The sequence below is a fragment of the Microchirus variegatus genome, assembly GCF_963457635.1.
Source record: "Microchirus variegatus genome assembly, chromosome: 5".
Lineage (NCBI taxonomy): Eukaryota > Metazoa > Chordata > Actinopteri > Pleuronectiformes > Soleidae > Microchirus > Microchirus variegatus.
The window spans coordinates 25734007-25864623 of record NC_139806.1 but is presented as its reverse complement, the minus strand read 5'-3'; the positions used below and the strand labels follow the sequence as shown (position 1 = coordinate 25864623).

The following is a 130617-nucleotide window of genomic DNA, read 5'->3' as shown; positions in this document are numbered from 1 at the left end:
GCACACTTGAACACAGACATTTGAGCATCGCCTGCTCTGTGTACAAAGACGTGCAGCGAGTGTAATGCCTCATAAGCAAAGCCTGAGCTGGTTGTGTGAGGTCAGCTGAGTGGTATTAGAAAGGCTGAGCGCTATGTCGGGGTGAGCGTGAGAGAAACTCCAACAGCAAAAACAATACGATATCTGGCTGAGCACTGCAGCTAAACAATGCTGTGTGAGGTTCATTAGAGGTCAGTTGACAGTTGCTGAGCTAGCACACAATAACATACAGTAACAGCTCACAATAGTGAGGCAGTTTATCTTGTTCCCCTCCTTTAGATGACAAGAATGATGTTTGCAGCGTATACATGTGTAATGTGACCCTGAGAAGAAAAGTCAGGCAAATAACCAAGCATAGTATTGATGTCCATGTTCATTTAAATTGTGCTTTTGCATTGAGTTAAAGTGCGCAGGCAGATTGTCATGATCTGTGCATGTACAACATGCATGCCCTCTATATGTCCTTCATCTGCATCCCACATCCGACAAGCAACTCCTTTTTTATTCAACAGATCTGAGAGCAAAGCGTGTGAAAGGGTCTCACAGCCTCTGCCAGCACAACCCAGTCTCCAGATCACATGCTGCCATTGTTCAATTCTACAAAAATACAGACGCACTGGAGTTCCCGTTTGTGAACCAAAATGACGTCACTTCTTACACGTCTACAGACATCGATAATACCGTGATAGTCAGTAAGTTTCCACACACAGCTACTGGTGTAGCTCGACCACACCATTTAAATTGGACAACTGTCCTTGTCCCAGTGTACAAGTACTAGCAGGGAAGTGATTTATTGGATGAAGTGCGTCTGCCTCCCCTATGCTGGGCGCCCCCTTTCAGGATGGACAAAGTCGTCAGGGTTTGGGGTTCCTCCGGAAGCCAAAAAGGAAGTAAAATATGTTGAATAGCCCCCAGGGGGCGACTCTGGCTGTCGCAAAAAGAAGTCCATTTGAATGGAACTGCATGGGAAAATGAGTCTAATTCTCACATGATTTACAGCATCAGTAAACATTTTTCCTAAAGGAATTAATAATGGTCAAAAAAATTTGGTTTTGTAAAGAATGTTCCCAATCCCAAGTAGATGCCATTGTGATTGACAGGTGGTATCGTCCAATAGGTGCCTTTGTTGGTGGTGTTGCCTCTGAAATAATGGTTGCAAAACGTAACTGGCTAAATCATGACTCTGGAGGCTACATAGCACGGTTTCAGATTTGTATAGGTGACATCACGTCCAGTTACTACTTGGTTAGAACCATGTCAAAGGCCATGCTTTCTAGCTTCCATTAACTTGAAAATATTTACTTTACTTTACTAAATTGTCTTCAACTTCCCTGTCTCCTTCTGTCTCAGACCCTGCTACCTCTCCAGTTTACACTGGCTGTGTCCCTCTTCTTTGCCACCAAAATAGTGAAGTACTTGCGTCCATGTCACTGCCCCTTAGACAACATCCCGCCCCGTCTCCTTAAAGATGTTCTTGATACAATTGGGCCTTGTATTGTTGACTTCTTCTTTGGTGTTCCAGCTGCCTTCAAACATGCTGTAGTTCAGCCCCTCACTAAGAAAAATATAATCTTGACCCCTCAGTTTTATCCAATGTTAGGCCTATGTCTAAACTCCCTTTTCTCTCTAAGGCAATGGTTCTCAAAGTGCGGTGGGCAGTTGATCAACTGCAGTTGAATCGAATTGGACCATTGAGAAATTCCAGTCTCGTTTTAAAATGCATCACAGCACAGAAACAGCCCACTTAATAAACTGTTTATTCTGGAAACTCTGCTGTCTTGGTGGGTATCAGATGCACAGCCCTGAATTAGTTCAGGCCCTATTTATCAAACAGAAGCTTCTCTGTTCATCTCGGTCAACATTCACTTACCTGTGGGGTACCCCAGAGGCCTATCCTGGGCCCTATCATTATTTGTCTCACTGTACCTGACGACCTTCCAGATGATTTACAAATACATCGTTCCTTATCGTCAAACAACTCCGCTTCCAGTCAGTCTCTGTTGGACTCTCACAGAGACAGACATAAACTTCTTAACTCTTAACAAAAATAAAACTGAGATTATTTTATTTGGACAACCTGACCTCTTAGACGGTTATCACAGTGCCATCGGTCCGTTAAGTTCATCCTGTCACGCATCTGGAAGGAATCTTGGTGCGATTATGGACCTTTAAACTTGAGAAACAGATAAGCTCAGTAGTGAAAACAAGCTTCTTCCAAGGTGATGGCCTAACTATCTGTGAAGGACTTTGTGAGGGCAATTCATGCACGACTGTAATTCCCTCTGTGTTGGTCTTGATCAGTCGTCTCTTCGACGCTGGTTTCAGGTTGTCCAAAAACACTGCTCAAAGGCGCGCAGCCTTTGACAGGGACAAAACGCAGACACCATATCACCTTGGCTCTGGCTCCCTGTCTTTTTTAGGATTAATTTTTCATCTTTGTACTCAGTGGAGAAAAAACCTTTTCTGTGGCAGCTCCTAGTGGAACTTGGATGTGAGAGCTGTCCAAACCCTCGAGCAACTTCTGAAGACTTATCTCTTCTTGCTGGCTTTTAACACTAGTTGGATTAGACAACTTGGCCTCACTGTTCAGTCATGGACCTTTGTAATTTACTCTTCTATTGTTCTATGATTTCATCTTCTCCCTCTCTCGCTCTCTCTCTCTCTCTCGTCTGTCTCTATCCTTTCACTCCTCTGTTTTTTCCTCTCATCCCCAACCTCATATCTGTCCCCCACGTTTTCTTGTACCATTTTTACCTTTTGTTTTTTTTGTCTGTTTTATGTCGCCTATTTTATTGTTCTATTGTTTTGTTCTTGTTGGTTGTGTTTTATGGTTGGTTTTGTTTGTTTGCGGTATTTTTTCTCAGTGTTCTTCAGTCCACAAATGGGAACAGTGGATGATGCACAGAGCACTTAGTCCTGTTTCGATCCAGTTGAAAATATCCATGATAGTCATTCAACCCCCAATCACATTATCTGGGTGTATTTTTCTAACATTCAGTTGAGTGAGACTAACATGTTTATATTTATTTATCCAGATTTGGGTGGACTAACACAATAATGTAATGGTTTTCTTTTGTCATGTCAATATAGTGAGTGTTTCAACCACTTGTGGTACTTTTTGGAAGTTTTGGTGCCTTTGAATAACCAATGTTTAGACCCAAAAAAGTACTTCAGGCGAAAGAAAAGATAGTTCCCCTTCTGTGGTCAACTGCTTTCTTCTGTGTGAGAATTCTTCCCTTTAAAAATGTAGATATGACATGCTTGCCATAACACATTTTTTTTCCGAAACTGTATTTAAAAAATTCCCATGGTTTGCAGAAGAGTAAAAATCATTACATTTTATTCTGTTTAGTTAAAAGAGGGTATAAAGGTAATATGAGAAAATGCCTTTAGAAATTAGTTGATTCGTATATGTATTTATAGGCAACTGTAAATAACATTGCAATCAACGCCTCTTGGGTTCTGCAAACAAACATAGGCCGCACCATGAGTTATAGTGTTATGGCTTTAGAACACATATTTTATATTGTATAGCCATATGCACACAAACGGAGTATTAAGCTGTTTTCAACATCCTCAGCTGTACTCTCCAGTGACTCACTGTTTTGGTCACCTTCTCCATCATTATAGCTCTGTGCTTATGTGATTTATTTTGAGCAGGGCATTAACGGCACCAGCTATTCTTCTCTAAAATATAAAAAGATCTCTGCAGAAAACAAAAGCAGAAAAATGAACCTGCTGCTGTATGTCTGGATTCATGCTCAACCACTTCTTCAACAGAACACTGCAGTATTTCTGAGGTCAATCTACTTTTGCTCAGTTTAAATGTAGGCTTTGACATTGAGCAATAATAATATTAATACAAAAAAACGAAGGCGGAGGACTATGTAATACTTGGGGCTGCAAACAATTGGGACCAGACTAAAAATGCATACCATTAGGTTGATGCTTGAAGTGTAATGTTATTGTTTTTGGCGGTTTTCATCTCGAGGCAATTTGAAGTTACACCGTACTTTGGAAGATTAGAAGAAGATTAGAAGAATGCTTGCATGCTATTTTGAAACCTTATATTTTTATAGTTTTTTTCTGGAATTTGAAGTTGTGTTCCAGTCATATAACTTTACATTTGAAATGTCATAATGGTCAGAGTATGTAACCACAGGAAAACTTTTTTGACCAACATCCAACTCATCATGGGTAATAAAGTGCAATCAATATTTTTTCTCTGTTTCATCATGTTCCCCATATGTGGCAGTTGCCTTCGCGAGAGATGAAAGGGTTAATGTTGTGTCTGTTCATTGTTCTTTGTTTTCAAATGTGTTTTTAATGGTGGTATAGCATGTTTTTTGTATATATGCACTTACCAGGATTGCACAACATCATCTTGTTACATTATATACAATGACCAATACAGCTTTCTATTCTATTCCATTCTTTTCCACCCCATTGGTACCCCATTGTGCATCAAACCTAACCTATTCACATTCACCTTTCCACGTTCCACAACCTATTTTACTGTATGTCATATATTCACAAACAAGAATTCGACACTCGCTTGAAAGTGTTTCAATTGGATCAGAAATACTTTTATTTTACTTTAACCCTTTAGAACCGAGTGTATCGCTGACGACACGTTTGCACAAGCGCACTTTGCATTACTGTAGTTATGTGACGTTTTGTGCGAACTGAAAAATTGCAATTGGTTTCTGAAAGCTGTTGCACGTCAAAGTCGACATGTGGTTATTGCGGTTATATTTGGCCTGTTTTTGCACATTGAGAGACTCGAAATATGTTATTGTAGAGTTCAAATTTAACATGCAAAAGCTGTTATTCGTGTACAACTGCAGTGGTTTTCTAAATAAACCTTTTAGTTTTTCTTCATTTTAAATTGTTAAAACAGTATTTCAGCATGCAATAAATTGATAATATCTGCCAGACATTGGAAGTTATTAGTTACAGGACATTCTCTGGACATTTTGGTGTGTTATACGTCCATAAATCTATCCATCCATCAGATCCCAGCTGACATTAAGTGAGAGACAGGGTTCACCATGAACAGTCATGATTTCAGTGGGTGTATTTAAATCTCACTAATAGTAATTACATCCCAGATAGCATGTGGATGTGGGCCACTTGTCTGGCTTTCATCTGGCTCAGACAAAATGGATGTGAGCCTAAAGTGGCCCACATGTTGAAATGGCAAATGTGGGCCGAAAATCCTTAAAATAATATGCTCCTTTTCTGGCCAATATTCAGTGCTCTTGGCAATCGTCAGACAAATGTGGGCCACCCTTGGTAAAGATGTGGCACAATCACTGACATGTGGCTAACACGCAGCAATGCAGTGGCCATTTTATGTCCCGGATCTGGCAAAAAAAGTTCCGACCGCCCACGTGCCATCATTCCATTGGCATGTGGAGTTAGGGTTAGATGAAAATGGTGAACGTGGGCCAGATCTGGGCCACAAAAAATTTACTATCTGACTGTATATCAGAAAATTGGCATCTTAGTACATCGTAGAAAATAATTGGACCAACACAAACAGAAAAGCATGTGGAATATTCTTCCTGTTAATAAATAAATAAATGAATGAAACATTCACTCTGAGCAGCTTCTCTATGAAAGTGAGTTCTCACCTCATCCATCTTATTCCAACTCACAATCTCTAGGGTGGAATTTCCCCCCCTCCTTCCTTCACTCAGGTCTTGACATCTCACTGCTCCTCCGAGTGACATGCCACGCTGCCAGGAATTCAGTTCATCTGAGCTATGTACGACCACAAAGCGTATCCTTTACAACCTGGTTGACTCACGCAGCGGGAGCTGTGAGAAACTAGAGGCAGAGGTTTAATGCTGCAGAAAAATCCCAAAGTAAAACTTGCCTGCTGTCAAAAAAAATCTGATCCCTCCTGTAGTTCCTCTGAAATGTGAGGGGGATATGGTGTTTTGTATTTAGTAGCATACTTACAAATGGCAAACGCATGTGCCGAGTGTTTCTGCTAAATAAATGGAGAGGGCGAAATGGAATGACAATCATTCAACTCTCGAATGTTCTGGAAACTGGAAACAACGCACGATACAAAAGACAAACCGTGCCCTGATGAGGGCGTGACAATAAATCATCATCATGATGATGGTGAGACTTCACTTCCCTGTGGAATAGAGGGCAGGTCACCATGGAGGGTCGGTCAAAGTCATCTTGTAGTTCACAGGAAGATTGGAAAACTTGACCTCACAACTCAGCAGCACAATTTTCTCTTCCCTGATCTCCTTCTCTTTTGGATTTTCCTGCACAAACCCGAATACAAACCAAGATGATGCCATAGTTAGCAAATTAAATGCTCTGAAATAAGACTTTTTTGACTGTCTGTGAGGTTTTAATGATATTACTAGTGATACAATATGCCAAAAAAATTAGATAAATGTTTAAATAACACTCAATGGGGATTTATTGAATGGAGAGTTGCTCACAAGGTTTTTTCTAAGAGAAAGAATTTAGTTTGTCAGCGGCACAGATTTAGATATTCTCCCTGCAGTTTTCTCCGTGTCAGCCTGACATACAGAATGGTTTAATTAAGTGTAAAGTAGACACATAGACCGACTGCTTCTTGTATTCACTCCTTTGGCACCGAGTCATGTTTATTCTTTACTGTTAATGGTTTAGCCAACAAAGTCTACATCCAAGATCTCCCCTGTGTTTCCAGGGAGAAGAGGAGCCCTTCAGCCATCTTTCACACTGACACAATGCTGGAACACAAACCTTGAAGCATTGACAAGCAACATGTTTCATCGCGTGAAAATTCAAATTAAACACGTCTGACGGGAAGCGAACCGGTGTCAAGCGAATCGGGAGGAGACAATGACAGTGTCGCGTTCATCGTTACATTCTTTCCCTGACACCAGATGTGGTCAGCACTTGCTCTTCTTCAATCATCAAGTCTTAAAGTCTTCCATTTTCCATCATTCTTAATGACAAAGCACTGTAAGTATGATAGAGAAGGGGTTTGAAAAGGGGCAATAGGCCGGTGCATTCATCTAAATTGCTATAAGTGTTTGGGGAGAGGAGAGGACAAACGTAAGGGAGGTGGCGATGGTGATGATGATGATGAGCGTGAATTCTCGTGCTGAGATCATGCTTCCTGGACATGTGAGATCCTTGGGGACACCTTAAAGATATCTACAAAAACCCCTCATCGCTCACTTCACAGTATGCCTGATATCTCTATTTTGCGGTGCACGTCTGTCATCGGCTAAGAAGCCAACGCGATCCTTCCAGAGTCCAAGTATACATCATGAGGAGTAAAATCGCAAAAACGACTTCATTCGACGGGGGAAGCAGCACCACCCACTTTGACGAGGACAGTCCAGTCGGATCTTCTGACCTTCTCAAAAAGCATCAATGGCTGCGGTGAAGTCTCATGCAAAGTTTAACATGGTTATGAATCAGTGAAAATGATCCACGTTTTGATCAGCCAGAATTGTTTTTTTTTTTTTTGGAAGTCGCAAAAACCCCCAAATCTTGTTAATTTATATGATGTTATGTCCCTGCAGTGCCGCATTCCCACCCTCTCTTACTCCCTTTCGTGCGAGAGAGAAGAAATGTGGTTTCATTAGTCATGCAGGCCAAAACAGATTGTCCTTTTTTTTTTCTCCCCTCATTCTCTCCACAGAAACAGCCTGTGAGAGACACTGTGGGAGACATGTGGAGCCCCGAGACACTAGGTTATAATCAAACACAGGAGCCGCAGTATCCTGACTCAGCTACTATTACTACTACTACTACAGGCAGCTGGACTGCAGTGACTCAGTCCTTTCAAAGGAACCTGTAGCTGTCGTTTACAGTAATGATTTATTAGCGAATGAGCCTCAAACACAGTTTCCCTGTTGATTTTATTAAAGGTGCAGCCACATTTCAATGTCTTTCATGGTAGAGGCATCAATACCACAATGCCATTAGCCCTTGTCTGGATTTTGTCCATTTGAACTGTGATCACATATATTTACTTGATTTTGAACCAGCCGCCCAACTGGAAAATCATAAAAGTCTGACACAAACATTCAGGTCCACTGATAATGGATGGATGGATCACGTATAGGAAAAAGTTGTTCCGCTTTTATTTCGATTTGTTATACACTATAACAATTGGTTTGTTTGCAAAACAAAATGAAGGGATGAGGTAGGTTTAAAAAAATGCTTTGTACTGCATATAAACCCGCAGAGGAACAAGCCATAATCACAGTGGGCCAAAAAACTGAGTAACATCAAAAAGTTTTCAAAAAAGTTTCCATTGAAAATGCTCCACTGAATCAGCAGATAACTAAATAACGACAATTATAACACAATTGAGTCAACATGCTGAGCTGCAGATCCACTTTGCTGTTAAATGAACTCAGCTCGCTGCCAGTGCCAACCAAAGGCCCGTAGATAAAAAGTGCATGTAGGGGGATAACCATTTCCACTGAAGCTTTGAGATATGCCATGTCATGTTTTTGAAACTGGAAATTCAACTGCAACCAGGCAAGCTGTCAAATCCACTGGTGTCCAATCACATGTAACATTCTTTATCGACTATTTTCCTCCAGATCGGAACATCATTTACAAAATTCACATCATGCTGTATTGAATAAGTCCTGAAACTAGTGATATGGAGGATTAACACCTTAGGAACATGTTTACTGCTGTTATAAATGAAGTGAGAAGAAAGTTTGTACAGTAACCAGCAATCATTATTCAATAAATTGTTACTTCCTGCTTAGACTAACACTACAAACTGGAAACGTACAACGTTTTATATACGGTCTACTTAACATTATTATAGCATTATTTGGAACAGATGCCTCTTGAGGGAAGATATTTTTAGTGCTGGAACATTAACAGCGTCATCAGCGCTACTGGCGTTAACGCGTGACACGTTTCCATGACAACTGACTGGAAAAAGACGCGTTAATAATGAGTCTCTAAAATAAAAGCGGCGCACATTCACAGTACACAGGTACGCTGGTTATTTGTAGAATCGTTCTTGATGGATCTCAGTGGTACTGCACTTAAAAGTTACTTCCACATTGGATTCACTTAGTTTTAGCTCTGGAGTCAACATAATTTTTTTAAAGACAGTCTTGGTTTTGACCAAATAAATTATAATATAATACTTGACACACAAAAAGTAAAACTGTGGGGAACTAAATTAGAACGTTACGCTCATTCGATGCCGCACGTGTCAGATCGCAGTGCCAGTCTCCACAGCCGTCAACTCTGACTGATGCTGCCTCATGTAAGTGTGTCTGTCAAAAGAATTGCCAGGCGAGGAGTCAATTCATTAAAATGAAGCTTGTGTGGATACGAGCCATGCTGCTTAGCAATACTTTTTGCGTTCCAACTTATAATCTAAACAAAGTGTTGAGTAAAATTTTCTGTGCCTGAAGTACTTAAGTCGTCCGACGCTTAAAACTGAAATGACAAGCAGTTGGCTTGTCTCAGTGATAAGCCTGATCCACGTCTCTTCTTGGCCAAAAGGCTGCATTCAACAGATCTGCCTCTTGCAGTGAATCCTCCCTAATTCCCCATCTTACCTCTCCGCTCTGTGCAGCCACGTGTGAAGTAAAGACTTGTCTGTTTCCGAGGACAGGAGGACTGATGCAGTTGCTCAGCTCTGAAGGAGAAAACAGTGAGAGTGAGTGAAAGAAAGTTCAGAAACTCATTTTGATCTTGGTTTTGTTATGCAAGTCAGATGTTGGATTTACACATTTCAAACCATAAATGTTTCAGCTACGAGCACGGAAATGACACTTGTTGGCACACTCGGAGATGTAATATGAATTGTAGTACCTTCCATTTTTTTTTGTTATTTATTGCTCATGTCAAAATCAAAAATTTGCAAGCTACTGTAACAGTCTCCCAGCTCACTGACCTCGCTTGTATTTCCTTATATAAACATCACAATACTTCCTATTTTGGCAGTTAGAATTCAGCTTTTTCGGCATAAACAGCTGCTGCGGAGTACTGGCTCACACCAAAAGTGATGCATATGAAAGAAGAATCGTGGATAATTAAGGAAATGAGATAAAGTGTCTATTCTGTAACTTCTAATCTAAATGAATATAGTGTTTTCAAAAACTGGTTTGTTTTTTAAGGTTTGAAATGTCACAGTCAATAGTACAACACATTAAGCTTAGATGTACGAAGTGAGCGGTTACCCCGCTATCAAGAAATATTTACGACATTTGTGAATTACGATGATTACAGGGCGAACTGCTGGCCGTGTATGTGGTCGTCTAACTTTCAGCTGCTTCTGTATCGGAGCACTTTGTACTATTGTCCCAACCATAAAGCAGCTGCACTTTCATCGCAGTCTCCTGCAGAGACTCTTGCTTCAGCTCTGACAAGGCACACACCGGCCAGGCAGAACATTTATTCCAAGTCGGAGGCTGTTTACGAATGCCATCGAACAAATCAATTAAAAAAGGAATCATAATAGGGAACAGCAGTTTCCACAAGACAATAATGTGAGCTGGGTCACCAGCGGAAACTAATTATTCATGGCCATGACTTTCTCTTGATACATTCTTGTCCGATAACATGGTGAGGGTGAGAAATGCAACCACACTCTGTTTGTTTTGCCAAAATGAAGAACAATAAGTGAGTTCTCTAAGATCACACAGGAGGTCATTGAGATCACTTGGTCTGTTTACTAAGGATTACATGTGTGAGATTTTGCTCAGGAGTGAGAACCAGACAGATAATCTGAATGGAATGCAGATTTTAACCCCACAAGTAGCTTTCAGCAAATGTTTTTATTTGAAAAAAATCTACGGCGGATAACGCCGAGTGTTTCCTTAACAGCGAGGGGTCAGTGACCTGCACCAGAACTTTACTCCACATACCAGCACAAAAAAAATGCATGATATGGAGAGCTGCGGGGAAACGAATGGTAACTGTGGTGTTTTTAAAAATGCTTGGCGCAGCGTTTTAGATTGAAATTTTCCATTTAAGAAAGAGAAGCTTGACTCACAGTCCATCAATCTATCAATCATAAATCAGCATAATGGCTTGTAATGTGAAACATATTGTGTGTCCACCACAGTCACAGATTTTTTCCCCCTTTTAAAGGCCTGTTTTTTTGTCCACAGTACGGAATAGAAGTGTTTTTGTTGTCCTGTTGCTTTCCGTTGCATTGCCCATGGTGTTGGTTTAACCTTTCTGACAGAGGGCCAGCAGTGTTTTCTTAAGTTTGGTATCTGTGTCAGACTTTTGGCTCATTTCTTAGAGACAAAATATAGAGGGGCAGAAAAGATGCTGGGAGAAAACACGAGGGGGGGTTGGTTATTGTGACAGTGGGACGGATAAAGAAGTGGTGAGGTTTTTATAATTGACACATAGACATAGAGGGAATAGAAGATGAAGAAAACCTAAACATCAAAACAGAGAAAAAAGGCAACTGAGGACTCCGAGTCCTACTGTGAACTCAGAAGAAGCTGCTGCTGACAATAAGAAGCCGACCGTGCTGCAGTTGTGCCGTGCCTGTACTGTGAAAGTGCACAGTGGGAGAGAAAAAGCGAAGAATAAAGTGAGGACATGACGGAGAGGAAGGTATGGAGTCCATTAAGACTTTCTTGGCAAACGCTAACTCAGAATAACCTCCCTTTTAATCGCTTCTTTCCAACTGGGTGCCATTCACATGACATTTGACCCCCATCTTAGTCACCAAGGCCTGTAATTGACGCGAATAAAAAATTAATAACAAGACAGACACCCCACCCTTTAATGTGTTGGCTGGCGGCACCACAACCTGTAGGGTCTGAATGGACCATTCAGGCCCTGAACATGACATCATGGATAAATGTGTCGCAGCTCTTCATTCTTCACAATCAGCAAAGGGGTGTGAACGGTGACTGCACGCATCAGTGATGTCAAAAGGCCTTTTACGCTATATATTATTATTGTTTGCATTTCTGTCGTGTGCTAATGTTACTGCATGGTTACCCTGCTTGATTCCAGTGGACAGTCAGTTTACATTTCACATTACATTCACCAGCCACTTTATTAGGAACAGAGGGCAACTAATAAGTGGCAGGAGTGGAACCCAGTGTGGTCCTCTGCTGCAGTAGACCAGCTGCTCCAAGTTACTGTTGCCCTTCTATCCTCTCGAACCGTTCTCTTCTGATCTCTCGCATCAACGAAGGCATTTTCGAGAACTGCTGCTCGCTGGTTATTTTTCTCTTAAACCCTAGAGTTGGTTCTGAGAGAAAATCCCAGTTGATCAGCAGTTCCTGAAATACTCTACAAAGCCTTTCGAGCACCAACAACCATGCTGAAATGCAATGTGGTATAAGCGTCAGCACATCGTCTGCAACATATCTTATATATATATGTGATTGGCTGATCAGATATTTGGTATATTGGGTAACTGGGGTATGAAATAAAGTGGCCACTGAGTGTAGATGGAAAATATTGAAACATTCATCCAGAAACAAGAAGTTTTGCAGCAAACAACTGTTTAAATCAAACCATAGTACGTTCCTTCAGGATGCTTCAATCATTTACATATAAGTTCTACACCAGTATTTTTAGCCTCACGTTTGCACTATTAATACTAGCTGTCATTTCCAGTGGTTGTTTATTAAGTTGTTTATCCACTGGTCTCATTAACCTAATAGCACAGTAACACACCTTCATTCTTGCTGCTGTCTTTTTAAATATGTTATTGTCCTCCTGCTTTCGGCCTTCTGTGCCGCAATGCTGTAAAATGTGTCCTTCACCTGCCCAATTACTGTCCAGACTGATCAGATTGCTCATTCTTCATCATCCATTAGTTTCTGCAAGTCATCAATCACCACTGAGTCATCAAGCGTCTGTACTTCGGGGAGATTTACATCCTCACGCTGTGGCTGCATCTAAATACCTCCTCAAGTACAAAAGACACAACAAAGAATGCAGACTGCTACAAGGATGAGTATGCAGGAATATAGCTCCAGTGGTAGGACGTCAAACAACCATGGTAGCGCACCCTGGCAGGTTACTACTATGTTCACCTCTATAGACATTATACTCCTATTTTGGCTATTTTGCCAAAACAGTTGGAGACATGATAACGGTCGACCATTTTACCAGATTCCCACAGATCCAGAGAGACGGTGTTAACACAGCATTATTTACATTACACTGCCCGCTGCTAATGGTAATGTTATGCTAACATGATCTCACCTGTCCAGTGACAACAAGACCAGTAGACTCGAGAGTTGAATCTTTGCCACAAAGCCAGATTGCGTTTGCCTTTTGTTTCCCTGACTCTCTGGAGGAAGTTAATCAGGGAAGTTGAAGATGTCAGGATACGGCAGATATGGTTTAAAGTCCTCTCTGGCTGTTTCCAAACTCGTAAAAAAAAGCACACCAATGGCATTATAAGGATCCGATATATCCAGTCTGTCAACTTTTGAGATGTACTGGTCAGTCTCTGTGGATTCACAGTCCAGTGAAGTCTGACAGGTTGGATCGGAAGCCGTCCCGTTCATTTATGGCACATCTTAGGCTGCCAACATGGCGGTTCATAGGAACCAAGTCAACCAACCAGTAGCATGAAGTCTCCAATGGCACACCATGGAACTATGGCTGGAATTGGTAGATATGTAGGTTAGAAATGGTTACTCCCATTTCCGATATGAATCAAATGCAGTTAGGATTAAAATTTCCTCTGTGCCATGATGGCAATTACTGCAGCTTCTGACACCTGTCTGGTTGTAGCCTGATAGCCCCGCCCCCTCGCTGTTATTGGCTGGAGGATTCAAACAAAGTGGCCAGGAACATGGAAACATTAAACACCAGCAGAGGGCAGCGTTTCTGCTGGTATTTTGTGTAAAATACTGATATTTTTCATTTGTACATAATATCTGTAATAAGTAAATAAAAAAATGCTGATATGTTCACCACAAATTCTACAAGTATTTTATGTCTGAAACATGGGGTTTTATTTGTGCTGCATGCTGCCTGTCTTGGCAAAGAGAACAGAGAAAAAGGTGATTCATTTCAATGGAAAACATTGTTGTCTCCGGTCATAAATAACTGAATAAACCTCAAAATCTAACCTCTTCTTTGAAAACAACTGATAAACAGCCATGTAAATGCTGCAAATAGTTAAGCCTCAGCATTACGAGCGAGCTCTTGGAACAAACTGATAAACCTCATGTTTCACGTTTTGCCTGAGGTACTTTCAACCTTCTACTGTGTAAGCAAACAGATTTTCTTTGACCATACACCGAAATGTTCGGGCTCTTACCGCAGTATTTTGATACCTGCACACACTACATCCAGAAGCTGTGAGGAAAGAAATACACGATTTCCAATGCAGCCTACACTATTTCATAGTAACACACTCTGTTTTAAATATAGTCATTGCTGAGTGGTCGCTCTGCCCTGGAACAGATTATTTTTGTAACAGTTAAAATCTTGATTAATGGTTCTATTTTTAAAAACTACTTAAACGACATGCATTAAAAACTGCGTCAGTCTGGCAATTAGAAAGGCATGCTGGAATTGTTCCCGTCAATAGTAATTTCTCTCTAATTAACGATGGACCTGTCATTTTGGCTCGATTTCACAGAATCTGGTCCAGATAGGTTCAGTGGTAACTGAGTTACAGTCTCTTTGCCATCTCTTCTGCACTCCCTCCTGAAGCACCAAGAGTGAGTGACACAAGTAAAGGAGTCCTGTAACACAAGGTCAGCACAAACAAGAACCAGGCTCACAACTGACTCAGCTGGCTTCTTTCTCCTGTCATTTTTCTCTCTCTGTTGATGCCATAGAAAAAAAAGCGAAACCTCACTAAATATAGCGATTCAAAGGCCACGAGCCAACAACCTAAGGGTGACTGGTTTTCCTCCATGAATCCTATGAGTAACACACGCATCGCAGCACAAAAACAAAGTACAGGAAGAAAAAAGAAAAGTTCATCGTATTGGTATGATTTTTGTCAATTCACAGTGTTCCTTCCCAGTGAATCCTGCAACCCTGTGGTTTCACAGAATTCCTTGCAAGCCATTTGGATCAAGGCGATTAATTGTAAATCCAAGCTGTTTCACGAAAGCCGATGTTTGGAACTTTGGAACACATGACAGTATCGGGCAGGAAGGCACACATGCACACACACACACACACACATACTGTATATATCTCACTATCTTTTCCTGTGCCAGCAGTGACAGCGTCTGATAAACAACATGGTGCTGGATCCTGGCAGCCTTGGCACGGCGAGCCTTGATGTCATTGGGTAGGAGTGAACTGTATGTGTTCATGGTAACTTAATTTGTGTGGGATACCATAGAGGGAACAGATCCAGTTTGGCACGGACCTTGACCTTGAAGCAGAAGTTGCAGAAGAACTCAGTGGTTTATAGTTTGTAGTTCTGGAAAGATTTCCAGGTGAATAGAGTATAATTATGAATAGATCTTTCAGTATGTAGATGGTCTTTAATGGAGTATCGTATTGTTGACTTACAAAACATGAATTGCATCTGTTGAACTTCAGCATCTGTTGATTCAAATGTTCAGCTCATCATCAAGCTCTGCAGAAGCCTGATCATTTGAAGGGTAGTGGGTCCCCAGGACCAGGATTGAAGAACCCTGATCTAGATGATCTTGTACCACCTCCATCCTCCTGCTACCCGGTTGCTAGAAATGTTTATCCCTTCAAACTGCTAAATATCCAGTTTTTTGAGCTGGAGAATCCACTTTGTGCCATTTTCCGATGCCTCCAACACTAGTCCACTCCATCAGTTGATATCATTAAAAATCCTTACAATAAATTGTTGTTATTATTCTTATCGGTCATATCTTTAAGCATTATTTTCTTTTTTACTTTTATTGGACACTGTGTGAATAATTAAGTTCCTGGGTAAGACAGATAAATCAATGGACTGCACATTGAGTGATTTGAAGTCTAATTGATCCGTGTGGTTCTCCATCAGCATAATTATCTCCCCTCATTTTACTGTCAGGTCTCTGAGGGGACACTTCATTTTGTTTCAAGCTTGATTGCAATATCGACCATTCATCCACGATGAACTCCAGTCGCCTTTAAACTGAAGTAGACTTCAATTTAAAGTTGCGTTTTATGATGATTTCATCAGCGCAAATACAATTTAAGCCTTAAATGAGTTACATATTTCTGATATTTGCAGATTTCTTTATTAAAGGCATTGGTATGCTTGACCAAAAAAGCTCCACAAGCTTTTTTTTATGAATATTTTCATAACCTCTTCTCTTACAAAGAAATCTGTGCCGTACCTCAGCCTTAATTAAATCTTTTTAAACAGAGCTTTTGCTGTTTCTGTTGTTTCCCCCTCTGTTTCTCTTTGTTGCGCTCTGCACTGACCTACATTTGTGATCACAAGCAGTGTGGTACAAGTCATAACGTCTAAAACAACTTGCACAACGCTCCATTCTCAACAGCTGCATGCATGCTTTGTTTTTTAGTGGCCGTACATTCATATGCGATCGTAATGATTCATCATTTATTAGAGTTTAAGCTGATCAAAGTCAGAATGAAAGAGCACCTGTAGGCTAACGACAGTGTGGGGGCAGTTTAATAAGATGTTTACAGGCTCCATTCCCAGAATGAGCAGCGGCGGATTATACACGCCAATAGAACAAAGTTTCTACAAGAGTGCGCTGACATTCGAGGAGAGCAAGATCAAAGTAGTTAACTATGTTTCTCCAAAGCTTTCACTTCTGTTCCAAACTCTTCAGTAGACTTTTCTGGCAGTTAGGATTAAACAAATTTCAAACGCTGTCAGTGAAACACAGGATTTCTTAACAATTACAATGTACATGCATCTTTAGTTGCATTCTGTGAAAAGTGAAATTGAAATGTGCTATTGCAAGATAGCAAAGTCATTTGTGCAATGTACGCCAGAGGCTGCATTTAGTTAATGCTCCCATAGATCGATCCTATCGCACATGTGAATTATGGAGGTCTATTTACATACATTAACTTGTTTTTATGGTCAAAAACCAGTTCCTGCAAACGAGCCGATCAAAATCTCTCCTCACTGAAGCTCTCGTCAGCTGTGCTGTTTCAAACTGAAATCTCACCCCAGAAGACAGACTGTGTTGTGATTGGCCAACCAACAAGAGCTTGACCAACTGTCTTGATTGGCTAGGTACCTGGAAGTGACGGAATTATCGCGTCAGCTCTCAGAAGTGCAGCTCCCCCTCTGGAACGGAGGATGCACTGCTACTCATTATCAAAACATTGCTTTAACAATATTTAAAACTGTCGCAAGTGAAACACCTCCACAACGGATGTTCTTCTTCTTCTGCGGTTCAATGTATGCAACCGGATGTGCCCGGACTAGTGCCTGGAACAGGAGGATCTGCTGTTCAGGAGACGGGATCCTTACGTCACGATTCCAGGCTTTTTCAAAACAGCGTTAATTGGAACTTCCAGTCTATGGGAGTTTTAATTGACTATAGTGTGTTTACTTTCTTGAAATAAATGAGTGTGAGTGTGATGAGTGTGTTCAGCCCATAAGCTGCTCCAAACTTCATTTAAGATCATGATTATTTATCTGTGACATTAGCTACATGATTTATTGAGTCACCAGTTCATTAGGTACAAAGGACACCTAATAAAGTGACACCTGGTGTTGTCTTCTGCTGCTGCAGCCCATCTGGTTGGTTCCTGTTACTGTTGCCTCTTTAATGTTCCAAAGCAGTCCGACCTCACCCCTGTGATCCTTTTCCATCAACAAAGCATATATAGTTTGACAATTTTAGCAGATCAGCAGATGTCATCGGTCAACAACATGCCGTGTTCAAAGTCACTGATTTTCTGATTCTCCATCTGAGCTTGAGCAGGTTGTCTCTACTATGCCCAAATGCATTGAGTTGCTGCCATGTGACTGACGTCGTGAACAGGTGAACCTAATAAAGTGGCTGTGAGTGTATGTGGACATCACAGTGTTGATTCTATGTAATTACATCATAACATAAGTAAATGACCCCACTGTTCAATTCAATTGTTTGTGTGCACTGAAGGCTAACTTACATCATATTTTTCCAACTATGCTGCACCCACTTCCAAACAGTAAAAGAGGGACAGACAATAGAGCAAACACCAAAACAATATGTTTAAAAGGACCTGAACGGTTCTGACTTTCGTTAAACTAAACTAATAATTCCATCAGTGCAACTTCCATTTCAATTCGGCTCTATAATGTTATTTTGATCATTACTTTAAGAACTTACATATGAGGTGTCTGGCATCGCATTATGGCTTTCCTGTTGTCCACAGATGTTTTGCATATCGACATTATAACATGTCATAACAAAGGCACACAAACATCACACTGTACCATGGATTTCATATTTTGGCCGACATCTGTTTGAAGTCTTCCTGGGACGGATTTCGACTTCAGAGGGATTTCTCCCACATTTTGATTAAAATACCTGCCAAGTACCGAATGTGCCTGTTGGAACTGGAGCCGAGCCAGAATTAGCTGGGGGAGATCGCTGTGGGCCATGCGTGTCACTGTGTCCGTGGAGTGTGTGTGTGTGTGTGTGTGTGTGTGATTATTTGGGCTTAGTGAAAGAGAAGGTTGCAAAAACAATCTTGGGAAAGCAGGTTGTAAACAGCTGTATTGAGGTGATTGTAAAATCCTGAGGCAAGACTGTTGTGCCGTCCATATTAGGTATTCGGTTATTAAATTAGCCAGATGGGGTATCATTATATAACATTTGCATGTGTATTAATGTGAATGTGAATTATACACTTGTACCAGAGCTGTCTTCAAACGTAAGACCGTTCGCTGTGTAAACAACACAATCATGACAACATTTAAAAAGTGTTTGCATTTCAAACGTACCATTCATCATCATCACTCATTTACCATGCACGTCTCGCTTGTACCACCACAGCTTCTGTCTCGATTCTCTCTCTCGCACCTTGTCAAAACCCATGTTCGGCTCCTTCTGTACAAAACAGAGGAACACACCGGCCACGGCCGTGTGTGTGTGTGTGTGTGTGTGTGATGACCAAATGAGGCAGAAATCCCCAGCAGCTATGAAAACATATCCGCGCTCCATATGAAATAAACATTTTGTAATTATTCAGCTATATCAACATCATATGCCTTTATATGAGCTGGAAGAAGTGAAGCCACCGTTGAGGGGATCCTGGCTGCTTCTCAGGTTTCTCTGATACCACTCGAGGCTACACTTTGCTTGTGTCTCCTAATAGAAAAAATACTTTTTCCCACAACTTTGCAAGGGGTGCTTGTTTTGTTCAAAATCCACAATAATGATTTGCTGAATCAAAATTCTACAGTAGTATGTATGTTTCATGAAGTCGGAGGTGAAGTGTACAGATAACCTTTAATTAAATGTTTGTTATTGTTTAATTTAAGAGATACACTACTGTTGTTCAGTTAGGTGAATGATGGATGTCCTGATGAGGTATTGTGATTCTGCCTAAAGCCTACTCTGCCCCCTCTATTGCGTACTCTTTTCATAAATGATTGGATTCCACTCCAGATCCAGAAACTTACCCCTCACAACCCAGCTCACTGGAACTGTTTTTAAACTTTAATTACTTTCCAGTTTGTCTCCCTCTGAGTTTTGGTTTGCATTCCCAAAAAAGAAGAAGTCTGACTCCAGTTTGTCAAAAGAGATCAGTCGGAATTTATTATTTGCTCTAAATACATATACAGCTCTTTTTTTTTTCCTGTCATTGCTCCACTGATCAGTCACTGGCATTCATCTCGAAGTGAACTCCAAATGGACGTCCTCCAAAACTGAAAATGCTTTTGACGCAGCGTGATTATGAGTGGAGAACACGTTGTGCTAGAGTTAGGCTCATGTGGCATGTGTAGCTTTTGAATGAACCAGTGTCGGCCTCGCATGGTTCAATTTGTACAGCTATGGTGAACAAAGAACAGAGGTAGTTGCCATCTTTTGAACACAAGAGGACATCCAATATGCAATCACCCCGAGAGATTAAAAACAGGCCAGAAGGGAAAGAATGAAAAAGACATTCAAAAAGCCTCTTGCCAACAGCAAAGAGACAAGGTGTCGCTAAATGGAACGTGAAAACATCTCCTCGTGTTGTTGAAAGTCTCGATGTGAGAAGAATGGGAATAAAATGCACAGAACACAGAGTTAACATGAAAATAAATACTGGACTGGTTGCTAAATCCTTGTACATTCATTAGGGTTCATGCATTCAGGCCCATGTGCTACTTTTCTAAGTTTGGCCACTTTTTCCTCTACCGTACGCCACACCTGTTCATTGCATGTTATTACCATTGTGCTGAGATGAAGAATTTCACAGTAAAATGAATTTACGATAATGACTGGTGTAACTGACTTAAGGAAGCACTTGTTGTTGTTTTTTAAAGACACAGAGGTGACCAGTTAATTTAGCTGTCCCTGAAAAACAAATGGGATGTTCTGTTGTATATTACAGCAGAAGTAGGCATTTAGTTTCGACCAAGATGTTTTGGATTTAGAGAGATCTACAATTTGACAAAAAAAAAAATTATTAAAAAATGTACGGTAACTGGGCAGGAAAGTCTTTTCATATAAATAATGATAAAAACACAAATGTCTCCCTCTCACTCACAACAGAACTGTCACAGGAACCTCTAAAAACCAAGGAGACACATACAGTACATAATGTAGTCCGCATACATACAAATATACACAATATGCACATGAACAAAAACAATAACCTCTCCACGTGGAATAATGGCATTTCTGGAAATCATAATTTCATACAAAAATATAAAAAAATAAAAGAAAAATCAAAAGAAGTGGTGGTTTGTATTGGTGAGAAAAACAACCATCTCCATTGTGATTCCTCTGTATGATGCATTGGCAATACTGAACCCATTGTTCATCATGTCCATAGGATTCACACACATGTCCAGCAGCCATTTTGTAAGCAGCCACTAGATGAGTTTAATACTGGAGTGTAAAAAATGTCCACAGTCACAAAGAGAGAAACTAGGTCCTTAACTCCCTGGCCAGCCAGTGAGATAACACGGAAACTACACATTTATCTATTTATCTACACACTAAAGGATCTCTGACTGCAGGGCAAGCTCAATGCACAGTCCCATAAAGAGGTCACTTCACCTCTCAACCCTGATCAGTTCATGGAGACCTGCGTCACTGTGGAATGGTGGGTTGGTCCAGTCAACCCAGGCACATGTTCCACTTTGGTGAGTTCCTGTGGCGACCAAGGGAATTACTCCAAAGCACATATTCCACCAGAAGGAGGTTAAGTATGTTTATGTTTTTATTGTCTAGAAAAGTGGTCAGACATTTGAACACTGGACACATGTGAACCCTTCCGGTTCAGGGTCATTCTGGTTGTCTGTCTTTAATGTCCTACTTTAAATAGTCTAATTTTTTACATCATATTCTCATTTCATGATCAGGACTCCGGTCCAGTGAAGGCTCCCTGGTGCTGATCATGGATGCTGAAGGACCTTGGTTGACTCCAAAGGGAGAAACAGCTGGAGACCGAGCTGCCAGAGGGGACAGAGATGGGGAGAAGCTGGGGGACATGGCTGCTGATGAAATGGATCCCTCATGACTGATAGGGGACCTGCGAAGTGACGCCAAATGTGGGAATGTCCGTCCAATTACGGGCACAGGGACCTTTGGTGGAACCGACATTGCCCCTGGGTGGGCTACGGATGTGATGAGTGGTGGAGGGTCGATTCTAGGTTTGGGGTCCATTTTGGGCTTTGGGTGAAAGGGTTGTCGAGGGTTTTGGCTCTGCTGTGCAGTTTCATCTTTCAGCCTAGCAATCTCTGTAAAAACATTTGCTAGAGGCTGGAACTGTGGGCACCAGTTGAGCAGATAATCCCAGTTATAGCTTCCACGGAGCTCCTCATCACTGGCAACGATGGCTGTGAGGGAACCATCCACTGACGGTTTACCGTCTTCAGGGAAGGCGTAATCCTTGGGCAAAGAAATGTTGAGGCCACGGCCTACTCCCAGATATCCACTACCCTCATCCCTGTACACTGGGAGCTGGCCAGAGAGCAAGGTCCCACTGAGACTTCCACCAAGTTTCTTTCCTTTGAACCAAGTGCTGCCCTCCAAAGCTGCAGGTTCACAGGAAATATCTGAGAGCTGGTCAGCATCCTGCTGGATTCCAGAGTCTGGTCCCCTGGCTGAGATGTGCTCCTGCATTGACGAGGTGATGGAGGCCACACGGGGATACTCGTTTATCATCCTGATCTCATCGTCCTCTGCTGCTTCAGCTGATCCTCTTCCACTAGAGTGAGAAGGATCCAAAGAGCCCCCTCTTGTGTAGGGACCACCACCAGCTCCACCCTGATCTCCAGCATAGCCTGGCAAGGCCTGGTGGTAGATCCTCTCAGCTCCAGGTCCTGAATTGCAGTCATCCAGTTTCTGCAGAGCAGTTCCAGAAGATGCAGTTCTATTAGCTGTATCCTGGTCTTTCTTTCTTCTTCGTGACTTCACGAGGAACACCACCACTGCCATGATCACCAGCAATACAATGAAACCAAGGGAAACTGCAATAATGCTAATAAGCAGAATGTTCACATCAGGTGCCAGGCCAAAGTTGGTGTTTGTGACATCTATGGAGATCTGGGCTGTAGAAGTGCGAGATTCATCCATAGGACTGTGAGCTCTCACATCAAGATTCATCAGCCTGGCTTCTCTTTTGGAACGGCCCGACCCACTGCTACCACTGCTGCCTGAACTATCCACCTTGAGAAAAATCACCCCGGTGGTTTTGTTTACATCAAAGTATGGAGAGCTGGCGGGAAGAGAATAGAGAACAATACCGTCAACACCTCCGTCCTCATCATTAGCTTGGATCTGGCCGATGCTCTGGCCTTTTTTAGCTTCTTCTGGGACTTCAAAGTTGAAATCAGAGGATGCGAAGACCGGATCATACTCATCCTCACCTGTGACAAACACCTGCACAGTCACAGTGGCCGTGTGGTTGCCTGAATCAACAGCAATCGCTACAAAGTTAAAGGAGTTGACCTTCTCGAAATCAAAGGAAATTTTGCTCCTGATTTCTCCTGAGCTCTGGTCCACGGTGAAACTGTCTTTTCCCGCCCTCGACCGTTCCACCATGTAATACTTCAGTTGACCAAAAACCCCTGTGTCATGGTCGATGGCATGGAGAACGGTAACAGCGGAGTTGGCTGGTTGGTTTTCCCTGATACTTGCTGTCAGGACTTCCACAGGGAAGAAGGGATGATTATCATTGATATCTTTGACCTCAACAATCACTGGTGCTAGCGTGAAGTGTCCTTGACCGTCTGCTGCCTGGATGATGATGACGTGAGTGGACTGGTGCTCTCGGTCAAGTGCCCGCTGAAGCCGCAACGCTCCGGTCCACTGGTCCACAGTAAATAAATTCACCTCATTTCCAGAGCTGATCGTATACTGGACCTCAGCATTGGGGGTTGAGTCTGGGTCTGTGAAAAATACAAGAGCGTTCAATGAATTAACAAACTGTAATGAAGGAATAATGACAAAAATCCAAAAAAAGGAGATATCTAGAAGTAAATAAGGACTTTTGCTGACCTGTCGCTGTGAGTCGTATGATCTCAGTCCCAGCTTCAGCTCCTTCACTTAATGACACGGTATATTCGGCACTGCCGAACACCGGAGAGTTATCATTCACATCACCGATGGTTATCACGGCAGCAACACTTGAGCTCCTCTGGGGCACGCCACGGTCCGACACTACCACAGTGAGGTTGTAAAGTGGCTTGGTTTCAAAGTCGAGCCCCTCTGCTAACAGCAGAGTCCCAACAGTTTGAAAGCCCCGCCCCTCCAGGAAGCGCACACTGCTCTCGATCTGGAAAGCATTTCCTTCGTTTCCGTTGGCAATGGCAAAGTCGAAGCCGCAGTTTTCTCGAGAGAGGTCACTGTCAAAGGCCTCAAAAGACAGTATTGTGGATCCTGCAATGGTGTCCTCAGCAACAGTGGCCCTGCAGGCAGGAACATATTACAAATTTAAGAACAGCCCATGATGTTAAACCATAATCATCCAGCATGTAATGAATGTAAGGCTGACCTGTACTCAGACTGATGGAACACGGGCGCGTTGTCGTTGACGTCAGATATCTGAACCTGAACTGTTGTCAGTGACGAGAGCGTAGGTGAGCCTCCATCACGAGCTTCAATGACAATACTGATTGAGGGTCGCTCGGGATCAAACTCGGCTCTGTGACTAATGAACAAGGTCCCTAGATACAGAGAGGAACAAATGAAAGTGAGATATTGTGTATTCATTGAATTTCATATACGTTTTTAAATTGAAGCAGAATACGGTAACACCTTAGATGAGGGAACACATATTTACTATTAACTACATGCTTACTAACATGCATATAAGTAGCATTCTAGCCCTTTATTAGTAAAAATTAAGCAGGTATTAACACCTTATTCTACATAACCTTATTCTACCTCTCTTACAACATGAATTAAGATTTTTTTTCTACATAAGGTGTTAAAATATGCTTAGTATTTACTAATAAAGAGCAAGTATGCTACTTATATGCATGTTAGTAAGCACCTATTTTTGGATAATCTTTAGGGCAACCTTTTTCCTTCTACCAGGGCACTACTCGTTGTCTCCTAATCAACTACATTAGGATAGAAGTGAGGATTCTAGGCCTTAGAACATGATAATTTTCCTTCCTACAATTCTTCCTCAATTTCCTGTAACACTCATTGAACACTCATTGTTGGGTACTTGAGGGAAACCAACATTATTTGTTTCCGTAAGTCGCGTGTTACACAACCCATCGAGGAGAAGTCCTGCTCAAACTTGGCTGAGGCTCGAAGTAATACTTCAATGACTTCATAAAGACAGATGAGCTTCCTGCCCTAGAAAACAATGTTGGTGTGGAAGTGGGAGGAGGAGGTAGGAGTTGTGTGTGCTCGGATGGCCATTTACAAGTCAGGTTTTACAAAAGTTATCTTTCTCCTGGGCAATTTCATGGGCCTTTTCAGTTTATTTCCTAACCTGTTATTCAGTGAGCTATAAACATCAGGGAAGGCACGGAAATGTTGTTTACCATTGTTGGGGTCAATGTAGAAGCCCTCCTGGGTTGATGACATGACTCTGTAGGTGATCTTTCCGTTGTCACCAGAGTCTCTGTCAGTTGCTGTTACCGTGACAACTGCACTTCCCGGTGGCGTGTGCTCTTGCAGAGTAACCTAGAATGTCGAAAAAAACAACAGTTCAGCATCTGCGCAGCAAAAAAGCAACACATAAACACTGTAATAAATGTCCTACACGCATGGTGAGGAGGTCGAGGAGCACAAAGCTTTGCATGTTATATTGTCGTTACTGTTTTCTTGAACTCGTGTTCATGCTGAGGTCATTTCCTGCATCAGAGCAGTAAATATTCCACAGGTTCATCTCCACAAGCTTTCCCCAGCGAATATTAGGTAGTTAACTTTTATCACCCCCAGTGTGTGCACACATTGGGAATGTACTTGCGGATGTTGTTTTTTTTCGGTGTTTGTACATTGTACACTGTTCTTCTTGGTGAAGAAGGCTGCTGTGGAGTGAATGTTTCTGAAGAAAATTTTAATTACCTATCAAACTTTATTAGTTGTGAAAAAATAAAAATCCTTTTTACACTGTTTTTACAATGTAAACAATATCAGTGTCAAGCATGGGTTTATAAGGAACAGCTGGGACAACACACACGCTACATGTCATTAAAGTATAATAGAGAACATTAGATTGACCTACCTGGTAGAGATCATGAGTGAACGCAGGTGCATTGTCATTAATGTCCTCCACCAGTATTGTAATGTTAGCCTCAGTCTGATGCTGGCTGTCTGTGGCTCTGACAGTAACAGTGTACCACGTCTTCTCCTCAAAGTCCAGAGGAGCAGTGAGCGACACGCCGCCGCTGTAACGGTGAATCCCAAACTTGCCCAAGGCCGTCGGGTCCAGCTGTAAGGTGTAAGACAGGGCCGGACTGGAGTCCACATCGTTACCCGTAACTAGAGTGATTTCCGTGCCGATCAGTGTGTCTGAGAAACAGAGAAATATATTGTATTAAAAACAGGAGTTGCATTTGTTTTTCCCATTCTAAGACATTTACAGTCTGCATTTGTTTTATGTGTCTAATGCACATGCACATAACTTGCATATCTTGCCGCTACGTAAAATACACAATCAGAAAGCATAGACTCCCTGCAAAAGTACTCACTCTCTGGAATGCGGACTTCCTTGGGTAAGGGAATAGTGGGACTGTTGTCGTTCTGGTCGATAATGATCACTGTCAGTGTGGCTGAACCAGCGAGTCTTGGACTTCCTCGATCAGTTGCCGTCACGATTAACCTGAATAGACAAAAAAAGCAGTTGTAGATTAATGCAAATATGACTTTATCAACGTGATTTTCCACTGTTAACATTAGTTGACATTATTTAACACATATGGCATGCAGATTTATATTGGCACCTATGTCATCAACAGACTAAGTCAGCTTCCCCACCAGCTATCTAAACACAAACAAGTTGAGGGAATATGATTAATGGCGTGCTACGTGTAAACATAAATGACTTTTCCTGTACACCAGCGCAGAGCAACAGTTATAACAGGTGACATATATGTCCATCCTCAAAATGTGCACATTTATTTAACCAAAGGTCTGTTCTCACTTGGTCTGGGTAAAGATTTCACGGTCCATTATGGCTGCAGTGGTGATGCTCCCTGTCATCGGGTCTATCTTGAACAAGCCGCTCATACCCGATGACTGGATGGAGTAGGTCACCTGGCCGTTTTGGCCCTGATCCACATCCTCAGCAACCACCTAGGAAAAGGTGGAGGGGAGAGATAGAACAAAGGTTTTTTAACCCGAAGTGAAACTCAAAATACAAAAAGGGTTAGGGTTAGGGCTTCATTCATAAGTACCTGTATGATTGGCATTTCATATCCCTGTGTTTCTTTCATGTAGGCTACATAGTTCTGCAGCTGAAAGCGAGGAAGGTTATCATTGACATCCTGCAAGATCAAGTTAACGGCCATGAAAGACGTGGAGGACATGGTTTCGGCCTTCACGACAAGACGGAGTCTGGGGGTGTCTTCAAAGTCCAGACCGTTCGAGCTCTGCACCTGGATTTCACCTGGAGGAAACAGAAAATTGAAAATAGAAATCAGGAGGTCGTGTACCTTATGGATTTGAGCATGTATCTTTATAAAATCCATGTCTTACTTAAAGAATAACTACTTTTTTCAGGTGAACACCAATATATTGTAGGGTTAAATATTTGAATGATGCATATTCTGTTAGCTAATGTTATTGGAAAGGGCTAGTTACGCTTTTTTTGGTCTTACCTGTTGAGGAGCTGATACTGAATGAATGTCTTCTGTTTCCACTAAAGATGCTGTAGCTGATACCCCGTCGTGTCCCATCGGGGTGTTGAGCCTGAGTCTGAGCCACGGTTGTGCCTGAATTTAGGAAGAACAGAGAGAATATTATATGTGTAAAAGCACGAATGGGGCTTAATGTATCTCTAATAACAATCTATTATTGTCCAACCTTTCATGGCGTTCTCCTGAATGCTGACATCTCTGGCATTCCTCGAGAAGCGAATGCCACTGTATTGCACCTCCGTTACATAAATCACCACCACACCCTGTGCTGACTGAGCAGGACTGCCCTGATCCATGGCCTCCACGATCAATGTCCTCTGAGCCTGAGTTAGATCACCAAGTGGCTGAGTGGCCTGGATCTCCCCTGTCAAAGAGTTGATGCTAAATCCCCTCACCGGCATGGCAAAACGGTAAAACACAGAACCGTTGGCGCCAAAATCCTTGTCCTCTGCCTTCATCGTGGCAAGAACGCGCTGAGAATTCCTGCTGGACACTTCAATGACCAGTGGATCCTGGATGAAGACTGGAGCGTTGTCGTTGACATCCAGGATGTGGACGGTCACCTAGAGGGAAGACGTCGCAAAGGGGTTAAAACCTTATCTTAAATTCAAGACATATTTCTTGATATTGAACCTCCTTCACCTGAGCAGAGGTGTTCCTGGGTGCAGCAGGTGAAAGGTCAAGAGCAAGCACTTGGAAACTGTACGACGCCTGTTTCTCTCTGTCCAGCGGAGCTGCTGTATTTATGCGACCGGTGTTTTCATCCACGGTGAACGCGCCGTGTGTCTCTCGGCTGAGGAAATACAGAACCTTCCTATTCAGGCCTTCATCAGCATCTTCGGCCGAAACCTGGAAATAGACACAAATACGCAAAAGATTAAGATGTTTGTATGTGCAAGTTAATTTACTCATTAGTAGATTTAGCATGTGTTCTGCCAGTGTGAAGGTAGCGTATTCAGAGCATTCTGTCACACAAGACTGCCCATTTGTCATGTCCTTAGAGAAAAAAGTATCACGCAGAGACTTAATGTGGCTTATAATGAGACTTCTTCTGAAACTGCCAAGGGCGTTGGTTGGTGTGCACACTTGTTACACAATAATGAGAAATGGCATCTATCATTCCATGTGCAGGGTGACAGCTTCAGAAAATAGTATTATTCAGGCTCTCCACGCTGTGGAGACATTGGCACTCTTGTTTATACACAGCAGTAATGTGTATTATGTATTCACTGTTTTAAATCCTTTTACTCTTTGTATATTTTGTGCCTTCAGTGCAGTTATAATAACGACATAATATAAACCAGGGTTTCTCAATCCTGGTCCTGGCGACACACTGCCCTGCATGTTTTCGACGTTTCCCCGCTCCAGCACACCTGATTCAAATGGTCAGCTCTGCAGAGGCCTGGTAATCATGCATTCATTTGAATCAGGTGTGCTGGAGCAAGCAAACACCTAAAGGACCAGGATTGAGAAACCCTGACATAAACAACCAGAGAATGAGCTCTATTGTTGAGCGATTAATGCATTTGTTTCTCGTTGTCTTAAATCACATTTATGTTTACCTCCAGAACCTGCGTGCCCTCTGCCGTGTCCTCTGACACATCCACAGTGTAGCTGCTTCTGCTGAAGACAGGGCTGTTGTCGTTGACGTCCAGGACGACGACCTCCACGGTGGCAGTCGTGCTGAGAGCGGGGCTGCCGCGGTCCGTGGCCACCACCTCAAGGGTATATTCAGCCTTGGTTTCCCTGTCCAAGCCGCGCGAGGTAGACAGGGCTCCGGAGCTGATGTCGAGTTGGAAATCTCCTTGTGAGTCTCCAGCTGAAACAGAAGGAATTAATGAGGCAGAAGAAGAAGAGAAAAACAATCTTTAAAAATTCAAGACTTTTCTGTGGATAAAGTGATGTATCCGTGCCAACTTTGCACTTAGGTCAAAGTTTGACTGTGCTGCATCACCATAGTCATATTCATCAAATGCATACAATATAAGTTAGAAGACTATTAGGGGTGAACCGAGGTGATCTGGATGCAACGCTGCTCTTTCACATGGTAGATAGAGCCAAGTAAAAAATGCAATACATCAGTCAGCTGTCCAATTCATAGATTGTGTATAAAAATGGATGGAAAATAGTCTTTGTCGGCAAAACAAACTCCCGTTGCGAAGGCTTGAGATTTATGATTTGACTGGCCCCATGTCAGTTTTTGAAATTGATCTGAAATTGACCTGCAACCAAGAGCGTCCACTCATAATTATGTGCTGTACTTTGTCATCTATTTTCCTCTGAATAACAAAACCATTTATAAAATTGACATGTGCTACTGAAAAAGACCTGAGGCTGGTGATTTTGACCGTTTTTTTGAACTCATCAGGAAAATGTTTACTGAAGTTTTAAATCACCTGAGAAGTTGGCACATTTTCCGTCATTGACTTCCATTCAAACAGTTCTTTTTTACAATCAGTGGATTCGCCCCCTTGTGGAACTGCTACATCCATTTGTAAATATAATACATGATCTCATTTCGAGAAGTGCAAAAATCTGTCAACAATTATTGCAATTGTGCAATTGTGGTGGACTAATTCATTATTTCTCACCAGTAATTCTGTACTCCAGCTCTCCACCAGGACCCGAGTCGGGGTCTGTAGCCTTGAGGAAGCAGAGCTCTACAGGGGCCTGGTTCTCTGGCACCTCCAGTCTGTACCAAGGCTTTGAAAAGACCGGAGCATTGTCATTCACATCCTGCACTTCCACACGGACCACAGCCTTGGCAAAGTTCGGGGGCAGCCCTCCATCCCTGGCATACACTGATAAGACGTGGAAATTGTTCAGCTGATGAAATGTTGGACGCCATACAGAAGCTTTGACTGATTTGTTTGAGGTGTACAGTGGAAATAAAATGAGCTTCAGCTCCATTAGCACAGAACAAATGGAATGAGACAATAAGATATTTTAGTACCAGTGAGTGTGTAGTGATCCTGTCGCTCTGCGTCCAGCTCCTTTGTGGTGGTGATCACTCCTGTGACTGGATTGATGACAAAGCCTTCCTCGGTCACACCTCCATACATCACGTGGCCATTAGAGCCTGCAGTAAAAAGGCAAGACATGCAGAAATATACATGTATAAAACTCTGGGCACACTACGAAACAAGCAATAAAGAAAATAGGCCACGGTTAACGTAATAAGGCAGTGATTTGATGAATCCAAAGCCACATCGTGCCTTTAGGAAATCCTAATTAAAACCCCAGCACAATAAAGCTCTGGACATGACTGTGACCACACATTTTCATTAGCATGAGTTTGTGGTTGGTTTTAATATCGTGTGGTTTCTCGAAACCATTTGTATGTCTCTTAGTGTTTAGTTCCACAGCCTTTTGTCCTGAGGATATACATACAGCATGTACTGTGCCTTTTATATGTTCCTGGAATTTGTAGTCTTTACTATTATGGAATTATAAAGTGGAGGACGTAGGTAAAACGTGCACAATTGAGTAAAAAATCTTCGCATGTTCTCTTGGATCTTGTTTATCTCTGTTCTTATACTTATTTTCAGTTGAAATAAAATATTTGAACCAACCTTGATCCCTGTCAGTGGCAGTCACCGTCAACACCGTTGTTCCCGGGCCTTGGTCTTCCATCACCTGGGTCTCAAACTCTACTTGTTGGAACACCGGAGCTTCGTCGTTCACGTCGATCACCTGCACGCACAGCACCTGAGAGGTGGACAGCTGAGGTATCCCATGATCCTCTGTGACGATGGTCAGATTGAAGATTTCCTGCTCTTCCCTGTCTAAAGCTTTAAGGATGGACAGAGAGCCTGCAAAAGAGAAAAATAAAGGTTTAGTGAGCAGTGAGGACTTTCCTCAATTACCTCACTGAAATACCTTCTTCTCATACGAGTTGTGTAATGCGTGTGTAGGTTTGTTTGTGTAACACATCATTTTGTGTACTTAAGATTGGCAGAGGTTTGCCTAAAGGACCAGTAAAAACAACAACAAAAAAAACCTTTCCAGCATTTGCTTTATGAGAGTTTCCATACCAAACAAAATTAACAGTTAATTCATGCCAGCTATTCACTTCTGGCACTTTGAAGGAGCATTCGCATGTGAAGAGAGCGTTCTGCAGATCATACAGGCACAAAGACGTGAGCATCCAGAGTACAACCTGCAACTGCGTATGTAGCTGCCAAGTCAAATCAACCTATGACCTCCACTGAAAGTTCTCTTGACATCTCACCGGCCTGTTGATTTCTAAATTTGTCAGGGAATTAACTCGTGTGTGAAAACAAACTGGTTGACACACACAGTATTTTGTGAATCAGAGCTGCTGCACTCGTGTTTCGCACCTTGTCATCACCGAGACTGTAAGGAGGGCGAGCCAAAGTGAGAGGAAATATGAAACGCACGTATGTGAGCGTGCTGTGTTCACAGCGGTGTAAAGGTTGAACTGGTTAGATGTGTCCGAGAGGTGTAATGTCACAGACATGCTGAACACATAAAGCACACAGTATGTCCTACTTAATTTCAGCTAAATGTGCATAATATAAGATTATCTTAATTCAATGCAGTACTTTATCTCCAATAATTGTACACAGGAATTGATTTTTATATTAGAAGTCTTTAAAGATGCCATGAATAAGCAGATATAGTACAATAAATGCAATGTTCTCAAACACTAAGAATGAAATGTGTTATACTTCTGAGACTACTTGGGGAAAAATAAAGAGAGATAGAATAAATTAGGTTCTTAAGTGCACAATAAAACCAGCAGTAAATAGGTTGTAATATAAAATAACAGAAATTTAACATTGGCGAGGGCAGACATGTAATTTATAAGCAGTATACAGTGTAATGACAATCCCAATATTAGCCAGACAGTTTGGTAAATGTCTTGGCAACATGGTGTCGAGCTGCTATTACAGCATTTTTTTTTTTTTCACCAAAAGCTTAAGCCATGAGCACCACGCAGTCTGTGAAACAGACCAGAAGTGAAATCCAGCCCTGCTAATGCACAAGAAGTTTGACAGTAATGAAGTAAAGACTTTCTTTCCATCTGGAAGCCGCATTAAATGTCTGTCTTATGGCTCCTAATCCCATCGCAGCCACAGCTGAGCACGCCAAAACCAGCCCGCTCCTGTGATCAGGAGATTACACATACACATATATAAGATATCAAAGGCTGCCCGTGTCCCGTGCCCAAGTAAAACTCTGTTCCCATGAACGAAACGTCAAGAAAAGAACACTGAAGCGTGAGGCGGGTGAGATATTGCTCTGTGGCACTGGGAGATCGTCTAGTAAAAAGGGATATGAGTGTTTTAGCAGCAGAAACACACTAGACACAGCACTTCATTGGGTCATTACACTCCTCTGGAAACTTCTGTTCAATTAGTGGTCGTCAATGGTGGGATGCTAATCATGTAATAATCATGTGCCACAGGAAAAAAAGCCACATGGTGTTTAAACCTTAAACACAGATTGTAAATGTAAGAAATGATGTGGTAAGTTTTACTTTAATAATCTCTTGATGGAGTGTGAATTGGAAATTTATGGAAAAACTCTTAGTCTCCTCTTATAATGTATGACTTCAGCATTATTTTTAGACATAAACTCACCAGTGTTGGGGTTCAGACTGAAGCGGCCAGCGCTGTTTCCTGTTTGGATTCTGTACGACACTCGGCCATTTTCTCCTTCATCTTCATCTCGAGCCATCACGTACAAAATCACAAACCTGTCAGTAAAAATAACGAGATCATTTCACGTCAATGAGTTGCTAACTTTTTTGAGCTCTGAAGGCTGTGGAGTCAGGATTAAATCCTCTCACCCAACAGGCTGGTCCTCCATGACGCTGACCGCAGACGGCGAGCTGAAGACCGGAGCGTTGTCGTTCTCGTCCGTCACAAACACTCGCGCAGTGACTGAACCCCAGCGCCTCTCAGAAGGATCCACCGGCTGATCCGTGGCCCGCACCACGAGGAAGAGCGAGGGCGTGGACTCACGGTCCAACTTCTGTCCGAGGGTCAGGACTCCACTGAAGGGGTCGAGGGTCAGGAGGTCATGCGTGTCAGGCCAATGGTGCTCGATTGAGTAATGGAGCTCACTGTTGGGTCCACTGCCATCCTGTAAAAAAAAGTACAAGAATTAGTTAGAAAAACGAATATTTACTTCTGTGAAACATTATTGTACATTTGAAATGGACGTAGTAAATTCGAGTTGTGCTTTGAATTGGTGCACTGTCCCTTGCTTTTTCAGCTAGGACAGGGGTCTGCAACCTTCTCCAACACTCTCCACCCAAATAAAATTAATCTGGAGCCGCAAAACCTATTTGATCCTTAAAATGAAGATAAAATCACATTTTTTAAACACATATATACTATATTTAAAGCACTACAGTTTGTTGCAAGTTGAAACCTCTTAAATGTATAAAAATACTTTTATGTACAATTTTATGTAGTTTATGTCTGATAAACTCTGCATGGATCTATAAGTACATGTATCTAAAGATGGACAGGACTCCAAATGTGAACTTCTCCATGTACACATTACTTTAATGGCTTTTGGGGAAGGTTTTTCGATTGGATGTGATGGACAAAATATCAAAATCACTATTATTTATGCCTTTAACTTGACAAAAAAGTGTGAAAAACATGAAAAGTTTTTACTTCAAAGCTCGCAGGAGCCACTACAGAGGGGCTGAAGAGCCACATGAGGCTCTAGAGCCGCAGGTTGCAGACCCCTGAGCTAGGATATAGAATGTGCCAATTCCACTTTATTTTTGAAACCACAAATTCACAGATGTAGACCTACGAGTGTCCACTCATATTAAATGTTGTGATTTATAGTCAAAGAGAAGACCTTAAAATAGAGACTGAGAGCATTAAATCCTCAGGAAATGTGGAAATACATTAAAAATCAAGTGCCTGAATTCTATTCAACCAGCAGAGTGGTTGATAACTGCGACTTCCATCCTTCTTCCGAAGCTTTACTTTTCAAACAATCCATGTTTATATACAGTCTATAATATGACAACTGAGAAAATGACTGTGAGTTGTGGTTTCAAAGTTCCAGTTAAACAAAAACAAACCAAATACAGAAAAAAAAAATCCTTTTATTGCTCTCTAAATCAATGATTTCAAGAAAACTAAACAAATTAAGTTCCGATTTATGGTGTTTGGTTGAAAATATGTCGACTATGTACACAGAAGGATTAAAGAATCTAACTATCAATCACATGATAATGTGTAGCAGTTAATATGTTCCCCACCTTATCCACAGCCTGGAAGGTATATATGGAGGCCCCTGGCTCCATGTTCTCAGGGATCACAATAGTAACAGGGTCCTCCATGAAGTGAGGGGCGTGGTCATTGCTGTCCTGCACGTTGATGTCCAGCTGCACCAGATGGCTGCTGGGAAACGCTTGGGAGAAGTCGGACACCTCGACGTTCAGCGTGTACCTCGAGCCCTTCTCGTAGTCCAGCTCGCGCACCAGGTACACGTCTCCCTTCAAACGGTCCACCATGAAAGTGCCGTCCCGGTCTGTGCCTCCCACCACCAGGTACGTCACCTGGCCTTCCAGTATGCCGGTGTCCGGCTTGTCATGCGGGCGGAGGGAGCCAACGACGGAGCCCGGATCGACCCCTTCGATAATGTTCAGCGTCATTGAGAGCATGTTGGGCTTAGGGTTGGATCTGGAGGAGCTGAGAACCTAGAGGAAAGAAAAGGAAACAGGAGAATTTTATCCACCTGATACAAAATGATCATGACGATTCAGATCGATATAAAAAACCTTCCAACTCTGCAATTTTGCAGTTTAGCAAAAAGAGAAAAGTGTCAAGGCTTGGATCATATAGTATTTTCTTTGGTATTCTGCAGACGCTGCAGTTATACGACTCCCACAACAGCCCATCCCTAAACATAACCTTGGTCTGCAGTCTGTATCTGTTGTTTGTGATGACTATAATAACTCTCTCGGGTGTTCTCGTTTTACAGGAAGACATTATGTTCGATTCTTCCATTAGATATTTTGACACTTCTGCATGTTGGCTTTGAGATGAGACTCATATGTGATCTGTGACCGAAAAGATGGGTGTGACAGGAGGGGGAAAACTGTCAATATTCCACTTCAGATAATGTGGAGCAGTGCAGCCTCCATATGCAGCTGTCTGTCAGATGGGGAACAAACACTGTCCACACCATGGGTTTTTATGCTACTTACAGCAACAGTTACAGGGTTGGATTTTGTTCTGGGGCAGATCAAAGAACGGTGAAGACGGCAAACATAAGCTGATTTTTACAAGCTCTGTTTGTAGCATTGAAAAAAATATTCATACACCCACATTCTGCACTGTTGTTCTACAAGATCTCTTGCAATAAAGCGCATGTTTCTGGTGTCTAAAAGTAAAGTTAGATGGAAAGGGCAGTGATGTGAGTAATGTGCATAATTTAGCTTCTTACGTGCTGACTTAAAAGAATAACTTTGTGCAGGTTGAAGCTGAAACATATGTCAACAATAGCTTAAAAAGAGTATAATGTTCTGGTGTTTTTGCTCTGTGTTTAACTGTAATGACACAGCCACAGCCATAGTCCGTCACAAAACAAAAATTATTTGGGAATTCAAGTCAAATTAAGCAACATTAGTGGATGTGTTTAAATAGGATGATTGAATTAATTGTGGGATCTTTTGCAGATATTTACTCAAATACATCACAACGCGCTTTTAAGCGATGATTAAAAGTCAGAAAATGGACCGCACCATATGTTTGTGGCTTTCTCCTGCAACTTAGCTGGTGTCGGGTATTTTGTGGTGTGCATCAATATCCCCGTGTCCCACAGTTGTTTGAAATGTGAGCTCAAAATCGTTATCTGGAAATGTTACCTCATGCGCGTTTGAACGTGCCGTTACAGCGAGCGTGTCCATGTGCGTGCATGTATCACTGCCTGCTACCGTGCGGGCGGGTGTATTCCCGTTCTTTTTGTGTGATTCCACGCAGCTGGCTCTCATCAGATCTCATCTGGGAGCGTTTGATTCCGAGGTGCCTGTTTCCCCTCTGTCTAATCTCAGCGTCGCACAAGCAGGCAAAATCTAAGACAAGCACTCCCGCTGTAATTAGCATCCTTTTCCTCTCTGAAATCACATCGCATGAAAACACTGAGCTCGCAGCTCCACAGTCAAAGCAAAGCACCACCCTTCCCTGGCTACAAGCCGCCGTGGCAGACCATTCTCTTTCCTGCTGGTGAATTCCTGATAGTGTATGCTGATACACACGATTGACCCTCCTACAGAAAGTGCAGAACAATAACTCAATCGAGGCGAGCTCCCTCCTGCAGCTCCGGGTTTCTCACCTTGGGTTTTTGATTACCTTATGAACTTTTGGAGCAGGAAGCACACATTAGATGGGATGCATGATTTTGTTTGTACGGGCAGGTTCAGTTTCCCTCCTTCTCAAATTTACCTCCTTTTCCAGTTACGGTGTTCACAGTTTGAGGAAATTACTTGCAGTAAGGAATGCAAAGGAGTTGAGGAAACGTGTGACAGTTTTTGGCTCCGTCAGCACAGTGGCCCTTTTTTTTTTTTTCAAAAAGCACTATTTTATACAGCTTAAAAAAAAAAGAAGTAGAGATTATGTTTTACTTGTATGCGTAGTTGGCAGGTGGAGCTGAGGCCTGGCGCTCCGTGGTCAGCGGCGGTCACTGCAAATATGTATTCAGCTCGCTCTGCCCATCTCAGAGGGGACGCAGTTCTCAACTCGCCGCTGATCGGGTTCAGGGAGAAGCGCTCGGCTCTGGAGCCTTCAGAAGATACAAAACAGATGCAGATATCATTTTAAAAATACTCCTGATGACATTCTCAACTCGGATGTTATGTTCGTATAGATTTACGACACTCACCTGATAGAGAGTAGTACACTGTTCCATTTTCTCCCTCGTCTGGGTCTTTCGCTGTCACTGTCCCTAAGATAGTTCCAGATGGAAGCCCCTCCATCACCTACAACACACAAGGATTGTTATTGAGACCAATTCTTATCTTTGTACATAGTCTGACTATTACGTAGTGTTTCTTATCACGTCTCCATTTCCTCTGAAATTGGCTCACAACATTATTTTATCTCATTTGATGAAACCCTCCTTACGTCCTTCTAGCAACCAACAAAAACAAAGTCTAAACACAAACACGGCCATCGCAACTCTTATAAACACAACCAATCACTTCAAGAACCACCCTGACTACCTGTGAGGTTCAGTGCTTAATATTTCAGGGTGTTGTGATGTATCAGTTGATGCTATTGCAACCTTTGCCTGACTCTTTCATCATATTTATTTCCAAGACGACTACACGTACAAATAATACATTAATAAGTAATAAACAAATATGGACTCTATTAGGCAACACAGTCAATCTCATCCAGGTCTACTTATATTCATGATGTAACATCAAAAGCACCAGGATCTCACTCTGCTCCATCCTCTCTGCCTTCCTTCTCACCTGCAGGAGCAACTCCCGTTCCGGCCTGGCATGAGTGAAGCTGGGCGCATTGTCATTTTCATCCAGGACGGAGATATGAGCGGTGCCCGTAGCACTGCGAGGGGGTGTTCCCCCGTCCTGGACGACCACGACGAGCTGGTAACTGGACTGTTGCTCTCTGTCCAAGCCAAGGCGTGTGCTGATCTCACCTAAAGAAAATAGACAAAGACATTATTTATAACAATTAGGGATAACTTAGCATGTCAATGTAATTGACAAAAAGCCTCATCATTTTCACCTGTTTGTGAGTTGATCTGAAAGTGTCTGTCCGTGTGCAGCAGCCTGTACGTGAGTCGAGAATTTAGTCCCGCGTCTCTGTCCGTTGCGGACACTCTGCCGAAACCTGTTCCGGCCAGAACGTTCTCTCTGACGGCCAGGAACACCCTCTCCTGACTCAGTCTGGGGGAATTGTCATTCTCGTCGGTCACTGTCACCCTGACTGTGGCGCTTCCAGTTCTACCTACCCCTCCTGGGCCCGAGGTGGCCAGGACGGTCAACAGGTACATGTCTTTGACCTCTCGGTCCAGAGAGCTGCGTACAAAGAGCCAACCACTGTCTGGCATTATGCCAAAACCGGCAGCATCACCGTCGGGCCTGAGGCGGTAGGAAATAGAGGAGGAAGAAGACGACGACGAGCTCCCGCCATTCCCTGAAGCTTCTCTGTTAAGAGCTCGAACTTGAAGGAAACGCGTGTTGAGTGGCGTGTTTTCCCGCAGCTCCACGCGGTAGGTAAGGGTGTCAAAGTTGGGGCCTTGGGCATCTTGTGCTTGGATGTGGACCACAAGAGTGAAAGTGGAGCTGAGCTGAGGCGCGCCGCCATCCTTGGCGACCACCTGAAGGTCATAGCGCGGGACGCTTTCGTACGACAGGCTGCCAATGAGCCGCACCTCCCCGCTTCCCCGGTCAACACCAAACGTCCTCTGACCACTGCTGCCTGCAGCTCCAGCAGAGACTAGGTCGAAGCTGAGCTGACCGTTATGACCGGAATCCTTGTCGGTGGCTTGAATGCGGTATATAACAGTCCCCATTTTGGTGATTTCGGGTAGAAGGAGGGACTCTGAGGAGGAAGGGAGGAAAACGGGGGCGTTGTCATTGACGTCTGAAATGGTTATGTGTATGCGGCTGGTGCCGTACGCTGGAGGAGAGCCAGAGCGAGCCTGGATTTCCAGGTCAAGACTGGAGCAGGTTTCATGGTCCAAAGGCAGAGCTGTGCGTATGGTACCAGAGGCACTGTCCACTGTGAAGTGACCATCAGGGTCTCCAGAAGAGATGGAGTAGAAGATATCCTTAGAGACGCCTGTAAAACAGAAAAGGTATGAATAGATTGAGGGTAAAACATCCACTGCTATTTCTTATAAGAAAGAAATGATTTTGACTTGAATGACAATGAGCCTTGAACATGGTAATATAATGATAATTGTATGGTAATGATAGTAACACCACTGCATTTCTAATGCAGGCAGGTAATAACAATGGCTATAATGTGGTAGAGAGATGCTATTCCATTTATTCCACGTTATTTCCATAGTAATTTCAAGGTAATGCTTGGTAATGAGTATGTACGTAGACTGCCATCAGGGAAAGGAGTGAAAGCTACAGCTTTGGCAGGTTTGCTGGATAAATGGTCAAAAAAAGAGATTAATCTGTAAAGTTTCTCCACTGAAAGAGCTGAAAGTGTTGATTTTCCACTCCACTTTAGGTAAGTGAATACATACCAGGCTCATAAATAATTCACATGACAGCTACACATCCACTTTAAGTAGAAAGTTTATTTCTTCTCGTTTCCCTTATGAACGTTGGTGAGGGAGTGTGTGTGTGTGTGTGTGTGTGTGTTCACTCAAAAAAAGGCGACGAGTCTTGACTCAGTGAGTGTGTTTGTGTCCACTACACCACTTCACTTTTACTCCCACTCAGAAATAAAGCCCCATACAAATCCATTCCTCGGTCATTAATAGTGAGGAAAAAAATACAAGTGGAGACATGTTTTAAAATGTGTGATGGATGTGATTTCTTAATGGAGTGTATGCTCTTGTTGCTTGTATATTTGTACTAGTGCTGCAGTGAGAGATGAAGCATCAGGCTCTCTAAGACCCATTAGTGGATTTCTGTCCTGTACTTGTCAAGAAGATGGAAACAGGTAAAAGTGGGTTCCTATTGGTGAGGTATGTGGTCAGATAAAAGCAACCCTGCGATGACCGAATCCTCTCCTCACCTGTCTTGGTGGCAGCACGCACGACTCCCAACGCCGTCCCCCGCAGGACGTCCTCGGACACGGTGAAGAAGTACTGAGCCTGTTCAAAGACGGGGGACACCACGGAGCCTCCCACCACGCTCACGTTCACCCTGGCGTTCACCGGCGCCGTCAGACCGCTGCCGTCCTCCGCTGATATCACCATGGAGATGACCGTGTTGGCTTTGCCATGGAGCGAGCGCGAGAGAGATATCACGCCTGCAGAGAACATTGGATATTGATTATTTCATAAAACAGAGTGGACATACTGTGCTGTAAAGAAACACACACACACACACACCTGTGTCCTTGTTGAGGGTGAAGAACGTGGAGCCCCCTCCAGGCACTGTGCGGTAGGTCACCCTGCCGTTTTCCCCAGCGTCGGGGTCATTAGCTGTTACCTTGACGACGGACGTTCCCGGGGCACTGTGGGCACTCAGACTGACCATGTAGAGGACTGGATAAAAAGTGGGTCGATTGTCGTTGATGTCAACCACGGAAACCTGCACACGGGCTACTGAGCTCAGACCACCCTGAAAAAGACAAGCAAATGTTCTTAATAATATAGTTGACCTTTAATACTCAGTTTATCGAGCTAAATTTGAGTTTTTTTGGGCCAAACCTGCTGGATTTTTTATGTGTCTGCATGTTTTTGAGGCCGCCACCAACGCCATACCCAAGAGGAAGATTCAAAACAATAAGATGACCTCTTTTTCAATAAAACCTGCTTGAGTCCCTGATGAAAGCTTGAGGCCGAAGTACGTCAGTGTTCATGCTTTTTAAAAGGCAGAACATGACAATGTCGTTCCATTAAAGGCATTTTAATTGCTGAAAAGACAGTGCCTGGGAGTCTTCTTTGTATTTCGTTTCTTCTTGTTTCCCGTCATCAAAGCAGCCCACTGTGAGCCCAGGAAGTCATCCTTCCTGACGACCTTTAAAATCAAACCCATGCTCCCTTGTTTCACAGCACATCCACAAATACAATATTCAATTTGCTTTCAATCTCTTGCTGACAGCGACAGTCCGGAAACTTTATGAAAAACTTTATGAATCGGGGACAATAGATTTATGTCACACCGTAAAGACGAAGCAGCTGTAAAGGAAGACAGATGAGTTCCCTGCAGAAGATCCCTGACATATGGAGTCAACCAAGCGCCGCATTTGTCAGCAAGTCGCAGAGTTCACACTCATTACACCGTATCTAAGGGCTTTCCTTTTACAAGCCCATTAAAACAGGAATATTCAGGACAAAGGGGAACAGACACCAGCTGGATTTATGTGGGAAAGTGCCAGCACTGTGAGGGGAAGATGCATTGTAGGTAAAATATAGACCTGAGTTCAACCTTTACCTGAACAGGAGAAAATAGAAGGATGAGGAATGAGAACGGTCACTACATGAGCTAATAATAATACATGCATGGCAATGGCTATGCATCTATTTCTTCATGTAACCCAACTACACACACGAGAGCTAAATGTTTTATTGCTCCTCATGTCGGGTTTCAGTGCCATTTTCAGTGCATCCATTGTGATTAATTGATGCTTTAAATGTGCATGGGTCTGCTGGGAAGATTCCAGAATAAAGAGAGTGTGAATGTGGTCAGGAATGGCAATTTAAGCAAAATGATATCATTGTATAGTAAAAAGGCAACTTAAATGGGCCCATTTCCCTGCTTCTTTATTTTTTCTATGCCTCCCTCCCTCCGTCCTCTGCTGTACTCGCTCGGTTCTCCTTTGATTGCTTTGCCATGCTATTGTGGTTTCCCCTCCATTTTTGGAAGTCAACACTTAATACCGTGTTCTTCAAACACACCCCGAACACATCTTTGATCAGATTTATTTCCCTGCAGCTGTACACATCTTTAATTTGCCGTAAGCCTGTGGCTTTGATGGGATGGAACATGACACACTCAGCGGGGGAACACGTTTGGTCATAGAGAAACTCCGAGATCTAATGCTTTAATTTTCTTCTCCTTCAAAAATGCATTTCAGCTATAGGTGAAATTAAGCCTTTTATTGTACTTTTTTTTATTGTTACTAATGTGTAGTCAGTGTGTCACATAAAGTGGGCCAGTTTGGACTGGAAGAACTGGAAGGACACCAGATAAAATGTGTGGGAGAAAATGAAAAATATCAATAAAATTCTTCCTGAGCACTAGATTTCACTTTTTTTTTTTTTCACAGGTTTACTTTGGCACAATATTTTCTCAATATAATACAATGAGTTCAAGCGCAACACTGTGATGCAGTGTATCAGCTGTTTTCCAAAGAGCTGTCCCTATGCAACTCAAAATGTGTAATTCAGTATCAAGTACTGCATAAAACTCAACTATCTCTTGAAGAGTCCATGAGAAGTAAAGCCTACATTTCAAAAGTTTGGTGTCACTTAGAAATTTCCTTATTTTTTAAGGAAAAACACTTTTTTTCAATGAATATAACATTACATTACTCAAAAATACACTCTATACATTCTTAATGTGGGAAACGACTATTCCAGCTGCAAACGTCGTGGTTTTTAATGGAATATGTACATAGGTGTATAGAGGCCCATTTCCAGTGTTCTAATGGTACATTGTGTTTGCTAATTACCTTAGAAGGCTATTTGATGATTAGAAAACCCTTGTACAATTGTGTTAGCACAGCTGAAAACAGTTTTGCTGGTTCTTCGACATCAAATAAATCCTTGTTTCTAATCTTGTCAATGTCTTGACTGTCTTTTCTATTCATTTTGCAACTGTTTTGATGAATAAAAGTGTGACTTTTAATGGAAAACACAAAAAAATTGTAAAGGTGACCCCAAACTTTTGAAAGGTAGGGTGCATCGTTTACATTCACGCTTTCATTCAGAGTTAAAAAAGGTTCTTACTCCATCTGTTGCAGTGACTGTCAAGTCGAACTTGTCCGGTCCCTCATCCCGGTCCAGAGCTGTGCTGGTGCACAACTGCCCTGTCTCCTTGTCCAGGGTGAAGTGTGCTGGTGCCAGGCCTCCAGATCCTGAGCCCAGAGTGTAGCTTATAGCACCAAAGGAGCCGCGGTCCTCGTCTGTGGCTGACACCTGTGAGAGAGACAAAAAGAGGGAGACACATGAGGTGAGTCAGTGATGGTCCAAAGGCATCAAACGGACTGTGAAACATAAGGATCACATAAAAGCACTGAGAAGGTCCCAGAATCTGCGTGAAGGAAAATGTACATGTGTCATAATTGTTATATACGAGCTTTGGGCCTTTCTGTTATCACAATAAAAGCCCATCACACAGGCTCCTCGCAAGCCCATACATCTGCACTTGTCCAAACATCACACACCATAGCACTACTTGTTATGATTTCCAGAGTACTATGAACAAAAGAAAAATCTAAGCATCTGTCAGAGCAATTTGTTTCTTTAGATCACGTATATGCCGAGTATAAATTTAGAAAAAGTGACAGATCTCCCGGTGGTGCGTTTGAAAAGCTGGCAAAGGAACGGGTAGTGCGGCGTAACCGCGGATACAGACGGACGGAACTGACAGGTAACCTTTAAAAACAGGAGAGGAGAGTGTCGACAGAGGTTGGGAGTTTGGTTCAGAGGTCATCGGAAGGCACTTCAGTGAACGTTGGAAGGCCAAGTGATGCAAACTGACATTTAAATAAGACACACAGCGACGGGAAGAGCCACACTCCTCTGACATTAATCCTCACGCCATTTCTCTCCCTCAGCTGACACAGAGACACAAAACAGACAGAGGTCCTGCCCTGATCCTTGACCCACTTCTTCTCATCTTCCTAACATCCTTCTTCTTTATCACAAATCTATTGAAAACAATGACAAAAGTATCCTATAATACAACAGAGTTTTCCTTGCAAAACACATATCCAGTGTGTGTTGGAGTCCTGCCACGGTCTGGAGTTTTACACTGGTCCATAACATTGTTTGGTGGCGTTTATGGTGCTTGTTTAAAGTAGCATTCCGCCTCAGATCTCAAAGAACCTTGAAGGCGAGCCAAGATCCAAGAGGCTGCGTGATATCAGCCCTCCTCTGGATTACTGTCTCTTCTCATCGAGCTCTGGCGCGATATCTGCGGTGTTTGATTTCACAGTGACGAAGGCATTTTGAGTTTGTGTGAATGCTAATTTCATTTTTTTTTTTTGGTCTGAAAACGTCAGATTATTGTTCCACGTCCAAAATAAATAACGTCTGAGACACCGCTGTGATAGCATCGCACTGAACATCAAGATTAAGATTACAAAAGCAGATTAAGCAATAAAGATAAAACACAAGTTTGAAGTGTCTAGTCTCAACAACAACTCTACCATAATACCCTATGACAATATTGTTGTTTTCAGTTTTTGAGTTTAGATTTAAAACAATAAAAATACAAACTACATTCTAATGCGAGGGTGAGAACTAAAAGAAAGCATCAATTAGATATTGATGTAATTGATTACATATTGGCATAAAACATGGAACAATAAAACAATAAAACTAGTGCTAGGCACGTTAACGGCGTCAACGCTAATGCACATTAACGCATGGCGCGTTTCCATGACAGCTGACCGTCATGTTTACGTGTTGTGGCACCAGAGTTCAGGCACTCTTTCCCAGTTAGCTCCGTTAGCTCCTTTAGCGCTATTAGCCCACCTACAGTCAAACTGGAGCAGTCTGTTTACTAAACGAAAAGAGCAGCGCTACAAATAACCAGTGTGTGCCTAGCGTTACAGACTCACTAACAATCGGGAGTCACGTAAACATGACGTCACACGCGCCAGTCGTCATGGAAACTGCCGTTAACGCCGTTAAGCAACACGTAACAGCAGCCTTTGCGATTTGCAAGTTGCATATAGTTGTTCAGCGCTTACGCCGACATCCAATTCATACCCTGATGACGCAAACCACAAGGGGAAACTCTGGGTTCACTGTCTTGCTTCAAACACTTGGACGAGTCTGCGTGGAAATATCAAACTTCCAAATTGGTGTACGACCTCCTGCTCTGTATCCACTGACGTTGTCATATCGTGTTTTCCGCCGCAGTCGACTTCTCAAGACGTGGGTATGAATTGAGTATGACACTTTGTATGTCTATGCTGGTTGTTTTAATGATTTCATCATCCATCTGAACCCTGAATCTGACCTCGCCCTGGCCTTGAATCCCACAGAGCATAAGACCACCGCAGCAGACGTCCACCAACACATGTCTTCACCATTACATACTGAATAACTCCAGCTATAGACTGAGAGACAGATCTAATCCCAATTTGACTCTTATAGGACGTTAATACATTGGAATATTGGAAAAGCGCCCTCTGTGTTTTAGTCTTTAGTCACAGTGGTACCATGATTGGACAGGTGTGTTTTTGGAAGGGTTCAAAGCAAATCTCTGGCTATATGATGACCCGTTTTCAGCTGGGGATTTCTCTGTCATTGCTGGGACTTCCTGCCGAGTACAGTGTTGAGACTTATGCTATCTTTAGGATCTCGGCTGGGCTCGTGTCTGGGTGTTCCTCATATCTTCTCTGGCTGTCTGTGACGGATTAGCCACCTGCGGTGATGAGAGCTGCTTTTAATGTGTACATGCTCTCACATATACACACAGAGACACTCGCATATATGATGGAGCTTGAGCCCTTTTCACAAAATCTAATTAAAGAGGTTTAAAGCGGCCATGACTCCCCACCTGGTCATGGGGTGACTTCACTGTCACAGAGGCCTGTAAATTAGAAACAGGCAAACACAGGGTGAATCTATCATTGATTGATCACACACTACACATGATTACACATGTAAGTATAGTTTAATAATGGATATTTTGACTGAAAAGGGCGATCGTATTGGCTGGGAACAAGACAGAAAGCAAGCACATTGATTCTCCACACACTAAATTTTACAAACCATGGGCAGTATGGTATGGATTCTTCATGCTGGAATGAAATATGCAACGCAAACGCAAGCAGGGAGAACGTCTATTTAAGCACACTTTCATGAAAACCTTGGGAGCAATAAAATAAAACATGCAATGATTTTTTTTCCCCTTCTCCAACAGGCTCCACACAGTATCGTGGGTTTGTGGTTCCAGACTTTAAAGCTGTTGTGTGCAACTTTTCAATGTAAAAGAACGCCCGTTCCATCAGCTCCATGAACAGAAGGTGGTGAAATGAATGTCGAAAGAGAACTTTAGGTTGAGTAATTAATGTCTCATGAAACATGAGCGAGATACTAAAACAAATGTTGAAAGAGAATGGCTGGAATATGGTCCTAAAGTCGTCCTTTCAGAAAGCTCTGTCGTCTCTGCTGAGGCTCCAGAAGTCTCCATTGGAGCTCCAAAGTCTTAATTAAAGCCACGTTTTAATTAAATTGCTGAATTAAAACATGGATTTATGGTGAGCGTGAGAAAAAAAGAGGCAAAACCCAACTACAGACGGAAATATTTGTACAAGTTTAAAATGTGAAGCAGCAAAAACATCACATCAACGCTCCTGTTGAGCACAAGCTCCATTTCAAGTTTGAAAGGCCAAACTCTTCGACATTTACAGCACTTGTATAAAAGTATACTTTAAAGAGGTAGCACACTTTCTCAGCCCACAAGGTCACCTAGTAAACACACTAACTCAACATTCTTGATTCAGGAGGTCTGGTCGTCCAGACGAGTGTCTTTGCCAACAAGGAATTCCTCCCACTCCGGATCCTGTTCTCTCATCCATGACCAGCCGGCCAACTTCAGCTCTCTCACCTATTCCTCATCCCACTGTGATAAACACACACAACTGCAGTACATAGCAACACAAACAAAGACAGGCCACAGCTAAAAGCTGTCAACATCTAAATCTCCCTTGCTTGGACCGTGCTCATCTCCATGATATTTTGTGGTCACAACATCATATGGATCCAAAGTCGTAATAATTTATAGCAGGGTGGTCTAGCTGTTGGACCGCCTGTTCTTTAACTAGAAGGTCAAAAGTTTGGTCACCCATGTTAGTGTAAAGCTCTCGAGCAAGACCCTGAACCTTTCATGCACCTCATTACCTGCAGTTGAGCTGCAGAAGATAAAACCGAGTTTTGCAACTCCATTTCCATGTAGTATTGGAACAAACTGAGAGCTATGGCAGCCTGGATGGTGGCAAATGCCCGGAGCAAGGTTTACTTTGGAAAATGTTCTGCAGTAAATGAGTAGAGACAATTTATACTTAATGGCCTAAAACTTGCAAACCCCCGCCGATGCGGTTCTTTTCCGTGGGAGTGCTGATATCTCACCTCACGCCACTAAATTTAAAGGAGTGTGGAGAAAAGTTTTTTGGCAAACTTGGCGTGATGCAGAGCAAGGTAACAAAAGGGATTAAGGTTAGTAAAACAGTCAAATCTCTCGAGTGCAATTAGCCGTGCGTAGGAAAGTGAGGTCATATCCGTGCAGCATAGTTGAGAATCCATGTCGCCAGTCAAACTTCAAGTTTAAGTGCTTTTACAGCTCCGAAATGAAATCATCAAAACATAAACAGGCTTTAAAATGTTCTACTATAGACCTGCCAAATATCTGAGCTGATTGTACATGCAACATAAACTCATCCAGCATGTATTCTACCTCAGACTTTCATACAGTACGTATGGTCCATGATTTACACAGTGTGCAACACATTGACCAACTGCCATAAAGACATAGCACAAGTCTCATAGAGGACACGTCAGCCCGTTAGGACGATGTGAAAAACAGTCAGGAAGAGCGTGCCGAGTATCGGATTCAGCCAGGACTCAGGCCTGGAGTTTTTGCGTCCATAGAGAGCCATTCATCCCTGGCAGGGACAGAATAGGAGCTATCACTCACTGGTGCATTAGCAAAGACCTAGACCTCATCACTCATTTGCGTCACACACGACTCTCTCTTTGCTCGCTTTGTCTCTCTACCTTTCCACTTAACCTTTCTCTGTTCCCACTGTGGCTCTCATTCACCCCCCAGATGGAGTTATCGCTCCTAGGGTTGACTCAGATCTTGGACACAAGACTAAACCCTCTCCATTCTGCTCATCGACACTCACAAACATCTCCAAAAACCAATCTGACAGTGGTATTTAATGGTACAAGGAAGTATTAGCCTCCTGAATGTGATGTGGTGCAGAAAAACAGGTATGACCTATAATGACACCAGCAGGTCAGCAGTTACTGTGCTGTCGACATCTGGTAAACCTCCAACTCGTGAGCTGGTCAACTTTTATATGCGTTTCCTTTTCTTTAAACTATACATGTTTTTCCTGTTTTCTCCTTGTCTTTTATTATTCTTTCCTTTCACCGTCTTCATGGCTTTATCCCTTTTGTTGTATTCTACCTCGACTGTTTTTTTTCCCCCCTCCTCACATCTATGCTCATCTCCTCCAGATGTGGGCGCTGATCCAGATTGGATCCTGCACTTCGCTGCAGTTTGTCTCTGTAAAACATCAGTTAGTGTCAGAGGGAGTTTGCGCGCAGCTTCCCAGAGACAGCTGCACTTCTGCCGCAGCTCAGGACTTTTATCACTTCTCATGAAAGAGAGGGAGGGAGGCATTCTATAGGCTTTCATAATAAAAACGGTAAGACACACAGAGGTTTACCGATCTTATCCACTCCTTCCTTCTGACTGCTGCCAACGCTGGAATGTTTATGAAGAAATCATCATCTCAGGGGTCAAACAGTCGAAAAAAAAAGTCAATAATAATCCATGTGTACTTTATCACAAATTAATTTGGAAGATTTTCATCGCTGCTTTTCAAACAAAGTGTCCATTAAGCACAGTGCTGAATTACTCTTTGAAGCGACTACAAGTATTATATTATGTAATAAGTCATAAAAAGATCATGATGTGTCAACACTTTTCACAAAGGTTCATTCACAACACTGTTAATATGTGCAAAACAACCACCAAATAATGAGGCTCGTACCGCTTTGACTATGTTGACCATTATCGGACCTAGAAAGCCACAGTGACCCTCTAAAAAACATCTTGACCAGTGGATTGGATATGCATTAAATCTCTCGCTCATATGCAATGCTGTTTTTTAAAGCATAAGTCCATTCTTTTAGCTTTGTTTATTCTACTTTAATCACAGTATATTGCTGACATAAATAAACAATTAAAATAGGATGTATATATTATGTATATGTAACCACTTTTCTACAATGACTTGAAGTGGGATTGGAGTAACTGTTTTTAACTGTTTTTGTATCCCCTTTAAATTGAGATGTTAAGAATTGAAAGGTTGAAATTCTGTTTAAAATCTGGTTAAACTCATGCTTCAGCTTCATTAAATCTCAGATTATACCATTGTAAATATCTGAGGCTTTAACATTTTTGTCCAGTGTTTACATGTAGCTGTTTGAAGTGGATAAAAGCAGCTTTATGATAGCGACCGGCCAACAGACATTAAAGCTAAGGTTTTATAGCCTATAGGCTACATATCATTCAGGTGATTTGTCAGGCTGCTTGTGCCACCGTGACAAACTTGTTTCAGACTACGTGTTTGGCACACTGCCTTTGTCTTGTCATCACTTAATTTAAAGTGTTCCCACACAGCATTTTGTTTCCCTTTCAACATAGACATGATCTGAGGCGTGACATTCACGACAATGAGTCAGACGCCGACCCAACAAACTGACAGTCAAACAGTTAAATATTGGGATTCAGCTCTAATTATTACTGATACAACGGTGGAAACTATGTGAATGAGATCCAAGACGTAATGAACCTTAATTATCCTTTAACGCAGCAGTCGTGACCATAAAAGTGCATGTGAAACCTGAGGCTTGTGAAGTGAAAGCATCATTGTTGGATAATTGTACACACACTGATGTTATTTACTACAATCTGAAAGTAGAATCATTGGAGGATTTAAAACTAATCCGCGCCGATGTGATGTACGGAGCTAAAACCTTCATTTACTCGGTTTCGCATTTTTTTCCCCCCCGACACATTCCTTCGCTCTCCAGTGAGCAGCATTTCTCAAATTAGACATTCTCGAGTCTCCAAATCAATTTCTGTCTCGCCGTTGCCGATGAGTTCAGGCACTGCGGGTACAATTAAGATATATGGCAGGAAGGGAGAGACGGGAGGAGAAGGTGGGAGAGAGGGGGTGCAGGGAGGACGACGGGGGCTGGCAAAGGAACAAAAGGCACGGAGGGCTAATGATAACACGAGACCTTGAAATGGGAACGTGGACCACGGCTTCATCTCTCATTCTTATTCGATCCCCATTCCTTCCTTGACCTCCCCCTTTCTTTTTTAGTGTCCCCTCCTCTCCTTTTGCTCGCTCCTTCAGCACCCTATTATGGCAAGTGGTTGTTGTCTTTCATGTGGAGTTCACGGCTGGAAATGATTATGAACATCAAACCACCGAAGGGAAGCGAAGGAGAGGGAGGTGAAAGAGACGGAGCAAGAGAGATTGACTTCTATATTTGGAAGAAGGAATGCTAATGTTATTAATGAACGTAATAAAGGATGATGGCCACTACGACTTTCTCTTTTTTGTCTCCCACAAATGTGCATAGTTTCACACACACACAGAAAAAGTTGTTCCACACTCAAAGCTGAACAATAAACTATACCATCGAGTTACAGCTTCATCCCATGGGGCTTAACATGCAGACATGTGGTGTGCGTTAGGAAGTTTATCTTTAGGCTGCATCTGATGTTAAAAAAACAAGGCACGATTTACCCACTTTGGCTTAACAACATGTTTTCGCTCCCCGCGCCTGCTTTTTCTCGAAGCTTAGCAACAAACAAAAGACGGACCCCGGCAGCAACACGATCCTCTGATTGTAGACGACTCAAGACCAGAGGAACAGTGGTAAAATGGGTGAATGTTGCTTTACTGAAATAAATATTAACAGTATAGCTGTTAATTGAGATTAGCCAAAAACTTGAAAAAAAGAAGCTGGTTGAAAATGTTGCCTCTCAATGGCTACTCCATACTTGTGGATAATCCAACGTCTTGGCCTGTCTCCACGGGAAGACCCAGAATATCAGATAATGACCTAAAGCTAATTTGTCTGTACCAATCATTCTGGGGCCCACGGTTGGTGTAGTGGTTAGCACTCTTGCCTTTGCAGCAAGAAGTCCTGGGTTCTAGCCCCGTTTGGAACTATTTCGGAACAAGGGCCTTTTTGCAAGGAGTTTGTATGTTCTCACCGTGTGTGCGTGGGTTTTCTCCCGATTCTCTGGCTTCCTCCCACAGTCCAAAAACATGCGATATGGGGATTAGGTGATGCGATGGACTGGCGAACTGTCCAGGGTGAACCCTGCCTATCGTCCAATGTCAGCTGAGATGGGCGCAGCTCCCCCACCACCCTCTGGTGGAGGATAAAGCGCTAGATGATGGATGGATGGATGGACAATCAGTCTATTTTATGCAAAAAAAACTGCTTTTAAACTTTGACTGACACTATGAAAGACTTTGCAACTGGAAATTCATAGATGACATTTGCAACCAGGCTCCTATTGGACGATAACAGCTGTCAATCACACCGGTGTCATTATATGCCATGATTTATCGATCATTTAACTTCATTTACAAACTTTATATCATGTTCCTTTCCTTCCTTTGTTAACTGATGTTATAAATTAAGTGAAAAGTAGACTGTTTTTCCAATAGACATCCATTCAGTTCACCCCCAGTAGCTAACTGCTACTTGCATCCTTCTTCCTGGGCTTTTCACACAGAAGACTAGGTCCATTTTTATTATGAGGTCTTTGGGAACAAGTTAAATCTGAGTTTTATTAACAAATGTTTGTATCCTGCTCTCTGAGGACCAAGCATGAATTGAGCTGATACTCAAAAGCCAGTTGGATTTTCAAAATTGGAGGCAGTAATTGCTTTTGTGGTTTCATCTGGTATCATTTGATGAACTTGCTGAGTTTTCCCCATAAGGCAACCACAAAGTCATTTAAACTGATGTAAGTAACTAGAAAAGGTATCATCATCAACACAAAATGCCCAAGAAGACTTTCACCACTTCACATGTCTGTGCATCGTGAACAGTTTGATATCCATTTGTAAAAATGGGTGCAGAAATAAAGAAAGAAAGAGAGAAGATGGATTTGACTGTGAATGGAGGACAAAAGTGAGATCAGAGTTGAGATAAATGGTTACAGTCATGGACAGAGGAGCTCAACCAGGGATGACATCATCCTGCTGGACTCTGAGGACTGATAAGGGATGCAGGGGATTTAAACGGGAGTGAGCCTATCTCGTTTAAATCCCTGCAATGAGCCAACTATAAACCATGGTGTTTAGTTGTGTGTTGGTGTGCACGTCTACTGTCCGTGTGTGTGTGTGTGGATGCCTCCCTGTCCCCGACGACCCTTTAAAGATTCTTTTCAAAGTGAATCCTGTGGGCCTTGACTGACAGCTGGCCTAATCAGAGTGGAAATCACCCCTATTTTCGACTTATTGTTAAATATTTATAGGCATTTAAACCCCGGCTCCCTCTGTGTCCTCATCCGAGGCCTCAGCACGACTCGGCCCGGGCTGGTGCAGCGGCAGCAGCAGCTGCTGCTGACAACAGATCTGCATATCTGTGAAATGCCACAGATTTCAGAGTTGCCGTCGGCTAACGGGGACGCTAATGAGGTGCCTGGGGTCAAGTGTCATAGCTAAAAGGGTAAGTGTGCAGGTTCACCACCCACAGAGACAAATAAAAGGTGTCGCGATATATTATATATACTGTGGATATATGGGATAACTCAATATACAGCGATATGAAGTATTAATAACTATTTTCGGTGAAGCTTCCGCGTAATATTTACCCTGTTATAGATTTAAAATAAGATGGAGCATTATCAAAATCTACTTAGAATAAACTTCTGTACTATAGGATGCAAACTTTCCATTTATGCATTGTATTTTATTTTAACTGGCATAAAACACCTACTTTTTTATCAGTGATGTACTACTTCCTACTGGGTAAAGAAATTAAACAACAAAAAATACATTACTGAGTGATGCAACAATGGCCAACACTGATTATGACTTGAAGACGATTCAAACGTATAACCAATAAAAAGTGTTTCAGAATCAAATGACACACCTGACCTTTAAGAATCACAGAATAGAAGCAACATCACCCACAGTTTTCAAGACTTTCTAACATCAGAGTTGTTTTTCTTTAAGCATAATTAGGGAAATGAACATTGTGTCCCTGTAACTGATCCTCGGTTTGTAATCAAATTCGGAAATTTGTGAGCTTAATGAGGCTCAACGCTGTTGCACTGATAACAACCAGTGCCACTGTTCTGGTCTTTGTCAAAACGCTGCACAAGTGCAGCGAAAAGCTGCAGAGAGAGAGAACACAATGCATGAAAGAGAAGTTTTCTCCAGGGCCTATCATCTTTGTTTTACACAGTGAGCTCTGTAATATAGTGAGCGATGATTTTCGTTTATTGTTCCCCTAGATGTAATTTTGCTGCAGAGATGAAGAGAAAACAGTAATTAAGGAGCGAGGGAGAGCACAAAGACGGACCAGAGTCAGACCTCAAACAGCGAACCACTGTCTGAGACTGTCTGAGGATGTTGTGTTTTGGGATGAATGGGAGGAAGAATGATTGAGAGTGAGCGGCCCACGGATGCCTCGTGGACAATAAACTGGGTAATTTGAAATCCTCTAACCAGCCAGAGAAGCGGTGTGTGTTTGGAAGGATGCATCTGCGATACTGCTGCAGCTCCTCTCCACAAATGGGTGTAGACATGTGTGTATGTATATATAAATTTTGGGCATTTCGGTGGTTTATCCAATAAAAACATGACAAAGGAACGGACAGAGTGTGGAATCTGTTTGGATTTTTCCTCCACTGGGACACCGCATGCTGTTATTCTCTCTTTCATGAGTGTGCGAGACTCTTCGACTGATTTAGAGTTGAACATTGGGAGTGGGTGCGTGGAAATTGAGGGTTCGCATCTTTTCTGACAGTTATTGTTTCCAATTTGTGTTTTATTTTAAAGCACGTCTGCACAGAGGGAGAAGAAGCTGTTTCACGCTGACTGGCAAAATGTTGTGTTGTGGCACTCGGCTTCTGAATATGGATATTGATTGACAAACAGCAGGAGAAAAAAACACAGAAAAGACGAGATCAATAGGTGTGATTAAGACAATCTATCAGGAAGACAGGTGCTGAGAGCTACAATATTCTAAATAATATCCTATCGTCATCAGTAAATCAAAATCTTATCAAAGCGAAGGCCAAATGTTTGGAAATGTAATATTTGAAGAGGCGGTAACTCTGAGAAAACATCTGCTATCCTAACGTTTACATTGTGCTGCTGAGTTTTCCCTGATAAAGATGATGTCTTACTCACTTAAAGTAAACATTATTACCACCGTCTCTATATTACGTCTGAGATGTTTGGACAAACTCAGCTAATCTAAGGGCCAACGGGAAAACCCCTGCCCCTCCCAATAACACAGTTCAAGGTGAAACACAAATAGAGATACACATATCTTCTGCACAAAGGTTCGACCTTATCCCTTCTGATTGCACAGTTTCGCTCCACTTGACCAAAAATAGTGTCTCGCAAGCGTTCGTAGACCTCCACCCATTGAGGGGTGCTTCCTGGTTGTGATCCCTGAGGTCATGGGCCACAGTTTCATCATGGTCTCATCAGTCAGGGTGTCAACTCTAACATTAAAGGACAAATGGAAAAACATTGATTTACGCCAAACTCCAGGGAAAAGAAGATGTATTTTTGGTTTTCTGGACTTGTCAGGTACTGAAACTGGGGCATCAGATCATGATTAAACATATCAATCAGTGCTTCCAAACCCTCAAAACGATGATGTTCTCAAGTGTCAGGAGGAGATGACCTATTTTGATTGACTATAGCAATGTTAGACAACTATGCCACTGTGATTTTCCACCATAAACTTGTCAATTTTGAATAAAGACGGATGATAATTTCATCAAAGCTTGGGAATTTTTCTATTTACCCATTTGACTTGTTTTCCATGAGGTGCAATCCGTGTTTGAACTGAGAAACCCAACATGAGTGTTTGAAAAACCACAGGAGTTTTTCCACCACTCCCCACCGTCCACAAGAAGCCGAGAACACGGCAGATAAAAATGGCTGACCTCATGCAAACACAGAGGTAAACTCACAGAAATCATTTGTCACTGCCACAATGACTCCTTGTATCTATCGCCTACGGCGCTGCCTCAGCTTGGGCATTGTGGTATGTAACCAGATGGAAGCCTTTAACTTAAAGACTTATTATATTATTTAGCCATTATTATCTCTGCCCAAGGGAGACGAATATAATAAATCTAGCCAAACTTGGGTTAAAGGATTATATCCTGACATGTTTCCAATTCAGACTAAATCTCAGGTTTTTAATGTAAATCTCAACAAAACCAGAGTACAGTACCTCTCTGTACCAACACGCAGCATTGTGGGAGGTTCGTGATAATCAGACGGAGTGTGTTTATTGAGTGTTTTATTTGGGAATAACCAAGTTAGAACCAGTTGTAAAAATTTGCCCAACTGTTTCTCAAAATGTTGTACCTTTTAATATTTTTTTGTCTCTAATTTGCAAAAACTTTTGTTTTATGAAAGAATTAAGTTATTTTTGCAACTGCAGAAGTCGCCCCCTGGTGGCGACTCATTGCATTCTTACTTCCTTATTGGTTTCAACCAGCAAACTGGAACTATTTCTATTGAGTCCACGGGTCAAACTAAACCAGAAGGTCACACAAAGAGTCATGTGACAACATTAGTTTTAAAGATGAGAGTCATTAGTGGCCGTGTGTCTGTTTAACCGAATCAATGTGACTCTAAAGGGTCAAAGGTGAGCAAAACATCCAGACTCTTTCCTTGAAAGATAAGGAATGTATTGTTATAGTTTTTCACAAATAAAAGGAAGGACTTTTCATTCAAATGTGGGTGATGTCAGGGTTAATACCGCTTGATTTTCGTCTTTCACCAGCTGTGTGCACGTTCTTTCATCTACTGCTTTCATCCCTCATCGATGCCTGCAGTTTCTCCACGTTTCCCCTCATACCTAATGAGGTCAGGCAGTTGGTTGACCTCCACCTCGGAGAGAGGTGCTGGTAGTAAAAGACACTAAGGACAAACCCTACGCTTTAAAAGCTGACATGTGGTGTTGGGTTACCGTGAGAGTTGTTGACTCTGCAGAGGTTTCAGAGCAGAGCAGAACTTCAAAACTATGAGACCTGATGTTGGCTTGCACCGGCACAATTTACTGCAAATACTAAAACAGGAGATATAACAGTGTCAATCTGTGTAATAGTGCCTGTGTATTAAAATAGTTATTTTTCCAGAGAGAATATATATACTCTCTGTGTTTTCTCTCAGCTTTGTTGAATTATCTTAAGAGACAAATCCTATTTGAGGTTTAAGTAGGAAACTACCATCAAGCTTGGGTATGAGCTTATTTTTCATCATCAGTCAAATTTCCCTCATAAATTAAGAGATTCACAAGAAAAAGAGTTGATAACGTTTTTTGGAGTTTTGGGGATTAACGCCGCCTGAGGTCCTTTAATCAGATTAGCACAGACAAACCTTTTGTATGCAAAGGATGACCAGAGGCTCTCCATCTCTGAAACCTCCTGCCGACATGTATATCACCTTTAATTTTCTTTGCAGTGCTGGAGCAGCAAAGTTTCTCCAAAAGAGACAAAGAGTAGTTTTAGTGTTATTTCTTCTCAGATTACTTCATTTTGCACTTTGCTGAAAGATTAATCTGGAGTTACTGATCAACGACGCCAACAATCCTGCCAACTGCACCTTTTAACAAAGGCGCAATTACACCGCAGCAGATCATTTAAGGAACCTCAAACAGCCAAAGCACACATTGGTTTCTGTTGGAAAGGATATTTCAATAAGCAAATTAAATGAAGTTGGCCGACGACTTCATTGTAAAAAGAGGGAATTGTGCTGGTGTTCATGTCAAACATTAAACACCGCTCATGAGAAGTTTCACAACTATCGTTGACTGCGTTTCAGAACATTCCAGCAGATGAAATGTGTCTCACACACACACACACTAATAAAAGTAAGGCATTTGGTCGCAGACGCCTTGAAAACCATGTGTTCTGTTGCTTCAGTCTACACAAAACAACACTGACATTTAACAAAGTTGTACTTGTCTGCTGCTGTTCATCCCTCTGTAATCTGAAAGAATGCAGACATCTGTGGATCTTTCAAATTGGCAGATTTAAGGTTAGACGACAGCACTTTGCTGCTGCTTCCATAGTGCAGTCATGTGCATGTTAATAGAGCAGAAGCAGCAAACGTTAACGTCTGCTAATATTAAACCTGAGACTGACAATGGCGCTAAGTCGATTGTGCAGTTAAGGGAAAAAAGGGCAACTACGGTAAATGAATTACCCTCCGATTGACCCGGGCTTGACCCACGAGTAGAGTCAGAGATGGGTCACCCTTTTGTGCGCGTTAATGATCATTAGCACCGGGGTCACCAGTGAGATTAAACTTAACATTGTTAGCAAATTTAATGTTGAGAAGGTTAAACTATTTGGGTTCAACGTAAGACCCCGGAGGTCACGATCTCCAGATGCTACATGCCTGATGTGGGTTTAATTTAAAGGTGCGCTTCAAAATGTGCAAATCTCATTAGTATCACACAGTAAGTGGTCATAGCTTCACATTTTAACGAATACTATTGATTAATCCTATAGTGCTGAGCGTACAGTAACAAACCCTGTGTCGACTCGACTTACACAAACTTACACACGTGTGTTTAATTGACCCTCAGAGACACGAGAAGCCTCCGTGTGTGTGTGTGCGTGGGGGGGAGGGTAATAGACTCTGTGATTACATTTTCGTACACAGCCTGAGGGGGGGTGAAAAACTTGCTTATCCTTGTTAAATGAGTTTCCTGAATCTGCACATGTGTGGTGAATATGAGGAAGTGGTGAGACTCTGATTCCTTAAGCACCTGCTCAGTGAAAGTCCAGAGATGAGCCCCAGAATTTTGAACATGCTCAGAAGAGGCAGCCAAGCTATTCTCAGGATAAACTGTGCTGTCTGAGGCTGCTGCTGCTTTAAATCATCTTTGTCTTTCTCTGCAATTTGTTTTTTCCTTTGTTCAGTCCTAGCGCTTTTCATGTGCTCTCATCAGAAGAGGATTGTGGCGTAATTGTTCCTTCGGGTCATGCAATGGGTCCATTTGTTTCTCTGAAGACCAGCAGGGAATTAAACTGATATAATAAAAAGCAAAACACTTGATAAAGCCCGTTGTCGGTGATGAAGTGCACCGATTGAAGACACATGCATGTGCAGAGAGGTACACAAGTGCACATGTGCATGCATTATCATCCCATCCTCCACGCTTAGCTCAGCCAGCTGGAATTTCCAAGAAAAACAGGTTGTCTGTGCACGATGTGCAGCCCCGGGGTCAGAGACACAGCCAACTCCTGCAGGGAGCGAATCAGGCAGGGGATGAAGAAGGAGGAGGTAAAGAGAGAGAGAGGAGACGATGAGAGTGACAGAAGATGGAGACAGAGGGGGAGGTTAGCGTTAGACACCTACAGACGTGTTGAAAGACGTCGTAAATCAGCTGCACGTCCGCACTTCATCACCAAGTTCACCGGGAACACACACTGCAAAACTCCAAGCTTCTAACACTGCAGACATAAAGTGGGCAAACTGGGTATGAGCCATAGATTACTCTATTGTCTCCAATAAAAATCTACAGCGGCACGCCGCAGGTATTCAGAAGAATGTTGAGTGCTTGGACAGTTGCTTTATCTGAAAGTTGGGAAACTGAATATCTTAATTGCTTAAACAGAAAGGAAGAGGCAGAGATAAATGGGAGCGCAGATTAACTCAAAAATCGAGCCTCCACACAAAGAGACTTTGGCTCCGGAGAGGAAAATTAATGAAAATCCATTGACTGATTAATTGAGGAGCGTTTTCTGTCTTTATTACCCAATCATCCGTGCTATCTGTATCTCCGCTGCCTCCATTCACTTTGCTGAATAATGTCCACGCCATCTCCGAAGTGATTACAGCAAGGAGGGGGAAAAAATGGACACATCGGTGATTACCTCATCTCTCATGCAGAAAGTTTGAGCTAATTTACGTTCATGGGAGATAGAAAAAAGATGTCGCCACGCTCCAATAGCAACGAGAGAAAGAGAGAGAGTGGTAAAAGTTGGAGAGGCTTTTGGCGCAGTGAAAAACTGAGGAAAAACCGCCAGCAGCAGCAGCAGCAACAGACACGCTACTTCCAGGCTTTCCAGTGGAGTCCAGGTCTCAGTGGACACCATCGGCCGTGCTCTGCTGCGTAGATCACGGATGCACCTGTCATTTTCATCCCACGTCTCGAGGAAAGGGGGGGGGAGGAGTTCACAGAAGTCAGGAGTTAAGGGGATGAAAGAGAGATTACGCTAACGGGTGCGATACTGTCACACTGAGAGATGAGGTGGTGATGTGCGACGAAAGTGTCGGGTACAGTTCGCGCCGAGCGGGAGTGAAAAGTGTCGAGATGAAAAGAGGAGTGAGGAAAAGGGGGAGCTGAACTAATGTGGTGTTTGGGAAAATGTGAAGAGAAGTGTCGAGAAAAGGAAAATCAGATGCAGCCAATGTGGAAGAGATTAAGCCAAACGAGATGATGACACGATAATTTAGTGTTTGTATTTTTGACACAAAACAAGCATTGTTTTACTTGTTTTTTTCACGTTAGTCATTTTTGGGAAAGACATGCAATGAGGGGTGAGAGGTTTAGTCGGGAGTGAGACAGGGATTATCTTAAAGTCACGGGGTAAACAGACCTCGGGCCTGTGTAAGCCAAGATGTTCAAGGCAGGAGGTGCTGAGCAAGATGCACTAAGCTGCACAGTAATGGGAAACGATAGAGTCCCAGCTTTTCACATGGCTGGTCACACCAAAGCTGGGGTGGCATCGGATCAAAGCAAAGTTTGAGTGGATTTGGTTTTTAGAGCTGGGACGAGAAAAGAGAGAAGAGTGAAGGATGAAGAGACAGCTACGGTATTTTAACACGACCAAGATCTTTTCTGTTTCATTCCCTTGTTTGTTTTCTGTTTTACTTTGCTGGTTATTTCCTTGTGTGTCCATTTCCTTCCTATGTTTGTCCTGTTTACTGCCTTTTCACGTGTATCCAATCATCTCCACGTCCCTCAGATATTTAGTCTGCTCCAACTCTCCTTTGTCAGGTCCTTTGCTTTATATCACATCTTCTACAGCACTTTTGTCTCCCAGGTTTGAATTTTGCTTTATCCTCATCTGTTTTTTGTATTGTTGTCTTTTGTTTAGTTTCTGTCACAGGACAATTACACACTTAAAACCCATGCTATTAAAAATTAAAATATCCCCAAAAACACAAGCATTTACAAAGAATGAGCCGAAAATATCACACAAAATGTTTCACTTACCACATGTAAAAAAATATCATCATGTTGTGGACTGGGAGCAAAACATCAGTCACACATTTAGAGTCTCATGTTTTTAAAGTAGTACGGCTCGGTGGTAAATGCGTCATCACAAATTGACCTGTCAAATTGTCAAATTGTCCAACTGACCACTTGACCTCCAAGAAGCATCAATTTGATGCTGTTTATCCCATCCAGTAAACCCCCCCCCCCACAGCTCAGATAGCAGCGTCGTACCTGAGACAGCACTGGAGTCACGTTCAGCTCAGCTCAGCACTTACAAAAGGAGAATAACAGAGAGGCAACTGATACAACTGCAAGAGAAAACAGAGACAGACGGATGAAAGAGGAGGAGAGGGATGTAAAACTCGGCGGGGGAAGAGGAAACGGGGTCCCTGCTGTCTTTAAAGTCTTGTTGCTTTTCTCTTTTATCGCAAAAACTCGACAAGAGCACGAACTCTGATGAGCACGCATGAAGGAAAACATACGGCGCGTGCAGATTTATGCACTCCTAATTTCATATCAACATGATTTAACCTCCAGAATCCTCCAGCAACAAAGTAGCGACTTGTTTCAGTAGCAAAACATCAGCGTGGACCACACGTTCCACTCGGTGGCAGATTTGCCTCCATGAGTCAAAAATGGTAAATATCCCACTTGTGTCTCTAACGAGTGAAGCATGAAGGCAGGGGAAACACAGCTTCTTATACGACGTGGAAACAACATGGCCCTGTAAATTTCTATCTTAAACACATTGCTCCCCACGGGGCTTGTCAAAACAGTGCTGCCAAACCCAGTTAGAGAACCACTAAAGACGCACAATGGTGCCTTGTGTGTTGAAGACAAAACCCAAAACGGTGCTCATGTTGCCCTCGTAGGCTCATCTATGCAACTGCAGCGTATTTTCCTTCAAGTCGACGTCGTTTTTCACCCTTCGTTTTTTCTCGATTTTAGCTGCTCATCCTCATTACCTCCTGTCTCTAGAGTTGTTTTACATCTTTTAAATTACTTACCTCTAATATTCTGCTTATTATAAGGAAGAGAAAGCCAATACAAGTATGTATGTGATGTTTTGACCTGATCCAGTGGTGTTGACCATGCAGCTTTATGTTCCCACTTGAGTTTTACAGGCAGGGCGTGTCACATTTATTTCTGAATGTGTTTTGTTTTCTACAGTCCACCCTCATTTTGGTTTTGACCGAGGCCACTTCAAGGTGCAGTGTGAGTCCTCGGGGTGCGTTCATTCAGCCATAGAAGCACTGTATCGTTGGAAACTATCTTGCATTATGAGAATAAAACTGATAAAATACATCGAGAAATCACCTTCCTGTACTTGCCGATGTGATTTTCTTCACACAAGATGCTCAGATGCGGTTTGCAAATGGACCACGGACTAAAATAGACTCAAACCCCTGCAGCTCTAAATAGAGAAAACACACACAACAACGCGGACATGCAAATACAGAATGTAAACAGAGTATTTTACCAGCTAAGCAGATGGAAATGTTCACCTCTGTCCAATTCTGTCAACAAATTTCGACTTTTATTTTTAATGTCTTCCTCACAGGTAATCACTAATGGGTTTTCAAGCACACGTCTCTTCCCAAAAAAAACATGTCCTATTTCATTCGCATGGTGACACTGGTCTTAAATTTTGATCGATGTGACATTAACAAGGTTGTGAAAAGGTTATGAGCCCCAACACTGATACAGCGCCAATATGACAAATTTGCCTGTGATATGAACTGGCCGTAATCAAGAAAAGAAGAGCCAAGGAATCCCTTTTAAATCAGGGAAACCTCTTTTTAAGCCTTCATTCCTTCCACACTCCTACAGCCCCCATGGCTTTTTGTCCCCTGGGTTATTAAATCTCTGTTTTTCCTCTAATCGTTTTGCTTCCCACTCCTCTGGTCTCTCACTCTCTCTCTCCGCTCTCCGGTCTGTGCCAGCCTCCGCTCCCTTTGTTCTCCTCTAGGTGTGGCCGATGACAGAAGGCTGGGAGGCAGCAAACTCTGGCATCGCCTCAGTGATTCACCGCTTTGAATCTGTGCTCTTGCTAATCTCCAGACCTGGCACACACTGGCACAGACTGGACTCCACATGCTGCTCCTCTCTCTATCACACACACAGGCCTGTGCACATAAGGTACGACCGCTACGAACAAAGGATCCAGGCTACAGCGCACCACCAGTAATCACAATCACATAAACACACGCAGACGTCTTTAGTGGGAACCTGTGATCGGCTGTAAAAACCAATAAAAGCACAATCTGATCTTTCCATCAGCGTTACACATATTGGAATCTCATATTTAGGGCTTACGCCAGCAGAACGGCCAGCTGCTGGCGGCGCACCTTCCATTAACTGTAGCGGCTCCATCGATAAATGCTGCGTTTCCAGAACAGCAAAGTGATCAGTGTCAGGTTCAGTCTCTCTGACAAACACACAGGTTTGCACAGCTATCCTTGTAAGGACTCTGAATTAACGTGCATTCATGTGGACAGCCTGACCAAAACCTTATCCCTAACCTCAACCAGTTCCTCAGAAATGAGGTTCTGCCTCATTAGGATCACGGTTTGGTCTCTTTGAGGACGACTAGTAGTGACAAGGTCAGTTTTTATGCCAGAAAGGGTCCTAAAGAGGGAACAATTACAAACACACACACACACACACACACACACACACACACACACACACACACACACACACACACACACACACACACACACATCTAGACAGAGTTGATTAAGTTACACATCATCATCATTACCTCAGACTGGACTATCACACATGAAAGGCTTCTGTTACACACACACACACAGCAAAATACTAATAGCCTCTTCCAAGATGAGAATACTAATAACCTGGCAAATAAAAATAGAACTGAAATTATTTCAATTAATGAAGAATGTCTGCACTTTGTTACTGGAATATCAGGGGGAAAATTTCCACAGCTGGAATAAAAATGCACTTTTCTAAAAAAAAACAATCCCAAAGTCATTATTTCAGCGCTCGTGGACACAAAACGAGTCACCTAAGGACATCCTTAACTTCGGTCTCAACGGTCCCATTTTCTCTCTGGCGGAGTTTAGGGTCTCCAATTATCGTAACCCCAATCTACATGTTTTTGGTCTGCGCACGGAAGCCAGAGCACTCACGCAGGAAACCCACGCATACGTGGAGGAGAACATGCAAAGTCTGCACAAAAAATTTCTGGAAGAACCAGGATTTGAAGCAACGCACCCGTACAATAGCAAGAAAGAGATATTTTAGTTTAAAAAAAAGGCTCCTCACTTGATTCTAATGAGTCTATAAGCAATCAAGCTGACTGATCTAAACACAGCGAAGTAATTGTACAGTCACAATATGCCAGAGTTTTTGATGATGGAAGCAAAAGCGGACCAGGATGATTGCAAACAATCAGAGAGCGGATCATGTGCATCGTGGCACTACGAGAGTGTTCATCAGGAAAAACGTCCTCGGGAAAGATTCCACACATGACAAAAAACAGAGTGTGAGGCGAGTGGCGGCGCAGTGAGTGCAGTGTGAGTGCAATGTGTACGTCTGTGTCATTACATCTGCGTTCATTTCCCTCCAAACTCCCTGGCATCTGAGACGGTGTTGGATGAAGTGCAAGGATAGATTAAGTTGTCAGTATTGTGTTAGTTATTTAGGCCCGTTCCCATTCTGACCTGCTTGTGTGCATGTACACAGTCAGTCTCTGCACACTCTGCAGCTGATATAAACAAGGCTGCAGGCCAGTTACATCAGGCGACTTCCCAGGATATTAAAAAAAAAAAAACCTGCAACAGGACTCAGCCTTACTGGCATGACTTGATTCAACAATGATGAAACGCACAGCTAAGAGGAGCATCATGGTTTTTGTCATTCTTGAGTATTCCCGATCGCTCGCCTTACAAGGCCTTTGGAGTAAAACCATAAATGAGGCAAAGTAAGAGGAGCATCTTGTTAGGGCTTCGACTGCAGGGCTACAAGACCACCCGAGCGGCGGCTTTTGTTCCACACGATCATGAAGATGGCAGATAATCCCTGAGATAGCCCTGCTTAACATCCCTCCACTGCACACACACACAGGTTCACGCACCTATCCTTTTAAGGACCTGCGTTGATTTCCTTTCATTTGGACACAGCTTTAACCAAAACCAGTTAATGCCTAACCCTAAGCTTAACCTAACCACAATTCAAATATCAATATTAACCCTAACCCCTAACCCCTAACCCTGCCTGGGGATCGTACCCTGGTCCCGTCTGCTGGAGCCTGGACTGGATCACCTTCACCACAAACCGGATCAGTAGGCCGGTGCTAAAAAAGTTTCATTTTCTAAACTCCGAACCCCAACCCAAACCCCAACCCTAACCCTAAGCTTAAACTAACCACAATTCAAATATTAATATTAACCCTAACCCTAAACCCTGGCCCTTAACCTAACCCTAATTCAAATGTTAATATTAACCCTAACCCTTAACCTAACCGCAATTCAAATATTTATATTAACCCTAAACCCTAACGTAACGTATTAACCCTATCGTACCCTGGTCCCGTCTGCTGTACCTTTCTTTGATGTGACAACGGCAAACAGGACCTGCACTACGTCTTCAATCTGTCTTTTTATGTATTTTTCTATAAAGAGCTAACCTCAGCCAATTAATCAAAACACCATCCGTAACAGCTACGTGCAAATTAAAGTGCGACATTCATATTTTACGGTGAACTAACACTCTGAAGATAACCAGATATGTGTCTAGGGCTGAGGTTAATGGTCAGCAAGCATGTGAGTTCATGTTGTCCAACGTTAACAGAGGGAAAGATTAACGGTGAAATCGTTAATTCCATTCATAAAGGTGAATTATCTGTGCTTCATCCTTCAGCTTTTCAACCTGTCCTTGGGCTCTTGCTGGAGGGTTTAGGGTGGATTTGTAGTCTCTCGGACGAGACGGGAAATGATGCGATAAACCAGGAAGTTGCAACCATTGTTGAGGACCTGGAAAGGAAGGTCTGCTCCTGACGATATGCTCAGGAACTGGACCTGTGTGCAGAAATCACCAGAAAGCGCCTGGAGACACTGCACATACAAGAAAACACAGACTGGCCTTCGCACAGACTCAAAATAAAGATAAGCTCATAACTTGGATTTTACATCAGAATACACAACATCTCTACACTCTCTCGTTTTTTTTCTCTCTAGATTCATACGGAAGAGGATTAGGGCCACACAGGGAAAAAGATAGCTAAGTCAGAATTCTGAGAATAGTCAGAATTCTCAGTTTTAAAGTCAGAATTCTTAGAATAAAGTCAGAATTCTGAGTTTAAAGTCGGAATTCTGAGAATAAAGTCAGAATTCTTAGTTTTAAAGTCAGAATTATGAATTTAAAGTCAGAATTCTTAGTTTTAAAGTCATAATTATGAGTTTAAAGTCAGAATTATGAGTTTTAAAGTCAGAAATCTGAGAATAGTCAGAATTCTTAGTTTTAAAGTCAGAATTCTGAGAATTAAGTCAGAATTGTTTGTTTTAAAGTCAGAATTATGAGTTTAAAGTCAGAATTCTCAGAATAAAGTCAGAATTCTCAGAATAAAGTCAGAATTCTTAGTTTTAAAGTCAGAATTCTGAGAATAGTCAGAATTATGAGAATAAAGTCAGACATCTTAAAATAAAGTAAAAATTCTAGAATAAAGTCAGAATTCTAAGTTCAAAGTCAGAATTCTGAGAATAAAGTCATTCCTTTTTCCTGTGTGGCCCAGAGGATGACATTCTGGACATTGTGTTTTTTCATAGTCTGACTAAGCAGCCGCTACAGTTGCTGACACACATTTCACACCTCTCCTCGAAAGATTCAATTAAAGCCCTTTCACAGTGTCACCCCCAGGAGAAACACATACATATAAGCACTTGGCATTTCAGCACAAGCCTTCCCTCCCTCTCTCCTCCCGTTGTCCACCTCTAACACACGTAAATGGATTGGTGACAGAATTTCGTTCACTCAGATATAACGGGCACACACATGGACTTCAAATGGCGTCACGCATGCCAGGTTTTTTTTTTCTGCGTTGCTCTCTTTGTACGTCTTTCTCTTTCACTCGACTTCCCTGAAAACACATCTGCCACTTCAATTCAGCAGACAAGCCTCCTTATGAGCAAGGACATAAAGGACGCTTGTCAATCAAATCCTGATTGCATGGGAGGGGGGTTTTCTCGCCGAGAGACGCACAGATGTGAGCGTATCAGCGAGCGCCCAGCGGTGACAGCTCGAGACTGTAGGAGGCATCAGGGATTAGGTACAAAAACCAATCTCGACCGGCCGTGACCAAAGCTCTGCGAAATAATAAAGAAGAAAGGCCTTTACAGACTGAAGCTGAGACAAAATGGGCCTTTCGTTGGTTCATTATATGTGACGAGTCACTGGAGAGCACATCTGGTTTGTGCATGTAGCTTTAATCAAACAGCTGGCTGCGACTGGATTCAGGAGGAGACGGCAAGGTCAGTGTGCATCACTGCGAGCTGCGCGGTTCCTCGTGGACCATGTTTGCGCGTTTCATACTCTGTGTCGTCTTTTTAGATACGTGTGAAAGTTAGAGACGGGAGAGGAGAGATCACCTGATGTGGCTGTCGCTGTCTTTGTTACTATGGCAACACACAAAGGACACAGAACTAGGTCAGGCTCTAATAATAAATGTATCATTATATAAATACTGCATATATTTAGCTGTTTGTTTTACTTTGCTGATGTACCATGAGGGCTTAAAGAATTATGGGACACGTTATTTACTCAGGGGTGTTTTTCTACACCGGAAAACGTCCAATTAATGTGATAAACTGTTAACTTTCACTATTCTTGTACGAACAAATGCCTCTTTTACAAATCAGTGCTCATGTTTTTTCCTCTCGTGATCCTTATTATACAAAAAAAAATGCAATATGAAATATGAAACAAGCTGATATTTTCTCCACTTTCTCTTGGGACGTATTATTATTTCTGTGTTGATTCTGCAAGATACTGTAAAACAGCTTCTCTCCGCATGTGGTGGTGTTGGACTTCACACTCACTCTCTTATTTAGAGCGACTACAAAGTTAGATTGAGGACAGAACAGAATCAAAGGGCAGCCTCCTCAGCGTGAAACACTGAGACACAAAAAAGTATCAACAGAAAACTGTTGCTTCGTACGCTAATAGTTTTAATCCTGCAGAAATTGAACAGGTTGACTTGTCATCACGCTTTTGAAACAAATGAAATCTTTGAAGTGAGGGGCATGCAGCGCCGCATAATGATTTCCAGAGAGGGTGAATAATCTCGGCGCTTCTCTGCCAAGGTTAGAACCTTCCGCACCGTGATGTACATGCACTCTGAATCCACCCAGACAGACGCCACAGTGAGAGGAGACGTAGTATAAACATCCAGGGTCGGTGCTTTGATGCCCCGCGTCTGGTTTTTCGGTGGGGTGGTCCCCCCCGAACTGTCCCTTCGTACTAATGATCAATAGGCCTGTAAATGTTTTAGGGCGCTGACGCTACCAGGGGCATAAAATATTGAAGCAACAGAGTGAAACACAACCTTGTGGCCTGTGGAAGGGAAGAGGGAGTAACACTGGAGAGAGTCAGCGTTATAAACCGCCATATCAGTCATTCTACACCAGTGTTTGTATGAGGAGAGAAAAAGAGTGACTGTAAATGTCAGAGCAACTTATACATAAACTGTTTCTAGACCACTTTACATTCAGCTTTAAGTCAGTGACTGATTCCCTGATAGGAAGTTAAACCTACACTACTGTTCAAAAGTTTGGGGTCACTTAGAAATACCCTTATTTTTTAAGAAAAGGCACTTTTTTTCAATGGATATAACATTAAATTAATCAGTAAATGATTATTTTAGCTGCAAACGTCTGGTTTTTAATGGAATATGTACTGTACATAGTATAGAGGCCCATTTCCAGTGTTCTAATGGTACATTGTGTTTGCTAATCGCGTTAGAAGGCTATTGGATGATTAGAAAACCCTTGAAAACCCTTGTGCAATGATGTTAGCACAGCTGAAAACAGTTTTGCTGGTTCTTTAATGAAAGCAAAGTTGTATTATTTTGAATAAAAATCATTCTTTCTCATCTTGTCAATGTCTTGACTATATTTTCTATTCATTTTGCAACTCGTTTGATAAATAAAAGTGTGACTTTTAGTGGAAAACACCAAAAAATTGAATAGTTGACCCCAAGCCAATGACGTCATTAAAGGCCACCAAAATACATCTGCTCATGACCATGGATTTAAAGTTTTGATGACTTTTAAAGCAATCACTAAATATCACATTAGTCTCATAATTCTTTAAATATTTTCCTGCATAAATGTTGCGTAGTGTATCTTTAAATCAATAACACTTGTCTCTGTCAAACAAGCAGACACAGGATACATTGTCCATCCTCACATGACGAAGTACACACAAATAAACTCAAGGTGATTATGTATAACTTGTTTATATATAGAGCATTACATAGCTCGGAGTCCTCGACATGAGAGATTAGCTTTACCCGCTCCTGTTCCGCTCTCCCACTCTCTTACAAACTCTCCTCTCCCAGTCTCCCGGTCTCCACATGATTTACTTCAATCTATATACACTGTACACAAACTGGGCTCCAGCCCAAACAGGCCTCTTCACATACTGTTAAGGGCTTCAGGTAAATTCAAATTCAAACAAATAGCGGCGCGATGCGAGTCTTCCTTTATGACACGAGCAACATGATAGGTTGTGTTAATAACAAAGGAAAGTGATACGATAACTCAGCAGGAGGCGAGAAGATTAAGAGTGGACTACTTTGAGGATTATTAAGGTTTAATTCAGCCGTGGTCTTGTTTCAAGACCATCACTCATCATTTTTAATGCTTACAATAATATTTCTGTCACCAAAAGCAACTTTTTGGAAACACCGTGACATGTTTGATCGTGAAGGAGCCATGAGGTTATGAATGAGGGGAAAGAATCGCAGGGAACTCATGACACAATACATGTCCCACGGTAATATTAGTGTCACAATACACTCATTCTGCATTAAGAGAATCACATAATAATCTCAGGATATCTGCCTGACTTGCACCATAAAAGGCAAAGTGGAGGATTTATTTAAGTTACTTTCATTTCCCCCGCTGGATTCACAGTGTATTGATGCTGGTGAGTCAAATTGGCGATGAAATCTGTTTTAAATTGCATTTTTTCTTGAATTAAATTAGCACTATTTGGTGCCAGCACACTGACGATCGCAACTAGATAACAGCTATGGGTTCTTCGATGGCAGATGCCAATATTTAGACATCTGGGGATCCGATAAACTGCAGATTTCTCAGATTTGTTTGACCCATTTTCCCCACCATCAGATAAAATATTAAAGTTTAATTATAACTAAAGATATAAGAACATTGCTTAACTTGAATGATCATTTGAAGAAACATATTTCACAATCTATGAGCTCTGCTGCAACCCTCTAAACCTGCAGACGCAGAAACACATGATGATTTTCCTTCACCTTATTATCATTCTTTTTGCTCTGTTTTGAACACGTGTGAACAGCCGTCTGCAAACGGCACGTCTCGGAGCCGACGACAGACGAACGCCAACATCCAGGGCTTAAGAGCGTAAACATTTTACAGATGCTGATGCATGATATCCTCCCCAGAAATGAGTTTACACAGGCATTAAGGCCATGAAACATAACCAGCTCGAAAAAAAATTGACCGTGTAATGTTTCAACCCAATAAGACAAAGACCAAACTCACGATTGATATGTTTCAACGATGAATGGTAGCATTATGAAACGCGAGCCTTTGTCCGAAGGTTGGAGTCGCTCCCTCACTCTCCTTTTATGCATCTGTGTGTGTACATTATGTGAGAGAAACAGGGCTGACAGATGGTTTCAGGTCCCAACTCACCACTTCATGTGAGTAGAGGGGCCTCAGACCCTGCACCCCAGCCTCTGCCCGGAGCCCGGTCCTTAACCCAATCACAGAGATGGATCAACCAGACACACACGTGTATATTTACATACATCTGCTTAATCTGGTCCTTTGGGGAAATGAGTGGATGAGAGGGACAAAGAGATTTAAACAAACTCAATGTTGCCAAGATTCTAAACCTGATCCAAATCCTCTCCTTGTCCTCTCCTTGTCCCCTCCGCTGTCCTCTGGGTTTGCAGCAGCAAATTCAGACCAATAATTAGACTAATTTCCTCACAGTTGACTCACCCTGGAGGCGGTCAGTATTAAACTGTACGCCAGATGGAGAATACAGTGCTACGCTGCTGAGATCACTGTTGATAATTCACTTTTTCCCACTATGCAGTTATAAACCAAACAGTAACAAGGAGCGATGGAACATGTGGGAGTGTTGAGCGTGGCAGTGTGTGATTGCTTCCAAGTGTGAGTGCGAGTGAAAAAGTGAAAGAGGGATCGCGGGGGTTAGATGGCAGAGAAAAATATTGCTCGACTTATCGCAGAAAATGACTCATTTTCGACCATAATGAGGAAAAATATGGCAACTTGTGCGTAAATAAATCAAATTACTGATATTAGAATCCAGGTAAAGTCCTGTTTCGGTCATTTATTACATATAAATTAGATAAGCAGTTGTCGGGGTCGTTCACATGCAACACCATAAACTATGTGGAGGAAGCTAAAGGGTTGTTTTTTTTAAAGATTTGTTAATGCTTGTGGGGCTGCACTTCTGTCACATCTGCTGAGATGACAGAAGTTGCTAAATAATCCAAACAGAATTGAATTTAATGGATGACGGAGGTTCAAAGACCAAATTGACCAAGTTCTTGGGCCTGAGTATCAAAAGAGGCACAGAAAGCACTCAAAAAATGTAATATTTTCATCTCAGTTTGACTCAAAGAGGTAAGAGGAGCTGGAGTGAGTCATTATTGTGTCTGTACTTCATTAGGACACTGGAGTGAGGTCAAAGGGGCACTGAGGTTAAAAACAGGGAGTGGTGGGTTCCACGGGATTCTGATCCTCACCTTCAGAGACCGCATGTTTAAACACACCAGCACAGTGTGGCATACATCATGGTCTCAGTCGTTTGCGTATACGTCTCAGTCGCTTCACAGGTATGATAAGACGAATCGAGGGAGGCGAGCGGAAAGAGAGAAAAAGAACAGACCAAGAGACGCAGGACAAGAGTGTGGATTATTTGAGATATGTCCACTGTAAATCACAGTAATAGTTCTCTTTAAAAACTCCTCCGAGGGAACAGCAGGAGAGAGGGAGAACGAGACTCTACTGGTCATTTTAATAGCGCGGATTAAATCTATATAGCTGCACTATAAATGGATGTCTCCATGTTTCCATAGGCCGACAACAGCCCGCATCTCAAATAACCTCTGTCCCGTCTCTGTGGTTCTCTGGCTAACCAAACCTGACACTTAAATCTTACGTGTTTTTAAGGTAGCGCAAAGGTCACATAGACAGCGCAGGGGCAGCTTAAGAGTGGTCATTAAGGCTACGTTGCTTGATTCCGATGCAAATCGGATTAAAAAAATGTTGAATCCTCATGCAAATTCATGCAAAGTGTCTGTTCATTTGAACATCGTATTTAATGAGAATAGAAAATCACAGTTTTAAATTAAAGCTAATTGCACGATCATCTCTACACCTAATTCCAAAGCTTCACACTTCAGTCTTAAGTACGTGCTGCAGTGGATTTTTTCAATCGTCTTTCCGAACATTTATTACAAAAGCAACAGCAGTAAAATAATGCACAGTAAAAGACATAAAGTCCAAATGAACTACACCAGTATTTAGTTCTTGTGCCATTCATACTTTAAGTGCAGACCGTTCATAAGTTCAGCCATTAAATATTGTTGTAATGTGAAATGGCTCCCAAAGTGCGAAATCCTGAAAACTACAGGGACCGAGCTGAGGGAAAAGAAAAACAAAGAGAACTGAACGTAGTAAACAGTAAAACCAGACCCACTGGTGTTTAACGCTGACTCTACTGTGTACAATTCACTCTCAATGGTCCATTTTTCCAAAAGACTTGATATCAGCATTCATTTCTCACAATGTTGTTTTAATTTGGTTTGACATCAAACCTGGCAACTCCCTCCGTGTCATTCAAAACTTTTTCTTTTCCATTATTTTGAACATTTCTTCCTCGCATGTACTCCGAATGTATGACCGCGTTTGTTCCCCCCCCGTGAATTTGAATTCAGTGGCCAAGCCTCGACGACGGAGCTGCCAGCTGTAATTCTGTCAAAGACGTCTGGGTCGTAAATGTACCTTTGTCTCGCACACCTGTAAAACGCCATTACATCTGACACAGCCATCCTGTTTTGGCCATGTCGAGCCGACCCCTAAGTGCTTAGCGTGGGCCACGAGGACTGTGGGACCGTGCTCCCCCCTTCTTTACTGCAGGTTTCCAAAACTGGGAGAGAGTGACGGCTGATCCATGCAGACAGTGTGTGCCCCTGATCCAGGTCTCTGATAGTCCTCCATTACTCCACCCAACAGTGGAATCCAAAGGGAGTTGTTCTCCACCTGAGGACTCAGTCTGATGTTTTTGGCACCATAGCTAAAGCTGCAGTGTATACTTTTTTTGTTATTTATTATTCTGCTTCTGTTTGGTCAATTAATCACTTTGTATAATGTGTATTTTATCTGAAAATGGGCATCTGTCAAGCAATACCATCAGACATGACTGAGGGAGCGTTTGTGTGTATGCAGCAGCAGCGCAGGGACCGAACTGTTTTTTTTTTGGTTGTTTTTTCTTTGTTACGGATGGCAGTCTTGCAGCTTTAATAGCACAATGTTGCTGTTGTGTCCGTCTGTCTTGACGTCACACAAATCACTTCCTGTGTGCAAACGCTAAGAAACTGAGGCTGATCGACTTTGTGCAAATGTGAATGTTCTCTAGGAAGGGTGGCAATTAATTAACAATACAATTTAGAGGCAAATGTGTTAGTCTGCCTTGTGCATGTGTGTTACAGCACCTCCATCCAAAAATCAGCGAATGACTGATTTATTGGGTGTATAACTGCTTCAGCTCCTGCTATCTAGGCTGCAGATCTGCGTGTGTGTGTGTGCGATTAATGGAACACTCAGCACGCTCATGCAGACCACCGGCCTTGCATTAACCTTGTGCACCGAGATACTGACTCACAAAAACCATGAAATTGAGCATACAGCGGGAATATGGGCCTGTTTTCCAGTTCACTGGCACGCCTGTCCATCTCATTTTTGTCTTTCCATCCGCTTTTTAATCCTGGTTGAATGTTTTTTTCGTTTTTTTTTTTTTAAACAAAGTTCAATGTCCAGCACAGAGAGGATCAGATTTTTATGCTTACCTTGACGAAACTGTGGTATTTTTTTCTGTCACCAGTGAATCAGTGCATCTCATTCAGGAATTCGGCCAAATATTCTCTGGTGTATATCATGCCTCACCGATGTAACTCAAAAGATGAGAGGCAAAGCGCTCACAAAGAACACACACACACACACACACACACACACACACACACACACACACACACACACACACACACACACACACACACACGTGTGCTCAGATGCCTAGAGAGCGGTGCCAGACCAAGTCTTATTCATCAAACTTAACCTTGTGAAATGGTGGACCTGACTGTAGAGTCATTTAAATCAACCGGGATGAAACGGCAGAGGGGGAAAGACGCATCCAAATCACTTTATTACACAGTGCACAGGGTGAGTGGTACTGGAGCCTTGACTGTAAAAAAAAATGGGAAAATTGAAAGCGTTCCTCCAAGTTTTTAGAATAAATGCAAATTGAAGGAAATGTCTTGAGCTCAGCTGCTCGTTGACAAACTACTTTTGCCAGATTGTTCAGTTCATGTATTATTTTTTTAACCCCAGATTTCCTTTTCAGAACGGTTCCAATGCAGAGCCGACAGCTGCGTCAGAAAAGCAGCCTCTGATTGGACCTCGAGCCAAGGTTCAAGTCGTCGCTCTATTGAATCTTAAACCAATAAAGACAGCGCTGGATTCTGAGCCTTGATTGTGTGTCTTTGGGGCCGTGCAGCAGGACGACATTCATTAAGCTAAATGATCTCCCAGCATTACTCCTGCAGCCTGACACGGAGGTGTGTGTTTTGTGAGGAGCAGCCTGGACGACGCGACGGGGTCCAACATCCACTTCACTTATAAAAGAGAAGCAGCTGGAGGAGGCTAATGTGTAAAATGTGATTGGACGCAGAACAGGACGTCTGCCGGGCAAATAAATATAAAAGAATAATCGTTCATAAAGGGAGAAAAATAAAAGGGGAGAAAGAAAAGTACCCACGTTATTTTTTTCCTCCTTCATATTTCACACACTTGCAGAGCTGGGATGGAGAAGGTCTGCAGCGGCACACGCACGTCCTTACATTTACATGCTAGTGTGTGCTACAACGGATGCTGACACACACACACACACACACACACACGCACACACACAAGCATGAGGCTGTGAGGTGATCGTTACCAGATGGGGGGGTCGTCCATCCAGCCTCACTCTCTGTGACAGACAAAAGATTGCACCGACTTCTCTTCATCTTCTCGTCAATCTCTCTGTGTGTGTGCACTTGTATTTGTGGCCTCTCGAGGACCTTTAGGGATGAGGCTTTGTTTAGGATGTCCAATTGAATGGAAGTCAATGCAGTGTGCTTAGAAGAATAGCTGCGCAAACATGTGTGTGTTGTCCGAGTCAGTAACATTTATTTTAGGAGTCTTTTTTTTACTCCAACCCCCCGCCCCATTTGGATGAACTGGCAGCTGGCATATGTGTATCCCATTCAAATAGAGTGACATGTTTAATTTGACAATTACGAAAACAAAGGAGCCCATTTAGCTCCACGGTTGGAGGCTGAGTATATTGTGCTCGTAGCGAGCCGCCGCTGAATTGAAAGAGACAGAAGGGGGAAGCGTCGTGGATGCAGCAGCTTAAGGAGCTGGAGCAAACCGAAACCATCAGTTCAGCGCAGAAAAAATGAGGCTGTGAGCAAACGCAGGCAAAAATAAAGGCGGAATCAACTTAAACGTGAATTTACTTTTCTGTTAATTCAAACCACTCGGCCCCGGCGTACTGCTGCGCCAGTCATTTTTGAAGTATTTACAATTGTGGGCAGCACGGCTCTCAGGCCAGTTAAAGCATTACCTCAGTTTACCTCAAAGCAGCGGCAGACCGCAGGGATTCAAAGGTGACGCAAATAAAACACGCGCGCGGTGTTTCTGTCGAACTGAGGATTGTTAACCTCACATTAAGCCGCACTTTAGCTGCAGGAAAAGCACACGTACGCACACATTGTGTGAAATCTCACCCACATGCGCACCAAAACACAGCATTTCTTACACGAGGAAAGCTCTCTGGTTTAAAGAGAGGTTTTAACACATGCGTTACCGTGTGTGATTTCACACTTATTCTGCAATTTCTCGCATTCAGATCCAAAAACCATCCATTAATATGGGTTTAATTAGGTTTTAAAAAAAACATGCTGCTCTCCATTTTGGATGAGTGAGGCCCAAATTTCCATTATCGCTTATCATAAGACACAGACCCCCAACCACACTCCCCATAATTCCCCCTGTCACCCCCACCCTCTTTTCCCTCCTCCTCTCTTTTCCCTCCCTGTGGTCCTGAGAGTCTTGTTACCATGGTAACGATGGCTCCAACCCTTTCGAAATCCCATCACACACACACACACACATATACATGCTATCTGTATGAAGTAATGGCCGTCATCCTTCATGTGGCTGAGTGTTCCTCTGCAGACTGTCTGCCTGCTCCACTCTGTGCCCAGTTACAATAACATGACCCCACTCTCCCCCTGACAGAGATGAAGAATACCTTTGGAGGGAAGATTCCTCCCTTACACACCCACACACACACACACACATACACACACACACAGAGAGAGAGTAGAATCTACACACATTTAATCGTCTCTCATTTGCAAAGACTGATAAAGTCGCCTCGCTGCAGCCACCACCATCAGATCGATAGTCTCCGGCAGCGTTTTGGCATTTTCTGATACGGCGCTCCGTCTGCATGTTGTCGGGAGATAATGTCAATGTCGACAATGGAGAGCTGCTTGCAATTTGCACAGCTGGCCTTCCCCTCTGTACCAATCTGTTTTATATCCAAGTCTCCACTGGACTGCTCTACTTTTTTCTTTTTTTAAACAAATGTGTGCAAAGAACGCACAAGACAAATAGTCAAGGGCACAGTGAGACAGGTAGAGGTGAAATCTAGCCCACAAACACACACACACACACAAGAGTAAGTGGTGATGAATTGGTTCGGGCCCCACCTCCCCTGCCCTCCTTCTACGTCTCCCATCGTCATGGTAACCGTCAGCACTTCTGTTGCATCCATGCTTTCACACTACACGGAGCCATCCTTTTAATCACACCCTGGGCTTTTTTTTCCCTCCTTTTATTCAACCATGTTTTTTTTCCTCCCTTAAATTGAAACATCCATATATGCGTTCAGCACTTTCAGCTCGTCATTATGAAATATTAAGGTGTTTTTCCAGGACATCTAATGTCTCATGTGGTTTGCTGAATATGATTCTGCCTTTTTGATCTCACCCTTCAGTGTGGTTTTAATGTGAGCTCTTTCACTCAGTACCAGGAACTAAACCCTGCAGCAAATTATACGTATACGTACAACGTAATATGGGAATTACCATCACACCTGTCTTGGGTCACTGGGATTTATTTTTCATTATGATAGTATTAAGAATTATGATCAGTAGTATATAAGCCCAGTTCAGACAGCATTCCAGCTATTTTTCTGTGTTAGTTCTCTGATATAAGGCCATTGTTTTCGTATTTTTTGACTCGTTCCACTACAGCCCCATGATTTTTGTACCTTTGACTCACTTGGTTTACAGCCTGTGAACAAAAAGCGACATTTTGTCGAGTAAACACTGATTTTTGCCTGAACCCTCTTGTGTTGTGTCTTGCTTTTAGATCCACCTGCACACGCGTGACAATTAAACCCTCAGTAGCATGAATACTGAGGGTAGAATATTACATTTGAATTTCATTGTGCTACATAAGCTTGATATAGCGTGCTATAGAAGAGGATTCGGGCCACGCAGGAAAAAAATATTTGCGTTCTGACTTTAAAGCCAAAAATTCTAAGTTTAAAGCCATATTATGGACCTGACTGCATGTATAGAGTAGTGTATATCCCAAATGTTTCTTAGTAAACAGCATCATTTGTTCTGCACCGACTGTGATCTCATATCCTTTGTGTGCATGCCTTGACAGAAACATTACTCAGATAAGAAACCCAGGCTTGGGCTGGGAGAAAATACCCTTCGATGGATTCACATTGGCTCTTGTATCCGGTATTTTCAGCTGCACATCAAGCAGCTTGTCTATAATCATCCCCTCAGGCTCCAAACAGCCTGCCAGTGGTGTAGGTGTGGGAGCAGGCCAATATTTGCATGCGTATGAATATGCATTAACATGTACTTCATGTGCGTCTGCGCTAAATCTAGAGAGGAATTTGGAAATCACTTCCAGCTTAACTTCTATTATCCTGCAGAGTGGGACAAGAGCCAAAACACTAATGTCTGCATCTATGGAGATATGGGGAGATGTTCTGTAGATACATGGTACAGCCTTCCTCCATTCATTTTTTTTAAGGGTTTGACAACTTCTCGTGGAAGATAAAAGCGTTCCAGTTCAGATTTGTCCAATTTTTGTGGTATCCAGTCTTTATTAAGTGCAAACATTTGTGAAGACATGAGGTACTACAAGGAAAGACTGAGGGAAAACCCAATCATCGCACTTCCTGCACTGCACCGCGGCTCGGAAGCAAAGCCATTAACCATTTTGTCAAGCGCTCTGTCGGAAAACGCAAAGAGCATGTACACAATTCAATAAAACTGATGAGAAAACATTAAGCGAGTGAGTGACAGAAGCTACGAGACACCAGATGTTGACGTTTAGCAATGACTCGCTGCTGCTTTTCCTGTTGTCAGTGCCTTTAATCGCTCCGGTATGAGCAGAGCAACATCTTTGAGCAATGACAGCTCGGCCAGTTCGCGACTGCAGAGACGCATCGTGGTCACGTGTCGGTGCAGAGAGAACTTCTGTTGACAATAGCATACACCTGCTTTTCCACCACTCTCTGGTATGTGCACTTAGGGCTTGACATTGTCATCCAGGAGCACTTTTACTGCTAAACTATACAAGATGGACGTGTTTTGTTTTTTTTCAAAACCAAAAAAAAACTTCCCAAACTGCACACTAGGGTGTGATAGGAAATCTGATCCAAGCCCACTGAGCTGAATTTGCGCCACATGCACCAGAAACCGTGCTTCTATTAAACCGATATTTAATGTGACTCATTTCTGCTCGAGTATAAAATCACTGACAACGCTGAGACAAGTCCGAAGACGATGTAGACCCATTTCCTAATATAAATCATAGAGTATAAAATGCAATTGCTGAATTTATTTGAATAGATTTTAAACAAAATAGTAACAAAAAACTCTTAAAGGGCGGTTTCACCCATTTTTTTCCCCCCATTATGATGCTGCTGTGTTTGTTTAATTCACATTCTATTACAGTTGGACTAAATTTGACCAATTTTTCCAATCTTTTACTCATAAAACTGATTTTCTTTTCTTTGAAGGAAGTGACTTTTTTCAATCCCTACTTCCTCGGTTGTTGTGGGAATGAGACGTGTATCTCAGATCCACTGTCTGATGATCGAATAACACATTTATCTCTGGAAATTAGTACAAAGATGACTATATTTATCGCAAAAAGAAGTCAAAATGTTAGTAAATCATGGTCCCATTTAATATAAATGGATAAAAAGATTAACTTCGATAAAAACCCATTTTTATAAATCACGACAACAACAATAGTACATTTGCTATTTTTCCTGCCATTTCTGTAACATCTTATACCACTTTAAATAGATAAATCAGCCATTTCCTATGGATTTGTTGACCCTCATAACTTTGTTTTCTGCATGTGTAATTTAGCAAAAAGCTAGAAAACACTTTGCTAATTTCTTTGGCGACTCAAAAGAATTGGAAAAATAAAAAGTCTAGCAACCCATCAGTGGGTCCAGACCCAGTCTTGGGGAATCACAGCAGTATATCATCGTCTTTGTAACAGCGTTTGTCCGAATTGCACCGTGGAAATACTGTGATACTGACAGGAGAGACGAGGAATCAATTTCCCTTAATAATAATAATGCAGTAGTACGGTTGGTCAGAAAAGAAATGACCACCCTGAAGCAGCTGCAGGCAAAGTTTTAAATGGCCAGAGTTTTAAAACCAGTGCAGCTTGTCAAGAATGTTTAAACTTTGGAGCTTAGAGAAATAATCAAAGCTATTACTGATGGATGTTAAACTGTGTTTATAGGTATATTATTAGTGTTAATGTCAGTGGAGCTTTACTGATATTACTGCGAGCTATAAATGAGACCTTGGATGAAAATGTATAAATTAAGAGAAATCATGTACAAGACTGCAATAAACAGAGTGATAGTTTTCACAAATCTGACGCACAAGGAGCTGGTTGTAAGTTTTAAAGAGGAACAAAAACACACACTCAGGCTTATTCCACATCTCAAGGCTGCTTATTAAATTATTATTCTCCCTGTCCTGGTTGTGGGGGTTCACTGAGTCCAACTACAGTGTAGGGGAATCTCCTGGGCACGTCTGAGGATGAAAATGCCTCTGCTAATGGAAAAAGACAGGAGTTTATGATGAAGATTAAGTTAACAATCAGGCGCCACGAATCATTTGTCTTGTGTCGATTGATTTCCTGTTCCCATATTTTTAATCCCCCGCTGTCCGATCACCTCTCCCCATCCGTTGTCATCACTCTCTCCTTATTTAACGTCCCGTCGCACACTCGCGGTTCAGGATTTCGTACAGCTCGCCTAAAAGCACATCGCGGGGCAGTTGCCCGTGCAAACATTGAAGTTATTTCCACTCCCATACAGACCCCTCCAGCTCCTGTCTGACGGACCACAGCCAGCAACCACAAACACGTGTGCACGCTCACATGCACCGAGGCCCACAGTGAAAACAAGTCTCCCACTTTTCTGTGGTTTTCATTACAATCGCTGGCACTCGGTGTTTTATCCTTTGATTCTCTTCTCCCGTGTGCTTTCATGTATTTGAATCTAAACATCGACTGTGCAATTAGTGTCATCTGATGACAAACATACAGCGCGATCTGTGATCAAAACAGAGGAAGAAGAGAAGCTGAGCTGAGAGTGGGCAGGTGGGAAGTAGCAGCAGACTCTGTCATGAAGTGGAAACTTTCTTCCACTCGTTCTGACCTTTAACTGGCATCTCGTGGTGAGAGCTCTCCTTATAAAATGTGAACTCCAAAGAAAAGACAATACGAGGTTCACGCATGGCAGAAATGCATATGGGAGATGTAAAGAAATTGATGTGGACCACATTGGATATAAACCGTGTTTTATTAGGTCAGTGCCATTCCTGTGATCTCATATAGACTATTGTTTAAATACTGTGTCTTTTGGCACCACTCGTGTAAAACCAGATCTGGAATAGTGATGTGCGTGCCCCCCCCCACAGCGCTGCGTCTCTCGGCATCACTCCACGTTCCAGTTGCTGAGGTGAGACGGAAAGAGACGAAAGTGGACGAGCGAGATGATTAAATGGATGATTCATTCGAGAAAACAACATATCTGGAGCTGTGCAGTCTTTGACCCCACAGAGGAAAATACAATGCGTGGAGTGAGCTGGGACTCAGACGTGGAATCGGCCAGATAGCTGCTGCTCCGAGGCAGAAAACCCACCCACATAGCCACACACACACGCGTGCACACATACAGTGAAGTCAGGCTATAGTTGACTGTGCTGTTTAATTTGACTACTATACTTGTTCCAGTGAATAAAACCCAGCAGGGAGTTTATTGAGTAAAGTGTGTGACCTCCACTACTCCAGGTGGCGATATGTCCCATATCGGCTTGTTAGTAGTAGGCAGCAGCTAGTTTAGAGGATGACAAGCACAAGTATCATTTATGAACTTAAATAATATGCATGTGCATGAATCTGATGTTGATTGTCCTGGAGACCAATGAATATAACAGCAAAGACAACAGAGGAAAATGAATTAAAATCATTCTTATCTTTGAGGAGACAACACAAACTCAGGCATGTGTCGATTACATCCATCTGTGACTTCAAACCAAACATCAAACTCTCTGTAAAGCCAACATAATATAATCTGATACACTGGGAAATCCCCTGTACCACCCTTCACCTCTGACTTATTGAGCACCTGCTGCTCCAAACTAGAACCTCTCCCAAACATCAAATACGACCCAGAGAAACACAGGAAGCGCACAAATTTACACCAACTTAAATTAACGCGTCATGAAATTAGATTTGCGTGACCTAATGAACTGCGCTCGACCTCAGGATCACCAGACACTCGTGTGCTGGTGTGTGTATGTGTGTCTGCTCCCAAACTCCCATCGTAGAAAGAAGTACTCAGGACGATTCAAGCATTAAGACATGAGACAGTGACGAAATGGAGGCCCCGACCGATATAGAGAGGACATCTGGACGACTGATACGTTTGAAAGGAAACACAATGTGAAAGCATGTCCAGAGAGAGCTGGAACAGTGAGATAGTAAGGAGGAAACAGACAGATAGAAAAAAGTGTTGTCTTTGTCACTGTCCTCTGTGTTGTCTATAGAGGACACTGTCATTGCAGATGTTTTTATCTGCATGTACTACAGACCAGAGGAGCTATCTCTGCTGCTTTGGTGTCAGGCAGTGAAAAGAAGCACTGAATACAGGCTTTGCAGATACATGCCTTTTGGGATTAAATGTGCAACATAAGGCAGTCGTGCCTCTTGGTTTGACCCACAATTGTCCTGAAACATGCATCTGTAATCTGTCGTATACTCGTTTTCCTTTAAGGTTTAGGGCAGGAGGCAGATCAGGTCACCAGCCCATCATAGGGCCAACATACAGAGGCACACACACTCATATTCACAGCTAGAGTCAATTTAGAGCCGAACCACAATCTGCATGACTTTGGACTTTGAGGAAACATGATTTCCTGAGAGAAAACCCATGCAGACCTAGGTGTAGACAGTGTTCTATTGGTAGAGCGGGTCGACTTCCAACCACAAGGTTCAATCCAGTAGCCTGCATGCCGATGTGTCCCTGGGCAAGACACTTATCCCCAAATTGCTCCGGGTGAATGTGCTGGCAGCGTGTGAATGGGTGCATACTGTATATATACAGTGGGTGTGCTGTATGAATGTGTGTGTGTGAATAAGTGTGAAAAGGTCAATGGCAAAACAGTAGCATGAAGCACTTTGAGTGGTCATTAAAATGAGATATGGACCATTTACATGCAAATTCCACACACTGGTGCCTCATAGCAAGAGGTAAATGTATATTTAATTCACTGTTAATTAGGGCTGCACCTAACAATCATTTAATAATTTATTGATCTATTAACGGTTGTGATGGTGGCTCAGAGGGAGAGCGAGTCGTCTTTCAACTTGAAGGTTTGATTCCTGGCTCCACTAGTCTACAAGATGGTGTGTCCCTGGGCAAGACACTTGTAGATAGAAAAATTAATGGGGATGAATGGGTGAATGGAAACTGTAGTGAAAAGCGCGATATAAATTCAAAACCATTTATCACTATTTTCTTATTTGTTGGTCCTTTGGTGTTTCCCAAACCTAAAAATGAGGATGTTCTCTGCTTTCTTTGTTTGTATCTGCTGAAGTTTAGTAGGCCTGCTGTCAATTGTGCCATTTACTGAATGTCTAATAAAGATCAATAATGTCAATTATCATGCAGTAGAGGTAGATTCCCTCTGTTCTCTGTGTGAAATGTCAGCTCTGTACAGTTCTTGAATGAGAATTGGAGAATATTTCATGTCCTCAACAAAAGGCTCTACAGCTCTCTTGATCTCAAACTGTGCTCAACTGCTGAACTCAAGGACTTTAACTTCTCTTCCTCTGATTATGATTTTTCTCTTTCTCAGCGTTAATGAGACACTGGAGGAAAAAAAATAATTGAATTATTGCAAAGAATGCTCTACAACAATGAAACAGCGAGCTGCATGGGGTGAAAGGAAATTCTTCATCCGTGCCCCCTCCCTCTGAAACTCTGTCGTCAAATAGATCTGTGACTGCACCAATCCATCTTTGTTCAATAAAACTCATTAAATCTCATTTTAATGAGTCACTATTGACTTTTACAATGTTTGGGATCTTTCTGTATGAATTGTCTTTGAGCAGCCCTCCACAAATCAAATATATCATCGTGACTAGTCGTTGTGTTGGCGCCTGTATGGAGCAACAACATCGCATCGCTGCACAAAGGAAGAAATAGTTTCCATTTACACAATAGTCTCGCTCAATGACGGGAGGTTGATTCCTTAGAAGGGACAGAGTTGCCAAGACCAGCAGAGCAGCCGTGAGGGTAGAAAAGCCATTGAGACATGAGATCAAAACAGAAGACGAAAAAACAAAACAAAAGACAGCATGGTGAGCTGATACTGATGATACTCACTAACAGATGAGATGAAGAAATGGAATAGAAACCAGTCATAGTAGAAAACCCCTCGCTGCCATATGGTCCAGACTATTGGGCTTAATGAGGCATGAGGCCATCCTCTCCACAGAGGCATCAGCCAGTCAGATCGCACATGAATGAACACTGTGATAAGTTTAAAACACAGCATATGCCAACAGCTAGTGATATGGAACCAGACTACTGCTTCTGAGGGGAAAAGGGAAGAAAATGATTTATCAAATCCGGGCCACAAACCAACAGCCAGCAAAGAAGTGAAAAAAATGCACGTGTGTGAGAGAAATCTGTCTGATAAGAGTTTGACAATTTTTTTTAAGCTTTGAAGCTTTTTGAGCGATCATAAAAGAGAGATATTATCAAGAACAGCAACAACAATTCCCACTGAAGCCAGGTTAATGCAGTGTTGGCGGTGAGGGGAAAGTCAGAGGATCACAAAGCTGCTTTCAGATGTGCACCGAGGTCTGGGCATTTTCCGAAAACTGTCAGAACACAAATGTGAGAACGCCGATCTCGGTCCGGCCATTTTTCTCCTGCCAGCTCCGCGAGTCAAATCTGCCAGATAATCTCTGAGTGAGTGCATGTGAGAACACAGCAGGAAAAGCTTTGAATAACAGTCACAGGCTGTATAGAAAAACGGACGTAGTCTTCTGGCAGCAAAACACACTCTTATTGTGAAGCCTTAAGAAACCCAGTTTGACCTGTGCCATGTCAGAGTTTGAAACTGGAAGTTGTCAGATATCACCCTCAACCAGGCTTTCATTATCATCTATGTTCTATTGAAGAAGAACCCAAAATAGTGATTCAGACCATGGACTTATGTTCAAACTGGAGGAGTTCATCCATTTTATGTTACAGTCCAGGTTCACAGAGTACCTTTATGCTGAAGCCAGAAGCCCCTCCTCATCTGGATGTTTCAGACAGTCTCCTGCTGTTGTGAACGTGCCTGATCCCAAAGTCTCCAGCTGTGTTCTTCATGTGTGAAAGACAAACTCTGGAAAATGTCAGAACGCAATTTTCTGCACATCTTCCACCATTCGTGCCTTCAAACAGCTTAGGCTCAATTATTAAAGTGGACGAATGCAGTGGACGAAGAGACAACTCTCTCAAGGATTATCTTCATAAACACTCTCATAAGGTTCAAAATAAAAACATTACTGCCCTGACGTTATCAAAGCCCATGTCATTATCAATAAACTTCAGGGCTTGAGCGTGAAACCGGCCTGGATTTGTTTCGTGGCACCAGAGCCTCCAGTAGCAAACAGGTGATGAATTCACAGAGTGCGTTGATGGATTGTTATGAGAATAGTTCGCATAGCAGACACACCATCTCGATCCCCTGGTCACACGCATTCTGTCGACATCGCTGGCAGCTGAGAGACGTGCGAGCCGGACGAGAGCGAGCGTATCAGAACGGGCTCCAGCTGTTAACAGCACGAAAACCGTTCGCCAAATCTCCACTCGTGTCTGCGTCCGTGTGAGAACCTGACCATTAGGGGCCGATCACCTGTTATGAGGCACGTGGTGACAGTCGCCCCCCCCCCCCCAACCTGCAGCCTCTCACTTAGCTACTGATCCCAGCAAATTAAACACACTGACAGAGTAATTAAAACACACAAGACAGGGTTTCAACAGAGCATTAAAGCGCAGCTGCCACTGCGAGAGAACAAGCGGGACGGGAGACAATAAATTTCATTCCGTTTCTCGCACCACATTTTCAAGCTTAATAAAAACTGTGAGTGTGCGTTGTGAGTCTGGGCTGGAGGAGAGCGTGTAGGCTCCAAGTGGAAGCTGTGGTTTGGTCTGGCTCTGGTTTCCTTGGGGGTCGGTATTCAGAACAACACCAGCAGGAGACCGGGTCCAGAGTTACAGGAAACCCAAACGGAACACCTCGAATGCCGGTGCGTCAGCGTACGTCTACGGCTCTATTGGTTTATCAAATGCGATTAGTCTCGCTGCGTGTGTGTGTATACGTTTTAAATATGATCAGCCTGCCCTTAAAGAGAAATGTAGACTTTAGCCATGGGGTCCCCAACTTTAGACTTCACACTAAAGAGTCTAATTGCTCTGACAGACACACAAGCTTTGTTTATCTTAGTGGTTGAATTAAGGAGAGTTAAATCCACCTGTCAAAAGAAACCTGTCTTCCTGTTTTAGTTGACATCATGACACGTGTGAATTTCCTACTCTTTTTTTTGTATCCATGTCTTCTTGAAAAGCATCTTTTCTAAAAAAAGGAACACTCAAAATTCCATGACACTGCCTGCGAGGACTTTCTAATTCTGACCACCACTGAAGACATTTGGATCCTCTATGGACCCAGAGCACAGCTTCCAGCTGTTACTCCTCTTTCAACTCATTTGTTTTTAATTTCTAAAGCTCAGCATCAGACCGAAGCGTCACCAAAAGACCTTGCATTACCATTATACTGCTGCGCCGCAATGCCAGCAAGCCGTTCTCCACCTGTGCATGTCCCAGCTGAGCACATCTGCGCGTCTGTCCGTGTGATTAAGTGCTGTTTAACAGGCCTGACCAGGAAACCACATGCTGGACATCACAGGGGAGACGCATCAACCTGCTCAAAGTGATTTCTTGGCTTTGACAGTGTACACAAGCACACATACACAGATGTATGAAATGCCGTTACAGGCGTGCACATGTACATGCACACGGGGAAGCACGCATGCAAACGTGTCCTCTGTGATCTCGTTTCCATTTTTTTTTTTTTTTTTTTATGGCAACGTGGATGTCACTGCTTGTGAGATCAGCGGTGGCGTCATGCTGGGCGTGCATGTCACTGGGTTTGACAGAAACTCCACGGGGGCGCAACCCACACAAGAAAAGACTGACAAATACAGATTATACAAGAGGAAAAGATCTGAAACTAATTACACAATCACGGGCATTCGTACTCAGAAAGGCCCCACACCCTGTAGAAGATTCTTGCAACTTTTGCATGCTAATAAGCGCTGGATCAATCTAAATGTCTCTTTTTTGTCACAATTCACGTTCTCATGACCTCTTCCTCCTCAGGATATCAACCTGATTCATATAAATGTGCTTACAAACACAAACCAACACACAGGGCACCGTAACCTCTCCTGCCTGGGAAACACTTTCAGGAAGTAGGGGAAAGAGGAAAGCAGGGAAACCAAGAAATAAATAACTCCTTTGTGTCACGGCTACATAAACAGTGCCGCACATTACAGATTACTATAACGCACTAACTGATAAGAAGCTTCCTACACACAAGCACTACAGCAGTGTGTGCATACTATACACACAGAGTGGAGTGGAAAGAAAACAGAAGTTGAGAGAAAGATAAGACGGTAAAGTGAATAGAAGAAAACTGGATTTGGCAGAGAAGAGAAAATAATCCATCTAACTTATATATGTCTCATTTCTTCATACACTTCTGATAAAACATTTTCTTGTTTAGATATTAAACATTTGCAGGTTTTCACCCATTTTTCATCGTCCACATTCTCGCTCATGCAGCCAGGCCGGTATAATGGTTCCAAAACCCAAATGTGATTGTTATCTCTTCTAAATATTAGTACAATTCTAGCAAATATTCTTCATTTGGAACGTGACAAGCGCGGCCGTCTTTGCCAAAAAACATTATACAAAAATGTAAACTGGGCTCAGTGCGCGAGCCAAACCCGGTTCTATCAATTTGTCACATGCACAGCAATCTCACGGGTCAGTGGTCAGGCCAACGGAGACAATACAGAGCAAGTGAGGAATGGTATCCATTAAGCTGTGATCTAACACGATACCTGTGTGTGTCATCTACTAGGCCACACATGTCAGTGACACTCTACGCTGCCGTAAGCCTGCTAAATAACACATTTCTTTTTCAGGAAGATTCGCACTGAGCGAGTTTCAAGGAACGTGTCGGAATGAGCAAATCCAGCCTTATTCATCCACTCAGGTATGCTGGAAAACCACCCGTGATGTCTGGCATGGGATTACGCCGGCTCCTAGTGCCAGAATAACCGCCGGCGAGGATTAGAAAGACGACCAACATTTCATTACAACTGTTGAAACAACTAAAATCAAGGTTTTGTGGGGGTGGGTTATTTAGTTGGTTGAGTGATATAATAATTCAACAGAGCAGCCTAATTAGAGGAAATTACAGGGTTCAGTTATTACACAAAGGGCAGGCTGTATCTATGGAAAATATATAATAAATCATGTCATGATCTACCATATTCATTTCTTTCTCCTTCCACAGCTCAGTCAGTTACTGTTGTCCTCCTTTTTTTTATTGCATCCACATTCCATATCATTACTCTTCGTCAGATTCCCTCGCTTCTCTTCGCTGAGCAGCAGGGCCCATGTGCCACTTTCCACAGAATACCAACCAGCCATTCCTTCCCAATTCAGACTTAATGAACCTGCAAGAATGTGAAATCCAACTATTTATCTAATTCCAGTTCGGGTTGGCACATATATAGTGAAGCTTTTACTTTTGGAAGGCTACCATTTTTGTTTTAAATGCTGACAAACAGAAATGCTGCACTGTCTGCTGCTCTGCGTCTCAGCAGAGGTACCTGTAAAAACAGTGGGCGTAAATGGTGCATGATGCTAAGTTCAGACCTTGCTGGAAGACAAAACAGCTGGTGACCCTTTTTCCCTTCTCGGAAGAGGTCCCACTTATAAATAAGAGCGGCTAGACCCGAGATAAAAGGCGAGGTGGCCAAGTTGAAGCGAGACAGTGCGCTGACACCGAGGGCTCGCCCTACGCCGCTCGCTGTGTTACCATGACGACTCGGCGAGGTGAGAGAGAGGACATACAAGTGCAGAGTAAATCTCTTCACAGCAGCTTCAGGAATGCAGGTGAAGTCTCACTCCCGTACTCTTCTCCTGCTCTTTGTCTCTTTTTTTTCCTCGTACCTCGTTGAAATAATTTATCTTCTAAACGATCACACTGAACGGCTGTATTACTCCTCTTATTAACCAGGGTTTTTTTTAATAATTCATATCATGTGCCATGTATTGCTGCCAAGCACACCATCCTTTTTTGACAGAACTTTTCTCAGACTGCTTTTCACATTATCAGCCACGTGATTTTGATTTCTCATTTATACTGATATATAAATCAGTCGTCTCCCAAGGAAGTAACCAGACAGGGCTTTGGGGAGGGTGTAAGTGAAGAGAGAGAGTGAATAAAGAGATGAGGGGACAGGGGAGACAGTGAATACTTGGTTTTGGCTGCATAAGTAGGACAGCGGTGTGGCCAATGCGCGGCAAGACTGAGCACCATGAGAATTGAACACGGCAGTTCCCATACAAAGACAAGTACAGTGAAGACAGAGCGGTAGAGGATGATAAAAGACTCAGAGGGAAAGAGAGGCGGATGCACTTGTTCAGGGTTTCTCTTACCTCTAAGAAGCAGGTCCCAGCTGGGGTGTTCTCCTTGATGGACGCATCGTAGAGGCCGCTGGAGAACACGGGTGTGTTGTCATTAACATCCTGCAGCACGATGTCCACCTTGGCTGTGGACGACAGCGGCGGGCGGCCATTATCCGTTGCAATAACAGTCACACTCGGCGCTGGCTCAGATTCGAAATCGAGAGCAGCTGCCGTGGTGATGATTCCCGTGACAGGGTCGATTGAAAACCAATTAGAGTGAGAGCTTTTGCCCTTGAGGAGACTATATCGGACGTCTCCATTTGGACCCTGGTCTTTGTCCCTAGCAGTAACTTGAAGAACAAAGGATCCAGGATAAACAACCTCAGGAATAGTTTGTCTGTAAGCCTGCTGGTCGAAAAGAGGGGGGTTGTCATTAACGTCGGTCACCTGGATGGTAAAAGATGACTCCGCCCTGAGAGGGGGCGTGCCCGAGTCTGTGGCCATCACCCTGAGGTCATATGAATCCCGTTCCTCTCTATCCAAGACCTGATCAACATATATCAGGTAAATGATGCTGTCTTTGGTTGTAAGAGCAAACTTGCCGTCACCGCCCTCCAGGGACACGTTCACGTTGGCATACTCTCCATAGTCTGGGTCAGTGACGGATATTCGGGCTACGTACTGGCCAGGTTGGGCTCCTTCTGAGATTCTCGGTGAGCCGTCCTCACTCAGGAAGATGATGGTCATGGTGGGCTGGTTGTCATTGAAGTCACGGACGTGGATAGTCACAAATGCATTGGTCACCTGGGAAAAGATAGTACAAAGACACATTAGAACTTTCTCCATCGTTTCTCAAGTGCTTGGCACGTTAACAGTCAGTCGTCAACCGGCGTTAACGTGCACTAAGTTTCTCATAATTCTCTAAAAAAAAAGATGTAAATGCAATTACCTCAGGGTGGCTGGCGTTATCCCGGGCCTGCACCACCAGTTCATGTACCCTCTTTAGTTCATAGTCCAGTGGTCTATTCAGAGTGATGACGCCGGACTTAACGTCGATGACAAAGTAGCGTTCAGGGTCACTTTGGCGGCGGTTGATTTCATACAGCACTAGACCATTATCGCCTTCGTCCTCATCTGTTGCAAACACCTACAAAGACAAGAAAGTGAATCTGGATTTACTGAGGCGAGAACAATTACTGAAGTTATCACAAACTACTATACGCTAAGCTAACCTGTAGGATGCTACTTCCTTGTGGAAGACTTTCGGAGATGATAGCGTGGTATCTGCTCTGATTGAACAGTGGCGCGTGATCGTTGATGTCCGTCACTGTCACTTCCAGGCTCATGGATCCCATCCTTCTAGGTGAGCCCCCATCAAAGGCCTCAAGGACGAGGGAGTACGATGAGCGTTTCTCCCTGTCCAGTGGTCCGTTCACCACCAGGTCCAGGACCTTGTTTGCAGCTTTCTTGGTCTCCAGTCTGAATGCCTGGCCTACATTCCCCTCTCTGATAGCATAGCCTTGAGTCGTCAGCTGGTCCTTGTCTGCATCAGTCGCAGGCTCCAGGGAAAACCTGGTCCCCACTGCTGTGTGCTCGGGAATCTTAAGCACCGCTTTCTTTTTAGGGAACATCGGTGCATGGTCGTTGATGTCGTTGACAGTGATGTACACCTCGATAGTTGTTCCTAACATTGTCACGGCGATGAAGCTGTAGTGGTCCTTCTGCTCGCGGTCCAGACGGCGTGCTGTGGTAATGATGCCTGTACTTTCATCAATGTTGAGGTCACTGCCAACAGTGCCTTCATGGTCTGAGATGAAGTAAAGATGTGCAGTTTCGTCAGGCGGTAACCCAGCGCTGAGATCCCCGACGATGGTTCCCTCTGGCTGCTCTTCATCTAGCTGGAGCTCCAGCGCTCCATGGGCAGTTGAAGACTGAATAACAACAAGGACAGCGCAGAGGTAAAATAATGGCTTCCACCACCAGAGACACAAGCAGGGTCCGCTGACCCAAGCCCTCCGTCTTGACCCTTTACTTGTTATTGGCATGGCTGGGCTCTGCTATACCTGAGAGAAAGAAAAATAAGACAAAACAAAGACAAGACGTCAATATCCTATTGTTTTTTTTTTAATTCTTTCCATGAAAACATAATAAAGTTTGGTTGCTGTGAGCGCAAAATGAAAACAAAAACATCTTTCAAGTGAAGCCTCTATATTAAATCCGTGTGTGACAATGTGCTAACACTTTAACAACCCAGATCCTATTTTACACACTCTGTTTGATGAATTTCAGCTATTTTCCAGTAAAGTGGATATACATAACAGTTTGGACTTTGGAAAAGAGCTGGACCTGAAAAAGCATGAAAATGGAAGTCTAAGTCAGTCCAGGATCCGCAGTGGCTTGAACCACATTGAGGACAGAGTCATAAACTAAATTTATCTAAAGGATAACAGATTTTATTTAGTGGGTGAGAGTGCTTTAAAGTGTCCAGATAAGTCACACACTGAAATCCTTTGAGAAAACACATAAAAGACACAGAAATCAGCATCAAGTCGATTTTTATATCCAACACACACCGGTCGCAAAAGCAAAAGCCGACAAACAAACACACACGGAATGCATGGGAACGAGAGTCTATTGCTGTTTCATGGGGGAAAGCAGCCATTTAAAACTGTAAGCTTAGCCTCATATGTTCCCCAAACTCTAAATCATGCACGCATTCATCAGATAATATTCTCCTTATGCTAATGCAAAAACAGTCATTGGACATAAACTTGAACCACTTGCCACTTTATTAGGTACATGTAATAAAGACCCGCTAAAAAAGCCTAACCTGAGTATTTCAGAAACTTCTGATCTGCTGGGATTTTCACACTCAACCTTCTCGGGGGTTCACAGAGAATGTTCTGCAGAAGAAAATTTACCTGCTTATGATGCCAGAGGTCAAAGGAGAATATAAAGACTGGTTCAAAATGATCAAAAAGGCAACAGTAACTCAAATAACCAGTCATTACAATCACAAAGCAGACACAGGGTGCCATTACTTTTTTTATTTGGATGAAATAAAGTGGTCAGTGATGTGTATGTACGCTTTAACCAGCAACTGCAAGAAAGGCAATCACTGTAGTGAAAAGGCAATCGAAAACTCACCTGACTCTGTTTGAGTGGTTCTTCCAGCAAGTTTAGACAAACACCACTAATTATTTGCAAATGGTGCTTGACCCAGGTTACATACTTTTGCACAATACCATGCAATTCTGGAAATATGTTCATGACTGTTCTGGCAAGGTCAACATGTACGGCTGCACTAAACTCTCACGATATACAAAAGGTGCACTTTTTAGCCTCTGGTGACGTCTACGGATATTTATATTACGTTCAAAATTGGACTAGAATTTTCATTGCATGTTCCTCTCGCAATTATAATGGAAGATTTATGAAGCTTATAACTCTTCAAAACATCCTGCACTGAGGAGAATCAACGAGCCCTGACCTGAGTCATTCATCACACTCAGAGTCCAGGAGGATGCTGTTTTACAACAATCTCTTACACTCATCTGAACATTAATACCTAATCTCTCAGGAATGTGAACGAGTCCTGCCTCTATTAGCTAACATTTGGGACAAATGATGAAAAATATAGATATACATGTATATAGCAGGCAAAGGGCCAGTAGCAGAGAGGAGGGTAGTTTATCAGACGAGGGTGTTGCCATATTCACCCAGACAATTACTCCCATGCTGCATGTATAATGTGGACAGTTAACCCACGGAATGTCAGCCACCTCTGCCAGCTGCAGGATATGCACATATGTACATGCAGCATTCACACTCACACGAGCAAAAAGATCATATATCGACTCGCCCTTTTCTTGCAGACAGATGGCAATACTAGTATCCCCTATACAAGATCAAAACCGTCTATAATAGAAAACAATTGTTCACTTGACAATTCTTCAAAGTTAGCCTTCTCTGGTTGCAAACTTTTGAAAGGAAGTCTATGGGAAAAATTTGCCAAGGAGTGAATGGTCTCAATTGCTGGTTTCAGGCCTCCTTTAATAGATCATGATGCCAATTTTGCAAATGATGTTCCCATTTAAAGGAAAATATATTAATATCTTCTTTGAGATAAAGAAATAACCATTTCATCCTTCTACTTAAATACCCTGCTTTCATGGTAGAATATCACTGTAGCATGAACTTTTCAGAGGGATAGTCTTGTCCAATATCCCTAACTTTTTGTGAGTTGTGCACCCCAATACGATTGTAAGCGATCATCCAACAGATGACTGTGCTGGTCAAAGACTTTAAAGGGAGCTTGTTTTACAACTGGAAGACTAAGTCCATTTCTACATTCAGTCGATGGTGTCAAGCCATCCCTATACAATAATGAAAGTACTGTTTTACATCTAAAGAATCCTTCCACAGTCATTAAACCCAACAGGTTTTTTTCTAACGACCCTGGCCTCCTGCAGAAGTTTCTGAGGCCTCCGAGGAGGAGGGATTAATAAAGTCTATAGCTCCACAGGGACAGGGAGAGGGACGTGTATACTGGGCCCTGTGCTGCAGTCACTGACCTCTACATCTGGTCCAGACGGCTGCTCTGGACAGTTGCTTCACTCCTACACAAAAGAGGAAAGCTGAGCTACGACTAAGCACAGGCTGCGTGCACACCCTTCTTTTGTTGTTGGTGAGTGTTTGTCTGTCGGGCTATTTTCAGAAAGAGAGAGTGGCTTAAATGTTAGGATGAGAGGAGAGGTGGAGATAATTAGGGGTGTGATGATGATGATGATGATGATGATGATGATGAGAAGGCCTATTGCTGAAAAGGGAAAATCAGAGTCAGAGCTCAAGCCTTGTGTGACACACTTTGACAATGAGAGGGAGGAAAAAGAACAATCGAGCAGAGAAATGGAAAGAGTGGATATGGGACACGACAGAAAAGGTTACATTTAATTTGTCTTTAGGGACGACTGAGCTGTGAAGGTGAACCTTATGATCGAACGTAAAGTCAGAAAGGGTGTGTTCCAGGGTGTTTTTTCATTTCTTCTTTCGCGTCAGTGGAAGGTTATATTGATGAACAAACCTCAGAGCTGCAGTTTGTCACTGTCAGAGAGCAGTCGGCCCATGACATCATCTCCCTTTTTGACGTGTGCTGTAACGCACTTGTGTTTGTCCTGGAAAACATAATCTGACAGGGAATGGAGGGAGCGAGAGCTAAAATATCGCTCATGTTGAAAGAGATACCTGCTTTAACAGATGGTCACCGAGGTAAAAGACGGCCTCATGAGATAAATTATGTTTCTGCTAGTTTAAGTGGATTAAGAAAGTGTGTAATTCATAACACATAACTAAAATACAGCATAAACACTGACTTTCAACCTGTCTGGTTACATGGTTTTGTTGTGCCGGTTGCCGTCTGCGCAACACATGTGCAGTGAAAAAGTGACATCATCTCTGTGCGACCACATTGACAGGCAGGACAGACCCAGTGGGCTCCACGCAGTCTCAGCCACATTATATCTGGCAGTGCACCCCCATAATCTGCCTCTTCTAGTGCATAAGCCTCAAAGCCTCAAATACATGGGCCTCCCTTCTTAAGTACTGTTAGGAAACCATAGTGTTTTCTATAGGATGTGACCATTTAAAGTGGTAAAGTGTGTGTGTGTGCGTACGAAGATGTCGTATCTCAGTTGTGAGGAATAGGTTTTCCTCATGTGGTGCCAATTCTTAACGGGCCTCTCTATCTCCCTCGCCCTCCCATGTCCTCCCCCTCCTCCTCCTCCTTCCACCTTCCCTCAGTCCGTCCCCTCTAATGGATTTAGCAGATTGGAGTTGGGCATGCCGCAGCTACCCGTGGCCAAGCTAAACAGGACCCAAAGTCATGAAGTTCCAAGTAATAAATGGCCGCTCCATAGCGCCTCTATCTCAACTGTGTTTCTAATGTTTTGATGGAACAGCCGACGGTTGCGTTTGACTAGTGGTTGAGAGGTCTGGCGTTGACTGTAAATGGTTGGCAGCCACTCATTCAGCTCTGCAACTGCTTCTGTGTCACGCCGGGGGATCGACAGTAAAGTTAGACTGAGGCGAGAGTAGTGAGGAATAAAAGGGGCAAGGCAACCTGACATTTGCATACTCAAGACCCCAACGGCAACATTTTTTTTTCCAATCCATGTCACGCATGTGCTATATTCGATGCTAAGAAACACCACATCTTTAAATGACATGCGGATGAAAGGTTAGATTAGGCTGTGGTGAAGGCTTCAGCAGACGACTGTGGTACCGAAAAGGCTTTGTGAGAAGCAGGAGGGAGGGCTGGTGTCTGGCGAGGCTTAGAGGATGCAGGAATGCTTCGCATCTCAGTTTTCATGTCGTTTGGGTTATGTGTGTTTAGGGGGACGACAACTCTGACCCCGTCTCCCCTTGAGTTGCCTTCCCCCGGATCCCTGGATATAGACGTCCCACTTCTTGCCCCAGCTGTCACTAGTGTGTGTGTGTTGTGAGTGTATATTTGAGTCTCCTTCTATGTACATAAACATCTGCTTCCTCAGCTCATCATTTACTTTTTCATCTATTTAAGAGTCTACCCTATAAGTGGATATCACTTTCAATTTATTTCAATAACTGATCAAATTAAAGCAAAATCAAGCCAGACTGAGTGTTTCTAAAGCTGCGGTGGAGGGATGTCCGGCCCCAAGTTGTATAGGGACAGTTAAATCCAACCCACATGGTAACACAGAACTAAAAGAAGCAACACAAAAATATATATCATAAAATAATACAACAAACTGGTAAGATAAAAAAGACTAACATATCCTTCAGGGTGGTCTCGTTTAGCTGGTCACAAACACGAGACGCATGTAGCCATTACAGGTCGCTGTTGACAAGCATTATTGCAACTGTCAGGAAAAGAAAATAGATGCAGAGTTGCGGTTTTCCAAGAGAAAATGAGCAAGTTGAAGGCAAGTGTCTCTGCCAAATTTGCGATGAGTTCCAAGGAAAACTGCACTTGGGTAAAGTTCAGAAGAGTTTCGGTGCCCAACGAGCTGGAATAAACTGAGATGGAGAGGATTTGTCAAGAAGTGCATTGTAGGGATGTGACAATACAGCACTGGAACGTAGAACGGAATAGTATCTAGAGATCTAGAGACTGTTCGAAAGTCGTATCTAATTAGTTGAATAATCGCCCTGAGCGCCCGCATAAGCTGTAATATCTCAGCTCAAATTATTACAAGTATATACTCTCTAAGCTCCGCCTCTGAGATCCGCCTTGCATCCTGCAGACGGACCCTCCCCATCCGATCTAATGCCTTTAGGTAATAAGGTAATAATCGCGCATGCTACGACAAATCGATTATTCGATAATCACGACCCATCACTAGTAGTGTCCAAAAACCCTCAATCTCATGAATGATTCTCTTCTCTGATTCTGTATCCAAATGTGTTATCACCTTTTAAAGGCTGTGATATCAGCATCAGTATCAGACACTAAAAACTAGTATTGGCTTAATACTAGTTTTAATACCTCGTGCATTGTTACCATTGACCCAGACAAAGTAAAATTCTACAAAAGTGTCACTTTACCTTCCATAAACTACTCATTGTAGTACATTGAGTTGCCTCTTACCTTCAGTACACACAAACTGACCCAACACCTGGAAAACCAGCTGCAACTGGCATCATCAATACCATCTGACACCAGACACCTCGCCAAAGAGGAAACACTTCCAGCCTTGCTTAGTGTGATATATGTGTTCGATAATTTAGTGTGACCCTCGGAGGGTGTTATAAAAAGTGAAATGGCCCTTGATAGGAAAAAGGATCCCCACCCTGGTTCTAACATATCACAGCAGCAGCCCCGCAGACAGCCAAACGACCACTGTCTGGACACTTAGACGCACGCTGAAATATACATGCACATGCTGCACCGAAGCACAATCAATATTTATACTGCTACATACAGGGAGAGTTCACGACTGTGTCGCCCACAGGAATCCTGCGGCCGTAAAAGCCTCTCACGACCGGTGAAACCCAACCTATGTGGACTGTGGAGACTTTAAGTAAGTAAGTTTGAATTCATCATGACGCTCAGCCGCACTTTGCAGTCGTTGAAAAGGTTGTTCTGACACACAGTGACAATGAAAACATCCCATACTATACAAACCAGATTCTTCTTTTTTTTCCAATTCAGAACTGGAGCACTTGAGCAAATAGGAACAAAGCTGTAATATTTTCCCCGTTAACTTTAACTCCAAAGGCTTTTGTTTCTAATTCTGTCGCTGTAATGACACTGAGCAGTCTTCTTTTATTACACATTTCCTTCATAAACGTCCATGTCAGTGACATCAGTGAGGCTACAGAGGATGATGAACCACATAATCGCTGAGAGTTCCCAGTAGAGTGAGCTTCCCTGCCAAGATGTCCACCAAGACCAATAATCTGAGGATCATGAGCACCTTTATTTTTTTTAATATTAGAGTATTTGCTCTGGTCTGCATGCCAGGCAAAACAGAGAAGAAGAAAATCAAAGTCACTCGCCTTTTTCTCTGATCAAGTTAGAGTTAGTGCTGGTTGCATGTGAAGACTTTTGTTCCCACTCAAAGGTATTTGAGATTTTTTTTTGTTCATGGTTTGGCTCCACTTGCTCATTTGGATGTGAAACGGTGCAGTGAAAATGAGGTTAAAGTGCTGACTTGTTGTTTAACTTTTGTTTTATCCTCAGTCATAAAAAGACCAGTCCTGTGTCCCCGTTTCTGGCATCAGACGTTTTTCAATAAAATTAGCGTGTAAGGAAACTCATCGTGAGGTTGATTCATCCCAGCTACGGACTCTATTTGACTCATTTTTCTGTATAATGCGTGGGTTAAAATATCAATACAGCTATATTTCATTGTTCTGACTTGTGAGACTTGATTATTAATGCGCTGGCACCAAATACAGATTTTAATTTTAGTAATACAGCAGTCTGGCCAATTCTCCTGCCAATATGACTCACTATCATAATTCCTAGTGGCACTTATTACAAGAACCGGGGTGACATTAAAGGTCCAGTGTGTGCATTTAGGGGAGTTTATTGGCAGAAATTATGCTAACCATAAGTATCTTTGTATGTGTCTTAAAATAAAGAATGTGTGGTTTTTATAGCCTTAGAATAAGCCTTTTAAATGTACTGTGTATGTGCGAGGGCCTTCTTTTATGGAGGCCGCCATCGTGTTTCTACAGCAGCCTGAATGGACAAACCAGCCGGAGCATGTGTTCCAAATTTTGAAGCGGAAGCTGACATGGAAAACAAAGTCGAACAGCATTCTGTCTGATTGTTTGTTTGTTATAGTCTCACCATTAGATGGCACTAATTCTTTCACAGTGGCTATTTAATGGAAAATAAATGGCCAAGAATTATGTTTTTAACGGTGAAAGTTAGCCATATTCCTCGATATGATTGTCCTGCAGTGTATATTATTGCAGAATTGCTCTGTCATGATATCATTCGTATCTTGGACCATGTATATTCAGCTCATCTCACCGATATTTTCCTTACTGAGATCCATGAAGGATAAAAAACAACGTCACTGCTGCATCAGCATGACATGTCAAAGCGGATGTGATGACTCAAACAGTGGCTGTCAAGCTGGAAAACAATCGCTCTTGCTTACAAACTGCACCGGGTCCCATATGTACGGTGGCCCTGAGGTGCAAAACACAAACGCAAATCACAAAACACAACACAAATCAAAAACACAAACACAAACGCAAATCAAAAAACACAAACACAAACGCAAATCAAAAACAAAAAAACATTAACTCAAAACGGAAACACAAATCACACAACACAAACACAAAAGCAGGAAACACGAAAACATTAACTCACATTTGTGTTGTGGCTTTTGTATTTGCGTTGTGAGTTAATGTTTTCGTGTTTTCTGCTTTTGTATTTGCATTGTGAGTTAATGTTTTTGTGTTTTGTGATTTGCGTTTGTGTTTTTTAATTTGTGTTATGTTTTGTGATTTGCGTTTGTGTTTTGCACCTCAGGGCCACCGTACATATGACAGAACGTCCCAGATTTTACTCCCCAACAGGCCACAAGGACAAAGAGAACTGAGAAGTGAATACAAGTGAGGGATGAAAAGTTTCATCGTGAATAAGGTTTCCGTTAAAAGAAAACACAGACACCGTGACAAGATACAGAAACATGACAAAGTTAAACTTAGTCTGAGTGCACACATAAATAAAAAGGACCCCCCCTAAACCACAGAGAGCAAGTGAAAACACAGCCGGAGCAGATCCACTCTCCTCTTAACCTTCAAGGCCGCGGAGAGAGTGAGCGGATAGTTTTGTTTTTCTGATAATAACAGTGATTTTTGTGGGGGAACATTTGTTTGGAAGAGGAAAAACCACAGAGAGCAAGAAAATGAGGGGGGAAATGAAGAGGTAATGAAACTAAAGAAAAAACATAAGGTCGGCATAATAAAAAAACAGGATGGTGTGTTGGGAAGTGTGTCCCTGAAGGTGAAGAAGCAGCTGCCATCTACCATCACTCATCGCCCCTCCCCATCAGAGCATGTTTAATGTCCCACAAGGGCAAGTTGACGAGCTGAACCATGTCCAAGCCGCTATGTCAAACATTATTACCTCACTGGTTACACTATGATAAATATCCTTATTGTGGCTCAGTGTAATTAAATTACATATCTATTAATTCTCTAGTGATTTTGAGTTTTATCTGTGAACAAACATTAAATTATCTTTAATGTAAACTGGAACATTATCTGGGAGAGAAAACTGTCAGTTAAAATGTACAAACATGGTCATTTATTGGAGAGTTTTACTATATTTGGAAGTGCAGGAAATCCAAAAACTAACAGCCACTTGATTACAGCACAATTATAGAATTGTAACTCAATTAACAATTACGATCTCAATATTTTGCAAAATGACTTGCTTGAATTCTGGGCATGGTTTCCCAGTACTTACACTTGTAAGGACAACATATTGATTTACATTAACTCCCTGGAGGGATATTCTAACTTTAAATGCCTCACCTCAACCTTTACCCCAACCTTAACCCTGTCACATTAAAACCAAAACTTTCAAATTAGTTAGCGGGAAGTGACTCTTTTCTCAGAGTTCAACGTAAAAGAAAACATTCTGTTAATAGCCTAAACAGGGTCAGAGCAAGAGAAACCATAGATCCATCTTGTAACTTAAACACACACACATGTGCAGACACATTTGTGAAATAATCTGCAGCACGGATTAACAGCAAACCAGGCCCAAAGTCATACCAGGTTGTGTTATTGTTACAGAACCCAGAAATATTAATCAAAGATAACATCTTACAAAGAGAAACTATACAGCTTTAAGAGACAAAGAAATAGTTATTTCAGTCAAAATCTGTAATTAGTCATCAGGAGAGTGACTCGGCTTATTAGTTATTAAATTCTCCATCAACTCTCATGTTAGTGGCGCGCCAACAGCTGCTCTACAAGAGAATGCCTTCGTATCATGTTACGCCATTATATTTCTCGGGGTAAGCCCCGTGAATTAAGTCCGTCTGTCTTTGTTTTAATTCATCCTACAAACGTCAATACTCATTGGCTAATAAAGATCCAGAGATAAAACGTGGGACGTGATGAGAGTTTCTGAGGTCAGAGAAAAGAGAAGTCGCTGCTAAACTGCTCAGGAGTGATACGATTTCCTGACATCAGCGTCAATGGAAAACATCGAGTAAAGGTCAACTTTGTCAGTCTTTAAATTATCTTTCCCCCCTTTTTGTCCTCCGACTTTAAAGTGCGTAACACGTTGCTCTACCTGAGCCGTGATGCCCGACATGCGGCTCTGAGCTCTGCGCGAGTGTTTGAAGTTACCAGAAGCTCGGATCATCTCGCTCACTTCATTAAAAACACATGTGACACTGCGCAGACAGGCGCTCTCCTCCTTTTACCTCCTCTGCCTGCATGCTCGCCTTGAGCCGGCGCTTAGACGCGTCTCATCCATCAAGCGAAGCAGATGGGCAGCAGTTACCGCAGTTCATTCATCTTTACTCTTTTTCACATTTAAATATGTGTCTCTTTCCGCGTGAAATTAAAACATCACACATACGTGGCACTGCAAGGATAGAAACAACCTTTTACCGATCTCTTAACAAAGTTTGAGGTTGCATTTCAGATAAATTCGACGTACTTTCAAATGAAAATATCACTGTCATTAGTTGCACCCCCTGCTGAAATGTATCTATCAAATACACAGGTATATCTTCCATCTGCTTATGTGCACACTGAGAAACGGACACGTTTCTTCCATCCATCTACCACGATAACGAGAAACCCAGAGGTCCAACGATTTAGCCACACTTTGGCACCCGGGAGCCAGTGTCACAGGTCCAACCCACGGCGAAGCAGCAGCAGCAGAAACTCAAGACAACACCAGGCTTCAGCGGACTTCCATCTGCAGCTTCCGCCAGGAATATAACAACCCGTTTTTTCAGTCATCATCATCCCAGATCTTAATCATGAGCCAGCTAACGGTCTGGCTGCACTGTTCTGTTTGGATCAACGCTTGCTGTCAAATTTTTAAGATTGCACTCTAGTAAGTCAGGCCATTACGAATTTGGTGTTTTTGAAAGGGTAGTAAAACGGATCCAAGCTGTCTTCCAGTACATAGCCTTGCATATAGAACCTACTGTCTACTCTTACGGTTGTCTTCCCCATTCATCTGACCTGATCTTTAAACTCACATAATTCCATCAATGCCAGAATCAGGACCGTGATCAACATCAAAGCCAGCTACTACAGAACTGGGCTTCAGAACAAACAAAAATGGAATTTGACCAACGAGAATCTTCACCTTGGTTTGAGTGAGTCCATCAGTCAATAATATCTTCTCCAGATCAGCAGATAGATGGCTCTTCATAAGGCACGTAGGAAGGTAAGATCTGTACAGCCCAGGGAGGGGAAAGTATAGAACACTGTCCAAAAAAGAGGCTTCAGCTGGAGCTAAAATATGAGGTATAACCGCAAACGATTATGAATGAGGGTTTGATAAAATCCACTCCAACATAAACACATTTCTCTGACCACACATCGAAAAAGTATGGACTCGTACTTCATAATTCAAACACTATCTCCTCTTGTGGTTTCAGCAAGGATGGAGGAAAAAAAGCAAGCGAGGATTGGAGCTGCTTAGAAACTATTTTATTGCGGGTGGTCAGCGAAGAAAATAAAACAGCAAAATTAGAACCTAATGGTTTTATCTTTGTTGAATTTATGATGCACACTGAAACAACGCCAGGCATTTTTACTGATACGCTTGAAGCTCTGCTACGCATGTAGAACCAACCTGAGACAGCTGCGTTTGAAAGCCAGAGAGGTTTCAGATGCCACTTTCCCACACGACAGCACACACACACAGCTCAGATTTTACACTGCCGTAATTAAATTTCACGATGATAATCGCAGCAGGATGGCAGACATGGTGACTGTCGCTGCCATGGCAACCAAGAGGCGCTCACGCCGGAGCTAATGAAATGGGAAGCAATCAACGGAGGGGATTCCTTATCAATGGGAATCTTGTTTTTATTCTGTCTCTACTACCAATGCTATTAATAACTGTCTGGCCTTCCTCTGGGTGAATGATGAAAACACAAAGGAGCTTTCCAGGAAACTCAAGCTATTCCCTCACGCATCCATTCACCACAGCACCGGGTAGAGTTTACATGCAGGCTTATAAACTGAAATCAATTTAATCCCCCTCAATATTGAGTATTTAGTTTGTGTTATGTCTCGGATGGTGGTCCGAGGGGTAAATACAAACACCAACACGGGTCCCAGTGCAGTGAGTGAAGGACGGGGCTCGGGTAAATATTTCCACTGGCTCATCGTGGAGCCAGAAAAGAGAAAAACAATCGTATTTATGTTACCTTAGGTTCTTAGTTGGCTGTCGATCTGCTTACCATTCGAAAATGCGGTGAGCGTGTTTCTGCATTGTTAGGACAAATGTTACTTCGTTCAACATGTTTTTATTGTGCAGATGTGGCACTTGGGTGTTATGGGGTTGGCATACAGGACACAATCAGGGCTATAATTGAGTCAGGTAAGGCTGCACGTGTTGAGGAGTGTTGTGTGTGTGCTCGCATGCAAAGTAACGAGGGGAGTTGCTGAGTCACTTTTCCGATATTTGTACTCAGATCATGTTTCCCCATGTGTAAAAATAACAGAGGAAAAAACAGTTCTGGGATACAATTAGACAGGTTTTTGTTTGAGCTGCAACATTTGGGTGGGAAGATGCTTTCTGTTGGCAGCAGAGCTCTGTGATGAGTCGATGAACTGCACAAAAGCCTTGACTCTATTGTACTTGTAGCGCCTTTGTGTACAAAATTAACAATTCAGAGTCAGACATCTGACTCGACCAAGAAGCAGTAACAGAATAAAATCATGCACGCAATAAAACTTGAGTGGAAACGACAAATTGTTCTCCTTATGTGGGTTCCGTGGGCGCCACAAGGAGGACAACAGTGTATACAGCACAAGCAGGACCCCAGCGTCAATGTGGGTGGCAAATGCACAGTTTGATTACACTGTATATCTAAGGAGTTTAAAGTAAACTCTCCAGATTGCTTGGGATTTGCGGAGAAATAGAGCCTCAACATTCCCTATTGTAATACCATTAGAATAAACAGAACAAGTCCCCAAAGACTTTGAACTGCTGGATTCGATTTCATCTTGAGAAAAAAAGCAAAAACACAAATGTGATGAAGTCATGGCAGTGACGACGCCAGATGCGACACGACAGTTGACTAAATAACAATACTGTCGTGTGATTACGATCATGTGTTCCTGTGTTTTGGTCGTACCAATTTTGGAGCATTCACACCAGGATAGTCCATTACGCTGTTACAACAGTGTGTCTTTTCGGGGCTATATTGCCCAAAACGAGCACTGAACAGGAAGAAAAAAAACATGAGAAAGAAGGAAATCCAGCTCATTGATTGACCAGGATTGAAAAACGGAAATCAATCCCCTTCAGGCTGCTTGTTCAGCACCAAAACAAACAATGGAGTGACAGCGAGCTATCCTCACTTCCTCTCTTTGGTTCGCTGGATAGTCCGTTTGCGTTTCCCAATGTAAACGAACCGCACCAGGGTTCACTTGAAAGCCAACCCATGTTTTCAAGCAGACCCGAGTTCGCTTGTTGGGTCTGCAACAGAGTTTGGATGAGCTTTCACACCTGCCCAAATGCAGGATACGATCCTATCCGAGGAAACAAAGCGCCCTAAGAGTAACAACATTAAACTGAGTGGACACCAGTGTCATTGACAGCTGGTATTGTCCAATGGGAGCCTCAATATGACCATGAGTCAGGATTCTGGAGGCTTCATGGAAGGATGATCGCACAAACAGTTACCACTTGAAGGGCCAGATTTCTGTTGAAGCAACAAATGTAGGATAAAACCAATCAATAATTCTTCAAAATAATTACATCATCAATACTGATGGAAAATAATAATCTCTTTGTGCTGCCCTGCCCAAAATAAACATAATGGATACCACTCAGTCACCTGCCCACACAAACTGCTATATAAAGTCATTCAGCAGATGCTGTTGAAGTGCACGTCTTCAGAGCACATCAATCTGGCAGAGTCGGCATCATATCCATCTGCACAGATCCACATTAAGTGCAGGGCAATCAGTGCACTGTTTACTTTGTTGATAAGCTCGACAAAAACCCTTGACATTGCACCTTGATACTCTAGCGCTCTCCGCTCTGACGCTCCAGTCACCCACAGTGTTAAATATGGGCAGAAATGACAAAGCACCAACATTCATCACCGCAACCTTCATTGGCAGTTAAATGAAGATGAATAAGGACACCCTTCAATGGGAGGTCAAGAGGTCAAGAGGTCAAGATGAACACATCAGCTGCTGCCCTCCAACCAAGTCACCACAGCATCAGATTAAGCTCAAGTCTGAGCTCAATTCATTTCCATTACACATTTAATCCGCATGAATAAAACTGCATTGTGGATTCATGAATTACACAAAGAACTGACTGTATCTGAATCTAAAGGTCTTCATTGCTTTGTTTTGTTTCAGTGTGTTCCTGTGAGGAAGACCGTGTACCTATAAACAGCTGATGTGAGTGAGTAAATAACTGTGAGATGTTTGTACAAATATGAGCTCGACTCGGTGGCAAGAAGACACGCATATGGTTCCTGTTAGAAAACGTCTCGCTGCACGCTTCGTCACTCGACCAGAAACCAAACTCTCTTACTGCTCTGGTCGTATGCAGACCAAAGGCTGAGGCCAGCACACACAAGACCATGTAAGTGGATCGTGTAATAACACAAAGCTCTGTATCCCTCCTCAGAGCAGAAAAGAAAAGAAAAACAGGAGCTGAGAATCGCCAGCGGACACCAGATATGACCATTGTGGTGAGGTTCTTAAAAATGCCTCTGGGTTTTCGATTTTGGCCATGTAAACATATAAAGACAGCTCTGGCCGCTATAAATACACCTTGTGTTGGGAAAAAAATGTCATGATTATGTCAGAATCTATTTGCTGGACGGTAAAAAATGACCTTAAATCATCTTTGTCTGTTATACTTTTAACTCCACTTATTATAAGGTCTTTCCACTGAGTCTCTCTGCATTACTTTTCTTTATAGCGGATGAAGCGAAACAACACTCAGTATCAGTATCAGTCTGGTCAAAATCACTGGATTACACATTGAGGGGGAAAAATATAACATCTGATACAATCTGAAAAGTCTTCATGTCACACAAACGCTACTCTAAGCACTGTAAAATGTAAATAAATGAGTCATTTCTTCTTCTTCACGGTTGCAGAATGTTGCTTACACAGCTTGAGCATCATGTTTTTAAGATATCTTGGTGGTCGATTCACCAGCAAACATGTGATATACGGTTAAACGCGTAACAAGATGTATCATAACATATTGGAAGATGCTCAAGGTTGCGGTACCAAAGCCAAACAGGAAACCTAAACCAAGTGCTTTGCTTAAAGGTTACCAGCAGCACTTCAGACTCTCACCACTGGCGGTTCCTTGCACTATCACATCACTTGGTTTCCTCCAGGAAACGGTTAAATAAAAAAGTTCTGGCCCACACTGTGCACTTCATGGTGTTTCCCATTAAGTGGTTCTGACCTCTCTCCAAAACAAAGTGTATTCACTCTAAGTTGCCAGCTCTGGGGAAGAAATCACTGACTTGCTGTTATTAAATAGTTCCATAAGAAATAATAAACCCCTGTACTGGCTTATTACACTGATATCCCTTTCATGTTCAGCATATCATTTAAATGGAGAAACACTCTTTTTCTTTTTGCTCTTCCCCCCCCCTGCTTAGCTGGCTGGGCTGTGAATGGTAATCAATAATCAATATGAGGCTATGCTGCATCACCATTTCTTTCACCGATACAATTGCAGTCCATCTGGTCCATCCCAGCCAGCCCTGACCCTGCAGCTGCAGCTGCAGCAGCTCCTGCAAGGTGCAGATGCAGCAGCAACCAAGCCTCCACCTCAGGAAGAGAGAGAGCCACTGCTCCAGCACATTTTATTACCCTACAGTGTGTTTCACATTTACAGAAGGGTGTGAGAATAAAAGGAGCTGTCACTTACATTCATCGGACTGCGCCGCTCCGCTGCTGCTCTGGATGTGCGCTCTCGATATCCCCCTCGCTCTGGAACCTGATTAGTATGCAAACGGTTTTCCAATTCCCTTCTTCAGGCACAGACAAATCCACCAGGGCAAAATCGTGAATGGAGCGCTTCCTTTCTTTTTCTTCACATAAAATCCACCACAAAAAAAATGACAGTTCCACAGCTTTTCCAAATCCGGCAGACCGGTGTACTGGTGCGTCTTGGTCAGGTGAGCGCGCCTGGATCACAGCCTGCAGCTCCGCAGTGTTCCCACTGTCTCGCTCTGATCCTAACGGTTCCTCTGCTCTCCTTCCTTCGCTCAGCATCCAGTCACTCAGACCCGGTGTGTGTGAAAATGTGCGTGTGTGTGTGTGCGCTCTGCAGCTCCAAGGCACCGTGCGCCACACCGACTGAAAGCCGACTCCTCCGCTGCAAGGCCCAGCCCCCCTGTACTCCTCTACTCCCTCCTGCCTCCTCCTCCTCCTGCTGCTGCTGCCTTCACAGACTTGGGTTGCTAATTTATTCGGGTAGCAGCAGCAGCAGCAGCCACACAAAAGGGGGGGACAGGGGAATACGGTAGGAGAAAGAGAGAGCAGAGCAGACTCTGGTGCCCCCAAGCTCCGTTCAGTGGAAGTAGTCTTTGAGACAAAGGAGCAGCAAGCAGCATCAAAAGAGTTCCTCAGCCCAGTATGACACATTATTCATGGGTGTGAGTCATTTGGGGTGATGATGTTTTTCATCTTCTTACTGTTAGAGAAGTAGGACACAAAAACAAAAACAGGTCCTGAGCATTAATTTTAAAGAATTCACAATAATCATATTGTGGATGTGAAGGTGCCAAAACTATCTTTAAAAATGCGGCATTATGTGTGTGATGGAAGTGAAACACTTGTCCAACTGCATTATGGGTGCAAATGTGTCCCAACATGTGATGCAAAACACAGGATAATTATTGATAATGAATCAAATAAAACTGTTTAGCGTTCAGACAACGTCCTGAATCAGTGTTTTCCATGTTTTTGTTTTGTTTTGTTTTTGTCTGACAACGGACAGAAACAATGGTAAACAATAGCAATTCATATTGATGAAGTAAAGGTTGTTTTAGGTTGAATTTGTGTCGTAAGCTTCTGCTGCTGAATTTTGACCGTTTAGCTTTGGTTAATTGTGTCCTTTCAGACTGCTGTACAAATATGATAGTGCAAGATGAACAATCAACACAAAGCAAGGCCATTAAATAGCTTTTATGATATAATTAACAATTCACTTTAATACTCCAAATGTTGGGTCATGCAGACAATGACCAGACCTGACATTCAAGCTTTGCCTCAACATGGAATAGAATCATTAAACAGGGCTCCCACACCTTTCTTGACATCAAGTTTAATGACATTTTAAGGACTTTCCAGGACCAATTCCCTCAAAATCCGAGGATCAAATGTGCCGACACAGCTCTTTTATTAATTCGCAGCACTCTCTGCATCTGGACAAGCGATTGTCCTTGAGATCTTGGTTCAAGTCGGTCTGTAATTTTCTTTGGTGAGACAGACATCTTGGAATCTGCATTGAATCTCATGTAATTAGGTACTAGTAATTAGGACTCGACATTTGTCCTATGTAGGCCTCGTCTATGTAACTGCAGGACGCATGGTAACAAACGTTCCTGATTAAAACTCTTAAACTAACTACTGCGATATTGGCTTTATATTAGCTTTATATAGCCAGCAGGTTCTTTAGTGTTTTTTTGGGCGCACACACAGTTTCTGCCAATAAACCCAATAAAACGTCACAGAATGAACAGACTCTGTGAACTGCTCATTTTACAGCACAGCTTACACTTATTTTCCAAAGGAAATGTTACACTCTTATTAATGTCCTACTTTTAACCTTAACATTGAAGTTGCATTTAAGATATAATTTGAAATCTCTGCATGTAGAAGCTCGAGACTATAAAAAGAAAAGGGTGTTGGGTTCAGCTCAGACACACACACACACACACACACAGCCACATATATGCAAAATGTACTCACTCTTTGGGTTGCTTGCATCAGCAGTTTGGTAGTCATGCATCACCCCCACATTTTAGGTCAAGCATCCACCTGCATCGCTGCAGCACGAGGGAGACGGCGAGGGGGAGGAGGAGGGAGAGAGAGGATGTGTGACTGCAGGGAGCTGAGGAGGGAGCGTCGAAAAATAGGGACAGTGATCAATTCATCACCTCCTCGTGTACAAATAAGTCACTTCGCACTGTGGCGTCTGTGGTGTTTCCCAAATCCTGGTCCTCAGGGATCCACTGCGCCAACAACACCTGATTCAAATGGAGCTAATCTAGCTCTGCACAAGCTCTGATAATGAGCCGCTCATTTGAATCAGGTGTGCGAGGACCGTCGGGAAACACTCACAGGAAGTTGTTCATTTGCACTGTACTTATAAGCTATACGTTTACACACTTTGACACAGTTTACTTTCAGGTCAGTACTATGATTTATGGGAAACCAAACATAGTAATGTCCCACTTTTTACACATTGGAGAATGAATCGCCTCTCAGCGCAGCATATTATTTTAATGAGCTACTTGTTCAAATTAACAAAGTATAGCATTAAATCACAGGAACAGCAAATTGCTTGAGGATGATTGAAAGGCAGTTACTGTTTTCTCGAAATTTAAATGGTATAGTGTTTTTTTTTTGGTTGTTGTTATTGTTCAGAAATCAGTGCAATTTCCTCAATCTTGTGATAACAAATGATACACAAATTGCTTAACTTGCCTCCCCAGTCTGTATTTTCTGTCTAAACTGCAGTGTAATTATTGAATATACAATATACTATAATAAAAATAACATGTAAACTATATATTAAACTAAGAAAACAGATCATAAAACAATTAACTGAATGGAAAAATTAAGTGTTCCCTGCAGGGAAAACTGCTAACTGTCAGGAACTACGGTGGCCTTTGAACAACAAAAAGGACGTAATCTGCGTATTAATGCTTATTCTAAGGCTACAAAAACTCAACTATTTTGGTTTTAAAACGATAATTCATCAATACAAACATACTTATCATTATCACTTACCATTTCTGCTAATAAACCATCCTAAATTTTACACACTGGACTTTAAATAATAAAAGGAAAAATAAGTAAATCACTACATTAATAAATTTCCCTGTAGGCTTTGTATCTCAAACTGTCATCTTTGTCTTTGTCCTGTGTGTGTGTGTGTGTGTGTGTGTGTGTGTGTGTGTGTGTGTGTGTGTGTGTGTGTGTGTGTGTGTGTGTGTGTGTGTGTGTGTGTGTGTGTGTGTGTGTGTGTGTGTGTGTGTGTGTGTGTGTGTGTGTGTAGGTGTGGGTTCGCGTGTTTGAGAGTAAATTTACCCCGGCATCAAACTTGTTGTGTAAAACTGACCACAGAGTTGCATTTACACAGCTTTAAGCAGGAGCAGATGGCGGCGGAGTGACAATTTCGGTGGGGCTTCCCACGACGGAGGAGACCGGCGCGAGATTTATATCTCTGCCGCACTCGATATCCTCAATGTCAAATCTCCCTCTTGTCTCTCAGTGACAAATACAAACACACACACACACACATACGCAATCACGCACATGTCCACACAAAAACCATCTCTGTCATGATCATGCAGTGGGATTTTAATCAACAGACGTCCTGTTCCTCATTTTCTCCCTCTAACCTCACGATCCACAGCGTGACCGAGATAAACCCTGCTCCATATTTCAGACCTAATAATCACACCTCCGAGATTTATTCCACCTTCCATACATTCGCAAGAAAAACAGATTAAATCAGCACATGCAGAGCTGTAAATTTCAACCAAAGTTACTTATCTTTTGAAGACCCGCTATAGCAAGGTCTGACAAGAGCATTTATTCTAGTAGCACTAGTAGAATGGCTTTTTTTTCTTTTGGCCCACTAGTGTGCAATCAAACCTTACTCGTAAACTACTGTGCTGCACTAGTAACACTACTCTGCCCTACTAGTAGGCATCATGCACTAGTAGCCAAAATGCAAACAAGTAGCACTAGTAAGGCATTTTTGACCTCACTAGTACTATTAGTAAGTACCAAATGGCCATTAGTAGTACTAGTAAGGTATGTCTTACCTTACTAGTAAGGTGTTTTTGGCCTACTAGTAGCACTAGTAAGGGTCCAAATGTTCACTAGTATTACTAGTAGACATTTCGAGCCTGCCTGTAGTATTAGTAAGGTCAGAAGATTCTTACTAGTACTAGTGGCCATTTTGGTACTAATTAGTAGTACCAGTAAGAGCCAAAATGTCCACTAGTAGCACTAGTAAGATGATTTTGACCATAGTGAGGCTCAAAATGTCTACTAGTAATACTAGTGGACATTTGGACCCTTACTAGTGCTACTAGTAGGCCAAAACACCTTAATAGTACTAATGGCCATTCTTGCTGTGACTACACTCTTAGAAATAAAAGTGCGAAGTAGAACCATATAAGGTTCTTCAGCTTGTCCTCATAGGAGAACCCTTTTTGGATCCAGGTAGAAACTTTTCATAAAGGTTCCACCTGGAACCTTATTGGAGGGTTCCACCAAGAACCCCTTTAAAACCCTTTATTCGGGAAAGGGGTTTTAAAGGGTTCTCTGGATCAAAATGGTTCTTACTGGAACCATTAGTGTTACCAAGAATCCTTTCTTCAGGAAAGGGTTTTTCAGAAGCAAATGGTTCCAGGTAGAACCTCAGCCCTTGTAGAAGGACCCTTTTGGAACCATAGTTGCACTAGGGGGCAGGGGCACATTGGTTTGCTAGTAAGGTTTGATTGTGCACTGGTAGGCCAAAAGTGGAACCCTTTCTTCAGGAAAGGGTTTTTCCTGAAGAAAGGGTTTTTCAAGGATCTTGGTAACACTAATGGTTCCAGTAGGAACCATTTTGATCCAGAGAACCCTTTAAAACCCCTTTCCTGAATAAATAGTTTTAAAAGGGTTCTTGGTGGAACCCTCCAAAGGGGTTCCAGGTGGTTCTACCTGGAGCCAAAAAGGGTTCCCCTATGAGGACAAGCCGAAGAACCTTATATGGTTCTACTTAGCACTTTCCAGGTAGTTCTAGGTGGTTCTACCTGGAGCCAAAAAGGGTTCTCCTATGAGGACATGCCAAAGAACCTTATATGGTTCTATTGAGCACTTTTATTTATATAGTGTAGTAAGACACAGTCATTCTACTAGTGCGCCCCAGTAGTTCTACTAGTATGCCATATTGTCTTACTAGTGAGGACAAAAAGCTTACTAGTACATGTACCTTAAGTCCGATATCAAGGATATTGACTAAATGCTTAAAAAAACAGTTTGCCATACACATCTGACCGTGCAGCTTGTGGTCGCCGACAACACAACAATGAAATTAGAGTGACATGGTGGTTAACCAACAACTAAAGTGGCTGCAAGGTCATTTAGAAATGCCTCATTAGGAGTTAATGGAGGAGCTTGTATTTACTGGCTGTATAATTGTACTCGTTGGCTGGGCCTCTCTCTCTCTCTCTCATACACACACACATACACACATACACAGCAATGCAACTGATGTGAATCAAAGCGAGTAAATTACCCAAACTGACATGTTTGCATGTGCAGTGGACTGCAAGGTGAAAACTGTAACCTAACGGGTTTTCATCCTCTGGAAAACACATCTGAAAGAAGTCCTTGATTGGCAGGCAACACAATATCCCAGTTCTGTATTTGCTGGCAGGCTTAATGTGAGTATTTCCACCATGTTTTATATCATTCAATTCTTATCGCTTCATCTCTTTGGATTCAGTCCCTTTCCTGTCACACACACACACACATATTCATATCTATCTCTGCAAAATGACTGTTCCATTTGTGTCATTTAACTCAGGGTCTTTCTCCCTCCGTGTGTCCCCACAGACACCGTTTGACCCTGTGTGTGTGTGTGTGTGTGTCCGTGCAGGTGCGAGCTGTGGCTAAGTGATCCACCTTTCCTGTTCGACAGGATGAGATGAAGTCACGGCTTCACGCGGTCACTCTCGAGCCAAGAATGGAAAAGAGCGGTGGATTAATCAGCGCTTCCTTTCCCAGAGTCAAAATATCATTCATTTGAGTTTTATTTAAGAAGCGTTTTTTTAGGCAAGGTTAAAGCTATATAGTATCCAACTAACCCTGTTGTTGATGTTAATATGCTTCCTCTGTTTGGTCTTTGTGAACAGACGGGATGTAACGTTATTTGTTTGCTGCGTCCTTCATTTGAAAGCCGTGAGACTTGACTGAGGGAGTGTTTGTGTGTATACACCAGCAGCTCAGGGGCGGAGGGGACAAGAAGTGTTTATCCCGCCGAACTGCTGAAGTTGAATTGCGTTTTTGGTCATACTCTAACCTCTAAACTGAATAATTTTTGGTTTGTGGGCAATAGAAAACATTTGGGAACCTCGCTTTTCCAGGTTTGACAAACACTAATCAACATTTTTTATTGTTTTCTGGCATCTTAGGGACCAAACAATTACGCGATTTCGACAACAGATTTATCGATTATGAAAATAACTGTTAGCGCAAGCTAAACTAGACCGAACATATATGGCAAAATGACACGTTACAGCCACTAAAAATTATATTTATACCGTTTATATATGAACTTGGAAGTCAGTAAATCTGCTTCCTGTGAAACGTCTGTAGCTCAATATTTTCTCAGGTGATACAAAAAGTTTGAGAACCACTGTTCCACATGGATATTGGTTATCTTCCTTTCCTGGTGTGATGATGTTGTCGATGCCTTGTTCCTATTAAAAGCTGCATGGTACTGTTTTAATTCACATTCTGGCTTTTTGTGACTTTACTTGATGAAAAAGCTGAGAAAATACAGTTATTATGCTGCATATCCTCCATGACCTCTATTGTGGCCCAAAAACAGCTAAACTCCCGTCACTGAGACGTGTTGCTAATGAGAGAGATATGCTTTAAGTTAATTTATGTCAAATGGAGTGAAATCAAGTGGAAGAGTCCATTTGTGATTCGTTTTTAACACATTAACACTTTTAGATGGAGTAAATGAGCACCAGATGCAGGGTGTGGGGGAAAGTCAGAGAGCAGTCGCTGTGTTAGTTTTGGTTTTCTCATGGTTTTACTGTCTCATATGAAAAAGAAAACCAGCAGTGACAATTTTAAAATCCCACACATTAGTTCATTAGCACATGGTGGACACTTTCACTTGCTTTGTTCCCTTTGCCCCTGGAAACAAATGTATTTGTCTTCATCCGTGCATGCAGCGTATTCTTAGGGAGACTATTATAGGTTACTTATAGGTTCCACTCTCCCTTCCGTGCAACCATACATTGGCCCAGTGACTTTGGCTGTTCTTTCAAAGCGACACAGTTGTCCATTTCTGCAGATGTCACTAAAACGGGACCAATACTTAAGTATATAGGAGTAAAAAGTATTGGATTTGAATTCACGGGAGAAGTTCTTATGCTCTTCCAACAGAGACAAAAACAAAGCTTTTACCTCCCTTTGCTGTTGGCACACACTTCCCGTTGGTTGTGTGCAGTTTCCTCACAGATTTCTACTCGTCTGCAAGGGCACGTCCAGCCTGCAGACTATTTTAGGGACTCCGACGATAAATAGAGTGAGGGATGACAGACCAGGAAGAGGGCATTGTTGTGTGAGCAGATCAGGGAAACGGTGTTTTCCTCCAGAGCAAAAGATTAAAAAAAATAAACACGGAAATCTCACAAAATCTTCCACATCCCAAACGGAAATTGCATCAGACGTTAAATGATTACAGTTGTGATGTCATTACGGAGGTTGCACGGTACATAATTTTAAGAAATTTACAGGCATTAACTGTATATTTATATCACAGAAAAAGCACTTTCATTTCACTGTTGATTTACGATACAGGAACGTGTTTGTGTTTTATAAAATACTGCTAAACAAGAGTAAAATACTTTAAGGAATAAAAGACGCAGTAAAATATGGCAAGTAAAATATTTAAAGTGAAGTTACAATAAAAGGAAAGTATTGCTTAATTGCACAACATTTACTACATGACATAATTGACTGTAAATATACAGTAGATTGCTATACATCTAATCTGAGCCTCAAATTATTTCACCCTTATCTTGAATTGTATCACCTCCATAATGTGCTTAGTGTATGAAGCAATATCTCTCCCTGGCTGATATATATACAGTATATCTGATAAATAATGAAGAACTTCTGCATTTGAAGTTGGCCGTCTTCCACTTGGCAAGCTTCTCCTGAGAAAGGTCTCCCACAGCATCCCCGCAGAGCATCGCTGAGAAATGTATCTCATATGTTCATGCGTGAGGGACATAACTTTTGTCCATATCGGATGATCATCTCGAGGTAGAGAGTGAAAACAGGAAAGGATTTCTCCCTGTGTGTCTTCGAATGCGGAACGGTATCAGAAATGGAGATTAAACAGTTCCTCTGACGAGTTTCCAGGTTTTGTGTGATGGTCGAAAATCCACGGGACACAATCCATCTGAGGGGTCCTCACATGCTGTTGTGAATATCCAATATTATCGCATTCATTCATTCACTGTCTATTGCTTTATCTTTCGCATGAGGGTCAAGGGGAGATGGAGCCAAACCCAACTGACAGGGTGAAGGACACCAGTCCATCACAGGGCCAACATGAGATAATCAACCATTCACTCAGTCAATTTAGAGCATTTATTCTCAAACTTTTCCTCACATACTTCACACACTGGTATAGTGAAATTAAATTAAGGTGAAGCGAGATAAAGTGACTTATTTATCTATTATTTGTTTCATTTTCTACACTCTCCAGGCAAAATTACTCAACTCTACACCAATCACATACCCTGGTATTTCTAATTTTCCTCCAGAAGAAGCTCACGATCCACTAGTGGAACATGTTCGATTTGGATTTAGAGCGTCCAATTAACCTACACATACAAGGAGAACATGCCCTCAATCAAACAAGGATTAAATTCCTCGAAAGGACTCGAAACTCAAACTGCACGACTTGGGAATTCAATTCATACATCCATCCATTATCTACCGCTTTATCCTCCACCGGAGGGTCGCAGGAGGTGCTGTGCCTATCTCAACTAACATAGGGCGATAGGTGGGGTACAACCTGGACAGTTCGCCAGTCCATCGCAGGGCCACATATAGAGACAAACAACCATTCACTCACACTCTCACACCTATGGCCAATTTAACTAATCCCCAAATTTGCATGTTTTTGGATTGTGGGAGGAAGCCGGAGAACCCGGAGAAAACCCATGCACACACGGGGAGAACATGCAAACCCCTTGCAGAAAGACACTTGATCCAACCGGGGCTCAAACCCAGGAACCTGGGTCTTCTTGCTGCAAAGGCGAGAGCGCTAACCACTACACCAACCGTGGGCCCCCAATTCAATCCAATCCAATCCAATCCAATCCAATCCAATCCAATCCAATCTAATCCAATCCAATTTATACAGCCCAACATCATAAACACAATTTCCCTCAAAGAGCTTCACAGTCATCCTATATCCTTAGACCCTCACATCTTCAAAATTCAAATCAAATCTCCACAAAAAACCCTTGTGCAGGGAAAAATCGGAGAAACTTCAAGGAGAGCCACAGAGTAGGGACCCCTCTCCCAGGATGGGACAGATGTGGAGTAGGTGTCACAAGTTCAGCAGATTACAGACGGACAACACATTTACAAAGACAGGAAAGAGAAGAAAACCGGCGACCTTCTCACTGTGAGGCTACAGTAATATCCACTTATTCACCGCGTGACCCCATTTCTCTCGTATCCCTCATACACCGTGCCGTACATGTGCGTTGTTCCTGTTTCTTGTTGAAAACCAATCATCATCACATCCCGCTTAAGAGCGGCTCTCCCACTGGTTCAACCACAGGAGACAAATCCTAATTCTTCCACAGGGATTTTCAGCAGCATCATTGCATATAAGCGGCGGCAGGTGGTTTGAATATCACCGTGTGAATGATGCACGATATATAAAATGTCTTTTGGCCGCTATCACTGTACATCCCATCGCTTTGGACTGATTTTTTTTTTTTTATGATGACACCTTTTACAAATCTCTTTTCCGCCGTCTCATCGCCTTCCCGATCTCTTCCTGTGTGTAACTCATCCGTTACATCAACACCTGCAATATAGCTGCAATCGATATCTGCATCGCGCCCTAATCCGGTCACATGACTCATTTTTCTCCATGACACCACGCTTCCTCCTTCCTCCCTTTTATCTGAATGTTTTATTGTTCGAAAAAAAAACAAATCTCGAGACGCTTTAAATCAAGATGGCCTCAGTCTAATGAGATCGTTTACGCTGAGAGAAAACTATTTAGCTGCTGGCTCAGTTTCATGCCATAAAACCTCGGTGACCATGAAACATGAGCTTAATGGATTGATAAGAATTATAAATCTGGCACAAATTTGTTCCATTTCGTAAATGAAAAACAGCTTTTGTGCCGGAGAAAATTCGAAACCCGCAACAGTGCCGCGTGGTTGCAGCAGCCAGTGCTCTCGTCCTAGTTCATTACACTTCCTGAATAGCTGCTGAAAGGCTTCTTCTACCTCGCAATGTGCTTCTAATACAATTGTCAAGCAAACAGGAAGTAGCCAAGGCAGAGAACTTCCTGTATGAGCCGATATACAGGCCAGCTCCTGCACTACGGGCACAAGAGGTTCCTAAAATGTGTCCTTAGTGTGTGTTTGTGTGTGTGTGCCATTCAACATTCCACCCCCGCTGCTTCCTTCCCTGCCCCTGCACAGCATCGTGGGAAAGAGCGAGTCTCACCTCCGAACGCCACGCTCGCTCACTCACCACACGAATAAAGCAGCATCGGCAAGGACAGATTTAGTGGCTGTCGCGAGGCCAGATGTGATGTTGTGTTGCGCTGTAATGACACCGTGCCACTAATGTGCCACACAGACTGCCACGTTCCCATATTTAGAGCGGATTGCAGATGAATCACAGTGTGTGTGTGTGTGTGTGTGTGTGTGTGTGTGTGTGTGTGTGTGTGTGTGTGTGTGTGTGTGTGTGTGTGTGTGTGTGTGTGTGTGTGTGTGTGTGTGTGTGTGCGAGAGAGTGAAAGGGGAGGGAGAAGTGTGTTGTTTTGTTTTGTTACGATGCACATTTTTGCGCTTATCTGATTTTTCCATTCATACCAAAGGTGAATTTCCTGAAACCAAACGCATCCCACTGGAACAAACATGATACGCACACATTCCTTTACATGCTCTGCCTTTAATAGGATCAGATTGAAGCATGCTTTTTTTTTTTTTTTGTCCATCCTAAAACTTAATGAAAAGCTTAAAGCGAGGTCAAACACAAGGTAAAATAGTTCTATGTGGTTAATTTTAACGGGTCTATTTGTCCAACAATAAAAGTCTCCATCTCTGACCTCAGCATCATTCCTCAAAATAATGAAAATGCATATTTATAATGTTATTTTTGTGTGTTGGGGGCCCTCTTAACCTTGGCTTGGCCTGTAAAATTTTCAGCTTCGGAGGAAGAGGAAGATGAGAAGGTCAAGTGCATGTTGGGGAGATAAGTCATCCCTCGCGCTGTCCGTCTGGATCGGCTGCTTCCTGTTTGTTGTTGCGCCAAAGTGTTGTGCCGCGGAGATAAGAAGGCTTGGACTTTTGACTCAGGCGGAACAGAAGCACATCCTGCGGCGGATGCCATATTGTTCGTGGCTCCTTGTCACACAGTCGTCACACTGTGACCTACGCCTGTTACGACCTGCGACTGTTTGCACGTCACAGTGCAACGAATGACAATGAATCAATGGCTTTTTCTGTGAAAGAGGTGGCTAGGTTTCCACACTGTGATTCAAATAGAGCTGTACTGATTCATCATTGGTTATTGGTTATTGGTTCAAAAAGTGCTACTATTTACCCTAACCCAAAGCCTTTAAGGCCCTGGTACAATTCCACACACATGCAGTGCATATCACTGACCCTGGTATTGTCGCGCATCAACATCCTGCAGTACCCCAATTTACCATCGGTGGCGGCCCAAGTCTGGACGCAGGGAATAGGACACATTCCTAGTTTCCAGCTCACAGCTGAAAGGACGGTCAGGCAGGGGAGCAGCAGGGGTGTCAGCCTGTTCGTGGGTTGCCAGGTTGAGGCTCGGATGGCTACATTCTTAGCACCTTCTTCTTCTGTTGTCAAAATGTTTTTTTCTGTTTTGTGAGCAGGGCGCGATAATCCCCCTACTGGTGGTGGGGCGGAAGTTCAGTTCATGCATGCACTGTCAAACGCTCTTTGCACACAGTTCCAAACTCTGAGCTGATGTGGTGCTCATTGGGTAGTATACCAGGGCCTTAAGACCCACCCCCAGAACACAGAGTGACCAATCACAGTGCGGCATTGGACAGAGGTCTGACACTTCTATGATGGTTCTCAACTCACTCCATTGAAAAAGTGTTATTTTATGGACTTATTTTGTAATTAGGTTATTTTGGTTAAACATTGAGCCTGTAAAAGCAAATCTACTTTTTGTGTGTGTGATGTTTTTTTCTTTCCAAAACCATAAGAAAACCCTGAAAACAGAAGGCTGTGAATAAAACCATGTGGAGAGCTGCAACTGCCCATCACCCTCAAATTATGATGTCTCGACCGAACTTGCACCTTCCCACAACATCCGCAGGGAGTCGGCTCCCCGATACCTGCAGCAGACAAAGAGGTGTGAAAACACCGCCTGGAAAGGCAGACTCCTTTGTCTATTGGAGGAATGTGAAAGGGGAGTTGCTTTGGTAAAAATGTTTTGGGCTCACTATGCTTTGGATCTTTCTCCAGCTACGACCACTCGTGTGTAGATTGACCTTTTCTTTGCAGAGAAAATAAAACCTTGTCGGCCAGCAGAAGTCTTTATTTCATTCTTCACCAGCAGCAGCAGCAGAGAATTTCCACAACAATGCCATGTGCTCATAGTTCAATCTTGCAAATATCAACAAACCCAGTCAATTAATAACTGATAATGTCAGTTAACTCAGTCAATGTTGCAGCCCTAAATTTAGGCTGTTATTATTACCACTCAAAATGATTATTGTGAGCTGAATGTAGACTATGTACAGTGCTAACAGCTAACACTGAACCCCGACCTTTATTTCTCAAACGCAGAAACTTGCCAAACAAAAGAAGACTTTATAAAATCCTCAAACATAGACAAATTTACGGACCCAGCATTATTTGAATCTGTGCCGTTTGCAAGTCTTATCCAAACATATCTTTCAATGCTTCTGGAATTGTGTATAAAAAAACGGGGCAGAATCTGTTTTTAACATATAGAGCCCGAAACGTTGCTTTAAGCACATTCTTGTTGGTTTTTCAGCGAAACTTCTGGTATATGTTTACATTTAGACTGGAGGAGCTGATACATTATATTCACAAGGTTTTGTGATACAGTTTTTCTGAAAACTTAAACTGCTTATCTCGTTTGGAATCGGGGACAGGAACTTAAGGCCACTTTGAGTCTGGAAAATGGTCAAGAAAAACTCGCCAAAAAAAAAGGGCTTTGTAACTCTCACAGCTGTCTGTGGCTGGAGCCAGGGCAGAAGCTGGACTCAGCTTTTTTCTCATTCTTCCTTGAGTGTGATTTATGTTGAGACGTCTCCCTCCTCTTCAACTGTTTTTGATTGTTTGCTTTGTGGAAGAGTTTAGGATTTCTTTCCCCCAATAAATTGCTGGCTGCGGAAAGACAACAATCAAGATTTTTTGGGTTTCTGAGCAGTGCTGTGTGCAGCAGCGATCGTAATGTGTTTATATTGTGAAATTAGAGCCGAGAGATGGAAAGTGTCCAACAAAAAAAGTTAATATTGGTTCATAAGGATGTTTGGGTTACTTTGGCGAGTTGACAAAAGTACACAGTCTTGGAAAAGAACAGGGAGAAACAGTGAAGTTAAGTTGAGGCCACTGCAAAAAAAAAAAAAAAAATGCAGCTCAGGTTATGTGTGTGAGTAAATCTTCATTAAACCTGAGTCCAGAGAATGTTTTATCTGTTTTGGACTGGACTGATGATACAGAGAGGCCAACGTGTGCTCTCTCTCTCTCGCTCTCTCAACTGCTTCAACTATCAACACACAGTTTGTGTAAGGAGGCAAACGAGAAGGACGGGATAAAATAAAAGCCCTCAAATGATTTTTCCAAAAGTCTAAATAATGCTACTCAGTTTGGCAGAGTGTCCTGGAGGGAGCAATCAGTTTCACCCGCCGCACAGACAATAATCATTTATCTCTCGTATCGTGGAAGAACATCTCTGCCAAAGTGGAGATGTGCGCGTCTCTCGACATGTGACGCACCGTGCAATTATTACATTATCCACAGTCTCCTATAACTAAGTGGTTCATGAAAGACACACACACACACACACACAATCAGAGAGAGACAAGTGTATTTTCTGTAAACACATTCAGCTCGACTTGGATAAACACATTAAGGTTAAGTCTAGACTCGGTGATAAGAGCTGGAGCCGGACAGGAGCCACTGATGATGTGGTGTGAGGGTTTCTTTTTTTTTGCATATACAAAGTTTTTCCCCCCAAAACTAACCCATACAATTTCATTTCATGCTGTCTTTTTTTATCAGCCCATACATACACACACTCACAGGCTTTATACTTTATAAGGACACAGGACCTGGTTTTCTGCAGCTGGGGCCCATCTGTTTAAGGTTTGAAGTGTTGTTCTTTCAGAGGAGAGTCTTCTGCGTATCTTGAGTGAATATTGCAAGATCCTATTGCCTTTCTATCATTTCAAACCTGGCCGATCTCCTCTAATGTTTGGCATTTTCACCCAGAGAACTGGATACTTTCCTTTTGCGGACTGTTTTTTTGATAGTTGTGCAGAGTTTGAGAAATATTTAGACCAGCCTGTCTGGCACGCACAACCACGTCACATTCAAAGTCCCATTTCTTCCTCAGTTTGAACGTCAGCAGCTCATCTTGACCACGGCCACGTGTCTAAATGTTGCTGAGTGGCTTGCATCGATGAGCTGAACAGGTGTGATCAGCGTCAGTCCTTCCTCACCTCAAGGATTTAGCTTTCTTGTCCCCGGCAGCTTGGTAATCAACAAGACCCAAATATTTACAGCAGCTTGTCTGCCATCAAAACACCCTCTGTAATGACACATTTATTCAATTACACTTGGATTCACAGAGATGAAATGGGCTCGGCGGCTCTCGGCCAAAGTTGCGAGCATTTTTCCACCGACAACTGTATCGTCCCAGCGGCTTTGATTCAAAACAGACCCGGGAGAAACTCTGGATGCTTGTATGACATTTTGTTAAATGCTCTCCGTAAAGCATTTCGACCGGTGAGGAAATCATAAACACCACTTTTGCACGATTCCAGGGCCAGGTAGGCTGCTCGGAGCCAACAGGAGGGTGAGGTGTTTTTTTGGAAGGAAGCCTTTGGCTTTACAAAGACCACTGTATAGGAGCTACCAGTGATTACCTACAACAGGGGAGGTATTCTCCAATTTACAGCCATATTTCGCTTTTATTTAACTTTCCTTTTTTCTAACATGTATTCCCCTTAAAAGTTTATGAATAGGCCGGCCACAACATAAAATCTTTCCAACTCGCACTGTCGAATTAGTTTTAGACATTTCTTTTCGATGTTAAACATAAAAATCTGCATGTAGTATTTTTTATTTGAATAACAGCAAATGTATGAGATCACTATGAATGTACAAGGAGGCCAAGAGTGGCAGCTAATTTTTCATTTTTTGTCCCAGAACGCCTGCTTCCATATGAGTTTGGAACATAATACATGTGGTTACACGGTTCAGCAAAAGTAAAATACTGCTCCGCGAGATCATTCCGACGTCTTGTCAGGGCAACCCTTTTATCACATTTGTGTTGTAAAACAAGAAGAATGGTTTTAGTTCCGCCTCTGTGTGTTCATTATCTGGTTATTTCCCTGTAGTGCCTAGTGTAGCGTATGCTGCAGACAGTGTGTAACAACAGTAACATTTGCTCACTGCGATGGGGCTCCCAGCCCTGAGGCTGAATTTGATTTTAAAAAGTGTTAATTTTACAAAATGCAATCATCTGGTTTTGCACAAAATGTGTGAAAACCACATTTTGTTGTACATTTCTCAGTGCCTTGCATCCGACTTAATGAGGCTGTCTTCATTTTTCTGCAGTAATGGCAACTGTCAGGCAGACCTTTGAGAACAAGACACTGACATCATGTTGACTTCACTTTTGCCTGGTCTCTGTTTCTCAAAAATCTGCAAATCTGGATTCTTGAGCGTAATGACAATGGTTACACAATCCACATGGCCTTGGCTTGCACTCATCCCTTTTTCCTACTTCGTCGTTTCTTTTTTAATTTACCTCAGGGGGCGACGACTTCATGCTGTCCTTTGAAACATCGCAGTTTTGTTCACGGTGGTGAAATATCTATGTCAGGTGAGGGGAGCGGGGGGATTGTGGAAAACCGTGTGTGTGCGTGTGTGTGTGTTTGTGTTTCTGCCAGGCAACCGCTGTTTTCTTCCCCCCCGAAATTTTCCAACGCATTATTACTTAATTGCGCGCTCGCACTCAAACGCAGCGTACACATGCTCGCCATCATGCCACAGAGGCAGCTGCGAGCGCTGGCTTACATGAGGACAGAGCGGTCACTGTGTTTCGCATCATTCTCCGCACATACAGATAGCCCTAGATGGAAAAGCAAGGTGGTGTGTGTGTGTGTGTGTGTGTGTGTGTGTACGACCGCAACCCGAAAATCTGCTGCAGTGCTTAGGATACCCACCGGCTGTCCACATCATAGTGACCACTGATTTCGGAGCTCTGTAATCACCGAACACAGGACTATTTTCGTGCAATGTGACTATGGATTAGACAGCAAATTGCCAGCCATAGTGAAGCGTTGCCATGGAGAGGGGTGGAAGTTGCTTGTAAGGAATAATAAACAGAGTTGGATTGAGATTAGACATGACATGTCTGAGGGCAGCGGCAGCTGGAGACGTGTGTGTTTGTGTGTGTGTGTGTGTGTTTATTTAAAAGGGATAGATTATTACAAAGCAAGAGCGAGAACCGAAATCGCATTTCATCCTCGCATTTAATCGCCTCCATTTGGGGACGTTTAACTGTTGACTGGTTCCTCATTGGCTATTAATCAGCTGGGTCTAATGACAAGCTGACACAGCGATAAATGTTTCGAAGCTCAATCTCTCACATATGTGTCGGAGACCCCGCAAGTCTTCCCAAAGTTGAACTCTCGCACATCGTGTGGTCGCAACTGTCGTGAAAGTCAGCACAACCCAGTAATGAGCTCCTTTAATGAATTGGAAAACTGTTTGCAAACGGAAGAATGTCGCAGCCCTTAAATAAGACTTAAGTAAAATAAAACTGAAGTCGGATATTACTCATGTCATAGTAAGACTGTCTCATAATTCTCATAAATTTGGAACAGGTTTCTGAATATCTACACTGAGTTATTGCAAAAGTTTGTGTTTCTGTCCAGTAGAATTGTGTCTTGTGGTGGAAGCACATAGTGCAAGTGTCTGAGGACCATGAAGCACCAACAAACTGTCTCAGAAGTGGATTCTACTGCTAAAAATAAACCTGGACTTTACGTAGGAGTTCAGAAACTTATTTTAATCAAGTACACGTAGACGTTTCTCCACTCGAACACACCTCATTCAAATGAATGGCTCTTTATCAGGCTTCTGAAGAGCTTGATGATGAGCTGACCATTTGAACCAGGTGTCTGAATCACAAAAAGACCAAATCGTGATTAAAGTAAGTTTGGGAAATCCTACTTCTATGTACTTGCGTACTCCCGTACTTGTGAAACGCCATCAGTCTCAGTCCAAGTACTTCCAATTCAAGTTCCAATTCTCCCTCCGCCGATTTTACCATTTTGCATCGAGTGGTAACTTGTAATAAATCTTTTTCTAAGATAATTTGAGGTGAGAAATTTGTCATTTAGAATTCAAAAATGTGGTTTGTGTATTAAGATATGGCGTGTGTCTGCTGACTCGGACGTCTTCAATGTGATCAATAGACTTGGTGTTGACGCGTTATTTTCTTTTTAATGTAAAAGTGACAGTTATTATAATATATACTACTCTACACTGTTGTAATATATTATATATAATATATCTATTTTCCACATGGCACTGTATATTTAAAAATAATAATAATGAATGAAGTAAACATCTAAAATGTGAAAATAATAACAATAAATATATATGCATTTATTTAAAGTATTTACATGTTCATTTATAGGTAATTAGGCTTCAGTGCTTGGCGCCACCCACCAGTCAAACAGTAGAACAAGGAAGTACGCAGCTCTTCCAAGTACTTGTACTCGTACTTCCCAAGTACATATTGAGAAACGGTCACAGTCCACTGCCAGACAACTTGCCTGCACAATCAATCACAGCTGCTGCTGTTTCTTTCACCATGCAGCTCCAATTAAATTAAAACGCACTCTGAAGTATCTATTAAATGTCCTAATGAACGTAACAATGTGCAAAGCGGAAAATGAATCCCAAATGTTTCGCAATCATTTGAATCTCATTGACAAAAGCCAGATTTGAAAAGCCATGCGTTAGTAATCAGTAAATTAGAAGATGAAGACGCAGTTTTAAAGCGCTTATTAAATGGGACTCCCATTAACTGTCAGACTGCTGACAGAATGGTGCGCATCAGCCACATGTGCTTACACACACGCAGGATGGAAAGATTTGGATTGCACTTGGGTTGCTTTCAAAGAATCGGAAAAATAAACTGTGAGCTCATGCTGATGTAGACAAACAAAACAGAAAGTGGCAGAGTTGTTTGGAACTCGAGGCACCAGCATGGAGGACATCGCCACGTCTTCTCTCAGCTGTTCATCCGGCTCAGACGGCGCATCTTCAGCAACAACATCTTTTTCTGCTTTCGCCAGGAATGTTATCTTAAGACGGGATGAGGTTTTTACGACATGATGGATATATTAGGTATGCTGTTAGAGTTTGTTTATGAGACTTAAAAGATGCAGAGAGCTGGTTAACCCTGAGGTGTTTTTGTAAATCATGCCAACGAGGAAGAATCTGCTCTGGTTCTATCAATGATAGTGAGTTTTCATACGACCAAGCAGCAACTGGTTGTCGAGTCACTACATTGAGTTAAATTACTCAACAGTTTCCAGAAAATAAATGTTACACTCTGATTCACAAAAGAAAAAACGAAAAGATGTGAATGTTTTTTATTATTAAATCAAATACAAATGTACAGTTCTATTTTATTAATTGCGTGTGCGACTCTGACACTTGAAAGTGAAACCTCGCCCAGATTCTTGCTTTCTTCTTTTCCGCAGCTCCCTCAGATTCACATTAGTTGTCAAATTCAACGCCTGCTGTTGATCATGTTTGACAACGATCTGTTGATTTGTAGACAACTGATGATTGTCGTTACGAGCTTCACAGCCGCTAAATATATTTGTGATTATAAGGTTATATAGCTTCATAAACACTTTTCATAGCAACCAAGTTGCAACTAGAATGGTGAACCATTGGACCACATTAACAATAAAGAGTGGACCGGAAAGTATGACCTCCGAATGAGCCTTTTATATCTATATCAAGAGCCAGAAGTCACCATTTTGGACCAATATGATTTTACAATAGCTCACAATGGAAACATCTTTTGGATAATCATGAAGGATGATCGGCTGCAACTTGCAGCCTCACCATTAAATGTTACACACTGTCCCTTTAAAGTTATAAAATATGGAACTATTTGGCTTAAAATTTGATCTGAGAATCTTTGTTGGGATTAGGAGCAAAATAATTCTCAAAAATATAAAATAAGATTCAAAACAATCTAATAACACTACTTGGGCATGATGCTGAACTCTGATTGCCCCCCGATGGCTGTGCCATTACTGTGTGAAAGGAATGTGTGAGAAGAATCACTGTATGAACATGTGAGCGATCATGTGACCGTGTAACTCACTGTGGAAAGTGTGTCAGGCTGTAAAAGCGCCTCGGAATGCATCATAACTTTTCCTGTTATTTCTTTGCCTTGTATTTGTGTTGCAGGTAATCAGCGTCAGATTGAATACACCTGCTCAGGGAACGCTGAGCAACAATTGGTTGCCAGGTTGTTTGAGAGGTCCAATCACCAACCAGGGCATTCAATAAATACTCCTCACCTGAGCACCTTGTCTCCTTCTTTACTCCTGCTTTAGCTTGTTCCCATACCTTGTATGTGTGCTTCTGAGAATTTAAACACTCATTATGTTAAATATTGGTTGTTTGGGGTGGGCAAGTCAGATTGGGGTATCCTGTATGGAAGCAAGTGGCTGCTTTTTTTCTCTAAGCTACATTTTTGCTAACCAGACTAGCCTTTTGTTTCATTGTTTTGCAGGGGTTCTGACTTGGATTGTAACCAGATTATCCAATCCTTGCCAGGTCAAGGATTGTGGGATAACTGAGCAATTTACCCAACCCCCATTCCTTCCAAGTTCTATATTAATAGCACTGTGTGCAGTGTGTCTTCTGATTCTTGTTGATTTTATGGTGCAAATAAGTTGCATACTGTTGCTTTAATGCATCATGAAAACACAATGTTTATGTCTAAACATTTTTTTTGTCCTGTACTCCGCTGTCACAGTTGAACCCCACGCCCTGGGAAGTGAACTTCAATCCTCACTTTTAAGAATGAAAGTCACAAACCCAGTTCACTGAGCCTCTTAAGTGTCAAACATCGATCTCTGAAAGCCCCGTGGAGGCTTGGTTTCCTCTGAACATCACAGAGGGCTGGGGTGGGTCGGAACAACAAAGACGGGAAATAGTTTTGAAAAATTGAGCACTTTGATTGTGAGGAACTTTAAACACTTGTTCTGTGTGTGCACGAGTGTGTGAGTGAAGGGAAATATGGGTGCCATGTGGGCCTGGAGGTGTTAGAAGAAGCCTAACAGGCCGTCTCATTTGTGCCGCATTTGATCTACTGTTACGGGCACACACTGAAACTTTGATGACTGCACGGGCGCCTCACAGTGTGCACCAGGTGTGCAACCATAAAAGAAAGAGTTGTTGTCCACACTAACTTTAAAAACGTAAGATCCCTGCATTGTCCTGTTTCATTATATAGTTCCATACATACATTTTGTTTCCCTTAAAGCTGTAATGTGCAGCTTTTAAATCATCTTCTTCCTCTATCGGTTTCTACCTTTAGGGGGCGCCACAGTAAATGGCTTTTTAATATTAACAGTTATCTCAAGATTATGTCACTGATTTAACTCCTGTATTGTTTTTGTTCAACCCTCCATTGTTTAACTTAATGTCTTTCCTGCCTGTTCCTGTTTTACATCCTGTCATGTTTACTCGCTTGATTTTGATACTGATATATTTGTTAATTTCAAATAATTGTCAGGGCAAAAAAGTTTCAGTAGTGAATTCTACTCTTCAAATACTCAGTCTTTCAACAATTTGACTGGAGAAACACCTCTTGTCTCCACTAGTCCCTGTGTCCCTGCTGTACACACACAATACGCTGATAGTATTGCTTGACAGGGCTTGTTTTCAGATTAAGAACAGAGCATATGAGTCATTTTATGTTGTGTTTTTCATGAGGGTTAAGCAGAATCAGAAGAATAACATAATCAATCAACAATAATAGTCACCAAACGTAACATACTGCAGCTTTAAAACATCTGAAAACTGCATTATGAAATAAATAGTCAACAATTCAGAAGTAGCCATATGTTCATCATAAATTGCCTTGTCTTTAAAAATACACTGTTCAAAAACTTACATGACTGTTTTATTTTGGGCGCCCTTTAATGATGTCATCTGCTTCATCTGCTAGTTATCTTTGTTTTACATTTTATTGAGTGTATTTGCTGTCGCTATAGATCACAAGTTCAACACATCATTTCCCATGGTCGCACACTGTGACCCAACATCATCAAACTAGGTATTTTTCTAATTGTTTTGATTGCCAGACTGGCAGAAATTACTCACTGTGCATTTCAACTACATGAAAGAATTGATTTCATCAGTTTGGCCTAAAAATACTAAGAAATGTCAAAGTAGTCGTACATTAATTATAAAGCGCTTGCACGAGTGCACCGTGTTTGTTTAAAGTGAAACAGTGAGGGTTGGGTAGAAGTCAATGGGGTGAATCAGAATATTCCAATAACATTTCACTGTGTATTATATCAACGGACTTGAAATACTAAAAGTGGAACTTTTTTTTTTTTTTGATTCAGCCCAGCGTGTTGACTGTGGTCCAGCAAAGATGGCAGGGGGCTGCGATGTTTACGCTCCCCCCCCCCCATCACGTGGCTTCAGATGGTTCTTGCTTTCATTCCGTCCATCTGTCACACTGCACACGCCAGCATTGTTCAGCTGAGGCTAATGCTGAAGGTCTGTCGTCCTCTGATGTGGTCATTCTCCGAGGGCGATTGCTCTTAAACTGTGGTGTAGCGGGGGATCTGGGGGGGGGGATTTCAGATTGTACATGATAGGAGGCGAGTGAAGTCCAGAGAAGCCTAAGGGACACTATGGGGGGGGGGGGGGTTTGTGTTTTCTGTGAGCACAGGTTTGCTTGTGTGCGTGTGAATGTTAATATATGGCAGATTATAATGCATTTCTGCTGTATATGTGTTAGTGTGACACACTCTAATTTGGGGCTAATTCTGGGGAGAAAATGGAACCCCCCTCCCCTTCCCTCATTCCTCATCCGTCGTCCCGAGGACACTGTGATCAGTTCCAGGCCACGGGGAAGATTCCATCGCTCCACTTTTTTTTCAGGTGGTTTTCATTTTAGTGACAGTATCATCCTCAGATTCTTGTCCTCTTCAGCTGTCTGGCCGCTTGCACCCGAACCCACTCACTATTTTTTATGTTACCTAACTCGTGTGTCCCCACTTGCCCTCTGTTTTTTGGCCATTTCCCTTGTTTTTTCTCTCCTCCTCCTCTGTCTCTGAAGCTGTGTTTAAAAAAAAAAGGTGCTTTAAAGAGTCAAAAACCTTCAAGAGTTTTGTCAGTCACTGTTTACAATCATTGTGATTCACATTCATTTGTATCTACTGTTTCACCTGTTTAGTTTAGTTTCTTTCACCGGCGGACGGGAGGTTTTGAAACGCAACACCGACCCAAACGTGTTTATCCTTTTCCGTAAGGCACAGAAAATGTCGACCGCGAAAAACAATCAAGCTGCTCTTTGTGAGAGGAAGCAGTTTGTGGAAAATGTGGTCGAAAGTTGAAGAAACATTTAGAGAAAATGACCGCGTGGGACGGACGCTGCAAATTATTTTGTGTAATCGCTTCGTTTTGCTTACATTTTACTTTTTACGAAAGCGTTTTTTTTGATAGAATTCAATCGCCAGAGATTCATTTTTGTTTAAAGGTGCTATATGATTGTCACCTTTTATGAGAATGAAGCAGCTTTCACCAAATAAAGACATTCAGGGGTTAACGTTTCATATGCAACAGAAAACCTGGCTCCGTCTCTCCATCGCTTCACACTAATTTCCTTTTTTTGAAGTTGCTTTGCAGTGGAGGCAG

At 42.5% G+C, this 130617-nt stretch overlaps 1 protein-coding gene across 1 annotated transcript; it reads right to left on the bottom strand.

The window, feature by feature from the left end:
• Positions 1–21443: 21443 nt before the first annotated feature.
• On the bottom strand, positions 21444–107206 carry dchs1b (dachsous cadherin-related 1b; the record flags this gene model as incomplete). Its single annotated transcript, XM_083890074.1, has 29 exons — positions 107085–107206; positions 90688–91518; positions 90405–90602; positions 89486–90259; positions 43037–43225; positions 40472–40703; positions 40153–40389; positions 38179–39237; positions 37902–38089; positions 37307–37403; positions 37050–37207; positions 34683–35123; positions 33243–33538; positions 33034–33149; positions 31000–31239; positions 30381–30506; positions 30019–30228; positions 28990–29246; positions 28070–28276; positions 27594–27990; positions 27389–27502; positions 26966–27177; positions 26713–26864; positions 26261–26391; positions 25795–26081; positions 25109–25250; positions 24103–24274; positions 23607–24016; positions 21444–23497 (listed from the first exon to the last, which is right to left on the bottom strand). The coding sequence occupies exons 2-29, from the start codon at positions 91498–91500 to the stop codon at positions 21444–21446; spliced, it is 9909 nt and encodes a 3302-aa protein (XP_083746200.1). The 5' UTR covers positions 91501–91518; positions 107085–107206.
• Positions 107207–130617: the final 23411 nt, after the last annotated feature.